Source organism: Malaya genurostris, chromosome 2, assembly GCF_030247185.1.
Source record: "Malaya genurostris strain Urasoe2022 chromosome 2, Malgen_1.1, whole genome shotgun sequence".
Lineage (NCBI taxonomy): Eukaryota > Metazoa > Arthropoda > Insecta > Diptera > Culicidae > Malaya > Malaya genurostris.
Genome location: NC_080571.1, coordinates 5,079,990 through 5,224,168, shown reverse-complemented (window position 1 = coordinate 5,224,168; position 144,179 = coordinate 5,079,990). Strand labels below are relative to the sequence as shown.

Here is a 144,179-nt window from a genome sequence, read left to right as displayed (position 1 = left end):
TGGTGCAAAGAAATTCTGAGATGAGTATTTCATACAACAGTGCATACTGGTCTAGGCTTACAAATGATTCCTGAACATCATGAATGATTTTACCGGGTTGGCGATTCAATACACAGAGCACTGGTATGACAATCCAGTTGTTGTATGTTCGAACCCCAACCTGACAGGATTCTAACTGTGTCGATAAGACCGTAGCACTAGTCTGTTGAACATCCCACAAACGGAATGTTGTACCAAGACTTTGCTGTTCATGAATATCATTTTTGATTATACCAAGTAATATTGTAATGCTGGAATTTACTGTCCTCTAAAGCGAGAATTGCGGGAAATCGAAAATGAATGTAGAAATTTTTCAGCATCAAACACGCATCTTGGAATTATTTCATTCCACCTATAACTCGTCATCTACATATATCGTTTCCTTGAATTTATAAATGAACGTCTACAACGTGTAAAATGTGATTATGAATTTCAGTGTGACGTAAAATATCACGCCTGTTCTTGGAAACATTGACCTAAATTTTAGCAAGTTGTCGCAAATTTTATAACCCTATAAACAGCCGAAATGCTGGTTGAATCAGCAAACGATCGAATCGCTCGGAAAGGGATGAGTTGTTGTTTTTCGAACCCAACGAATTTAGGATTGATATCACTTGAAATGCACTGCACGCGAGTATTAAAATCCCGTTTTTGCGTTAACCATCATGCAAAAAAAAACACTGCGTCTGTACACCTTGCACCCCGGTTAGTTGAATTGCTTCAGGCAATTGGCAATACCCCGGTCAACAGACCAACTACCCTTCCACCGTCGCATAGAAAACAAGTTTGATCGGCCGTTCTTGGGAATTACCCTTGATAATGCTAATACACTGAGCCACCCATCGATCGATCGACGATCGGCTCGCTCCACATCACAAGTATGAACCGAAAAAATATGAGAGTGAGACTGATCGACGCGAATCGTGAGTAAACTGCTTGGAGTCTGGTTTTTAAAATACGTACAGAAAACTTGTTGGTGACGCATTTTCATAAGATTCCTAGTTCGAAATTCATCGATTTCCCCACAAAGCGGTAACAAATTATAAGCAAATGAGCGAGTTGCAATATTTCTCACAAATTTGCGTCTCTGTTTTCAACGGTGCTTTAAAACAAAACACAACAGTCATGGTAAGTGATCGAGAAATCGCGTGCCAGTAATTGATCGCTTAAATTTGATACTCTGCAAAATTATTTGAATTCGAGATTTTCTTTTAAATTTTTACCTCACGACTAACTACAGGGTCCTCGTCTATCAACAAAGTTGATCAAAGTAAGCGGATAATTCGATTTCATTCAGCTAATTCTGCGACGCCGTCGGGATATGGAGGGGCACGGCCTACCGTGCTGATTTTGCATTCATAAAAAAAAACCTTAGCTAAAGTTCCTCGGTAAGAGTGAATGGTTAGTGAGTTGCTTCGCATTGATTGGAGGTGACCTTTTCAAGTTCAAGTTTAGTAAAATGAGATAAACCGAAAGTTGTTATAGAAACAGTAGCTGCCATCGAGGTAGACATTCACAAGGTGTACAATTGCAAGCAAGTTCAATATTTCACTGATCTTAAGAGCGAAGTAGGACCCACAACTATAAATTCACTGAAATATTGATTCTACTTTAAGTGTTTCTGTGTGCAAGCTAGCATTTACTTAATGAAAGTCACTTTCGATGAGGTCGTTGAGGCGCCTGTCCACTCCAATGTAACAAAATGAATATTCAATGACGATATTTTAGATCTGTAAATTTATGTTTTGAATATTACTGAAGATCCTGAAAATGGTTGAATGTAAGGAAAGTATCGAGTTAGAATTCCGTAAAATGGTAACATTGCATTTTGCCGAAGGTCAATGGCATACAATCAATTGTCATGGAGGCCGTTTGACTCATGGTCGAATGACTGAACCGATTTTCACAAACTAAAATTTGAGAGATCTTAAAATACTATACAAAATTTTGGAGTTTTATTCCGTTCTGGTTTCGGGATTACAGGGTGATTAGTGTAAGAAGTTTGATTCCAAGAGTCACACACGTTTCTCAGAGATGGCTGAACCGATTTTAACAATCTTAGATACAAATAAAGGGTCTTATAGCCTCATACAATATTCCTGTATTTCATTTGGATCCGAAATCCGGCTTCGGAATTACAAGGAAATATATGCGAATTTATAAAAAATGCGCACTCAGTTTTCTCGGAAATGTCTTAACCGATTTTCACAAACTAAGAAGCAAATAAAAGGTCTTGAAATTCTTTAAAAGGTCCCCAAAAAGTTGACCCAGATCCGACTTCCGGTTCCGGCATTACAGTGCGATTAGTGAAAATTTTCAATTTCATGCGCATTTTTTCACAAGTGATGGCGAAACGGGGTTCACGTTTTTATAAAACTTACTGGTAAATTCATCCTGTTGGCAGATCTTGTTAGTTAGTGAATATACAAAACTACTTTGCGACTCCTAGTTCCCGGTTTTCGCTTCCGAAAGCACCGATATCAGTGAAGAAAAGCTTCAAAAACGGAACTTACTTCGATTTCTCAGCAATGGTTCAACCGATTTTCACAAATCATGTTTCAAATTAAAGCTCTCATTGTCGTTAAATATACTGTGCAATTTTATCCAGTTCCGACTTTCGGTATCGAAAGTATAGGGCGATGAGTGCCAAAACAGTTAAATCGTCATTCATAATGACGATGCGAAAATTTGTACTCATCGGTACGTGCTGGTACTAAAGAAGAAGAAAACACCACCGGCACGGTGTTGAACAGTCGTTCGCACCGCACGCGTATAGCTCTTGGCTCCTGGAATTTTTTCTGGCTACCTAGAGTTTCATTGATTCAAGGCTTCAGTCTTTTTCAAGGCTACCTGAATCACTAACTAAGTGACTAAGTGATACAAAGAGTGATATTAGAGTGACTAAGTGATACAAAGAGTGATATTAGAGTGACTAAGAAATTATCAGCCTTTTTTAAGGCTAGCTAGGAGTCTAATCGAAGACTAATTTAGCCTAGTTAATTTAATTTAAAATTTCATTAATTTCAAAAATGCCTGCGTCCAACCGGAAAGGCAACAAGCCTAAAGCTAAAAATAATTCAATACGGAATAAATCACAATCCGTTATTCAACATTTTTCTAATAACATTCACGATCTTATAGAATCTGAATGTAAAAATAAAAGACAACGGACGGATTTCCCTTCCGTTGATCCTATGCCGTCTAACAATATTTACGAGATTCTTCCTGAATCCGATTGTAGCGACATAGAAGAAAATTCTTCAAAAATTCCCAAAATGGACGCTTGTCGTTCTGGGAAGAAACATCAATCTATGCCACCAGTGACGGTGATGATTTCCGACTTCAAAGCATTCCGTACTGAGCTTTCTACTTTTCTCCCGGAAGTAAAAGTCTCATTTCAAATCGGACGAAGAGGAGAATGTCGAGTCTTGGTGGATGGATTGGAAGATTACGAACGTCTTATTCGATATTTGTCCGAGAAACTTCATAAATTTTATTCATATGATATAAAATCAGACAGACCCTTCAAGGCTGTCTTGAAAGATTTATCAAATGATCAAAGTATTGATGAAATTAAAAATGAACTGAAAGAATTGCTTGGTTTTGCCCCTTCCCAAGTAATTCTTATGAAAAAAAGAGCGAATGGTACTTCTAAACCACGCTCTGGTATTTCCCATGAACTTTACCTAATACACTTCAATCGAAGTGATGAAAACAATTTGAAAACTTTAGAAAAAGTACGTTTCATTTCCCACATTAAAATTCATTGGGAACATTATAAACGGCATAATCGTATTGCAAACTTAACGCAATGTCGTCGTTGCCAAGGCTTCGGCCATGGAACCAAAAATTGTTATATGGATATACGGTGTTTGAATTGTGGTAAATCGCATTCGAAAGACGTTTGTCCAATGATTGAAACCACTGATAAATTTTCATGTTCAAATTGCAATGGAAATCATAAATCCAATTATTTGAAATGTCCTGTCAGGGAAAAAATTTTAAACGCTCGTTCGCTTAGACAACAAGTCAAATCAACGACCTTAAATTTACAGAACATACCTGAAAATTCTTCTAAGGCACCTGCCAATTCGTCTTCTAACGAAAACAATTTATTGACAGGTAGATCGACCTCGTCATCATCTTCTTCTAATGTCAGTTATGCTGGTATATTAGGTAGAAATCTATCTCCTATTTCTTCTAATGTAAATAATCAAAACACAGGACCGCCTTGCAGTTCTTCTTCTAACGAAAACAATTTATTAATAGGTAGACCGGCCAAATCATCTTCTTCTAATGGCAGTCTACCTACAAATATTCCTTCAATGCCATTCGCTTCTTTAAATGAAGTCGATTTAGGCGATATAACTGCAAATAAAATGATCTACCTACAAGATCAACTTTTTCAAATGATCATCCAAATGAATTCGACTTCATCACTTTTTGAAGCATTTCAAATCGGATGGAAATTTGCAAATAATATTATAATGAATTTAAAATTTAACAGTGATGTTAAATAATTATTTGAATATTTTAAATTGGAATGCTCGATCTTTGAAATCGAGTGAAGATGAATTTTATAATTTTCTCAAAGTTCACAAAATTCATATTGCCATTGTGACAGAAACTTTTCTTAAACCAAATGTAAAATTGAAAAGTAATCCACATTATGTGGTTCATCGATTTGACAGGTTTACTGGAATTGGTGGTGGAGTTGCCATTTTTGTCCAACGGCAAATTAAACATCGAATTTTACCTTCTTTCAATACTAAAGTTATTGAAAGCTTGGGAATCGAAGTTGAAACCATTCATGGAATTTATTTCATCGCTGGAGCATATTTGCCATTCCAATGCACCGGCGAACAATTAAATTTCTTTAAAGGCGATTTGCAAAAACTTACAAGATATCGATCGAAATTTTTCGTAATAGGGGACTTAAATGCTAAGCATGTCCAGTGGAATTGTAGGCAAAATAACAGTAATGGTAAAATACTTCATAATCAACTCTCAGCTGGTTACTTTACAGTTCTTCATCCCAGTAATCCTACTTGTTTCTCTTCCGTGAAAAACCCGTCTACAATTGATCTGGTTCTAACAGATCAAAGTCACATTTGTAGTGAACCGATTACTCATGCTGATTTTGACTCAGATCATCTTCCTGTAACATTCAGACTTTCCAACGAAGCTATAATTAATCCAATTAGTTCTATTTTCAACTATTATAGAGCTAATTGGTTGGATTACAGATCTCACATTGAAAATCATGTGGATCATGAAACTATTTTAGAAAATTCTGCGGACATCGACACAGCAATTGATAATTTGAATCATTATATTATCGAAGCTAGAAATCTTTCAGTTCCCAAAGCTCAAACTAAATTAAATTCTCCTATCATCGATGACAATCTTCAACTGCTCATTCGGTTGAAGAATGTTCGTCGACGTCAATATCAACGTTCTCGTGATCCTGCTATGAAAAACATAGTTAAGGATTTACAAAAAGAAATTAAACATAGATTTACTCTTTTGCGAAATGAAAATTTCGCTAAAGAAGTTGAACAAATTAAACCATATTCTAAACCTTTCTGGAAACTTTCTAAGGTTCTTAAGAAACCTCAGAAACCAATTCCTGCTCTCAAGTAAGGAAATCAAATACTTCTTACAAATGGTGAAAAAGCTCAAAAGCTAGCTCAGCAGTTCGAGAGTGTCCACAATTTTAATTTAAACGTTGTGAGTCCTATTGAAAATGAAGTCTCACTGAAGTATGATCATATTTCAACCCAAGTGTTCTCACAAGATGACATTATTGAGACGAATTTTGATGAAATTAAATCAATTATTAGGAAACTCAAAAACATGAAGGCTCCTGGTAATGATGGAATTTTTAATATTCTTATTAAAAATCTTCCCGATGTTGCCTTGAGACTACTGGTTAAAATTTTCAACAAGTGTTTTTCATTAGCTTACTTCCCAAAAAGATGGAAAAACGCTAAAGTAATTCCTATCCTAAAACCTGATAAAAACCCAGCAGAAACATCAAGTTATCGCCCAATTAGCTTACTTTCTTCTATCAGTAAACTTTTTGAAAAAATTATCTTGTTAAGAATGATGACTCATATAAATGAGAATTCAATTTTTTTACCAGAGCAGTTTGGATTTCGTCATGAACATTCAACTACTCATCAACTTGTCAGAGTAACGAACATGATAAAATCAAATAAATCTTCTGGGTTATCCACTGGAGTTGCTCTTCTAGACATAGAAAAAGCATTCGACAGTGTTTGGCACAAAGGTTTAATAGCAAAAATGTCTGATTTCCAGTTTCCTATTTATTTGATCAAAATGATTCAAAATTATTTAACTGATCGTACTCTTCAGGTTAGCTATCAGAATTGTAAATCTGAATTGCTACCCGTACGAGCCGGTGTTCCGCAGGGTTCGAGTGTAGCTCCAATCTTGTATAATATTTTCACTTCTGATCTTCCAAATCTACCCGTTGGTTGTCAGAAATCGCTATTCTGTGACGACACAAGTCTGTTAGCCACAGGTAGAAATCTAAGAGTGATCTGCAGTCGCCTACAAAGAAGTTTAAATATTTTCAGTGATTATCTGTCAAAATGGAAAATTAAACCAAATGCAGCAAAAACGCAATTAATTATCTTTCCTCACAAGCCAAGAGCTTCTTTTCTTAAACCAAACAATAATCACATTCTCAAATTGAATGGCTTGGAATTGACATGGTCTGATCAAGCTAAATACTTAGGTTTAACGTATGACAAAAAACTCACTTTCAAGGATCACATTGAAGGAATCCAGGCAAAGTGTAATAAATATATTAAATGTTTATATCCTCTTATAAACAGAAATTCTAAGCTCTGTCTAAAAAACAAATTGTTAATTTATAAACAAATTTTCAGACCAGCCATGCTTTATGCGGCACCAATTTGGTCAAGCTGTTGTTCCACCAGGAAGAAAACGCTTCAAAGGATTCAGAATAAAATTCTGAAAATGATTTTGAAGCGTCCTCCATGGTTTAGTACAAATGAGTTACACAGACTCACAAATATAGAACCACACATAATATTATAAGCAAATTCCGACAAAAATCGATGCAATCTTCAATTGAATCGATTCGCTCTCTGTATTAGTTAGTAAGTTAGTATATAAGTTCCTTTTCCCCATTACACAATACAAGTAGGTTTAGAATTTTCCCTACACAAAAATCTCAGAATTGCGGAAGCAAATGATGTCTTCATGGTAATAACCAAATCATATATATATAACAGGGCTGAAAAGTCACCACTTGTGGCTGAACACCCAATTTAAATGTTAATAATTTAATTTTAACTCATATTCAAATAAATAGTTATTTTAAAAAAAAAAAAAAAAAAAAAAAAAAAAAAAAAAACACCACCGGCACTGTTCCGTTCGCAGCGTGCTTTGTTCAATCTCGTATAGCGTGCAGGGTTGCCATATTTAAATTTGTGTTTTTAAGATGAAAAAATGTAAATGTAATCTTTTATTTAATTTGTACCTACTTTTTAGTATTATTACAAAACCATGATAACGATGCTTTTCTATAAAAGTATACTTATAGAAAGTTTATGCAATCACTTGAAAGTTTGACTAGTGAAATTTGGCCCGGAGGGCTAAGGGTTCTATATCATTCGACACAGTTCATTGAGCTGAGCAATGTCTGTGCGTGAGTATGTGTCACTCATAAAATAAAATAAAATCTCTTAGTCCCATAGGTTGCTATTGAATTTCATCATGCTTTCATAGGGTAAGGTGTGTTTAAAATTGTACATCGTCAATTAGAGCGACGATGCAAAAAGGATAAAATTCTTGTAGATTTGGCTCTGAAACTCATTCAATTTGTAGGCTATAAGAAATGTATCGAAAATAAGCTATCCCATATTTTTCTTTCAAATTATGATAAAAAACGATATTTTATTCAAACTAAAAATTGATCCTTTATTAGACGAGGCTAAACTTGAGCATAATGAAAACCGGATGAAATTTAAGTTATTCCTTCACGAATTTTCGAACTTTTGATCGAACGCTCTTCATTAAGTTCCGGACAAGTGCTGCATCGCATTTTCTGGACGTTTGAGTCTAAATATTTTCGAACTCCTGCATGTTCCCAGCTGCCTTACCAGTCTTCTTGAAAACCCTCTTCACGATTGCCCAGTAACTTTCGATGGGTCGAAGCTGAGGGCATTTTGGTGGATTGATTTTTTTCTTAACGAAATTTATACCCTTTTCCGCAAGCCAATTGAGAGTGGTTTTGGCATAGTGAGCCGATGCTAAATCCGGCCAAAACAGTGGAGGTGTACTATGCTTCTTATATAAAGGCAGTAATCTCTTCTGGAGACACTCAGATCGATAGATTTCTGCATTCATAGTTCCGGTAGTGTAAAAAATGGTTGACTTCAAACCACAGGAACATATTGCTTGCCATACCAATACCTTTCGACCGAACTTCTCCACTTGAACCGACCTGTCCGCATCGCTCACATCCTCCGACAGTAAAGTATTGTGGACGTGGAAGGGTTTTTGAGTCCTCCTTTACATAAGTCTCATCGTTCATCAAAACGCATGCATCCGGACACTGCAAAAAACGCGAATACAAGTTTCGGGTCCTTGTTGCTGATAGCTTCTTCTGTTCTACACTTTGTTTCGAGTTTTTCTGCTTCTTTTAGGTCTTCAGGTGATTTCGCCTCTTGATACGCTGGATCCTTCCGACACTCGTTCCTGCTTTTTTGGCCAAATCACGTATTGACATTGATTTGTTCTTCATGATTAGAGATACCGCTTTCTGGACCAGTTTTGGGTTGGAAGAACCGGGTTTTCTGCCTCTTTCTGGTAGCTCATCCAAAGAATAGTGTTCCTCAAACTTTTTATTGATGGTTTTAATACTGGCATGATGAATTCCAAACTGCTTCGCTAATGTGCCCAGAACCTTAATCTTCTTTTTCTTTTCAATACGCGACATTTTGAAAACGCAGAATTTCAACCTCACAAACAAGCAAACAAACGAAAGCTGACAGCCAAACGCACAGCATGCTGTGATCTGAGCATAAAAACCATCACAAATACATGCGTACAACACAAATGTATGTGGATAGCTTATTTTCGATACACTCCTTATTAGTTAATTACTAAACGAACCGACTTCGGCTATACTGGTTCCAAGTTTCCGGTTCCAGAAGTACCGAAAATAGTGGTCAAAAACTTTAATATTAGACTCACTCATTTTTCTCAGAGATGATTTGATCGATTTCCACAAACTTAGGCTCAAATAAAAGTTCCTACAGTCTCAAAGATTGCTGTTCAATGCAAAAATAAAAAAAAATTGCTGTTCAATTTCATCCGAGTCCGACTTCTTGTCCCTGAGCTCAGTAAGACGACGCAAAATAATGAAATATTCTTATTAACTTGACATTACTGTTTACAAATTGAAAATGTTATGTTAGTTCATAACCAAAGAATCTTTCTTATTTTATTCAAGATTGAAAAAAATGTTTTGACAGAATCTTCTAGTGATATTTTTGAAAATATAGGTGAGAAAGGCACTAGGTGGATTTAATAAAGGTTTTTTTTTTATAATTTCGTGTTTAAGAGCACCAATATTCAGAAATTCAATTGTTGTTGGAAATTGTTCATAGATACAGTTATACCAGTAGTGATAATGGTGATGAAAAGGATTATTTTCTCGCTCCACCAAACTCCTCGTGTTTCTTTTAAGCCCCATAAGAACTATGCAAAGTTTTATCTCGAGTGAGTAACGAGTAAGAAAACCTTCCAAGACCGAATTATAATTCGAAATTTGTAGATGTTTGTGAAAATGTTTTTGAAGGAAAACCGACTCAATGTCCGAACAACGGCTCATTCCTTAATATATCTAGCACCACTGCTGATCGGGAATCAAAACTAATTGGCTCAAGTGGCACGTTTCCCTAGTTATTTGGAGATTTGTGCCTTGCGTGGTTTCGCATCATTTCCCTGAAGTGAAAGGAAGGATAAAACGAACTACGATCCTACTGACACTTAGAATCCTTCCAGGTCGAGGCTACGACAACTGGCTCGAATGAACCGCCAACCCAACGATCTGCAAGTGCCAAAATGCGAAAAGCCCACTACGCTCGATCGTATTTCTTTGTGTCGGTTTTGCACGATACGCTTTATGCTATGGTTCGTTCATCTCAAGCGGTTGAGATTTTGCTCACCCTTTCCTGGCACTGAATTTTACTTAACTAACCGTATGAAATTTTTCTTACTCTGTATTTCCGGAGCTGAAAGTCGGATTCGTTAGACCGTTCATTTGAACCTAGGTTTGTGAAAATCGGTCCGCCATCTTTAAGGGAAGTGACTAAGTAGTTTAAAACTGAAATTTGTTCACCCTGTAATCTCGGAATCTGAGCTCGGATTTAAATGAAATTCTGGAACTGTGTATGGGATTGCAAGAACTTTCATATGAATTACAATGGGTAAAACCGGTTCAGCCATCTCTGAGAAAAATTAGTGCTCATGTTTTCCTTCGTTTTGCAAATACCACCACATATTTTGGAATCAAAAGCTGGATTTGAATAAAATTCAGGAATTTTGTAGACGATTACAAGACCTTTCGTATGAATCTAAAATTGTTAAAATCGGTCTAGGCGTTCCTGAGAAAGTACACATACACACATACAGGCATTTTGCGTAGTAGAAGAATACTTCGATAAATGGAGCTGGAATAAGACCCTATAATGTGCCATGGATGTTAGATTAAACACGAGAGAAGAAACTGTGGTGTTGAATTTTTGTACACTCGGTAAGGAATCAATTCATCAATCATTTCTAGAGGGCCGTCATCTTTCATGGTAACCGAGTGACCAATTTCGGTAGCCTTCTACTGGACTGATTACTAACTGCTTAGACATTGGTTTTTTACCCAAAATGTTTCAAACTCCTAAGATACTTAGGAACAATGATTTGAAATAAATTGTCTATCGAAACATTTACTTTAGGATATGAGTCTGATTGCTACTAAAATAATCACAACGAGTTTTCAAGTTTCCTTTTCTGCTATCGTTCAATTCACTCAAACTCAACTTTAGCATCAGTGGTGTGATTGAGTAAACGAAGACAACACCAACTCACAATCAATGCGAAACTGAAGCATGCGCAGTGTCAAAAACTTTGCATCAACTGGTTGTTAAATACAACGGCTATGCTTGATGCATGTCGACTAATAGTACATGCATACCAACACTCTGGTGGGATCATAAAAACTGTTACCGATCACAGCATGCTGCGTAAAACTATATTTAAGAGGGCTTGGTCCTCATGTCAATAACTGGTATGTGTATTTTTTGTACTTTTCCATAGGATTTCATATCATATCACCACTTAATTTGAAGGACCTAATTGATCAGTTGTCCTTACGGTTATAGGTTCATCCTTGATCCAATTCGTACATACCTATCTGACACCGATAAGTCTTGTAAAACTAGATTCAATTTACGGCTAAGTATGATTCAGAACAGCAACGAGAACCAAAATATCTCACCAATATCATCCAATCAATATTATATGACCATGAACTTTTAATATAGACATTTTTAAATACACCATAAATCAGTAAGCTTGCTAAGAAGGCAGGAAGGAGGGTCAACACTATGCTATTCAATTGATATATAGTCAGGCGCAATCATTGAACATGTACGTGCTTCTCGAAAACTTAATTTAAACCACAAATAGAACTACGCTTTGCATTTCAGGTTAGTTATAATTGATTAGGACGCTTTCTTGGTCTACATAGCACGAAAAATTACAGGAAAAAATTAACAATGCTAGATTTTCATTAACCTTTTGCTAGAACTGAATTTATGAATCATTACGTGCTATACTCTTCGCGAGCCTAATTGTTGTTGAAGTATCCTAACCAAAGAGCTTTTTATGCACTTAATTTTAACAGCTAAATACGTTGCGCATTAGGAATACAGCTACCATAAAATCAGCGTTCTACAATATTGCTTTCTCGTTCATGATTGCGCGGATGTCAGCATGAAAGTAACCGTGAATAAACTATTAACGAGCTACTTGTAATACTAGCAACTGGTATGAACTGGATTCGCCTTACTGGTCGGTTTGTCAAAAGTGTCCGTTCAGTGGAATCGTGGTCAGTGCTCATACTGTGAAGTCTCCTCAATCAAGATATCTGGCTGCTACGGTAAAAAAAAATAAACTCAATTCAAGCGCAAAACGACCCGTCGGGCATGACACACAATACAGATCGTAAACAACGGGTGGCCCTTTGACCATGGTTTGTACTCTGCGAACAAGGATCAAAGTGAGCACTGATCATGAAGAAACCCCCGGTTAACCAGTTGCGCGCCTCACATCCAAGTGTGCCCTTTTTTCAGGCATTCATCCATTCATTAATGTTTCACTGACCTATATTTGTGTACAAACATTAAACGCACAATCAAGTTTCATCCGTCCAGTATCACCTCCATCACGCTTCGATATTGTCGATCGCGTTTATTTTTTGTCCTCTAGTATCAGACTTGCGCGGCTGATGTAATATCAAGTTTGTTGTCGTTGCCATGCTACTAAATAAAAATTAAACCTGCCCTGAACGACGGTGACCAGGTTACAAAAGAAACTTGATGTGCCTCCGTGATTACTGCGATGACTGACTTTGGTTTCCCTTTTACGATCCGGTGACCTTTTTGGTAGAATACACCTATACTTAATAATAACGCTCCCATGTCCACGGTGCGTACTGACTCGGACGAAATGAGATCACCATCGGCCGGTGAATCGATCTTATCGGCTAGCAAGTCCGATACAATGGTTGTCAAATTAAACCTTCCGACTCGGAAGTCTTTCGGAATTGGGAAGCCCTTAGGTAAAGTGGTTATTCCTGTTTGCTGGGCTTCGCTTCAAGTACGGTAAACAACATAGTCGGCATTAGTTTGTAAAGTTTATAATCGCCTTGTATTGAAAGATTTGTACTGTTTTATTAAATGTGTGCTTAATTTTGATAATCATAAAACTAACCAAAAAACACACGAATAAATGATTGCCAAATTAATTGGTGTATTATGCAGCCATATAAAAATGGAAGTTTGTTTTGGAATGTTGGTTTACAAAATCTCATTTTTTTTATAAAGCTTGCTTCAGGTAGAATTGGAACAAAGACAATTGCTTGTATTTCAGTTTTTTATTATTGAATTCAAGATCTTTTTTTATACAAATGTCTCCATACTTTTAAGAAAAAATACGGATAAAATTATTTGTCACGGTTTCGAAGGAATTCTCGAATTTTTCCTGTAACACGGCTCATTAGGCGGCGCACACCTCCTTCGTCCATCGTTTTAGCTATCTTATTCCACCAGGTCGTCATCTGATTGATGTCTTTGACAACCTTTCCCTTTGCCTTGAGTCTCCTCTTCATGATTGCCCAGTATTTCTCAATATGGCGGAACTGGGGGCAGTTGGGTGGGTTAAGATTTTTCGGAACAAACTGGACCCCTCCTTTCTCTGCATACCATTTTTGAACGACTTTGCTGTAATGACAGCTTGCCAAATCAGGCCAAAATATTACGGGATAGTCGTGGGATCGAATGAACGGCAAAATTCGTTTTTGGAGACACTCTTTGTGGTATAGTTCTGATGTCATTGTCTTATTTGTAAAGAAAACTTTCGTTTTTTTGCCACAGCTGCAAATGCCCTGCCAAATCATAAATTTTCTTGCAAATTTGTCGGCAAAAACAAATTTAAATTTGGCTGGAACATCTCCCCGAGCCGTTGCCAAGTAAAATTTTTGACCTGGGATTTGCCCGAAGTTATAGGTTTCATCGTCCATCAGAGGACACCCGTCGAACTTGGTCAGCACATGGTCTTATAGTTTCCGAGCACGAATTTTGACCACACTATTCTGTTTTATGGTACGATTTGGCTGTTTGCTAGCTCGATACGACTTGATTCCTTCCCGGAGTTGAGTTCTCCTCACGGTACTATGGGCAGCACCGAATTTTCTGGCCAAATCACGGTCCGACAGATTAGGATTCCTCTTAATCGTCTTCAAAATCTTACCACGCAGTTTCTGGTCGACAGTTACACTCCGACGATTGGCTTGAGGCTTCCGAATCGTCGTCGATGTTTCCTTATACCGTTTGATAACGCGCCATACGGTATTTTTGGGCAATTTCAGCTGTTTAGCAAGCCTAAATGCAGACGGCAATGGATTTTCCAAATAACTGCACAATTTTTCCCTTCTTTCGGCTTCCATGTTGATTGTTTACAAAAATCATACGTGAAGCTGACAAAATTCCCGATACGTGGGCGCCAAGAGCTTACAAATCCGTCCACCAGGAGCGCCACAATATGAGCAAAAGTTTGTTCCAATTCTAAATGAAGCAAGCTTTACAATACGATGTAAAACGAAGATAGTGAGTTAAGGGTTCTGAAGAAAGGAAACCTTGAAAGGGAATGAAAAGAACTTTTTGAGTTGTATAAATTCAAAAGTATCTTTTCGTAGTCAATTGTTATTAGCTTAGTTCACTTTCGTGTCTCGTTCGATACAGTCAAGACGTCAGAAGTAAAGGACAACCAAATGATAACAGTGATAAATTTAAAATGTGTGATAAAAAGCGATCAGTTATATTTATGGAACTCTCAAAGCTGTTTGCCTGCCGTCATTAGCCGTGAGAATGGTGAACAAAATTGTGAGGGCTTTTTGCATCATACTGTGACTGAGATGAAAAAAAGGAACTCATACGCCAATCCTAAATGTCGAAAATATTAGACAAACTCTATCATTGGCAATTGATCCGATTCAACCAAGCATGCGAAATGATTTTAATTTGCCGTTTACCATCTATTAGGATAGTTAGCTAAAGCTAAAGATAGAATTACTTCTCAGTTCTTTATTTTTCAATATGCTGAAGCGATAATAGGTAATTAACTAACGCTTAATAGTTAAAAAAGTTATTCATTTTATAATTAACTTAAATACTTAAAGTGAAGTGTTTTCATAACATGATAATTGTTATGAGTTTTGGGGGCGACTGTCATGACTTCATGAGAGGATAAAAAATTTCATGATTCGCTAACATCAGTAATCATAGAGCAATCATCAAAAAAAAACTACAAGGATCAGCCCCTTGGGGTTGTTCGAGCCGTTGATGTGGAACAAGGCAACCAAAATTTCCAATGATTGACATTTTCAATTGATCGTCACACTTTTGAATCCGCAAATGCACAAGAGTCTGCTTTTATTGATCCTTATTAGGAATCAACACCGAACACGCGAACCCAGAATATAGACTCTATTAATCGTGATTTGTATTTGTTTCGTAGCCGACGAAATTACATCAATAGCCCAAATGTATGCAATTAAATGTTTGTACATGCTTGCGATATGGATATCGATATTTAAGCTTCTCTGCACCAAGCTTGTGTTCATGTTTTGTATGCAAGCAGTTATTTTTATAGCGTTTCTCTACCATTACTACCATTCTGCGATTTCGGTTGAAGCGATAAAATATTTCTCATTATCAATCGAGTTCATCTTATATAAATTAGAAATTAGTATTATGCACTCAAAATTTACCCTGGGGTAGTTGTTAGTTTCTCAGGCGAAACGACATAACATGGGATTTCATCCAATCTTGCATGACACAAGATCAGAGCATACCAATAAAAGCTTCAAATCGTTTATGGCACTTTTTGTCTTGCTTTATTGCAACAACATACCTCTAGCAAGCTACGCATAAGACTGAAACGTTAGCTATAATTTCGCTTCTATTTGTAGATTCGCGTGCTTCCAACAGCTTTGCTTTTGCTTCGATTGACCAATCAGAGCGCTGCTTTCCCTTTTATATATCGCTTACTCCTTCAAAACCGTCGACTATGGCAGGGAAATCCGGTATGCCGGAGATTTTTTGCAGCCAAAATAGGACACTGCTAGCTATTAATCAACATTTCAATGATATAAAATTAAAAATACATGGCTATGAACATTCAAATCAATACGTAGAAATATTTCCAATCAAATGGTGACATAATATTAATAATTGATGCAAAATTGACTGAGCTGTAATTGTTCAAAACCTGACCACATTTCTACGTGTATTTTTCTTGAGTTTCTAGTTTGCACCACTATATAGAAAACAAAAATGTGTTCCACATTAAAAACCTTTTTGTCGTGAATACGACTTACTTTACTATGGGATGCCTTTTCAAAATTAGCCATATGGAAGAATGGGCAGAACTTAATCGTGAATATCTCGACATGTATTAACGGTAGCAACATAATTCTTTCACTATTTCATCAAAAATATGATCAGGAATTTAGGATAATATTTTGAACAGTGTGAGATAACCACAAACAACTCAAATATTAAGTTTTCTCAAACTTTGAAAACAACGCGGAAAACTCTTTACTTTTGCTTGGCTTTTTCGCGCAAGGACGACGATTTTGAGGTAGTCAGGTACATATCTTCAACTGAACGTTTTAAAAGGGGAACCGTGGTCGAAAATCGATCAGGATTCTGTGTTTAGCTCTCTCCGAGTAAAGACGCATTTTTGAAAGTGTTATTGGAAAGTTTTCACGCGTTGTTCGATAGTTCGTCGGTATCCCAAGTAATGGGAAAAGCGGGCTCTAGTAAAGGGCAATCCAGCTCAGGTGCTGGCAAACGTCAGCATGATCCAGATGCCGGCGGAGACGAAGCGGCTGCAACCAAACGCCTGTTAGGCAAAAACAAGTTCGCTGGACTTGATGTTCAGGAAATTGAAAAGAAGGAGAAACTACCACCTTTCTACATACAGGGATTTCCTGCTACCCTTCGTACGGACCTCAACAGTCTGATCAGCCACGGTTTACAAGCAACAATCCGTATGTGTGCAAACGGATACAAAATCATCGTGCCATCTCGACTGCATTACAACTCAGTAGAGAACTACTTGAAGATGATGAAGCTGGAGTATTTCACCCACGACATCGCTTCCAGTAAACCTTTCAAGGTAGTTCTTCGTGGTCTACCGGATATGTTGTTGGAAGAGCTCCAGAAGGAACTGGCAGATAACAAACTGAAGCCAGTGGCAGTATATAAAATCAAACGGCATAACCAAAATGTCAAATACCGGGATCAGCTCTACCTGGTACATTTTGAACGAGGTTCTACAACGATTAGCGATTTGAAGAACACCAAAGCACTATTCCACATCATGGTAGAGTGGGAACGATACAAACCCGTCCACCGTGAGGTAACACAGTGCACCAATTGCCTTAAATATGGTCACGGCGCACGAAACTGCCACATCCAAAGCCGTTGCTCTACCTGTGCCGGAAAACACCGAACCGAGGAATGCGAGCCGATGGGAGAACCGGCCATCAAATGTGCCAACTGCGGAGGCGAACATCACGCGACCAACAAAGCGTGTCCACAGCGAGCTGAATTTATCAAAGTGAGAAAAGCAGCGATGGAGAAAAAGCAACCAAAGCAGAAGCAGAAACAGATGCCACCGAAAGTACTGGATATGTTCTTCCCACCGTTGAACCCGATACCACCTCTTTCCACTCCTCCACCGCCTCCCCTTGGTGGACAGCAACAGGTTCCTCCAGGATTCCGTAGTTATGCTGATGCAGTAAACCAGCCCCCCACTGGTAATCAGCTCTACTCAATGGAACAGCTCGCCTTCCTATTTACGGAATTGGACAAGCAAACTCGTGCCTGTCGTACTGCGCAGGAACAAGTATCTGTAATGATGCTTTTTTATTACCGTCACGGGCAGCTCGTCAATAAGGCTCCTTAATTGGAACGCCCAATCTTTGGGTCCCAAGAAACTGGAATTCGCCGAATTCCTCAATACCGAAAACATCGATGTTGCAGTAGTCACCGAAACACACCTGAAGCCAAACATCAGCTTTAGTCTTCCGGATCATGTCATCGTACGTATGGATCGCACCTCTTCTGGGGGAGGTGGTGTGGCCATACTCATCAAAAGAGGCATTCGGTACAAGCTACTGCCTGCCTTCAAACTTCGCTTGCTGGAAACCATCGGGATCGAAATGGAAACAACGAGAGGACCCATTGTCATCATTGCAGCCTACTGTTCGAAGCAATCCAGCACACGGAATGGTACGGCTGCAATGCTGAAAAACGACTTGTCATTGGTCACCCGACGGAATGGCAAATTTATCATCGGCGGAGATTTCAACGCTAGGCACGAAAGATGGGGAAATGGAAGGCGGAACCGGAACGGGCTCGTCCTCGCTGACCATCAAGAAGCGGGGCAGTACAACATCCTTGCCCCGGACTGCCCAACGAGATTGTCCAAATCGGGAGTACATTCCGTTTTGGACATATTCCTCAGTAACATCGTCATCGACAGCCCTCCGGTCACCATCAATGACCTCTCATCCGACCACTATCCGGTGGTACTGACTCTGGACTCTCCAGCATCGACAGTGCCGATACAACATCGCCGGAACTACCATCGTGTCGACTGGCCACGATATCAACAAATCACCGACCAACTCATCGACGTCGATCTTCCACTTGGTACCCCGGTGGAAATCGACGCAGTACTTTCAAACATCCATCAAGCTATCGTGGTCGCTCGGGATAGGACGGTTCCGGCAGAACATCATCAGGTGAGTACCTCTCTCCAAATAGATAATACCACCAAATACATCATCCGTCTCCGGAACATCTTCCGGAGACAATTTCAACGAACTGGCGATCGTGCCAAGAAAACATCTTACAAAAATCTGACTAGGGTTATCAAGGAAAGATTGACTGACTTGCGGAATAAAGTATTCCAGAAAAAGCTGAGGCAAATTCCGCCTCATTCTAAGCCCTTCTGGTCAATGACGAAGGTGCTTAAGAATAAAAAACGACCTATCCCTCCACTGGTTTCGCCTGAGGGCGCAGATGAAGGGATACTTATAACACCCTTAGAGAAAGTGAATGAACTGGGGCGGCAGTTTGTGTGTTCCCACAATTTGGGACTTGACATAGTTAGTCCACATCAACGGGCCGTAGCCGACAGCGTAGCCGAAATTGATGGATCGGACAGTTTAGTACCTGAGGATATGAGAGTTACTGCCGATGAGCTGATAGCTTTTATGAAAAAATCAAAAAACATGAAGGCCCCCGGTTTCGACAATACTTTTAACATCGAGCTGAAGCATCTGAGCACTCGCTCATTTGCTTTTATAGCTAAAATATTCAACCGGTGCTGGGAGCTTGGCTACTTCCCTTCAATGTGGAAGTTAGCTAAAGTTATCCCAGTACTGAAACCGGGAAAAGATCCTTCTTTTTCCAAGAGCTATCGACCCATCAGCTTACTCTCTGCCCTGTCTAAGCTGTTTGAGAAATCAATTCAAAGCCGAATCCTTGCATTCGCCGATCAACATGGTGTTTTCCTGGAGGAACAGTTTGGGTTCCGGAAAGGAAGATCTACCATTCATCAACTCACGAGAGTTACCAACATCATTCGACGGAATAAGTCGGTGTCCAAGTCGACAGCAATGGCGATTTTGGACATCGAAAAAGCGTTCGACAATGTGTGGCACGATGGCCTGTTGTTCAAGCTTCATCGATACAATTTTCCGATGTATCTGATTAAGATCATCAAAAGTTATCTCTCAAATAGAGCATTTCAGGTTTCTCTGCAAAATGTTCAATCGAACAAATTTTCCATCCCTGCAGGTGTGCCCCAAGGAAGTATCCTGGGTCCCATCCTGTATAACATTTTCACATCAGACATCCCACCTCTTCCGGGGGGTGGTGTCTTGTCACAGTTTGCTGACGATACGGCCATCCTTTATGATGGACGAGTCGTCAGTATTCTGAAGAACAAACTGCAGAGGGGTCTGGATGCTCTAAATGAATATTTCACCAACTGGAAAATTGTAATCAATGCGGCGAAAACTCAGGCCATCCTGTTTCCGCATTCGAGATCGACTAGACTTGTTCCGTCTGACGAATGCAGAATTCGGTTCGGTGGCGCTGACGTGCGGTGGTCCGACGAGGTGGTCTATCTAGGACTAACGTATGACAGACATCTGATCTTCAGGTCACATGTTGAAAAAATAATCACCAAATGTAACATACTCGTCAGGTCTCTGTACCCGTTGATATGTAGAACATCTAAACTGTGCCTGAAGAATCAGATGGCTGTCTACAAACAAAGCATCTACCCCGCAATCGAATATGCAGTCCCCGTTTGGCGGGGTTGTGCACGGACACACAGACTGCGGCTCCAGAGAGTTCAAAACAAAATCCTTAAAATGATCCTGAATCTGCCCCCTTGGACGAGAACCAGTGAAGTGCATGAGCTAGCTTTCCTTGATACCCTAGAACAACGATTCGAACAACAAAATATAAAATTTGGAGAGAGGTGCTCTGCCTCAGAAATAGCAATAATTCAAAATTTGAATGTTTTAGTTTAAGATAGATTAAGTAGGTAGGAGTATTTTAATAATTCAAACAAACAAAATTAAAATTTTGAAATGTAAATTAATCCAAGATAAACTCAATAACAACATTAAAAACTTAAGATAGGGAAACAAAGATGAAAGGACTATGAACCGAAACACTTGTAATGTAAACCATTGATGTAAAACGCAAATTCATAGTAAATAAACATACAATTTAGTCAAAAAAAAAAAAAAAAAGTCGAAAATCGATCATTTCTTCTTGTGCGTTGGATGAAAGCAGACGTCGGGGCGAGAAGACGCATCCAAACAGCGGCATCGGAGAGCGCACCTTCTGCGTGGTTAAAAACTTCAAACGCTCAGGCCGTAGTTCTTATTTGCCTTCCGGTCGTCAAGGCGAGAAGACGCATTAAACCAGATGTGTCGGTTTGTACGCAAAGCTAGTTTCAATTCAAGCAAGAACGATTGCATCAACTGCTGGTGCTTCGCATTGAAGAGAAAGAAAACAAGAAACGAAAAGTGGACAACATAATATAAAATCTGCCGTTCCAATGGCACTAAATGTTATCTAAAAAACTATTAAGAATACTTCTTTGCAAACCGAAGGTAGAAATCATCAGTTTAGTGAAAATCCAAAATAATTTGATTTGCTTCGTGCACTTTTAGCTGTGCGAAAATCGTTCGAGAAAAATGTTCCGAACTGTGCGAAATATCGTAGAGAATTCCACAATTTGGTCCTTCTTAAAGGCAGAAATGAATCCTGTACAGCATCATGATATTTTCTTTCAATGAAATATGCAAATCCGAAATGAGATAATCGACGTCAAAAATCGTTTGAAATTTTAGTAGTGAAAAGGAGGAAAGTTTCGCAATTCACACAATCAAGTATCAATTCGAATTCGAAAGTGTAATGAAATCGTGTCAGTTTTATTCGTATTCACGACATCCAGTTATGTCCCTGACATTACACACCCGTACTTTTTTTAATCCGCCTAGTGGTGTAATGATGCCTTTCTCATATTACCTATATTTTCGGAAACATCACTAGAAGATTCCGTCAAGTTTCTTGTTTTGAAACTTGAATAAAATCAAAAACTTTCTCTGGTATAAACTATCATCACCTTTTCGATTTGTAAACAGCTATGTCAAGTTAACATAGATTTAACTGTGGCAACCCTGCACGTTATACAAAATTGAACCAAGCAAGCTGGGTGCTAGGCGGTGGCGTTTTCTTCTTCCTAACCAGCACGATGCGTACCGATTTTGCATCATTTTGTGTGACAGTTTGAAAGTTTTGATACTCATTGCCCTATAATTTCGGAACCGAAAGTCGGATCTGGATGAAATTGCACAGTAACTTTTAAGAAACTGAGAAATCGAAGTGAGTTCCGGCTTTAAAGCTTTACTTCACTATTATCGATGCTTCCGGAAGCGGAAACCGAGGACTAGTAGTCCCAAAGTAGATTCATATATCCACTAACTAACAAATCTGCTTACTAGATAGATTTAGTAGTATGTTTTATGAAACTGTGCACCTCGTTTCGCCATCACTAGTGAAGAAATACTCATGAAATTGAAAATTTTCCCTAATCGCTCTGTAATACCGAAACCGGAAGTCGTATCTGGATTAACTTTTCGGGGACTTTTTAAGGAATTCTAAAACATTTTATTTGCATCTTAGTTGGTAAAAATCGGTTGAGAAATTTCCGAGAGAATTGAGTGCGCATTTTTCATAGATTTGCACATATTGCCTTGTAGTTCCAGAAGTGGAAGCCGGATAAAGATAAAACTCAATAGCAATCTATGGGACCGTAAGGCCTTTCTATTGAATATAAGTCTGTGAAAATCGGTTCAGCCATCTCTGAGAAAATCGAGTGACATTATTCGTCACATACACACATACACACAGACATTTGCTCAGTTCGTCGAACTGAGTCGAATAGTATATGACATTCGACCCTCCGGGCCTCGGTTCCAAAGTCGGTTTTCACAGGGATTGCATAGCCTTTCTATGTGAGAAAGACAAAAACAACATCTCTGACATCAACTGAAAACATTAAGGTTATGGATGACGTTTGTATAAAATTCAGAACACGTAACGTTCCTTTAACCAGATATCAGAGGAGATATTATTGTGATTCCAATTAAACTGTCAAAAGCGGATCCAATCTGCATGTTTACACTTGCTTTGTTGCTCGTTGTTCACCAGCAGCGGGGAGTATTGAAACCAAATAGTGAGTATATGATATATGAAAGAAACGTGAACGAATCAACAAACGATTTATGCTGTGTTCTCACTGAATTTGAGCGCAACTAATGGATACACTTCATATTTTGCTACAAGTGTGATACTCAAACTTAAACATTCAGAAAGTCACTCGCACCCTAATACAAATGCAGATGCCAGATTTTTTATTATGTTCATCTTGTTGCCATATCTACTATTTTTCTCTCCGCTGGTTGCTTAGGTTAACTAAGCACGCGAACCCGAATGACTCCAGTTAAAATATTCAGTTTTCATAGTTTTGATCGCAATTGAATTTTACCAGAATGGAAAAACGAGATTTAATTTATATATATAAGTTTCGTTCATTCGATTAGCTTCAGAAAAATGGACTCCACATAGAGCTCGTAACCCATCGAGCACTGATGATTTAAACAAACAACAGCGATAAAAGGAACGGGAAATATCCGCACCGGTCCGGACATAGCAGTAAATCTTTCTTGTTATGCAAGTTGCTACTGTTCGTGTTTTTGACGAGATAACCGAGATGAAGCTACAGTCTTCTAGATCTACACTGTTAACAAACATACGTTAAAAGAGGATACTCTCAGCTAGTGGTATTACATTCAATCTGCTACACGAGTATTTTGTGATGTGTATCTTTTTAACAATGACTAATCTCTCTAAATCGTTTTGATATCTGTGGCCTGGTCCAATTAACGTAGGAGCTGCAAGTTTATCTTTCATCTCAGTTTCCATAATGTGTAGATTTGAAATATTTATAGATTTAAGTTTATATAGCGTAAACATTCACGGAAGCACGTTAAACAGGTTAAAGTGGGTGATGAAACTTTATTTGCCTAAAAATTACATTTTTTGCGTTGTCTCTATTTCACCTCAAGATGCGACACGTGGCATCATTACACGCGAAAAAATTGTTTCGAAATATGCTGGTTGCTAATTTAATAGTTGAATCATCAAAAAACTTGTTTGGAAATACAATTCGGATATGATGATGTGCTTCAAAGCCTGTATTTCACCAAGAAGCTTCAAACAGTTTCCAAAAAAGTTTTCTGCCAAGTAATGTCTACTGAATTGCTAGAAGAACCTGAACCGATTTCATGCAATTTAAATACAAATGAACGATTCCGTTAATAATTTTTGAATCCAACTTCCAGTTCCAGAATCACAAGGCAAACGTTGTTTTTGGACACCTCCTGACAAAAAATTTAATACCGTTCAAGTATATTTGACCAAGTAACCACCAAGTCTTTCAAAAGCTCTAAATGCATAAAGAGACTGTACTCAAAAAAATCAATGGGCAAACACAACCACCGAAAATTTATTTCAGGACGAATATTTTTGAAACTATCAAAGAATAAATAAACTCATATTAGCTATGATTTGTGAAGTTGGTTCCTTCAACGTTCTCTCCTAGGGTAAATGACCGCACCTAGGACCCGCAGACCCCTTCGTTATTTGCCTGTTGAATGAACCAAATGGACAAAATGAACTATTTTTTGAAGTAATTCATCATCTTCCTTGCGTTCACAGGAATGCATTCATTTTCTTCTGTTCCGCTGCCAACTCGCCGCAGTGTCGTCTGGGTCTCCTTGAACGATTTTACCACACGGGATAAGGTTGAATTGTCGATTCCCGATCCTCTGCCACCCCATTGAGACGCCTTTCGAGGCACTCGTGCTGACTTCAGTCTATTGTCGGGTAATCATTCTGTTCTCTTGAGTGATAATAATGGATTTAGCCAAACATTTACCCGATGTGCGCTTGCGTTCGTCTCCTATCTCACGGTGTAATCTACAAGATCAACAGCCCCATAAATTTGTTTAAACTTTTTGTTCGTTTCTGTTTCTGATTTCTCGCGATGCTCATTTCTTTTCAAAATTAGATACAAGTTTTCGTTTCGATAAGATACGTAATCGTGCTAGTTTTGAGCAGTGTATTCCATGTGGTTGTAGGATCGTTTCTAATCATTTCATAATTTTGATATTTCCAGTAGATTTTGCAAATAAGTGACTCTACAATATGTAAAAATTGGGATGCCAAAACTCTTTTTTTTTCAATTATATAATTTATTAAGGCACACTGCTTAAGCTCTAAGATGCCAAGGGCTTTTTCTAATTTTAATTAACAAATAACTTAAAACTAGGATAGTATATTAAGATAATGTAATGACTTTGGCAGATCCCGCCTTCAGCTGGCAATCGGCACCGGCCGGCGTACTGAATGTAACACGTTGGTAAGTATCTTGGTATTAGCCGCTTTTTTCTGTCCGTGTGGGTTCGCGGGGAACACCCCCAGGCTACGAATACCAGGCGGGTGGCCCATATTCATCTCATAGACTACAGCGGCCGTCCGTGGGCAATGATGATGATGTTACGGAGGAAAATGAAAAAAATATATATACAGAGAAGTAAATATTACGGAGAACAGAGTAAAAAGAGGATATCGGAACAAAATGACTAAGAACGACAAAGATCTAATTAGTTGACATCGAGATGGTGAAAAAACGTGGGAGGGGGAAGCAGAAAATTTAGTGACAGCAGAAAGATCTTGTTAGTTCCAATGAAGATGGTGGACAGACGAGGGATGGGGAGATTCGGGCGGATGTTAGTGTCGAACCTGTGGGTGGAGTTTCTTCTTAGCATCAGTCGAGGAACAGGGGTAACTAACGCAGATTACACTTGTATATTAATGTGTTTAAGGAATTTATATATGAGTAACATATATGATATATCCCGACTCGCCGACACATCTCGAACCGGAACATCAGGTGGTCTACCTCGGGCCCTGAGGGAGTCCTTTAAAACAGACCTGGCGTCACAATACCCCACACATGACCATACGACATGCTCGATGTCTTGATAACCGTTGCCACAGGTGCAGAGACCGCTCTCCATGACCCCAATACGCCGAAGATGTGCGTTGAATGTGTAGTGATTAGACATGAGCCGAGACATAATACGAATGAAATCGCGACTCACGTTCATCCTCCTGAACCAAGGTTTCGTCGATACCCTAGGGATAATGGAATGTAGCCATCGTCCCAGTTCGTCATTACTCCATGAAGTTTGCCAACTTTCAAGTGCTCTTCGACGAGAAATACTGAAAAATTCATTGAAGCAGATTGCTCTTTCATAAATATCACCTTCTAATGCGCCCACTTTAGCCAATGAGTCTGCCTTTTCATTTCCCGGAATAGAACAATGTGAAGGGACCCAGACTAACGATAAAGTTCGCAAGTGTTCCCGTATTTTCCCCAGGAAATATGGGGGATACTTTCCTGGCTTCATTGCCCGGAGAGCTTCTATTGAGCTTAGACTGTCCGTGACAATGAAGTAATGGTCTTTGGGCAACGTTTCAATGATCTCGAGGGTGTACTGAATAGCAGCTAATTCTGCGACGTAAACTGAAGCCGGATCACTGAGTTTGTACGAAGCGGTGATGTTCTGATTGAAGATGCCGAAGCCTGTGGACTCGTTGATGTTTGATCCGTCAGTGTAAAATATCTTTTCACAGTTGACTGTTCTAAATTTATTATAAAAAAATATTTGGGGCCACTTGAGGGCGCACGTGATCCGGAATTCCACGAATCTCTTCTCTCATGGATGTGTCGAAAAACACAGTAGAATCAGAAGTTGTTACCCCCTAGTTTGCTCAGTGGGTGGAACGGTATGTTGTAGGCTGGCTATCATAGACACCCGTCCAGAGCTTAGCCGATACTCACCACGGAACTCACTGTGTTCGGGAACTATTGGAAACGAACCATCCATCCCTGCTGAAAACCAAGGTGGAACATACCAAAGGTCAACATATTTCAGTTTTTCTCCTCTGAGAAACAAACCTAGGAAAATCCTTCCAAATGTACTACCGAAGACGAGGGCTGGCGACTCCTTTCGAGTCCGTAAACCGAATCAATAACCGAAAGAAAGGATGAATGTGCTGACAGTGTCTATCATCTACAACTTTTCATTTTAACAAACATTTACTATTTATTCTAGGCCTAACAACTAGCATAACTTATGTAAAGTGACGTCACCATACCTTATATCTATTACTTGCGCTTTTCGTTGGGGTTTCTGTATCCGGATACTCCTGAGCGATACGTAGCAGTCCAGCTCCTTTCTGGGACTGCTCTCCGATCGATCGATGTTGAATACGGGATGGCGAAGATGCTCCGCCACTAATTCGGTTGCCAGGGTGGTTAAAGTGTTTCAAAATGGCGAACGGAACTGTCGGCTCCGTATAATAAACGCCCATCTGCTGCAGCCGAACCGAACGATTATACGTTGGCGTAGTCACACTGGTGTCAAACGGTGGCTACTCGATACTGTTGGAACAATTCCCTTCGATCTGTGGAATAATGCTTCAGACGAAGTCTGAAGCCCGAAACAAAAAGGTCCACTGGGGACCTGCCCAGTAGATATTAGCATTCTGGCCACGTGTTTTTCGCTGTCTACCATAACCCAACATTTGATTCATTATATTTAATAATTTTACCTTTTTTAATAATTGCTTTCAATTTTAATGTGTTTTCCTGTCGTGCTGTACTTTCAATAATCACACTGTTATAAATAAACGTTATTTTAATACTCTGACATTAACATTTTTAACTAACCGTACTAACACCGTTTTATTTTTACACAATTTTTAATTTGTTTGATTTTCACAATTTTCTTAGACTCCGGCATCTACAAAATAGAACACTATTAGCACATTTTTCTTATTTCTAATTTAACCAACTTTACAAAAATCTAGAGATAACGGCGCGCACTACTGATTTCTTCGGTAGTCGGAAATAGAAAGAACTCTTCCAGCTTAAGCAAAGTTTATCAAGGTTGACACCGACAAAACCCAGAAGCTTCATCGATACCAACCGAATTGACGTTTGACTAATCAAGTTTGGTAGCCCTTCCCCTAGCTGCAACAGCTATGGATGGTATGTTGCGCGACATGTTCACACCGTAGCAGCGTGACACCTAGCAAGTACATCGACCATGCCCTTAATCGTGAGTGACCCATCCGTCTCAGAGCGGATCATGGACTTGGAAGGCTATCACTCACTCTGATAGACGTAATGACCATAATCGGAGTCAGGGATTGTAAAAGAGGGGGGACAGGATCTGAGCTAACATCGTTGATAACGTTTTGAGGCAAAGCCCAAAATAAACCAATTGTAACCGATGGTTACAATACCCTATCGCTCCTCTCCCTAACAAACAAAGAGAACTATACTATAGCGAAATTATAAATCGGGAATGTAGTCTCTCTAATAAAGGATTTTGTATGATGTAAAAACCTTTTAGATCGGGGTTCGGTTGTACCCTTATTAAAAGTCGTTCATCTCACTCATTTCCCTCAGGGAAGTGAAGAGAGAACTCACCACACCAACACACTGACGTGTTGAGAACTGTCAATTTTTCATCAATCGGATTGTTTACATTTGACGGTACAACGTGGTAATAATTTAGTTATCTTGCTTTTTAACGATTTCATTGAGGTAGTTATTTCTGCTCAGACAATCAAACTTTATCGAGGTAAAGTTTCCACGCGCGCTAATGTTCCGTGAGAGTTATTATTGCATTTTCCGGTTGTTTCTTCACAGGGCGGTTTGTTGTGTCTCACAGAGAGGAAAAATTACATCGAAAGGGATAATTGTTTTTTTTTCTATTGAATCAAAGGTGAGTAAACTAATCGATCGAGATAAGTGATTGACATTACTGAAAATAGCCCTGCTTCCACACAGAAAGTAGGTGCATATGCGCTGATGTCCGGATTCATCAAAAGCAAATAATATAAAACCCCCGTTTTGAAGACTTGTTTTGTTTCTGTTTTAGGATTATGGTTTTAGATCCGTGGCGGAAAATACCCCAAGTGGTTTTCCATTTTCGTCGGCCAACTCGTACGAGCTGGTACCGATCCTGGCTACAATGGTACATGGTTCATACAACGCATCGAATTTGGCATTGTACGCTGCAACAGCCGAGGACTGACGAAAGTTACGTTTGTAAACCCGCTGACCAACTGTATACACTGGTGCAGGATGTTTCGAACGTAGATTGTAATGCCTGATGTTTTTTTCGTGTGCCCTTTTAAGGTTCTTTATTACTAGCGAATAAATATGCTGATCTATTTCCTTCTTCCTTTTCAACCTCTCTCCCTCCGTAATCTGTTCCTCGTCCCTATCCATCCTATGCTCATCTCCTTTCCCTACTATTTCATGTCCAAATAGAATGCGGTACGGAGAAAATCCTGTAGAAGAGTGGGGAGTATTATTTAAACAAAATTCTATTTCAGACACCCGTGTGTCCCACAGTCTCTGATCGCCCTTTACGTAGGATCTAATACATGTGTGGATCGTTCGATTGAGTCGTTCGACCGGATTTGCTTGGCTATGGTAGCGTGAACTGGCCCAGTGCTGAATGCCATATTTGCTCAGCAGAGATTTAAATTCTTTAGACAGAAATGAACTAGCGTTATCCGTGAGTAAATATTCCGGGACTGAGTACCGTCGAAACCAAGCTTCTTCTAATATTTTCGTCACCTGTGGAGCAGATATTCGTTTCATGGGAACTAATAAACACCACTTAGAAAAGAGATCCATAATTACTAGAAGGTGGCTGTTACCTAATTTACTACGAGGAAGGGATTGGATGAAATCAAGCGCGACAATTTGAAACGGTTTCGTGGTTAAACGTTGTTTTCCTGGCTCGGGCAGCTGTGACCGATTAGAAGGTTTGTTCTGTCTACATTGGGCACATTTACGAATGTAGTCTCGTACATCCTCAGCCATTCTAGGCCAGAAATATTTTTTTCTAATTTTCGCTAACGTTTTCTCGCTACCTAAATGTAAACTATTGTCATGTTCTTCCAATAGAACTTTTTCTCTTGAATTTTCAGGAACACAAATTTTCCAAGAAAATCGGTAATCCAGAAGATCGTCTGAAACCGATATAAATTTTTTTAATGTTTCATTTTCTATTTTAAAATCTTTGTACTTTTCTGGAGTTTTGGAAATCTTCCTAATCATTTCTGCGTACCAGCCATCTGAAGCATTTAATTCTTCAAGGGATCTCGATAGGGCATCGGCCATCACATTTTCGACCCCTTTTCTATGAAGTATGACCATATCATGCCGCTGCAGGTCCATACTCCATCTACATAAACGCGAAGAAGTCTTCCAACTACTTCGCATTATATAAGTTAATGCAGAGGCGTCAGTATAAACAGTAAATCTGGTGCCTTCTACATAGCACCTAAACTTCTCTATCGCCTTGATAACTGCCAGCCCTTCCTTCTCTGTTGCAAAATATCGTTGCTGGGTGGTAGTTAATTTTTGCGAAAAATAAGCGATTGGTTTTTCAACTCCCTCGTAAGTTTGGGTGAGAATTCCTGCTATTGCCGCATCGCTTGCATCGCAATGAATAGCAAATGGCAGTGAGAAATCAGGATTCGTTAGAATCGGTGCACTGATTAACTGGCTTTTAATTTGGAGGAAGGCTGTTTCAGCCTGATCGTTCCAATGAATTGTCTTAGGTTTATTTCTTAAGAGGTCCGTCAACGGGTGGGTAACCTCACTGTAATTGCTGAGAAATCGCCTGTAGTAGTTACACATTCCGAGAAACCGTCTAAGAGCTCGAAGAGATGTAGGTCGTTCATAATTTACAATTGCTGAAACACGGTCGGGGTTCGGTCTAAGACCTCCTTGACCCAGAATGTATCCTAGATACGGTACCTCGGCTACGCAGAACCGTGACTTTTGTATGTTTATTGACAAGTTAGCTAATTTTAGTCGATTAGCCACTTCTGTTAATAAAGACAAGTGCTCCTCAAACGTGTTGCTTATGACGATTATATCGTCCAGATATACAAACACGTTAGGTTCCAGTTCCCCCGCGCCCAGAACTCGATCCATGAGCCTCGATAAGGTAGCGGGACTATTGACTAAGCCGAAGGGCATGCGAGTGAATTGGAACAAACCACGTCCCAGAACAGAGAAGGCGGTGAATTTTCGTGAACGTGGGTGTAAGGGCACCTGCAGAAAGGCTTTTGATAAATCAATCGTTGATATATATCGTGCTGTTCCTAATCGACTTAAAATTCTATCTGCATGTGGAAGGGGATAACAATCTCTAACTGTTCGGTCATTTAATTTTCTTGCGTCCAAGCATAAGCGGATCGTACCATCTGGTTTATCCACGGGGACAAGACGTAAGGCCCAATCGCTGTACGATCGCTCAATTATCTTAGCTCTAAGCATTTTGTCTAATTCGGTATTAATTTGTTCCTGTCTTTTAGGTGATGTCGGAAACGGATTAATTCGAGCGGGGGAAAGCTTCTTTGCTTCCTCAGTTAACTCAATTCTATGATTTATCAAGTTAGTAGTATCTAGAATATCATCTTCTGCTACCTTAAAATGCTTTTTTATTTTTTCTAGTTGGGCAATTTCTGCTTCATTAAGTTTCGTTTCGTCGTCGCCAGCGGAACTAGCGATTTGTGTATTCTCATCTTCAGAGTTAATTTCTAAATTTTCTATCGAAACCTGTTGAATCGTGGGGCGAATTTGGAAGGCTTTCCAAAAATTCATCCCCAACAAAAGTCGTCTTTTAAGGGATGGTACTAAGAGAGTTTCTATAACTTTTGTACATCCATTGAATGTAACCGGGAGATAAATTGTTCCTGACACATTTAATTCTTCCCCATTTGCGGTTTTAAGACAAACCTCCGAAGGAAATATTTGTAATTTGTACTTGTCAATCAGTTTGAGAGCGCCCATTCCAAGTACACTTAGATGGGCTCCGCTATCTAGTAAGCCTATAAGCGGATTTTCAAAAATTGTAATTTCTACGAATGGTCTATTATCATTTTCGAGATGTATAATATTTTCATTGATCTCGTATTTAGATGAATGGACATAATCAGTGGGATGTACTTTTTCAAAACCAAAGGCTTGAAAAGCATCTAACTTTGATTGATTCAAGAGGGGCTTTACGAACGCTCGACTTGTCGGCCCTCGGGGACAGTCTTCGTCGCGTTTTTTTCACAAAACGGACACGATTTCGTATCTACGTTGTGGAACCCACATTTTTGACAATACTTGTGTCTAGGACGATCACACTCACGAGCATGATGCCCTTTTAGACGACAATTATAGCATATGCCATCCTTAGGCTGCTGGTAATTATCCAGTAATATTTTAAAACCTCTCTGGGAATCCTGCGCTTCATCCTGCCCTACGTTTCTATTCTGGTTTTTATTTTCCGCATCGGACGAGGTACCGCGCGTGTTGGAGTTATAAAAGTTTCGCGATCTATACTGTTCATTCTCCGACTTCGGTTTCATTTTCGGTTTAGCTCCGGTATTGAGCTCATTTATTTGCGCGGATTTCGCTCGTGAATGATCGCTCGTCGCTGGTTGATATTTGTACCAGTACGTAGCGTCCAACCGTCGACCAAATTTTTTCAAGTCTGCTAAATTATCGATTTCGGACGACACCGCATGTCCCTTGTAATCCGCGCGCATATTTCTAAAGACAATTTCAAATTTCTTTCGCTCGGTCATGGGTTTTGTGAGGGAATTAAAGATCTTTTGCATTTCCATGAAAAAGTCTTGGAACTTTTCACGGGGACCCTGTTTTCTCGATATCGCGCGTATTTCACTCGTATGATCGTGGTCGGGACTTAAAAATTCTCTCTTCAACTCTTCTTTTAGCTCATTCCAGGATGTAAAATCGTCATTTTCAAAACCTGTCATGAACCATGTTTTTGCTGGTCCGCTGAACAAATGAATAGCTGACTTAAACAATTCTTTGTTAGACATGTTTTCTGACTTTGCGAAAAATTCAACTTCTTTTATAAATTTCATTAACGATTGGCCATTATCGGAGCCATCGTATTTTAATTTCCAGTCGCAAACTGGTCTCCGTTTACCGAACCGGCGATAATTTCTTTTTTCGCTTACTTCTCGACGTGATCTATCCGTTGACCAACCTGATTCTGTTTCAGATGCGGTATCTGAACTCGAATTCGGCTTTTCCGATTTTTTCTTAGTTTTGCCCGCCATAAGCCTATCTTTTTTCTTACTACTGTCATTTTGTGGATTACTATCAGGATTCACCAGTTTACTGTTTGCGATTTCGCTTTTGCTAAACTGCACCATGTTCTGGGCCCACATCTGCATATGTGACGGACCGAACATCCAAGGGTATGCACCTGCTTGCATGTAGAAAGGTATTAAACTATTTTGCAATGGACTGGGGTTTTCTGCGTTTTTGTCTACCGATTGTAAATTCCTTTTCAAGGGTCGACCGCACGCGTTCTCTTCTTCATTACTTGACGCACCCGTCGAGTCAGTCGTGGTATTCTGATTTGGATTTTCAATTGATAATTTTGATAGGGATCGATTAATTTGTTGAACGATTTCTTGTTGTCCAAATGGAGTGAACAATGAGAAATATTGATTGTATGTACTACGAATGCTCGAGCATATCGCGTCTATATCACTAAGATCCTCATCTTCTTCTGTGTTATCGAAAATGCGTTTCACGCGTTGAAAATAATGTACTATTCGCGTTTTCAAACTTTCCTTAGAACCCTTATAACTTTTTAAGTTTTCGAGGAAATCCTTGATTTCTTTTATCTTTGCATCTACTTTGAAAATTTCCTCGTCTACACTTATCCCTAATCGTTTGAAATCTAAATCTCTCACGCCCTGATTTTTTTCTGTTTTAATTTGCTCTTTCAATCGTCTTGAAACCGTCGCGCGATTTTCCGCCTCTGTAAACTTTATTCCTCGAATCGCGAGTTCATATTCAATTTCTTCCTTTTCCAAATGATGTACCAACAGACTTTTGTACTGTAAGTCAAATTCAACATCCATTTCGAACAAAAACTGCTCAGTTCTATTCTACAGAAAAATTTATCGTTTGGAGAACGAGACCAAACTAAATCAGCTTACTGATTTGTATCTCCCCGTGCGGGGTGGAAAAACAAGCGGAATTCTATTTTTGAAAAGTGGGTATTTGAAGTTGGGCGCCAATTTGTTACCCCCTAGTTTGCTCAGTGGGTGGAACGGTATGTTGTAGGCTGGCTATCATAGACACCCGTCCAGAGCTTAGCCGATACTCACCACGGAACTCACTGTGTTCGGGAACTATTGGAAACGAACCATCCATCCCTGCTGAAAACCAAGGTGGAACATACCAAAGGTCAACATATTTCAGTTTTTCTCCTCTGAGAAACAAACCTAGGAAAATCCTTCCAAATGTACTACCGAAGACGAGGGCTGGCGACTCCTTTCGAGTCCGTAAACCGAATCAATAACCGAAAGAAAGGATGAATGTGCTGACAGTGTCTATCATCTACAACTTTTCATTTTAACAAACATTTACTATTTATTCTAGGCCTAACAACTAGCATAACTTATGTAAAGTGACGTCACCATACCTTATATCTATTACTTGCGCTTTTCGTTGGGGTTTCTGTATCCGGATACTCCTGAGCGATACGTAGCAGTCCAGCTCCTTTCTGGGACTGCTCTCCGATCGATCGATGTTGAATACGGGATGGCGAAGATGCTCCGCCACTAATTCGGTTGCCAGGGTGGTTAAAGTGTTTCAAAATGGCGAACGGAACTGTCGGCTCCGTATAATAAACGCCCATCTGCTGCAGCCGAACCGAACGATTATACGTTGGCGTAGTCACACTGGTGTCAAACGGTGGCTACTCGATACTGTTGGAACAATTCCCTTCGATCTGTGGAATAATGCTTCAGACGAAGTCTGAAGCCCGAAACAAAAAGGTCCACTGGGGACCTGCCCAGTAGATATTAGCATTCTGGCCACGTGTTTTTCGCTGTCTACCATAACCCAACATTTGATTCATTATATTTAATAATTTTACCTTTTTTAATAATTGCTTTCAATTTTAATGTGTTTTCCTGTCGTGCTGTACTTTCAATAATCACACTGTTATAAATAAACGTTATTTTAATACTCTGACATTAACATTTTTAACTAACCGTACTAACACCGTTTTATTTTTACACAATTTTTAATTTGTTTGATTTTCACAATTTTCTTAGACTCCGGCATCTACAAAATAGAACACTATTAGCACATTTTTCTTATTTCTAATTTAACCAACTTTACAAAAATCTAGAGATAACGGCGCGCACTACTGATTTCTTCGGTAGTCGGAAATAGAAAGAACTCTTCCAGCTTAAGCAAAGTTTATCAAGGTTGACACCGACAAAACCCAGAAGCTTCATCGATACCAACCGAATTGACGTTTGACTAATCAAGTTTGGTAGCCCTTCCCCTAGCTGCAACAGCTATGGATGGTATGTTGCGCGACATGTTCACACCGTAGCAGCGTGACACCTAGCAAGTACATCGACCATGCCCTTAATCGTGAGTGACCCATCCGTCTCAGAGCGGATCATGGACTTGGAAGGCTATCACTCACTCTGATAGACGTAATGACCATAATCGGAGTCAGGGATTGTAAAAGAGGGGGGACAGGATCTGAGCTAACATCGTTGATAACGTTTTGAGGCAAAGCCCAAAATAAACCAATTGTAACCGATGGTTACAAAGTATCCAACAAATGAGCACGGTTGGAAACAAACGAAGAAGGATTAATATTCTGAGCCATGTAATCAAAATACTAGGACATAAAACGGGTCTGAGAATTGAGCTCGACAAGCCTTTCGAAGTTTTCAATCACCATCGGATTTAAGATATCGCATCGGATTAGCAATCGATATGAGAGATCCCAGAATCGATTTTTCAACGGTAAGACGCCCGCAAGCACTTCGAGACTCATCGTATGAGTCGACTGCATGTAACCTAAGGCAATACGCAAACAACGATACTGAATTCTTTCCAGTTTAATGAAATGGGTGTTCGCGGCGGATCGGAAGAAGAAGCATCCATATTCCATTACGGACAATATCGTTGTTTGGTACAGCCTGATCAGGTCTCCTGGGTGGGCACCCCACCATGATCCGGTTATTGTACGAAGAAAGTTAATTCTCTGTTGGCATTTTTGTTTCAGATACCTAATATGACATCCCCAGGTGCCTTTGGAGTCGAACCAGACCCCGAGATATTTGAATGTGAAGACCTGAGCTATGGTTTCTCCCCTTAGTTGAAGCTGTAGTTGTGCTGGTTCTCGCTTCCTTGAAAATACAACCAGCTCAGTTTTCTCCGTAGAAAAGTCGATACCAAGTTGAAGAGCCCACGTGGACAAGTTGTGGAGTGTATCTTGTAATGGTCCTTGCAGATCGGCAGTTTTGGATCCTATAATGGACACAACGCTGTCGTCGGCAAGTTGTCTTAGCGTGCAAGATGTGTTGATATATTCATCGATATCTTTTACGTAAAAATTGTATAAAAGGGGGCTTAAGCATGAGCCCTGAGGAAGACCCATGTAGCTAAATCGTATTGTCGACAAATCACCATGTGCGAAATACATGTGTTTCTCGGACAATAGATTATATAAAAAGGTGTTCAATACCGGCGAAAGACCATGCTGGTGCAGCTTCTTAGATAGGATATTTATAGAAACTGAATCAAAAGCCCCCTTGATGTCTAGAAATACTGATGCCATTTGTTCTTTACGAGCAAATGCCATTTGAATTTCTGTTGAGAGCAACGCAAGACAATCGTTCGTTCCTTTACCCCTGCGGAAACCAAATTGTGTATCTGAAAGAAAGCCATTAGTTTCGACCCAATTGTCTAGACGGAAGAGAATCATTTTTTCGAACAATTTCCGGATACAGGAAAGCATAGCAATCGGCCGATACGAATTGTGATCGTAGGCTGATTTTCCTGGTTTTTGAATGGCGATCACTTTCACTTGTCTCCAGTCATGTGGAACAATGTTGTCCTCAAGGAACTTATTGAATAAACTCAACAAGCGCCTTTTGGCGGGGTCTGGCAGATTTTTCAACAAGTTGAATTTTATTCTGTCTAATCCCGGGGCTTTATTGTTACATGACAAGAGTGCAAGTGAGAGCTCTACCATCGAAAACGGTGTTTCGTTTGTATTTGATGTCGCGACGCGGGAGATCTTCTGTTTCGGAACAGAGTCTGGACATACTTTTTTAGCGAAATCGAATATCCAACGGTTGGAATATTCGTCGCTTTCGTTCGTGGTGTTTTGGTTTCGCATTCGTCGGGCTGTGTTCCAAAGAGTGCTCATCGATGTTTCTTTTGTTAATCCGTCAACAAACCGTCGCCAGTAACCAAGTTTCTTTGCTTTAACTAAGTTCTTCATTTGCTTATCTAGCGCTGCGTAATTTCTATAATTATCAGGTGTTCCATATTTTCTGAACTTTTTGAATGCTAAAGATCTTTCCGCGTTCAGTGATGAGCACTCTTTGTCCCACCACGAGTTAGTTTTCGCGCCGGGTACACGTTTCGTCTGAGCTTGAATCGCGGAGTCGAGAATCAAGCCAGCCAAAAACGTGTACTCTTCCTCCGGAGGAAGTTCTTGTGTTGTTTCTAGTTTCTCAGATATCAAGATTGCGTAGCATTTCCAATCAATATTTCGTGTGAGGTCATACGAAACATTGATTGTCTCCGATGGTCTTAATCCGTTGGCGATTGAAATTTCGATAGGTAGATGATCGCTATCGTGGGGATCGGGGATTACCTTCCACTTGCAATCCAACCGTAGCGATGTCGAGCAAAGGGATAAATCCAGCGCACTTGGTCTTGCTGGTGGTGCAGGAATCCGTGTCATTTCTCCCGTATTCAATATTGTCATATTGAAGTTGTCACAAATATCATGGATCATAGCTGATCTGTTATCGTCATGAAGACAACCCCATCCCGTACCGTGTGAGTTAAAGTCTCCTAAAACCAACGTTGGTGCGGGAAGGAGTTCTATGATATCACTGAGCCGCTGATGCCCAACCGAGGCTCTAGGGGGAATGTAGATGGAAGCAATACAAAGGTCCTAACCATTGATTGTAACATGACATGCGACAACTTCAATACCTGGTATCGAGAGGAGGTTAATTCGATAAAAGGAATAGCACTTTTTGATTCCCAAAAGTACTCCTCCATAGGGGGTTTCTCGATCCAAACGAATAATATTAAAATTGTGAAAGTTGAGAGATATTTCAGAAGTTAACCAAGTTTCGCACAATGCAAATGCATCGCAATTCGTGGTATATAATAGATGTTTGAAGGAATCAATTTTTGGGATGATACTTCTGCAATTCCATTGTAAAACAGTGATCAAATCCTTGACCTCATTGGATAAATTATCCATCGAAGGATACAATCGCTGAAAGAAGGGGCCATTTTACAGTCAACTGTTTCAAAAACGTCTCAGCTACGGGTACAAAGGTCATCAAAATACCTTTCAAGGGGTCAGAGATATTGAAAGTTTTAAAAATCCAGTCCACTATATCAGAGAATTTAATAAATCCAGCATTTGGTTGATTCTTTGACTGGTCTTTAGGGGCAATTGAGTTTTTGTTTGTCTTAGGAAGTGTTGGAAACTCCTTATCAGATCTCAGTTTTACTAGATCAGGAGCTATTCTTTGCTTCGGTGTTTTACTAACACTACCATTAGCTGTTACTTTTGGAGGCCCCTCAAGGGCCACCTTCGAACCCTTACTAGGTAGCTTATGAGAGGAAATATTTCTCCTTTTCCTGTTGCTACGAGGGATGGCCGAAGATGTGCCTTCGAGAGGGTCGTCTGAATCGCACTCGTCTGTTGACAAGCAAGCATAGGGATTTGCAGATGGGCTTGGTGGTGTAGCACTCTTTAGCATTTCTGCAAATGTGCGCTTGGAGCGTTCCCTCAAAGAGTGCTTTAGTTTATCTCCACGCAATTTGTAGGTGGGACATGCTGAGAGATCATGCGGACCCTCACTGCAGTAGAGATACTTTTCAATGTCTCTTCCGCAAGAGCCATCCGCATGACGCTCTCCACACTTCGAACAACGGGGCCGATTCGCACAATGGGAGGCTGTGTGTCCTAATTGCTGGCAATTAGTACAGTTCATAACCCGCGGCACGAAGAGACGTACGGGTAGACGAACCCTGTCCAGAAGGACATAATTTGGCAAAGCCGAACCAGCGAAGGTCACACGATATGAGTTCGATTGAGGATAAGATTTTGACCCATCCTCGGCGATCAATACTGAATGTAAGCGTTTGCAATCCAGTATCTTCAGATTCTTGAGTAAGGGGTTTTTGAAACCGCCAACCCCGTGCTCAAGAATATCTGCGCATATCTGCGTCAAACCTGCATCTGTGACCACGCCGTCTATTTCGACTTCGCGGGCTGGTACATATACGCGATAATCCCGCGTAAAGAGCTCATTTCGAACGATCTCATTAGCCTGCTTTAAGCTGGTCAACGAGACCCTGAGTTTGTCGGAGCGCATTTTTACTATTTGTGTGATAGTCGGGTAATGTGACGTCAGGTTCTTATTTAATGTCAATAAATTCAATGCTTTATCTTTAGATTTGGTCCGGAAGTACACCACATATGGACCGGTCGATAGCGAGGGTTCATCGGAATATTCCTTAATCCGGGGGGTTTTATTACTGTCAACAACAGGCGGATTAGGATCTGTCTTCATTTCTTCGTCTGGAGGGGGAGGACCCATTGTGCTTACTGTAGCACGAGGTTATATTTAGGCAAGTGGTAAATTATAAGAGGGATGCAACAATAAACTGTAATAAGGGCAGAATATAGAAAATAGCAATACTTATCTTGTTGTACAGTTGCAAGGAACGGTCGCCAAGACCTGCTCTTGGTCGATTGCCACTTCAATTGATGCCAAAAAACCTCTACGAGGAAAAGCACAAAGCAACAGCTAACGGTTCGGTGCGAAGGTGCAAAAAACCTCACCGAGGAAAAGGCACAAATAAACTGTTTATAGTTTGTATGGACTAACGGTATCACTTCACTTCAATGTTCGATCACAATCGACACAGGCAACAATGGCCGCTTGTTTATAATCCGCACACTTGGCCTTGATCGGCGAAACAATAACCGGCTAACGGTACCATTTCGATCGATCGCTCACAATAAGGCACTGATCTATTATATAATGCGAAAAAAACCTCTCAGAGGAAAAAGCACTATTGTCTATCACACAATATCGTCCGACCACTTTATCACACACACACAACTGGTTTTCAATGCTTTCGCAGTAAATCCAAATCACGTCTGTTCGCTCGGAAGGTTGAAACGGCAATGCCAAAACTCTTGTGACTCGCTTTTTAACACCTATAACTTACAAAAAGGAACACATTTAACGTTTTGTAACACACAAAACTTACAAAAGTGTTACGGATGTAACGCCTCGTAACGTTTGTACCTTCTAAAAATGTAACAAATAACTTACACAAAAGTAACACTTTGTTACACCTCTAACTTCCTTAAAAGTAACGCATCCTAACTCGTTTTCCGCAAGAATCTAACTCTTATAAGGGTTTTTAACATTCATAATTTCCACAAAATAACTCATATCATTTGTAAACTTCAATTTATGAAAATTATCGTATGAATCGCTTTCTAGCTTATTTAACTTAACGTAAAATTTGTTACAAAATATTTCTGAAAAAAATTACTCCAGTTGTTATAGTTCTGTTATTACCATCTGATCGGGATGGGCAAGTCGATGCCTTTCAAGCAACCTTCGACTTGAATTTCTCACGGATTTCACCTAAATATTCCTGTTCTATTTCTTATAAACCATTGAAACTAGAATTACTTTAAATTTAAGCAGAACCTTCCAGACACGTACACAGGATTTCGTTTCGGGAGGGGCCCTCAGATAAAAAAAAATGTTACTGAATATTTCTTATGTACATAATTTTCGGTGCGCCTTTTACCGACGTTTTGAACAGACACTTTTAACTTTTCTACTGGAACTATCATCATTGAAGAATATCATCATACAGACTTACTTTGGCTATACTTGTTTCGGTTTCAGATTCCGACAGCAGCGGTAAAAAATTTCAAAATAAAAAAATAACTTCAGGTTTGGGAACAGATAATAGCTCGAGTAAGCCAAAGATTTCAACCAAGGTAACGATGCTGGTGGGCTCCGTGTTAGGCCCTTTCAGAGCGATTTCAGTCTTTAATCGCTTTGTTAATGCACACTAATACTTGCACTCGTGCCGCTTCGAAGTATGACTTCAATCCTTTGTCGGGTAATCATTCTGTTCTTTGGCGTTTAATAATGGATCCAGCCAAACATGTACTCGAAGTGCGCTTGCATTCGTCTTTTTAGTTATAAATAAGTATGTGCGGGATCCAGCGAGGACATATATTTCTCTTCTGGAGAATCTTGCCCAACTACCCAACTATGGCAAGCTCCAGAACAATTTTATTATTTTTGTCGTTTAATTTGCCACGGTTTTAAAATAAATTCTATTTACTTTTGACACTGTTCGCTTCGCATCAATTTTTTTTTGTTTTTGATTTTCGATGAAAACTGGTGTATATTTTTGCGCATAAAATATTAGGAATCGTATCTGAAGGTTGAAGCTAACACATGGATCAATAAGTCCCGAGACTAATAATGGAAACAACATTTTTTTTGCAAAAGTTTTTTTTATTCATCAACATAATCACCTTTTAGGGTGATACAATGGTTCCAACGTTTTTCCAATTTTTCAATACCATGTTTATAAAAAAATTTATCTTTCGCTTCAAAATAAGCTTCAGTTTCAGCGATGACCTCCTCATTTGAGCCAAATCTTTTTCCCTGGAGCATTTTTTTAAGATCAGCAAAGAGCCAGTAGTCACTGGGGGCTAAATCTGGTGAGTATGGGGGGTGGGGAAGCAGATCATAGCCCAATTCGTTCAATTTCACCATTGTTTTCATCGACTTGTGGCAGGGTACATTGCACAGTGGTTTGAATCGCTGAAAACGTGAACTTAATTCTCTAGCTGCTAAACCATTGATCCGATATACATAGTTCCTTTGGAGAACTCATTCACAAAAATATATCTCGTGATTTGATCACAATAAAAAATGTGCAAAGCCTACTACGATAAAAGTTAATTTCAACAACTTTTTTCCCTTGAGAGATAGAAAAACGATGTTTACGATAAAGTTTTAGAACTTCCAACGAGAAAAAACTTTGCCGAAGAAGCTATAGGTCTAACGCATAAAGTTTAGGATATATGAAGCATTTTCGTTTGAAACCACTTAAAATCAATTTTTTGTACATAACTTTTTTCGCCAATATTTGCAGTGTCTACTATGTTCGAGACAGTTACTAAAAACATTAAATTACACATTTTTGTTGAAGACTGTGCACGGTTTGGCTTTTTCCCTAAAAAGTTATTTAACATTTAAACTTTTATATACACTAATTTTAACTACTAATAAGAAGCAGGGTCGCAGACCAAAAGGCACATACATATACTTTTTGGAAAGCTTAAATCAAGTTATATAAAGTTACGAAGTGTGTAGCGTGGGCTTTTTAAATTGTGTGAATGAGACCACAAAATACAGGGTGATTTTTTAAGAGCTTGAGAACTTTTTTAAACAATAAAACGCATAAAATTTGCAAAATCTCATCGGTTCTTTATTTTAAACGTTAGATTGGTACATGACATTTACTTTTTGAAGATAATTTCATTTAAATGTTGACCGCGGCTGCGTCTTAGGTGGTCCATTCGGAAAGTCCAACTTTGGGCAACTTTTTCGAGCATTTCGGCCGGAATAGCCCGAATTTCTTCGGAAATGTTGTCTTCCAAAGCTGGAATAGTTACTGGCTTATTTCTATAGACTTTGACTTGACGTAGCCCCACAAAAAATAGTCTAAAGGCGTCAAATCGCATGATCTTGGTGGCCAACTTACCGGTCCATTTCTTGAGATGAATTGTTCTCCGAAGTTTTCCCTCAAAATGGCCATAGAATCGCGAGCTGTGTGGCATGTAGCGCCATCTTGTTGAAACCACATGTCAACCAAGTTCAGTTCTTCCATTTTTGGCAACAAAAAGTTTGTTAGCATCGAACGATAGCGATCGCCATTCACTGTAACGTTGCGTCCAACAGCATCTTTGAAAAAATACGGTCCAATGATTCCACCAGCGTACAAACCACACCAAACAGTGCATTTTTCGGGATGCATGGGCAGTTCTTGAACGGCTTCTGGTTGCTCTTCACTCCAAATGCGGCAATTTTGCTTATTTACGTAGCCATTCAACCAGAAATGAGCCTCATCGCTGAACACCGAAATGCTCGAAAAAGTTGCCCAAAATTGGACTTTCCGAATGGACCACCTAAGACGCAGCCGCGGTCAACATTTAAATGAAATTATCTTCAAAAAGTAAATGTCATGTACCAATCTAACGTTTAAAATAAAGAACCGATGAGATTTTGCAAATTTTATGCGTTTTATTGTTTAAAAAGTTCTCAAGCTCTTAAAAAATCACCCTATATAAAGTGCTTTTTTATCATTTTCTTAGTAAAAACGTACATTAATAAAATTGTTGATCTTCATATCACGCTTTTTTGTGATATCGACCGATAAGTTACCTTTAGGCAACAACTTTTGCAAGAAATTGCAGTCGAGGTATAAAAAATAGAGCATTAGTTTTAACACCAGACGAAAGAGAAGACTTTTTACTGTAGCTTTCTATTATGACTTACTCTCAGCGAGTCGTCTTTCGGAATTCCTCTTTAAAGTGAATATTGATAGGTGTCTTATTGACCGTTATCACAAAAAAAATCACGAGATATTACCGACTTCAGTAGAAAATGTAATAGAATTGCAGTAAGGCAACAGATTAGTTACAAATTCCCTAAAACCAAACAAACTTGTCTTTTTTTGTTATTATTCTTTATTCTTAGTCTGTGCATGTTTTTATACTCAAGTTCAGGCATTTCTCTTTCAAAAAAATGTCTAGACTTATAATTTAGATAGTTTGATTAGATACTTTACCGTGTACGCCTCTATTTAAAGTTGAATCACTCACGCATTTTATTGTAATATTATTATCGACCAAATGCTCCAGCATTTGTATTATCAACCAACTATTTTGTGTTCTTAAAAATAATATGCAGCGCTGCTCTCACCAACACCAACAGCGCATATTTGGAGCAGGAAATGTAATATAAAGTTACTTCACTGTTCTTCATTTTTCAATATACTTTAAAAGTAAAACTAGTCGTCAATATAGATAAACGGTCATATTCATTGCAATTAATGTATTCCAATTTAGTTTTACATCGAGGATGGTTTTGAATCGAATTTTTTATTCAACTGGTGTCCATTTCATAGTATTATTTATTTAGAAACTGTGAGAATTTCTTTATTTTTTTCAGTGTATGGTAGAATGACATGATTCGTAGAATGACATGATTTTACAAAAAGGATTCAGCCTTTCAAGCAGGCTACACTTACACATACCAACACACAAAAATTATTCTCAGAAGCATTAAATTTGAACGATAATTTTAGGCGTACTGGTAATTATGTAAAATATCATCTTTGAAATGAATTTGATTGGAATTAAAAGAACGGATAAAAAATATTCTAGTAAAAGAATAAGTAAAACTTGAGCCCGTTAATATGCTTTGTTAGTTCGATCAATTGCATACAAGAATGCATCATGAAATTATATTCAATCATTACACCATTGCACCAAAGCTACACTAACGACCGATTCCAATTTTTGGACATTTCCTACAAAGCTCTTTTTAATAAAACAAAAATAGTCGTTTTAGTAAATGTTTTTGCTTAGAAAATGGTCAAAAAAGCACTATATATTTTGTTGTCTCATTCACACAATTTAAAAAGGCCACGCTACACACTTCGTAACTATATATTACTTGATTTAAGCTTTCCAACAAGTATATGTATGTGCCTTTTGGTCTGCGACCCTGCTTCTTATTAGTAGTTAAAGTTAGTGTATATAAAAGTTTAAATGTTAAATAACTTTTTAGGGAAAAAGCCAAACCGTGCACAGTCTTCAACAAAAATGTGTAATTTAATGTTTTTAGTAACTGTCTCGAACATAGTAGACACTGCAAATATTGGCGAAAAAAGTTATGTACAAAAAATTGATTTTAATTGGTTTCAAACGAAAATGCTTCATATATCCTAAACTTTATGCGTTAGACCTATAGCTTCTTCGGCAAAGTTTTTTCTCGTTGGAAGTTCTAAAACTTTATTGAAGACATCGTTTTTCTATCTCTTAAGGGAAAAAAGTTGTTGAAATGAACTTTTATCGTAGTAGGCTTTGCACATTTTTTATTGTGATCAAATTACGAGATATATTTTTGTGAATGAGTTCTCCAAAGGAACTATGTATATCGGATCAACGGTTTAGCAGCTAGAGAATTAAGTTCACGTTTTTGTCGATTCAAACCACTGTGCATTGTCTTGATGAAAAAATATTTTTTTTCTTTGCATGTGCGGTCGTTTTTTTTGCGATTTCCTCCTTCAAACGCACCAGTAAGTCAATATAATAATCACTGTTGGTCGATTTACCTTTTTCGAGGTAGTCAATGAAAATCACGCCATGCGTACCCCAAAAAACTGACGCCATGACTTTGCCAGCTGACTGCTGCGTTTTCGGACGCTTCGGATGTATCCATGTTTCGTCCATGGTCACGTAACGACGCAAGAAATCTTTTTTGTTGCGAGTAAATAGCGATAAACTGCTTTCTGAATCATCGACTCGTTGCTGTTTTTGTTCCATCGAAAGCAATCGCGGCACCCACTGTGTCATCTCAGCAATCTCACGGAGCTTCAATTTACGATCTTTCATTATAATTTTTGTCACTTCACTCACATTTTCCTGTGTAACGGCTTCCACAGGTCTACCCGAGCGTTCCGCGTCATTTGTGTCGGTACGACGACGTTTAAACTCGGCGAACCACCGACAAATCGTTGCTTTTGATGAACAAGAGTCCGGATAACATTTTTCAATCCATTGTTTCGCTTGCACGGTGTTTTTACCCATTAAAAAACAATGTTTTATCAAAACACGAAACTCGGTTTTTTCCATTTTTTAAACAAACTACAAAACGACTTTACTCCAACCTCGATAACTCAGGTGTTTCTGGTCGACTTAAAATTTTGACCCCTTTCAAGCAAAGGTTAGTACTCTAGAAAGACATGGTTACTGGTTTACTACGAGCGCTATCTCTGCTTTAGTCTCGGGACTTATTGATCCATGTGTTACACAGCGGTATAGCTAACTTAAATGAAAACCTAGTTGTAATTGGGCTCTTCCAAAACGTGTTTGGCTTAGCTCCGGTCTCCCCAACCTATACACAAAAGTGTTGCATTTTTGCCGATTACAGTTTTTAGACGTGAGGGAGGTGTAGAGTAATAGATTCTTAGTCAATTGCACTAGTGAGGTGGATTGTATTTTACGGTACATTGTCCATTTCAAATAGATTCAAGACTTCCTTTACAATACTCGTGCCGAAGATACGAAAGTGTGACGCTAGAGTTACATAGTACTCATCTTCTCTTATCAAATGTTGACAGATCTAATTGTCACACCCTCTATCGGTTGTCGCGACTAATTTTACCTACACGAGCAACGCTGATATATAACTGCTAAGCGTGTGCACCCACATTAGTCGCTCTGGTAATATGATTTAATTACGACATCCTAGGATAAACATGACGCTTATTTGTTCATGTGTCGAGATGCAAATTTTCAGTTCAACGAACATAAAGTCGCCTCCCTTGAGGTGTGATTCAAATTTCGAGTAGTTTGAATAGATAAGTTTACAAAGTTGCTTTTCTGTGCAGTAAAAAAAACACGGCATAGCACGTAATTTAATGTAGGGTACCCGCACCCCTATTCATCTCTGCTGTGCTATTAATCTAGTTTAACTCGATGTAGTAGAGTAAACCATAAATTCATATAAAATCAACAAAAAGGTCAACCTACCTGCGCAGAACCGCTCAGCACCTGATTGTTGATATGCGTGTGCAAACGCGTGCTGTTAAATCCGGTCTTAATTTTCTCAGGACCCTTGCTAGTTTTGATGGTCACTCGAAGTGTTCTAAATGCTTAGCAATATGTGTTTGTGTGAATGTAGTGCCGCTTAGAGCATGACTTTACTGAATTTTCAAACGAAGGAAGCATTTCAGCCGAGATGGTGTGATAAAAAATCTAGAAAAAAATAATTCAATCATTCGAACCCACCACGTAGACTTCAGAACCTCTGTTATGTTTCGCCGCATAACCGAACTTTGGCTATTATGATACAATAAAGGTATGTTGCCGAAACTGGTTTGCTGGAAGGTATCAATTTCCCGAATTGCATTGCAATTACATCGCTCTACGCGATTTGGTGCCCTACCTGAGACTGACATCCGTAGTGTTTACGCTTTGACTTTTCCGTCTGATGTTCATTGAGTTCAATTAATGCAAAGTTTCCTTACAAGCAGACTTGCTGTTTCTCAAACAATTGATGCTACAAAGTAGTTTTTAGGATCGAGCACTACGGACTGTGACCCATTGAAAAAATTCAAACTATTATAATTTGGGTTCTGTACTCGTCAGTTGTCACCTCTCAGGAACACTGTTACATAGAAGCACTAAACACATAAAGATATTTAACATTTAACCTCTAGTTTCAGTAGATCAAACAACCCTGAACTATCGCACATCCGGAGTTGATCGTACATCCGTCGAGAGTTTTCATAGCACACGGAGAAACATGAATGGAGCACATTTTGCAGTCTGTCATTCATTCTCCCTAGTCTACGCCTACTGCCTTGTACGGTTTGTTTATTTTAATCAAATTCAGCGGTTCTGTATCAAGCAGATCGCCGTCTGTTGATTAGACAAAAATTCATTCATTTCGTTTCTTGCCGGCATGTACGATATTTTTCACTGTGTGTTTATTGTAGACTGTCCCAATGTCTAGAATCTGAAAGTTTTCGCGAAAATATTTCAATCAAGTCGTGGCTATATTATTTTTATCACAAGTACCAAAATAAGCATATGTATTTCGAAGCATGGCACATAACAAAACATTGAGTTCTATTGTGGCCGAATGTGTGATTGTCACCAGATGCCAAAAAAAATTGTGACTCCTACGTTGTCTGCCATTTTGGATTATTCGACAAAAAAACCATTTCTTTTGTACCACTGAAGCAGTTGAATGCACGTAAAAAAACGGAGTTCGGCATCCCATGGCTTCAATTCATGCGGAACCCAATTGCCTACCTTTCGGTTCATTTCCATTGCTTTTGAACGTTGAAAATGGCAGCCTGAGTAACTTTGAGTGATTTTGCAAGTACTTCTTGCGTTTGCAACGTGTCTTGATCGAGCAATTCCTATAAATTTTTCATCTTCAAACTTTGGTAGAATACCGGCTCGTTCTTCGTTTAACAAATCCAAATTCACACTTCTAAACCGTGCAAACCACGTCCGAAACATTCGGTCACCATACGCTTCCACCAAAGTACGATGACTTGGGACCATTCATAAACCACGTATACCAAAATTTTTTTACCCCTCGTCCTCCCTTTCTTTCGTAGATTTTTTCCAATACCCCAAAGGTGATTAATAAAATTCGTGCACTTTTAGGAAAAATTTTGGTAAAAATTTTACATAACTATCGAGTTATTTTTATCGAGTTCAAAGTTTGCCGGATGGAAAGTTATTTGGATATATATTGCACTGAAAATTAAATGATAACAAGTGGTATTGATTGCAATACAGAGAACGTAAGAACTTCGAGTTTGATAATGTATTGAAACTTCTGATTCGGGTATTTTCTTTTACTGTAAGTAAAAAAGAAATTACACAGAAGTAATTTTTGCTCAAGACTTAAAATTATAATTGTTTTGAAAAATTCATTTTTGTATTAGAAAATAACTATCGAACGTCTACAAATAACGATACTCTCGAGCAGGATTATTTTTGTCGACGATAAACTGCTAACTGCTCGATTGTCAAATTTTAACTAAAATTTGCCTGAACCAATTTTAACAAAGTCATGCTCGTTTGAAAGCTACTATCGAGCCATTGATCAAATGGCTGTGACTTTTGGTTCCGGAGATATGATTGTATAAGTGTCGTAACCGACAAAACACGTTGATTTTTACCGCTCTTATTTTGAAAACACCTCTAATTTCGTAAAGCGCTAGTGCTCGTGAAAGTTTAAGCACCTCGTAAAATGTCCTCATGCAAAATTTGAGCTAAATCGGATATGCGTAAGCGATGCTGCCCGGCGGTTAAGGTTTGAAAATTTTCGATCTTGAAAAAGCACCATAGGGGGGAGTACATGAAATTTTTGGAATCGAAATTTTTTTTTGATGCCAAAAATCTTAAAATTGCATGAAACGTCGAGATTTAGTGTTATCTAAAAAACAAATTTTTGAAAAGATCGATTTTCTAGGACTTAGAAAAAGGTAGAAGTCGATATTAAAAAAAAAAATTTTTTCGAGATGGCACTAAATCTCGACGTTTCACTTTCTAAGACTTTTGGCATCAAAATTTTTGTTTCGATTTCGATTTCCCTCCTATGGTGATTTTTCAAGATATATGAAAATTTCACTAAGTTGACTAATAGGGGTTTTTTTAGATTAGCACCACTCTTCTCATACAAATGGGCAACGCAAATGTCAAGCACTAGTTTGGAAAAATGATGCTGACTGTGTGACATAAACACTGAAGCATGCTTTTGTGAACTACTGGAATCAATCTTAATCAATTGGTGTCAAAATTAGTATCCGAAATTATTTAATAAAAATATGAAATATATTTTCATGAGACTGTTACGAAAGAAGAGAAATGCATTATCACACTACTAGGTGGATTAAGAAGGGTTTTTAAGCTCTGATCATAGCATGCTGTGGGTTTGGCTGTCAGATTTCGTTTGTTTACTTGTTTGTGCGGTTGAAATTCTGCGTTTTCAAAATGTCGCGTATTGAAAAGGAAGTGAAAATTAAGGTTCTGGACACATGGCTAAGTGAGAAGGTATTACTATGCGAACATTGGCGAAATGGTTTGGAATTCATCATGCCAGTGTTAAAACTATCATTAATAAGTTTGGGGAACACTATTCTTCAGATGAGCTACCAGGAAGAAGCAGAAAACTCGGTTCTTCCAACCCGAAACTGGAGCAGAAAGTGGTATCTCTAATCATGAAGAACAAATCAATGTCAATTTGGCCAAATAAGCAAGAACGAGTGTCGGAATGATCCAACGTATCAAGAGGCGAAATCACCTAAAAATCTACAAGAAGCAGAAAACCTCGAAACAAAGTGTAGAACAGAAGAAGCGAGCAGCAACAAGGGCCCGGAAATTGTATTCGCGTCTTTTGCAGTGTCCGGATGCATGCGTTTTGATGGGCGATGAGACTTATGTAAAGGAGGACTCAAAAACCCTTTCAGGTCCACAATACTTTACTGTCGTCATTGGAGAGGATGTGAGCGATGCGGACAGATCGATTCAAGTGGAGAAATTCGGTCGAAAGGTACTGGTATGGCAAGCAATATGTTCCTGTGGTTTGAAGTCAACCATTTTTTACACTACCGGTCTATAAATGCAGAAATCTACCGATCTGAGTATGTCCAGAAGAGATGACTGCCTTTATATAAGAAGCATAGTACACATCCACCGTTTTGGCCGGATTTAGCGTCGGCTCTCTATACCAAAACCACTCTTAATTGGCCTGCGGAAAAGGGTATAAATTTCGTTGAGAAAAATATCAATCCATCAAATTGCCCTCAGCTTCAACTCATCGAACGTTACTGGGTAATCGTGATGAGGGGCTTCAAGAAGACTGGTTAGGCAGTTAGGAACATGCAAGAGTTAAAAAAAATTGGACCAAGCGTCCAAAAAATGCGATGCAACACTTGTCCGGATCTTAATTAAGAGCGTTCGATCAAAAGTTCGAAAATTCGTGAAGGAATAACTTAAATTTCATCCGGTTTTCATTATGCTCAAGTTCATACTCGTACAATGAAGGATCAATTTTTAGTTTGAACAAAATATCGTTTTTTATCATAATTTGAAAGAAAATTTGTGGATAGCTTATTTTAGATACACTCCTTATTCGCCACAAAACTCGAAATTTTTATAGTGAACAAAGAATTGTTGTTTACGCCCAGTTGAATGACACTTAATGATTCTGAAACTACATGATTTTCCAACGCATATTAGGAATGGTAAATCACTGGAATGAAAATCAAGTAAGAAAACGGTTCGAACCTTGTTGATACACTTATTAGTAGCTCAATTTTAAAGTTTATGCAGAAAGATGAAAAAAGCGGAAATTGATTAGGAGTACTATTATGAGAAACATAATAATAAAATGTAGCCAAAATTGTGGAAGAATATTTTATTGTCAATTTGTTTAAATTTCTAAGTAGTTCTAAAATCTCGGTTGATTTTTCAAAAGTCCGTAAGAGCAAGTGACAGTTTCTCTTTATTCACTCTCTCTTTCTATAATTGTGATGTGACTAAAAAGATTTTCTTGGATTTCACAGTTCAGTTCTAAAGTCGAAAATTTCGGACATCATTATATGGAAAGAGTTAAGTGATAAACGTGTAAACCGCTTGGTAATTGAAAAACTTTAAAAGAGTAAGTTAACAAAGAGAAACTGTCACTTGCTCCTACGGCCATCTGAAAAATCAACCGAAAAATAAGAAAAAAATGCCCTGCAACAATGTTAAATGCACCTTAGTTTTCAGTTGAAACATCGTGCTTTATTTTTTGAGTCAATCTAAAATGTACTTAATAATGATCGGATGCCATGTCCGCCCCTCGCCTTATTTTATTTGGGAGATATTCTCATAGTGATAATGGTTGACAATTTCCTTAGAATGGTACCATACTGATGAGCCGTTACAAGGTGGCACGAGACACAGAACTGGAGGCAACCGGCACACATGTGTGTGACACCTGTGACAAGCTACTACTTTGCATATACAAGCTGTCTAGATTTCTGCGATCGGTGGAATGAGATTCACTACATCCGAAGTTGCATTTCGCGGTTACTTGCTTGGTGTTGCGTAACCACACCAGGGACAGAGTCCGAATAGCTTTTTTAGCTAACAACCCTAATTAAAGACGAATTAATATTTTAAGTAAGAGATGACGCATCTGTTTAAGATAAGGTTGCACGTTATGTTGAGGTAATTGATTATTGGTTTGATCAAGGTTCGTTACAGGCAGTGCTCATTTATACAGATTTCATAGCAAAGTTTGTTCGTGCTGATCATTTGCTGATCATTCGACTAGGTACTTCGGAAACTTTCATAAAATGGTGCAGCAAAATGAAGAAACTCTGCTCATACTGTCCTACAAACTAACATGGTATTCAACATCATGGTGGCTGAGCATGAAATTAATCTTTGCCGCACGATTCTCAGTCTGACTAATGATTGTTTTTTCTTGTGGAATGCATCATTCCGTTAAACTTTTCCATAAAAGATTTGAAGCCATTTCGGCGTTAAGAATAGAAATTGTATCAATTTCTCACATTAATGATTTTGAGAAAGATTTCAGTATACCATTAGGTGAATTTAAACAGATTTTTGTACATTTTTTTACTACATCATCCAACCAGAAAATAGACGGATAGGTAAAGTCACCGACATAACTGGAGGACGTGAAAACGAGTAAAATTTACATGATTTTTTTACACTTCCGAAAAAATTGATAATCGTCCGTGTTAATTGTTTGTAGGAGTTTAGCAACATTTACTATTTTTGACTTTGCTTATTGACGACTAACATATTCTACCAAGCAGAACAAATGAAGACAAACACGAGAAAAGGTCCTAAGAGCAAATGACAGTTTCTCTTTGTTTACTTTCTCTTTCGAGTATTACGGTCCAATCAGCAATCTTTCCATTTAACACTTCACATAGGATAATAGCAAAAACCATCAACTTTCGATATGCACCGTAGAGTTTGTTGGAAATTACTGGAATTTTCCGTAAAAATTGAAAGAGAAAACAAACCGAGAGAAACTGTCATTTGCACTAGAGATGGTCGGGTATCGGGTATTTTACCCGAAACCCGACCCGTACCCGTACCCGACGGGTTTTTGGTCGGGTACGGGTAAAAATTTTTATTTTCAATCGGGTACGGGTCGGGTACGGGTAAAAAAATTTACTGCTCACTCGGGTACGGGTAAAAAAATTTACCGCTCACTCGGGTACGGGTAAATTTTTTTTTCGGATCGATTACCCGACCATTTGTACTTCACATAAATATGTTTACACGTTGACGAGATTTTTTCATTGCAAAACAGTTCTTCCGAAAAATAATCAATTTGATTCAAGGGGTTTTGACATTCGCGCCTAGGACCAGACCTGTCAACTGGCATCTTTTTCCAGAAAAAAACATTTTTTTCTTCATTTAAAAAAAGATCAATCATAGTTACGTGAAAAGTTATGTGAATATTTCCCGCCCTACTTTGTTTATAACATATTCAATAAGACACACTGCCTTAGCTCTATGATGTTGCGGTCGGAATCTACTTTTCACGTAGGTTTTAATGGACTGCCATTTTAAAGCTGTTTAATGCACAATCCAGTAAAAATTATTTGATTCATATACTGCCCATACTCGCATATCAGTCTCATATCGGTTTTCGCCAATTTTGAGTTAGCTTGAGGAATGGAGTCTTTCCTCAATATACTCTCAGAAATTGCAATGAAAGTTGAGGGTTTGTTCAGTAAAATATAAAAAAATATCAACTGATTTCTGTGTCCCATATGCTAAAGTACTCGCATATCAGTCCCATTCAGTGCAAAATTTCAATAATTTCATTTGTTGCAATATTGGAACAGCAAAGGTGTATTCCCGATATTTCATGTAATAATACCAAGATTTAGCATTAGGAAGCAAAGCAAAGTCTTGGCATTACATTACTTTCGTGGAACTTGGTCTTTCTGTTTCAACAGACTTCGCAGCCGATTCTTAGCGTACAGAATCATTGCATGGCTAGTACTATGGATCCTACTGACACTAAGAATCCTTCCAGGTCGGGGCTCGAACATACGACAACTGGCTTGTAAGACCAGCGTCCTATGCATTGAACCGCCAACCCGGGACCAGCATTAGGGAGCACAATAAATAAAAAATTATGAAATAAACTTTTGATCGTCTTTTTCACAACATGCCGATTTCGCATATGGGACTGATATGCAAGTATGGGCAGTATATAAAATGTAGTGTAGTACTCATATCACATTCAGATACCAGAAAACTGTTATTTTAAATATTGGTTGGAGATTTTCAAAATTTTCATAAAAATCATTAGGATTCTTACCATAAAAACATGAACATTTATTTCAGAAAATCTAGAGAAGTTCTTCTTATCCTGCACTTCTGGGTGGTGTCACCTCACTTGAAATGACACCGATTGATGGCACAGCAAGTTGGGCTATATTGCTAGTTAATTTTCGTTTCTTTTCACTGGACTACAAGTGAAAATCTCGATGCGTGACAACGTGGAGTCGCAAAAGTAAGGGTGAAAATCTTTTCTCGCGAAATACTCAAATTTTCACCGTGTTCACTCGTTGAGGGTTCCACCGGTTCAATGGCTGTAAAAACCACCAGCTACTGATAACATCGTGGGTGTGGGTTTATGAGGCTTACAAAACGGGCATAGTTGACAGATTAATTTAAATCAAAATCATAATTCATTTTGCTTTGTAGTAAAAAATTGTAACCAAAAAAATTTCCTACGAATGTTCAAACTACTTACACTTGAAGGACTCACTGTTCACCATGTTCAAAATTGAATTTTTCACACCGGGAATACACGTACATTGTTTGATTCTTTTGTCAATTCAAGTAAACGAACTGATAACACACTATTCATTTTAGGGGATGTTCGCATAACATTCATTTTCGTCACGTGTAATATTCAATTTGACACTTGGAACTATTTTACGTGATTTTTCAAGTGATTGGAATGTGAATTTTTATTTGTGTGTCAAGATAATGAGCACGCTTACTTGTGGTTCTAAAGAATTGGATCAAAAGTCGCACTGTTTCGTAAAAACCATACCTACCAAATATTGAATATAACGGGTATTACGACATTTTGGGTAAATATGCTTCTCGAAAAATTTGAGTTGATATTACTCCCTTTTGTTGACATTTGTAAATGAGTATAAAGTACCAAAGACATTGAAAATCTACAGGGTCCGCCATCTAACATTTATTTTTGAACTAGCGGTTATTTCGACATTGGTAACCTCAATGTCACTTCTGATTTGACAGAAACTTAGTTGTATCCTTCCGCTGAACGAAAATGGTTGTGTATACGCTTGAGGATCGCGTGAAAATAGTGCAGTTTTACTTTCAAAATCATGGTAATGTTGCGGAATGTGTGCAAAAAAATCATCTTCTCGGATGAGGCACATTTTCATCTCGGCGGGTATGTTAATAAGCAAAATTGTCGCATCTGGGGACGGAAAACCCGCACGTCATCATGGAGAAGCCAATCTCAGAGAGTGACGGTTTGGTGCGGATTTTTGACTGGTGGCATCATTGGGCCTTTTTTCTTAGAAAATGGGGCAGGAGCCGCCGCCACGGTCAATGGCGAGCGGTACCGCGTCATCATTAGCGATTGGTACTTCCCGTTATTTGAAGAGGAAGACTTGGACACCTTTTGGTTCCAACAAGACGGCGCTCCGTGCCACACAGCCAACGCTACGATCGATCATCTGTGCACAGTCTTCGAAGATCGAATTATCAGTCGAAATTCGGATGTCGTTTGGCCGCCTCGGAGCTGTGATTTGCCACCGTTAGACTATTATCTTTGAGCGGCTGTCAAAGATAAGTGTTATGTGGACAATCCAGAGACAATTCAAGCCTTGAAGGATAACATTCGTGCATCCATAGCTGAAATAAAGCTGCAAACAATCGAAAATGTATTAAAAAGCTGGACCGACCGTATGGCGTACTGCAAGGCCAGCCGAGGCAGCCATTTGAATGAAATTATATTCCAAAATTACCCGGAAGGATTGTACTTTAATATGAAAAAATAAATTTTGAATTCGGATGAACCGTTTGATTTTTTTGGAAGTTTAAAAAAAAGTTACATTACATTATTCATGCTTCACAGTGTATTTATATGTTTAAAAGTAAACAAGCATTTTAATGTATTTTTCTTACCAACTAGAGCCTGATACGACTCGATATCTAAAACACTTTATTTTTTCCATACTGAATTTTGGTAAAATTTTTACTACTCATTCGGGTCGGGTACGGGTACAGGTAATTTTTAATCGGGTACGGGTCGGGTACGGGTAATTTTTTTTATTTTTTTTCGGGTACGGGTCGGGTACGGGTAATTATTTTTTATTATTGATCGGGTACGGGTCGGGTACGGGTAATTTTTTAAATTTTTAATCGGGTACGGGTCGGGTACGGGTAAATTTTTTTGCTGATCACTCGGGTACGGGTCGGGTTCGGGTATAAGAATTTCTATACCCGACCATCTCTAATTTGCACTTGGGGCATTTTCTAATGTTCATCGAGAAATGAGAACAAATACAATGTTTTTATGTACATTTACTAGAAAACTTCGCATAGAATTAATTCCTTAATACTATGTTCATACTATCAAAAAATAACACGTTTTAACGAAAGTAATATAAAGTTAAAACCGAGCTGTTCACACTCGGATTACGTTATACGCATGACATACTGTTTGTTATTGAAATTGATCAGAAACAAAGTGCAAACATGTCTATGTCACATTCAAATGGTGAAAAAGCTCAAAAACTTGCTCAGCAGTTCGAGAGTGTCCACAATTTTAATTTGAGCGTTGTGAGTCCTATTGAAAATGAAGTCTCACTGAAATATGATCATATTTCAACCCAAGTGTTATCACAAGATGACATTATTGAGACAAATTTTGATGAAATTAAATCAATTATTAGGAAACTCAAAAACATGAAGGCTCCTGGTAATGATGGAATTTTTAATATTCTTATTAAAAATCTTCCCGATGTTGCCTTGAGACACCTGGTTAAAATTTTCAACAAGTGTTTTTCATTAGCTTACTTCCCAAAAAGATGGAAAAACGCCAAAGTAATTCCTATCCTGAAACCTGATAAAAATCCAGCTGAAACATCAAGTTATCGACCAATTAGCTTATGGCGTTTTCGTTTTTAATTTGCACTACACCGGTGCAGTGCTACACTGAGGCATGAATAAACGAACAAAAATGACGAAAACATAAACAGTAACCATTGACTACAATTAACGATTCCATTGCACAGAGCTACACCAAACTTTTGATGAGTGCTACACCAGAGGTATCGGTGCAGAAAAAGTGTAGCACTGGTGTAGTGCAATTGGTAAAAACGAACGATTTAGGTGCAGCTTTCGCTACACCGGTGTAGTGCAATTTAAAAACGAAAACGACATTACTTTCTTCTATCAGTAAACTTTTTGAAAAAATTATCTTGTTGAGAATGATGTCTCATATAAATGAGAATTCAATTTTTTTACCAGAGCAGTTTGGATTTCGTCATGAACATTCAACTACTCATTAGAGATGGTCGGGTATAGAAATTCTTATACCCGAACCCGACCCGTACCCGAGTGATCTGCAAAAAAATTTACCCGTACCCGACCCGTACCCGATTGAAAATTTAAAAAATTACCCGTACCCGACCCGTACCCGATCAATAATAAAAAAAAATTACCCGTACCCGACCCGTACCCGATAAAAAATTACCTGTACCCGTACCCGACCCGAATGAGTAGTAAAAATTTTACCAAAATTCAGTGTGGAAAAAATAAAGTGTTTTAGATATCGAGCCGTATCAGGCTCTAGTTGGTAAGAAAAATACATTAAAATGCTTGTTTACTTTTAAACATATAAATACACTGTGAAACATGAATAGGGTAATGTAACTTTTTTTTAAACATGCAAAAAAAAAACAAACGGTTCATCCGAATTCAAAATTTATTTTTTCATATTAAAGTACAATCCTACCGGGTAATTGTGGAATATAATTTCATTCAAATGGCTGCCTCGGCTGGCCTTGCAGTACGCCATACGGTCGGTCCAGCTTTTTAATACATTTTCGATTGTATGCAGCTTTATTTCAGCTATGGATGCACGAATGTTATCCTTCAAGGCTTGAATTGTCTCTGGCTTGTCCACATAACACTTATCTTTGACAGCCGCTCAAAGATAATAGTCTAACGGTGTCAAATCACAGCTCCGAGGCGGCCAAAAGACATCCGAATTTCGACTGATAATTCAATCTTCGAAGACTGTGCACAGATGATCGATCGTAGCGTTGGCTGTGTGGCACGGAGCGCCGTCTTGTTGGAACCAAAAGGTGTCCAAGTCTTCCTCTTCAAGTAACGGGAAGAACCAATCGCTAATGATGACGCGCTACCGCTCGCCATTGACCGTGGCGGCGGCTCCTGCCTCATTTTCTAAGAAAAAAAGGCCCAATGATGCCGTCAGACAAAAATCCGCACCAAACCGTCACTCTCTGAGATCGGCTTCTCCATGATGACGTGCGGGTTTTCCGTCCCCAGATGCGACAATTTTGCTTATTAACATACCCGCCGAGATGAAAATGTGCCTCATCCGAGAAGATGATTTTTTTGCACACATTCCGCAACATTACCATGATTTTGAAAGTAAAACTGCACTATTTTCACGCGTTTCTCAAGCGTATACACAACCATTTTCGTTCAGCGGAAGGATACAACTAAATTTCTGTCAAATCAGAAGTGACATTGAGGTTACCAATGTCGAAATAACCGCTAGTTCAAAAATAAATGTTAGATGGCGGACCCTGTAGATTTTCAATGTCTTTGGTACGTTATACTCATTTACAAATGTCAACAAAAGGGAGTAATATCTACTCAAATTTTTCGAGAAGCATATTTACCCAATATGTCGTAATACCCGTTGTATTCAATTTTGGGTAGGTATGGTTTTTACGAAACAGTGTGACTTTTGATTCGATTCTTTAGAGCCACAAGTAAGCGTGCTCATTATCTTGACACATAAATAAAAATTCACATTCGAATCACTTGAAAAATCACGTAAAATAGTTCCAAATGTCAAATTGAATATTATACGTGACGAAAATGAATGTTATGCGAACATCCCCTAAAATGAATAGTGTGTTATCAGTTCGATTACGTGAATTGACCAAAGAATCAAACAATGTACGTGTATTCCCGGTGTGAAAAATTCAATTTTGAACATGGTGAACAGTGAGTCCTTCAAGTGTAAGTAGTTTGAACATTCTTAGGAAATTTTTTTGGTTACAATTTTTTACTACAAAGCAAAATGAATTATGATTTTGATTTAAATTAATCTGTCAACTATGCCCGTTTTGTAAGCCTCACAAACCCACACCCACGATGTTAACGGTAGCTGGTGGTTTTTACAGCCATTGAACCGGTGGAACCCTCAACGAGTGAACACGGTGAAAATTTGAGTATTTCGCAAGAAAAGATTTTCACCCTTACTTTTGCGACTCCACGTTGTCATGCATCGAGATTTTCACTTGTAGTCCAGTGAAAAGAAACAAAAATTAACTAGCAATATAGCCCAACTTGCTGTGCCATCAATCGGTGTCATTTCAAGTGAGGTGACACCACCCAGAAGTGCAGAATAAGAAGAACTTCTATGCAGATTTTCTGAAATAAATGTTCATGTTTTTATGGTAAGAATCCCAATGATTTTTACGAAAATTTTGAAAATCTCCAACCAATATTTAAAATAACAATTTTCTGGTATCTGAATGTGATATGAGTACTACACTACATTTTATATACTGCCCATACTTGCATATCAGTCCCATATGGGAAATCGGCATGTTGAGAAAAAGACGATCAAAAGTTTATTTCCGAATTTTTTTATTTATTGTGCTCCCTAATGCTGGTCCCGGGTTGGCGGTTCAATACATAGGACGCTGGTCTTACAAGCCAGCTGTCGTATGTTCGAGCTCCGACCTGGAAGGATTCTTAGTGTCAGTAGGATCCATAGTACTAGCCATGCAATGATTCTGTACGCTAAGAACCGGCTGCGAAGTCTGTTGAAACAGAAAGGCCAAACTCCACGAAAGGAATGTAATACCAAGACTTTGCTTCCCTAATGCTAAATCTTGGTATTATTACATGAAATATCGGTAATACACCTTTGATGTTCCAATATTGCAACAAATGAAATTATTGAAATTTTGCACTGAATGGGACTGATATGCGGGTACTTTAGCATATGGGACACAGAAATGAGTTGATGTTTTTTTATATTTTACTGAACAAACCCTCAACTTTCATTGCAATTTCTGAGAGTATATTGAGGAAAGACTCCATTCGTCAAGCTAGCTCAAAATTGCCGAAAATCGATATGAGACTGATATGCGAGTATGGGCAGTATATGAATCAAATAATTTTTACTGAATTGTGCATTAAACAGTTTTAAAATGGCAGTCCATTAAAACCTACGTGAAAAGTAGATTCCGACCGCAACATCATAGAGCTAAGGCAGTGTGTCTTATTAAATATGTTATAAACAAAGTAGGGCGGGAAATATTCACATAACTTTTCACGTAACTATGATTGATCTTTTTTTTAAATGAAGAAAAAGATGCCAGTTGACAGGTCTGGTTCTAGGCGCGAATGTCAAAACCCCTTGAATCAAATTGATTATTTTTCGGAAGAACTGTTTTGCAATGAAAAAATCTCGTCAACGTGTAAACATATTTATGTGAAGTACAAATGGTCGGGTAATCGATCCGAAAAAAAAATTTACCCGTACCCGACCCGTACCCGAGTGAGCGGTAAATTTTTTTACCCGTACCCGACCCGTACCCGAGTGAGCAGTAAAATTTTTTACCCGTACCCGACCCGTACCCGATTGAAAATAAAAATTTTTACCCGTACCCGACCAAAAACCCGTCGGGTACGGGTACGGGTCGGGTTTCGGGTAAAATACCCGATACCCGACCATCTCTACTACTCATCAACTTGTCAGAGTAACGAACATGATAAAATCAAATAAATCTTCTGGGTTATCCACTGGAGTTGCTTTTCTAGACATAGAAAACAAAGGTTTAATAGTAAAAATGTCTGATTTCCAGTTTCCTATTTATTTGATCAAAATGATTCAAAAATATTTAATTGATCGTACTCTTCAGGTTAGCTATCAGAATTGTAAATCTGAATTGCTACCCGTACGAGCCGGTGTTCCGCAGGGTTCGAGTGTAGCTCCAATCTTGTATAATATTTTCACTTCTGATCTTCCAAATCTACCCGTTGGTTGTCAGAAATCGCTATTCTGTGACGACACAAGTCTGTTAGCCACAGGTAGAAATCTAAGAGCCTACAAAGAAGTTTTAATATTTTCAGTGATTATCTGTCAAAATGGAAAATTAAACCAAATGCAGCAAAAACGCAATTAATTATTTTTCCTCATATGCCAAGAGCTTCTTTTCTTAAACCAAACAATAATCACATTCTCAAATTGAATGGCTTGGAATTGACATGGTCTGATCAAGCTAAATACTTAGGTTTAACGTATGACAAAAAACTCACTTTCAAGGATCACATTGAAGGAATCCAGGCAAAGTGTAATAAATATATTAAATGCTTATATCCTCTTATAAACAGAAATTCTAAGCTCTGTCTAAAAACAAATTGTTAATTTATAAACAAATTTTCAGACCAGCCATGCTTTATGCAGTACCAATTTGGTCAAGTTGTTGTTCCACCAGGAAGAAAACGCTTCAAAGGATTCAGAATAAAATTCTGAAAATGATTTTGAAGCGTCCTCCCTGGTTTAGTACAAATGAGTTACACAGACTCACAAATATAGAACCATTAGATGTAATGTCACATAATATTATAAGCAAATTCCGACAAAAATCGATGCAATCTTCAATTGAATCGATTCGCTCTCTGTATTAGTTAGTTAGTTAGTATATAAGTTCCTTTTCCCCATTACACAATACAAGTAGGTTTAGAATTTTCCCTACACAAAAATCTCAGAACTGCGGAAGCAAATAATGTCCTCATGGTAATAACCAAATCATATACATAATAGGGCTGAAAAGTCACCACTTGTGGCTGAACACCCAATTTAAATCTTAATAATTTAATTTTAACTCATATTCCAATAAATAGTTATGTAAAAAAAATGTCTATGTCACAGAAATTAAGCACTTGTGCTGCATTTTCTTAATTTTTCAATGATTCCAACTTTCCTGCTGTTCGATCCGTGATCTGATGCGAAAAAGATGACAACAATAAAAAAAAAAGATATAAACAGTTGCTTCTTCTAACGGGTGGCAACTAAAATTTTGGAATTTCTTTCTCAAGCTGTCAAAAAAAGACAAAATACTTGCAGAAGATCTGATTTATTGAAATTTTGAGCAAAACTGAGCAAGCATGAACAAAACAGAAAATACTAGCAGAAAGAGGAGAAAAAGAGCTAACACATACACACTCTTAGTTCTTTTTGAGCTCGTTTGTTGTTGAGCATACAGGCCTCAAAAAAATTCCAAAATTTTAGTTGCCACCCGTTAGCTATGGAGGATATTATCGTTGACAGACATGGACATCATTAGGTAAAAATGTGTTTTTTTTCAGTATCGATTGTAATGAGCATCTTAACTATAGAGGATTTCACTGCTAGTTCTCAATGTTCAGTGTAATTCTACTGATACTATGAATTTAATTTAATTACTACATCGAAGTTTGAAGCCTTATCTTTGAAACAACGATCCATCCCGAGACAAACATTATAAAATAATAAATAACATGTGTCAAACATTTAATTCAATAAAATGATTTTTTCATACAGAACCGAATCTTTTAATCGATGAGCTCTCTAAAAACATATGTGATGTCAATGTGCCAGTTTTTGTTATTAATGCCTTTGCCTTCAGATGCTCAAAAACAATGATGAAACCTTATTTTTTGTATATAATAGGGCTGAAAAGTCACCACTTGTGGCTGAACACCCAATTTAAATCTTAATAATTTAATTTAAACTCATATTCTAATAAATAGTTATTTAAAAAAATGATGAAACCTTCCGTTTCAACGTCCTAGAGAGAAAGTACATTTCCTCCATTTTTCCTCCACTTCACATACACACAGATTTGAATGATTTCTTCTATGATGATTACATGGCTACTTTGATTAAAAAACGGGTTCGACGCACACTTGTCAATTGACATAGTCGAAAATGACGCGAAAGTGCTGAGAGGGTTGTGCTTGACTGACGATTATATCGTGTTATTTGAGGAAAACATGTTTTAATGTGACGGCAAAACATGTTATTTCGCTTAAAACATTAAATCGGAGTTAAAACATGTTTCAACTCATAGTGTGAACATAGTATATATTTAAGGTTTGTGTAGAAAAGCAAGCAATCGTGATGAGATTTACTCATTGTTCTAAAAATGCGAGAAAACTTAATTTTTGAGTTATTTATCTGGCACTGTTGAAAATTAAATAAATTGCTGTTCATATTTCTGATGGCATGGAAAAACAATTATGTTGATGCGCCTAGTGCAACTTGAGATATTCACGATTAAGATCTATTGTTCCACAGGGCGAAATTTGAAAAGGCACCCCATAGTAAAGTATGACGTTTTCATGTCAAAACACTTATTGAATTACTTCGAAAAGAAAAGAATGGGAGCGGTTCAATGCACCGAAAGCCATTTCGCCGAATGCCGTTTCCCCGAAAGGGCCATTTCGTCGAAATGATAATTTCGAATAGATCGAAATAATAATTGGAAAACTACAAACCCTGGCCGACGACACGACCAGGCACTCCGAAGAAAAATCTGAACAAAAAGTGTTCGTGAGTGATTTACCGCCAGTTACCATAAATATAGCGACCCCTCGATAATCATGAAAATAAACTTATTGAGCAACACTGTTTAAGTTGCTATGAACTAGTTACCAAGGAGCGCTATAATAAATAAACAAATCATTTGAGAAAGTTGTGAAACGTTTATATAAATTTAAATTTTGTTTCAACGTTCTTTTTGGATTTACACCGACCACAATAGCACAGACTAACAGACAGGGCACTCAAATTAGATTCTTCAATCATTCTAACGATCATTTCGAATATTCCTTTATTTGGGACAGTACTCACATGTGTCATGATGGCGCCACGTTACCCTATCAAAAACATCCTGTCTGTCATCTAGACTGTGTTTATTTTTTTCATTTACCAACAGAGTTGCCATTCATACAGAATTTCCTGTAATATATTGATTTGTATACGTCCATGCGTATTTCTTACAGGATACAGATTTAATACATATTGCCAAAACTATATGCATAATTGTGCCTAATTCTCATCATCCAACGCAATACAAAATCGAACCCGTTTTGTTACAGTATTTACTTGCTTCTGGTCTGCCGCCACTTGTGAAAACTACCAACACAATAAAAAATAGTCTAGATGAACAACGTTGAGTCAAATAAATGGTTACCTTCCAACATCGCGAAAAAGTTAAATATATTATCAACGTAATCCAATAATTTATTATGACGATTCATTTTCAAATATTTTGATGAAATCAGGCATCCCTGCAAGCAGCTGATCGGTGTTGACAATCGAGGGGAAACCAACTAGTAAAAAAACTATTACATAACCCAAGGGGTGTACAGATAGTAAATAGTTCGCGCAGTACAATATAGGTGGAACTAGTGCATCACGAAAAATTATTTTTATAAGAATTTACTCATACTGTCATGTCTGTTAGTCTGTGACAATAGTACAATAACTAAATCTGGTACTAGAAGTAGTGTTGCGACAGAGATTCGTCATCCTATATCATCCACAACTACCCATTAGCTCTATCTTCAGTGTAGTCATCTAACTTATCCATGATGATGGTCTTTCTTTTTAGAAATAACCAGTCGAGTTTCCTGAACACATCACTTTTGCTTAACATACTGTCAACCAACCCGGAAGTTAGTACCAGTCTTCACGAAATGAAAATGAGACTTCATTGTTAAATTGTATCCGACACTCTTTACATTCGACTACTTCGACAAGTTCCAGCAGCCTTACGGTAGACCGTAGTTACAATCTGGTTTCTGTTTGAGACACAAATAATTAAATTATTTGAAGGAGACCTGTTTGCACTGTTGGCTTTCGATGTTCACTTCAAAACCTATAATTTCGATCAGATCTAATATATTGAGAAATTTGATTCCCGTGCTGTTCAAGTTCCTTTCATATTCATCAAAGTATACACGCACTTTGCGAAGAGCTCAAATCACTAGAAAATAACAAATATGCTTTCAATACCAAATTCTGATGATAGGACTGATAAAAAGTTTCGCAATGACGGATTGAATGACTGCAAAACTTAACACCATTTAAAAACTCATTTACATAGCAGATAGTCATTAGAGATCTAAGTATGGTTACGTTGAACTATTTAACAAACATCCATGAATATTGAATTGTCTGGAAGTCATTTTTAATATGTTCGAGCACCAGCAAGCCTTAACGAAGACCTCTATCCGATTAAAATAAATAATAACTCCACTCGAGGCAGTTTGTTTTGTTAACATTTCCCAAGTCTCCAATATGCAGTAACCAAGGTTATGGTAACTGTTATTTAAAATCAATAATCTATCAACTTGTGTTGCCAGTTTCAATAGTTTTATATAAATTTAAATTTTGTTTCAACGTTCTTTTTGGATTTACACCGACCACAATAGCACAGACTAACAGACAGGGCACTCAAATTAGATTCTTCAATCATTCTAACGATCATTTCGAATATTCCTTTATTTGGGACAGTACTCACATGTGTCATGATGGCGCCACGTTACCCTATCAAAAACATCCTGTCTGTCATCTAGACTGTGTTTATTTTTTTCATTTACCAACAGAGTTGCCATTCATACAGAATTTCCTGTAATATATTGATTTGTATACGTCCATGCGTATTTCTTACAGGATACAGATTTAATACATATTGCCAAAACTATATGCATAATTGTGCCTAATTCTCATCATCCAACGCAATACAAAATCGAACCCGTTTTGTTACAGTATTTACTTGCTTCTGGTCTGCCGCCACTTGTGAAAACTACCAACACAATAAAAAATAGTCTAGATGAACAACGTTGAGTCAAATAAATGGTTACCTTCCAACATCGCGAAAAAGTTAAATATATTATCAACGTAATCCAATAATTTATTATGACGATTCATTTTCAAATATTTTGATGAAATCAGGCATCCCTGCAAGCAGCTGATCGGTGTTGACAATCGAGGGGAAACCAACTAGTAAAAAAACTATTACATAACCCAAGGGGTGTACAGATAGTAAATAGTTCGCGCAGTACAATATAGGTGGAACTAGTGCATCACGAAAAATTATTTTTATAAGAATTTACTCATACTGTCATGTCTGTTAGTCTGTGACAATAGTACAATAACTAAATCTGGTACTAGAAGTAGTGTTGCGACAGAGATTCGTCATCCTATATCATCCACAACTACCCATTAGCTCTATCTTCAGTGTAGTCATCTAACTTATCCATGATGATGGTCTTTCTTTTTAGAAATAACCAGTCGAGTTTCCTGAACACATCACTTTTGCTTAACATACTGTCAACCAACCCGGAAGTTAGTACCAGTCTTCACGAAATGAAAATGAGACTTCATTGTTAAATTGTATCCGACACTCTTTACATTCGACTACTTCGACAAGTTCCAGCAGCCTTACGGTAGACCGTAGTTACAATCTGGTTTCTGTTTGAGACACAAATAATTAAATTATTTGAAGGAGACCTGTTTGCACTGTTGGCTTTCGATGTTCACTTCAAAACCTATAATTTCGATCAGATCTAATATATTGAGAAATTTGATTCCCGTGCTGTTCAAGTTCCTTTCATATTCATCAAAGTATACACGCACTTTGCGAAGAGCTCAAATCACTAGAAAATAACAAATATGCTTTCAATACCAAATTCTGATGATAGGACTGATAAAAAGTTTCGCAATGACGGATTGAATGACTGCAAAACTTAACACCATTTAAAAACTCATTTACATAGCAGATAGTCATTAGAGATCTAAGTATGGTTACGTTGAACTATTTAACAAACATCCATGAATATTGAATTGTCTGGAAGTCATTTTTAATATGTTCGAGCACCAGCAAGCCTTAACGAAGACCTCTATCCGATTAAAATAAATAATAACTCCACTCGAGGCAGTTTGTTTTGTTAACATTTCCCAAGTCTCCAATATGCAGTAACCAAGGTTATGGTAACTGTTATTTAAAATCAATAATCTATCAACTTGTGTTGCCAGTTTCAATAGTTTTTTAGGCATTTTCGTTTTGACATTACCAGTTACTGAGGGGTAGTTAAATTTGCGATACAGTTTCGATAGACGAGTGGCAGGTCGTGTCGTCGCTCTGGCTATTCATCAAAAATATTTATTTGTTTTTTTCTTCCAGGTAATTGATGTGTCGTAGCCACATAAGCATAACCGAAGCCAAGACACCGGCTGAGTGAGCTGTTGACCAGAGTTGCCATTTTAAAATCTGTGTTTCAACTCAAAAAATCGGTGTACAATCTGTGTTGCATATTTTCGATCATAATCTGTAAAAATCTGTGATAAACATTTTGAAAATTTGGCCATTTTTATGAAATATTCATAAAAATCAGTAGAAATCTGTGAATGTTGATCAAATCTGTGTTCTGTGACACAGAATCTGTGTGGTAAAATAGGCAACAAAATCAGTGGTTATACAGAAAAATCTGTGAATATGGTAACTCTGTTGGCGACCCGCCGTCTTTTAGCATACAAACCTGTAACCGCCTCGTTTGTCCGGTCTATTCAAAGCTAGGTTTCTTTCGCACGTTTGTGTGTGTGTGTGTGTGTGTGTGTGTGTGTGTGTTGTCAACAAAGAGGTCGAAGTGGTAAGTGAACGTCAAAATTTAGGTGTTATTAATAGAAGAGAAAGTAAACAAAGAGAATCTCTCATTGGTTTATGTGCCTTTATGAAATGTTCACGTCGATATGTAAACCAGATGATTGCAGCATTTTCGAATTGAAAGCATTTCCATAATTATATTGATTTAAATTTAAATGCTGGAAGAACATAACGCCCATATACCATTCGAATCAGTTCGTCGAGATCAGCAAATGCGTATGTGATAAATAATTTCACTCAATTTTCTCGGAGATGACTCAATCACAGACTAACAGACAGGACACTCAAATTAGATTCTTCAATCATTTTAACGGTCATTTCGAATATTCCTTTATTTGGGACAGTACTCACATGTGTCATGATGGCGCCACGTTACCCTATCAAAAACATCCTGTCTGTCATCTATACTGTGTTTATTTTTTTCATTTACCAACAGAGTTGCCATTCATGCAGAATTACCTGTAATGTATTGATTTGTATACGTCCATGCGAATTTCATGCAGGATACAAATTTAATACATATTGCCAAAACTATATACAGAATTATGCCTACTTCTCATCCTCCAACGCAATACAAAATCGAACCCGTTTTGTTACAATATTTACTTGCTTCTGGTCTGCCGCCACTTAATTTCGGGTGAAAACTACCAACACAATAAAAAATAGTCTAGATGAACAACGTTGAGTCAAATAAATGGTTACCTTCCAACATCGCGAAAAAGTTAAATATATTATCAACGTAATCCAATAATTTATTATGACGATTCATTTTCAAATATTTTGATGAAATCAGGCATCCCTGCAAGCAGCTGATCGGTGTTGACAAACGAGGGGAAACCAACTAGTAAAAAAACTTTTACATAACACAAGGGGTGTACCGATAGTAAATAGTTCGCGCAGTACAATATAGGTGGAACTAGTGCATCCCGAAAAATTATTTTTATAAGAATTTACTCATACTGTCATGTCTGTTAGTCTGTGACTCAATCATGTTCTACAAACTCAGATTCATATGAAAAGAGCTATACTCCCAAACAAGGTTCCTGAATTACGCTTGGATCCGACTTCCGGTTCCGGAACGTCACGATGATATGTGAAACGAAATTAAAATAGTGTTACTCATTTTTCTCGTAGATGGCTGAACCGATCTAAGATTCAAATGAAATCTAATACCGTTTTCGTTTATTGATCAGAGCAGCCCGAGAGCTGACCCAGAGTCGCCAAAACAACTTTTGAAGAGTTTGTTTTAGCAACCTGGTGTCGCTCTAGATCGGACTCCAATCGCGTAGTTTCGCTCTGATAATTTTCTCGGTTCGCACCACGCATCCATGCAAGTTTGTTTATTTTTTCTTTTTTATATGAGTTGTTGTCTAGGGCGCGTAACACGTGTTCGTTTTACTCGGATTCAGAGTTGCCCGCGTGTAGGTTCTAAAACGAAAACGGTATAAGAATCATCTAAGATTCAAATGAAAAGTTTTAAGATCCTATAAAACATCTTGCTTTTTAGTCAGATCCGACTTCCGGTTTAAGAGATACAGGGTGATTAGTATAAAAATGTCCATTTCATATAAATTAATCAGGTTTATCGGGTTTGCAGGTTTGGATAGTTGATAATCAAATAAAATTATTTCAGTTTTAGCGGTATTCAGTTTTCGATTCGAAAATTTAATTCGCACTGCGATTTCTCAAAGATGTCTGCACTGAATTTCGAATATTTTGAATTAAGTGTAAACTATGCATCTCCTGAGGTGGACTTAACTGACTTCGGCTACACCGATTTTAGAATTTCGGTTCCTGTATCGAATCGTTTCTCAAAGCTCAATCGCCAAATCGAATTTCAAAAACAAAAAATTGAATTAAAGGATTTATGGTCCCATACAAAATTAATGAATTTTATCCGATTCTCGAATTACTGGGTGATGAGTTTTTAAAATACCGATATAGAAGATGACAATCCAAAAAAGCTTCAAAGTTGGATTGAAAACTATTGCAATTTATTCCTCATATTAATTTATGGCCATACTGGTTCTGGTAGTACCGTAAATAAAACTAAACGTAAACTCTAAAGTGGAACTTATGTCGACATCTCATGGAATGTTCAATCGATTACTACACGTTTAGATTAGATTCGATTTGCTGTTTCGACATTACAGAGTAATGAGTGATTAAAATCTCAAATTGCCGCTTAAAACAACGGTCATGAGAACTGAAACACCGAAGAATATTCATGCAAAAAACACATGCGGATTGATAAAAAAGGCATCACCTCACTGCTTGGTGGATTAAGCACGTTTTTCACTACAGTGATCACTTCAATTTGCGTGTTACTGTGAATAGGTAAAATCAGTGCAGTGATATGTGCGTGGCTTGAAAGGACTAAATTATTTTATAAAATTTCTGGAAGGCATTTCACAACTCAATAACATTGAAACTATGGAACACATATTTGACATCTTTTTTTATTAGAATACATCAACTGTTATGTGTCGTTCGCTTTGTAGCTAATAATCCGAAAATTCACTTCTCTCCGTTTGACACGCTTTCTCAACAGAAATATCATTAATCTGCTATTGCACTGCGCTTTGTGTTTTTGACGAATTTTCACTTGTATGTACGATGTTACGACAAATAACGGTACACATACGAATAATAGACGGTTGCGCATTTCCGTTAGCTTTTTCGGGATCTCGCGCTCTACGCTCTGTTAATGCCCTCGAACAACAAGAGATATTGTTCCGCCTTCCTTCGGTTTCGATTCATATTCTAGTATATACTATATAGTAAAATAGAAAAAGATGAACTGCTAGTAAAATCTTTTGAACTAACAAACAACTGTTTTGCGACAATATAATTTATCTAGATTTTGAGTTTAGCTAGGTCACAAATGTGCACAAGTTTTCAAGGTACTTCTAGCTTGCTTGTATGATACGAACATATGTTGAGGGTAGTAAAAATAAACGCTAGAATGTGACAAAATCAACGAAGGAACGTGCTTCTCGTGGAACCGAATCGAATTATCGTGTATAGAAAACTTTGTAGTACAGTGTCTTTGAACGCCACAAACTGTAGCTATTGTCGAATTTGAGCAGATAAGTTCCCTCCCCGGGATAATTGTGCGAACCGGCATAAACTTCTGTCTGACATTCGCGCCGATAGATGGGAACGATGATGGAAATCGGATTCGTGTTGGCCATTGGACTGCTGCTGCTGGTATTGTATTGTTTGTGCTGCTGTTGACCGCCACATTCCAAATCGTCGGCACACAATGCTGTACGAACGCAAGAAGAAAATAATTTACTAATAAGTTAAACATACGACAGAAAGGCAACATACCTTCGTCGTCTTCTAGCGTGTCATCGTCCTCATCACTTTCGCTGACGTGAACCGACACTTCCGTGGTTACCGGTTTACCCCACTCAAAATACACACCGAAACCGATGTCGTAGTTGTCGGTAGCAAATTCCCAGAACAAGCAGGAGCCCCCGTCGTGAGTTGGAACTCGAACCTACGTTACAAAAAAAAGGAAACCGTTGATTTTCAAACTAATCATAAACGAACATTTCAACTGACCGTAATTATATCTCCGTGACCCACACGAATTACTCCATCGCCTTTACCAGAAGTCACCTCCTGCTTGAACAACTTCACGTCCGGTTTTGTCCACATATTGGCAGGATTTATTACAGCATATTCTAGAAGCAAAGATGTACTTTGATCAACTACCCATTTATTGAAGTGCACTTAATAATTTACCACCGGATTCATCATCACTCTCGCATTGTTCCTTGTACTCTAGTTGGCCAACTTCTTTGCTACTAACAGTTTGTCCCAGTAGTTGATTACCGGAGTCCATTTCATTGTCGCCAGTGGCTCGCAACTGAGAATAGTTACTAGCGACTTGTGCCTGCAATTGCTGCATGTACTGATGATAATGTTCATTCTGCAGTTGCCTTATCAAAACAGCCTGTTGTTCCGGATTACCAGGGAACTGTTTTTCGGCGTACTCTTTGAATTGATAGTATGTCTGCTGATTCAAAGCGTCCTGTAGCTGACGCCGTTGAATTTCCTCCCGATTTCGTTCGTCTTCGATTTTTTTCAGCTCAACCAGCTTCTCCTTTTCCTTCTCAAGCTGTTCTCGGCGACGTGCTTCCTCTGCCTGAGCTTGACGTACTTTTTCCTCGCGATCCTTCTTGATAGCCTCCACGGTTGGTTTAAACAATGGGCACAGTCTATCCAGCAAATCGATGAAACCTTCCATTGCCTGCAGTTTAGTTATAGTACCCAAATGTTGCCAGGCAACCCTTCGATCCTTACCAATCACATCGAACATCCCCAATGGAGGAGCCTTGGTTAGATCCAATGGACCGTGCGCTGCTTGCTGAGTAAATGCAACCAACTAAAAATAAAAGGTTTTAGGACCGATTTACTCTCTTTGAACCTCAATACCTTCAAGTTATCTTCATAACTCAAGTGGATGGCTTTTCCCGTCTTTTCTATGGTAGATAAAAAATAAAATTATTTCCAGAACGGTGAAGCATTCAACACCCACCAACCTTTGTAAAAATTAAATGCTAGCCGGTAAAGATCCTTCAGCGGTAAGTTCCATTTAAGAATCTTGCTGTCTTCATTGTCGGAACCGCTACAATTGCTATCGTCTAGCGATAAATTACGTAGCGAAAGTTCCACACTGTCAGAGCTTATCATGTTCTTCTTCCCACCGCCCACCAATGCAGGCGATCAAAAGTAAACTTTTATCCGATCCGTTCGAAATCAATTAAAAAATACACAATAAACTCAAACTGTTGCACACTTACAAACTATATAATAAGACTCGTGTTTCGATGCAGTTTTAGAGAAAAAACCGTACACGTAAGTATAAATTTTGCTGAGGTTCTTGAAAAATGTATTGTGAATTTTCACAACGATGAGCTGTCATATCAATTTTGCTTCACAGGCTGTTTGATAGTGTACGTGTAGCAATGTTTTGGATTATTTGGACAGGGTAGACGCTCAACTAAATCTACCAAAGTTTTGGGTAAAAATTAGGACTTTGAGTAATTTTATTAGGCTCTCTGACAGCTCACTTACAACCACAAATGCAAATGAGATTGGTTTGTTTTCATCAGGAAACGCATGCATTAAACACGATTCAGACGATCAATCAACTTCCGTTGACGTCCAGATTATTATTATTAATTTTTTAGCCGAATATTGCTCAGGTATCCGACGTTAAATAGTTCCGTGAACTTGACGTAGTGTCCTTTCATATGAATTGCTTACAATTAATGTTGTTGTTCCGTACTCAGGTGATAGCCGCGTGATGCTGCGTGTGAATCGCTTTTACATATTGTTTTGTTTTCATCAGGAAACGTGTTGGCCACCCATTTTTCAGTAGGGCCACCGTTAATTTTTCACCGGGCATAGAAACCTTAATACTCATTTCAAATTACACTAAGGTCTCTTTTTACACGGGGGTTACGATTATTTGTTTGTTTTGTTTTGGATAAAATGTAACTTTTGATAATTTGAAGGGGGAAAAACTTATTTTTTAACCCCCAAATTCATGCAGTTTGCACATAACTGTGAAAATGTAACTGTTATTTCACAATAAAAACAGCCTGAGATTACGAGAAGGGTCCAGTCATACTTGATAAAACACATTGGATGATAAATTAAAATCAGCACTAATTAAACACTTAGAAAACGCGTTGCAAATTACGACAAGAAAATTAATTTAACTTGCTCATGCCTTCTGTATAATGCATTCAGTTTTCAAAAAAAAAAGGCGGGTGGGTAATGTCAGAGACATTACTGGATGTCGTGAATACGAAAACAACTGACATGTTCCTTAACACTTCCGAATATCAATTGTATGAATTATGCAAGCATTCCCCTTTTTCACATTTTTCGCAAAAACAAAGAGAGCTTCACTTGATCTCGATTACTGTGAATTTCACACAGCGAAAAGTGCACAAATCTAAGCAAACTGTTCTTGATTTGCACTAAACTGAGGATAATTACTTTCGATTTGCGAACAACAAATCCTAATAGTTCTTTAGAAAACTTTTAGAGCCATTAGAACGGCTGATATTGTGTAATGCTCTCCACCGTTGTGTTTTTCCCAATGCTAATGACTGGCAGCTGTGACGTAATCGCTCTTGTCGAAAGCGAAACTAGCTGTGTAGAGGACACAAAACACATCTGCTCGCAGTGGCGATAGAATCCAAACTGATTAAATTTTTGTTAAGAGATTTCCTTTTATGTGATTTCGTTTGTAGCTTTTTCACTAATGAGCGGTCCTAACGGCAATAAAAATAGCAGCATACAGAATTTTAATGTCGATTATTTCATTTCGGATTTGCATAATTTATTGAAAGAAACTATCAATATGCTGTAGGGATTCGTTTCTAGCATTCAGAAGAACTATTTTTTACCTGGAGCTGTTAGTGGAATGTATTCAACAGTTTCACTTTTTCTGTACCATTTAATTCCACTATTTCACTGTCACGTTATTACACTTTAACAGAGTCACTATACTTTAATGAAGCATAACAAACGTTACAATACAGATACGCGTATTTCGGAATGTTACTTACATCCTTCTTCAGTGTAAAAACCGATACACTGAAGAAGGATGTAAGTAATATTCCGAAATACGGGTATCTGTATTGTAACGTTTGTTATGCTTCATTAAAGTATAGTGACTCTGTGAAAGTGTAATAACGTGACAGTGAAATAGTGGAATTAAATGGTACAGAAAAAGTGAAACTGTTGATTCAGAAGAACCAAATTGAGGAATTCACTGCGATATTCACCACTTTTCGGAACATTTTTATCGGACGATTTGTTGTACAGCAGCAGATATTTTGTTTTCTTCCTCAGAACGCGTTCTGATTGGCTGGTGTTGACATGGGTCAAATGAGACAGGTTTTTCAATAGTGTACTATTGAAATACTTCAATGCTTTTGTTATACACGATTAAATTGAAAAATTTCGATTCTATTGGTAGTTAGATTATATAAATCCTTCCACAGATCACTGAGCTATGTGCTTTCAAAATACGAGAAAGGCAAACATTTCAGAAAAGTTTAATTTTGAATTATTTGAGACTGTGTCACGAAACTGAAAATTTTATCATAAAATTGTGATCATATTTCCGATGGCATGTCGCAAGAATTATGTTGATTCATTAGATACAACAATAGATATTCACGATCAAAAACTTATCACTCTCTCAGAGGGTAAATTTTGAAAAGGCACCCCATAGTAAAGTAAGTCGTATTCACGACAAAAACGAAAATACTTTCAAATTAGAACGTTTGACTAAAGAAGTGCTAGTAATACCACCAATAAACACTTTCACTACAAATCAAGCTTAAGAATAAGTTCTTTTCAATTCCGAAGGTGCGATGTGTAGCAAATACTATAGATCTTAACAGTCATTTTCAACTGAGTGGGAAGATATGGGTATTGGATGAAGATCTATGCACGCAGAGACAGAATTAAAGGGGATGAATTCCTAGAGATGAATATAAATCAAATTAGAAAATGTATTACTATGTGTAACTTTACTTTTTGTAATTTTTACGAAAAACAGTACATTTGGCGTAAAAATCAAAGAAATACAGTACATAGACTTTGAAAATACAGTACTTTTTACAGTACGCTTTTTTTCCCAAAAATAGTGAATAAAAAACAAAAGCAAATAAATTTGATCAGCATCTTACGAGGAAAACAGATTGAAAAAATGACATGCGAATACAACTATGTAATGAAAACCGCGAAAAACGCCACCGCAGAGATGGGACTCGAACCCATAGCAAGCCAAATAGGGGTAAATCGTTTTTCCTATTAAACTATCCTGCATGTTTCGCTTGATTGTTGTGACGCGCTCTGAACAAGAATTATTAATAAAAAAATTTGTGTGTGTTGTTGTTGTGTTCTCATTCACATTCGCTACGTGTTGTTACTGTTCTTGTACAGTCACAGATCAAAATTCGATGCGTTGAAGACTTAAAATTCTGTATTAAATTTTAGTATGAAAAGTACAGTACATTTCAGTGTATAAATTAAAAGTACAAATTAAAATACAGTAGATTTGAGGGTAAAAAACAGTACACAGTATTTGAGTCGAAAATACAGTACAATACTGTAAAATACAGTACGGATACGAGCGTTAACTATGTGTCATGCTGAATCAACTCATTTCATCGGCGTAAATCATAATACTACTAGAGCTATATCATTCAAATGGGTATGAAATACTGTAGGGTAACAGAGGTATTTTGGCCCACTTTAGGATTGATTTTATTTTGGCCCACTTTATGAAAACATCCTCCAAATATTGTAATATCTTTAAAAACCCCTTCCGCAATAAGTAATTTAATGTGATTAGCTTCAAATTAATGCAAAATGAGTTACTTAACATCGATAAAATCCGATGAAATCGATAAAGTTTGTTAGGTGGGCCAAAATATATGAAGTGGCCAAAATACCTCTGTTACCCTACTGCTCGATATGCTGAAGAGTTGAAGTAAATTTGACTAGTTCTTCAACGCTCCGAAATTCTCGATGATATCAATCAGCATCTTACGAGGACGATGCTGACATCATACACCACAACTGAGCGGAAGAGACGTTGTCGTGTAATTTACGAGAGGGGCTCAAGATCTGAAGACTGATTAATCATTTTATGGAACGACAGTCAATACTCCCGTCAATTGTTGAATTAATGATTTTAGTTAACTTTCAAAGTTTAAATTAACTCTCATAATCGTTTTCTTACAGACAACCTGTTCCCTTCTTTAAAATTTTTCTCAAAAAAAAAAAACAAATGACGGTTCTTTTTAAACTCTCATCAGAAACCGTGTCAATTGTGAAAACCGTGTAAATAAAAACCGTGTTAATTCCGGAATCCGTGTAAAAAAAGCCGTGTACAAAAAAACCGTACGAAAAAAAAACCGTGCAAAAAGAGACCTTAGTGTATACATCTAATAGAGCAGGTAACAGGGGGCGAGGTATACATCTAAAAGAAAAGAGTAACAGAAGTACTTTGGCCCACTTTAGGAAGCAGTTGCACAATATTGTTAAATTAGTGTATTCATTCAATACAATATGGCCAAATTTCAAACAGAGATTACTAATACACATCGTTTTCACGATATTAAGCATTTTGTGACATATCGAGAGTGTGTAATTAACGATTCCAAATATCAAGTTTTGTGTTTATTTTTGCCATCCCAATTATATTTTGGCCAGAGCAATTTCACTTATAATAAGTCAATTAAGTTACTTTGAAATTAACCTATAGCTGAATAAATCGTCAAGAATTGTATTTCGGGAATAAATTATTGTTCCGTTCCATTTTCTCGTATTGTTTAGAAAGCGATAAATCGACGTTTCGGATAATCTTATTGACTATTTCCATTAGGGTCAGGCCCGATTTCACAATATACCGAATAGACTGCTAAGAAACGTTACCTTGAATAAACGGCAATTTTTTCGTTCAATTTTTAGCAAAAACAACAAAAGAAATGGTTTGTTTATAATCTATTTTAACAGTACCAAACAAAAATTTTCTTTTTAAACTATTCGAAGCTGTCATGACGAAACAGTAAAACAAGTTAGGCTAAATTGATCATTCTGTGAACATTGGTGCTAAGAATAAATAGGGACTGAAGTCCTCGGATAAAAGGGACTGATTTGACTTTAGCAGCTTTCAAAGTTCATCAACAGAATTCTAAGCAACCCATTTTTAAGTAATTATCCACACTTGAAAGTTCACGCGACGCAACTGAACGAACTTCTAAGCTGCTTCTAAAGCTTGCTTCAGATAGAATTGGAACAAAGACAATTGCCTGTATTTCAGTTATTTATTATTGAATTCAAGATTTTTTTATACAAATGTAGCGTTTTCTTCATACTTTTAAGAAAAAATACGGAAAAATTATTCGTCACGGTTTCGAAGGAATTCTCAAATTTTTCTTGTAACACGGCTCATTAGGCGGCGCACACCTTCTTCGTCCATCGTTTTAGCTATCTTATTCCACCAGGTATTGATTGATGTCTTTGACAACCTTTTCCTTTGCCTTGAGTCTCCTCTTCATGATTGCCCAGTATTTCTCAATAGAGCGGAACTAGGGGCAGTTGGCTGGCACAAGGTTTTTCGGACCCCTTGCTCTGCATACCATTCTTGGTCAAACTGGACCCCTTGCTCTGCATACCATTCTTGAACGACTTTGCTGTAATGACAGCTTGCCAAATCTGGCCAAAACATTGCGGGATGGGATCGAATGAACGGCAAAACTCGTTTTTGGTATAGTTCCGATGTCATTGTCTTATTTGTAACGAAAACTTTCGTTTTTTGCCACAGCTGCAAATGCCCTGCTAAATCATAAATTTTCTTGCAAATTTGTCGGCAAAAACAAATTTAGTTTTGGCTGGAACATCCCCCCGAGCCGTTGCCAAATAAAATTTTTGACCTGGGATTTGCCCGAAGTCATAGGCTTCATCGTCCATCAGAAGACACCCGTCGAACTTGGTCAGCACCTGGTCATATAGTTTCCGACCACGAATTTTAACCACACTATTCTGTTTTATGGTCCGATTTGGCTGTTTGCTAGTTCGATACGACTTAATTCCTTCCCGGAGTCGAGTTCTCACGGTACTATGGGCAGCACCGAATTTTCTGACCAAATCACGGTCCGACAAATTAGGATTCCTCTTAATCGTCTTCAAAATCTTACCACGTAGTTTCCGGTCGACAGTTTCACTCCGACGATTGGCTTGAGGCTTCCGAATCGTCGTCAATGTTTCCTTATACCGTTTGATAACGCGCCATACGGTATTTCTGGGCAATTTCAGCTGTTTAGCTAGCCTAGATGCAGACCACAATGGATTTTCCAAATAACTGTGCACATTTTTTCCGTTCTTTCGGCTTCTATGTTGATTGTTTACAAAGTACTGTCGATTTACGGAATGTCAAAAATCATACGTGAAACTGACAAAATTCCCGACACATGGGCGCCAAAAACTTCCAAATCCGTCCACCGAGTTGAAAATGTCATGTCATTTTCATAACGGGACTGTCATATTCGCTGTGACCGATCTGTGGCGATAAATTGAATGCGAGCGGCGGTGTTTCCATTACCAGTTTGAAAAAATTCAATCACAAAGCTAGTTCATGCAGATGTTTCAAAAATATTACAACTATTTACTTAAATTTCATACAGGAAGTATCAGGAGCACAGCTTTTGCCTTTCGAGTATGACGCAAAGGCAAGAAATCTTACAGCAGAGACAATAAATATTGCGCTCCTATTACTTCTACAATTCTGGTTTATTGTGGCTAGCCATTCTCAGATTGAAACGAGTAGAACAGCTATCGATGAGAGCAAACGGCGACATTCACGAGAGAAAATTTCATGAGACGTATGACATTTTTCATTTGCTACAGTCACGTCGAAGTACAATTGGCGACTGCTGTTTTTTTGTGCGGTTTGATTGTCTGCTGTTTCGTGTCATTTTCCATTGTGTTCGCAACCCTGCTTCGGGTTCCTCTGTTTCGTATTGGGAAATTTATGATTTTCAGTACAGACCAAAATTCATGTTCATAATCATATACTATGCGCTTCAAAATAGTATGAACGTAGCTTAATATATTGTTGACGAAAACGCCATCACAACAAGAAGCGTTGGCTTCAGGAACCACCGTTCATAGCAGTGATCCCCACATTATCGAAATGACGGAATGCGTAATGAATTCTTACTCGACTGCATGATTTTTCAGTGCTCGATCGGTTCAGTGCTAGAATTTTCGCCTGAGTTGGCAGCTCGATCAACCTGATTGACAGTGACATTATAAATGTCATTGAATATTCGCTCATTTTTTGAATGTGTTAGTGTGAAATTTAAGCGACTTAAGCCATTTCACTACACTCCAGCTAGAGGAATGGATGATGCTGACTAAGGTAGGCCGTTTTGTTAATTTCCAGCGAATTTCAATAGTTTATATTGGGATTCTAAGAAGAACTGGTTATTTACTAGTTCTGTATATCCGAAAAACATGAAGTTTTAAATTTGTATATTCAGTTATATAATGTTTTCGTTTAAAAATAAACTGAAAATCAGCACGAAAACGTGCAAAATCAGGAAAGAAGAAGAAGAAGACGAATTGACAATTCAGTCCGCATCTTCTCACTCAATTCCGAATCAACCGGTTGTAGGCGAATCGGTTCATTCGGAATCGGTTGTTGCACTGGAGTTGGAATTGATTCGGAATTCATTATGATTTCCACATGAAATTCCGAATGAAAATTTCTCGCCGATTCGGAATTGATTCGGAATCCATTCGGAATCCATTCGGATCTGATAATGTGGGGAGTTGGGCCCCTTATCCGTCAGTGGATGATTGCAAACTAGTAAAAGAAAAAGGGAACGTGTTTCGCGGATTTTCAAGTATTTTGAATAAGTGTGTATTTCCCTATCCTTTGTTTTGCTGCTACTAGCCACACTGTTTTTGTATTCATTACCTTCAGAATAATTTATATTTATTTCTATAAGAAAAACAAATATTCAATTCTAAATCATAAATCAACCCTGATGAATGCCAAAACCCCAACTTCCCAGTCGATTGGAACCTCAGAAGCTTTGCAACTCGTAACGGACCCTAAAAAAGTCACCAAAGCGACGGACATTCTTGAACCATTACCATGTACGACGGTAGAGCAAAATTTGGACCACGTCCTGGAAGCTGTGAAAACGGTCGACCAAACTTGTGATTTTAAGCGATGTAAGCAGAAAACCAATATGATGGGATCGAACTGTGATTTTTGCAAGCAGAGGTTTTGCTTCAAGCATGGCCTACCGGAGATTCATGGCTGCGGGGAAGCCGTACGCAAACAGGAACGGGAAGAATTTCTTCATCCGTTACCGGCCAAAACGGTCCAGGCCCAGGAAGATTTGAAAAAAGCACACGGTCGACTAGACCAGAAGCTAAAGCAGATGAATTTGTCACGGAAAGCGAAACCACCGGGTGCTGCTGGTGAAGGATCATCCGGTCGAGGAGGAAGCAAACGAAGGGGGAAGTCTTAAACTGTGATTTATTGAAATACTTGAAGCTAAATACATTAATTAATATGAATCAGTTTCAAATTGTATTCATTTTGTGTTCTACTTGTTGATCGTAGCAGATTGAATTATAAGTCTTGCAGATTGTCCACTTCCTCGACTGAGCTTGCGTTCGCTTTAAGGAACATAGTTTGGATTTTTTCGCAAAATGCAGAATCCTTCCATGATGGGCGTCAGTGAGATGTATTCCTCGGTTGCAAGTTCGGCTCGTTCGCCCATGGCCAGTAGAACGGGTGTGGTATGAGTCTGGAAGCCGGTGATTGTTTTCGGTTTACCGGCCTGTCCAACTACATCGACAGCCTGAAAAAATATTGAACCAAACCGTTGATTCGATGTTGGCATAAATTAATCCAATTCACTAACCATTCCTACGCGAACCGGAACTGGACAGGGGCTAAGGTCCTCGGTAAAGGTGATCAACATGCGGGGCTGCATTGCGGTGGCCAAAGTGTACAGAAGATAGTGCGATTTGCCCAAAATTACTGTGAACGAAATAATGATTGATGAATCGAGGGAATAACGTTGAAGAGATCAATAACTCACTGTTCTTGACGTCCATAAAAGACACGAGTGTGGCCATCAATCCAGCCACAGCTACCGGACTCATGAGCTGTCGATCACTATGATACGGACTAAGGGTAAGTGTTCCTTTGCCTAGATGGGTCAGTCCTTGTGCAATTCGTACCATGAAAAGATTGTTCGGATCCTTAGCGTGATACTGGGCTAGTTGACGAAGCATGGCGGCTAATCGTGCGTTATTTGTGCCAGCACCGACCAGACCCATAGCGAAGATAGCGTTGTGAGCTACTTCCGCGTCACTGTCGTGAGAGAATTTGCTCAATGTATCCAAAATATTCAGCTTCGGATTAGACACTGAAATTAAACCCAAAGCAAGCGGAACGGCCCGACGGATACAGGGTTCGCAATAGCGAAGTAAATTGCCAAACGACCGGAAAGCCATTTCCGAACCAATTTCTTCGCCCATAGCTATCAAAGCGATTCCCAAAACGGCCACCGACTGACAGGCAGACAAATCCTTCTCTTTATCTTCTTTCTCTTTCTGAGCAGCGGCGGCAGCAGCTGCTGCATCTTTTTTCGACGATGAACTTTCGGTTTCCGTTGAAGCCGGTTCATAATGTTCGGAACACAAATGGAGTAATTGTTGAATTTTCAACACATTGCCTGTTCCGGCATAAGCACAAATCTCAACCATCGTTTTGGCCATGGAACGGAAAGGTTCCTGGATGATTTCAAGAGCGGCAATTACAGCTTCAGCCGCTTCCTGACGTCCGAGATATACAAAACCAAGTCCTACCGGTAGGAAGCGAGCGTAGGTGTCTTTCAGTTCCAGCTCCGAACGGTCCATGATGGTCTGCAGTAGAATTTCCGACACTTCACTGTTACACGATCCCACGGCAATCATTCCCAGGGCCAACGCAGCAATGCCCATTACTTCCATGGTGGAACCGGTGCGACGTTCTGTACTGAAAACCGATCCAATTAATTCCAGTACGACCGGTCGATTCGATCCGGCATATGCCAACCCAAGCCCAAGAATAGCTCCAATCCGCATCGTGCTGTTCTGATGTAGAACATAATCCGAAAGAAGGGCCAGTGCCGGATCGACTTCGTTACGAACACCACAATTAACAATGCCACAAGCCAGCAGAGCACCGGATTTGATGTAATCCTCATTCGAATACAGATACTTATCAATTGGCGTTAGACCGCCGTCGACATCCCACAGCAAGATCAGTCCCAAAGAGGCAGTCGCACTGAGCATTCCGTGTTCTTTGTTCTTGTAAAGCCACTTATTTCCGTCTTCCATCAAAAGTTTATCCTGACCGAATCCAGCATTGACAAACCCATTCACAAAACTGGCGGCCAAATTTTGTCGGGCCGAGTCGATCTGCGATGATCCGAACGGAGTACGCGAGTTGTCCAAATGTGACTTATAAACATCCTCCGGAGTCTTCGGTTCCATAATGTCCAACTCGCGGGCAAGGTTCAGGAAGTGATTGTTCAAATGGGAATTGGACATAATTTCCACCAGATCGTCATAATCGTTGGAGCCCTCCGGCAATTCCAGGAAAATCTGCTGCCGACCAAGCATAAATGCCAGCTGCTTCTGAATTGCCAAATCTCCGCATGTGGTAAAAATATCCTGAATCAGCTGTATATCGTTGATCATCATCGCCAAGCGCATAGCCTGGGTATACATTTTAAACTTCCTGGACAAGCTCAAAGCACACTTGAGCAGGCTAATATTCTCCGGTTCCGGAACGTACGGAACACAGCTCTGTAGGTACAGACACACCCTCGGATAAGCACTTTCATCAACATAAGCTTCCAAAAGATCAAGTCTCTCGATTTCCATCAGTAAATCGCAAGCCTCAGCCTCGGCATTATGGGCCATGTTATACGGGATAATCTGATGGATCAGATGGATTAGCCGTTTCTTGAAATCATCTGTTGTTTCCGGCCAGTTGGAGGCGATCTCGCCACTCAAATGGCGCACATATTCGTGACCCCAATCGCCTATGCTTTCATTAGTGTCATCACACAGCAGCCGGTAGACCAAACACTCCTTTCCCGTTCCCATGGTCATTGCCAGTACGGAAATGATTTCCGCACAAAGTTTAGCAGTCGATTTTTCCTTCACGGAGGCTGTCATCTTTTTGTGAATTTCTTTCATCGTTTCGAAATGAGATCTCATAAACTTCAAAGGCTTTGGAACCGACGTCATCGAAGTGGTCGAAGCCTTGATCAACTTTGCCATCGTTTCCAGGGCTGGCAAGTGCAGATCCACCGAAGGCTCCTGTAGCCGTTCTACTAACATGTTTAGCTCATCTTGCAGCTGTTTGTCCTCGTCACTCTGAAATCATACGGAATGATAAAAATATGCATAAATGATAGAACATTTGAACTGGCAGGATAGGGCAGCAAATGATGACAAAGCAACTTCAATTGCAGCGCATCCTGGTGATGGCTTCATAATCCTATCTGCTTACCAGCTCAGTTTTTTCCTCTTCCTTCTCCTTAGTCTTGTCTTTAATTGGTGTATCTTCTATTTTTTCCGAAGTAGACATGTTTCGTTACTATTTCTATAGAGTATGTTCGCAAAATCAGGCTGGTTTATAGCTGTATTCCGTGATAATAAAGAAATTTTACAGAGCGATGAGTTGTGAAAACACAGAAACTTTTTAGGTTAGTTATTAAACGTCAAACCGACTGATATGTCGGCTCTTTTGACAGTAGTCTGAATTTCAAGAAAATTTCAAGATTGTCAAGCCGACATAATCGCCCTTATTCTGAATAACGTCGTATCGTTTTTTCGCTCGTATTTCTTTCGTATTCCCAATAACGCTAGCAAAATCAAAGGTAGCTATGATTCGATCGAACCAAATTCGATCGAAAAATCAATACGTCGTTATTCAGAATAAGGGCGAATAGCTTTGAATAAAATCTATACACGCAGAAAAAAATTGTATAGAAATGTCACGATTTTTAAATAAAGGACAACATTCGTTTTGAAAAGGCTATATGAATTGCATAACTATTTATCTATCAATTTATCTGTTTATCTATCTGAATTATTGTTTTGTGCTTTTTATATTCAAAAATTGAATAAATACACTCGTTTCAGTATTTCACGGAGAGGAATTAGCCCAGTTTGAAACAACTACACACTTAAATTTTTTAGCTGAGTCTCGGCAAAAAAATGCCGAGATTCGCACAACCGAGTAATCAGCAATCATCTCGGCAAAAATAAAATTACTGAGCGTTTCGGCACCCTCAAATTTGACAAACGTCAAATATTGCCGAAATCGTCAGCATAAGATTTACTGTTTGCTCAGTGAAACGTTCACTGAATATTCGGCAATCCAATAAAACGAAAAAATGAAAAATAAATTACCGAATCATCAGTAATTAAAAATCTAGTCCATTAATTTTGCTTGTAATTTCTTAACATTATAAACACGCCATTCAGGATCAAAAATTCATATTATTAACACTTAAAGGAGGCTTACAAATTTGTTGCCAGAAGTGCTTAAAGCCTCTACCTGAAAACATGTAGCATAAAAAAAATTTAAAAACAGTTTGTCGGAAGGCTCGCATTTGATACCGAATACATGCAAAGAGTTTTAAATGCTGACAGTATTTCCGGTCCTATGGGAATTAGTACATCTCTCCAAACTAATGTCTCAGTCTCCTTCGCCAAATTCCTCAGACATCACTACCAACAGCGGCGTTTCCGGATGCGGCCGGCTTGAGTCGAGCTGGAAATAAGAAAATAAAAATAAAAACTTACTTTGATCTATTGAATTATTCCATGCATTGGATTATTTTTTCGCATATCCCCCAAAGTTTTGTCTCGAGGACGCTTTGAGCCCCGTGTTGGGTGTTTTTCCCTTATAATCGCGAGTGCTCTGATAAAGTCGCTTTTTATAAAGCGAAACATGTCACTATATTTATTCAATATTTTTACTTGCAAGCGGTTCCACGCTTCTTGGAAGATTATCCATTTTTTCACTAGAGAATTTCATCAGAAAATAATCGCGCAATGCGAAGCGAAATTGTAACGCAGCAATAAATGACAGCTGTCGTGCTGAATCTCGGCAACAGCTAGCGCATATTCCGAAATCTCGGCAAACGTCTCTGCTGATGTCGGCATATCTGTTGTTTACCGATAAATTCAGCAAGCCATTATGCCAAATTTCGGCAAAGTGAAGCATTTTACCGAAATATCAGTAAATGCATTTAACGAAGTTCAGAAACATGCGTATTGATTACTGAGCAATCAGCAAATTTACGTGTTGCTGATCAGTTTCGGCATTTTATTATGCCGAGCTTAAGAAATGGTTTTAAGTGTGTAATAATATATACATTAAAATTTGTTTGCCCTAAACCCACAACTGTAGTTGACAAAAATGTATTTTTCAGATGGATTAAAATCGTTTAATCGACGACACGACCTACCACTCGACTATCAAATCTGTATTGGCACATTGTGGCAAAGCTGATTTACCGGTAGCGACACCTGCCAATGAAAAATAGAACCAAGAAAAGGAGGATTCTTGCGAAAATTTTCATTCATTTTCATAGTAGTGATTAGCAACATTTTTATCGTTTATTCAATAGTACAAATAGATATCAGCAAAAAAAGTACACTCGGAGTAATTGATTTCAAAGTGATTACTACTTCTTTTGTTAGTGCAAACTACGATTAAACATGGAAAATCTTCAGAAATGTGTGAAATTGGGTAAGGTTAGGTTTTTTCGGATCAACATTTTTTTAAACAGAAACCAGTGTAATGTTGATTTCTCGAGTACTAGAAATTTGAAAAACCAAACCAAGTTTAATGCTCTATTCTGAATAAACGGTAGATTTCGCACAATGAACTAAGATCAACATTACCACCTCAGAGTAAAAACTTTTTCTTCAACTTCTACTATGATTTTTCAAATAAATTTGCCCATTTTCAAAAGAAATCGTTGAAAAGGTGGAGTAATTAAAAATTTTTCTACCGATTTGACAGCTCTTGCTGAAAGTATCATCTCTAAACAAGCAGCGCCTCTACATTTCAGTTTTGCGACAATATGCCAATCGCAAATTTAACTACCCCTCAGTAACTGGTACTGTCGGAATCGCATGAAAAAATGTTAGAGCTGGCAACACAAGTTGGTAAATTATTGATTTTGGAAAACATTTACCAGTAGCCTTGGTAACCACATATGAAATGTAAACAAAAACAAAAGATTTTCACTTAAAACGAAATCACTGAGTGTAGTTGGCCCGCTGGCAGATATTAAATTTATTATTTTTTTGAGAGATCTGCCATAGCTGCATAATCTGCCATAGCGATTGTGTCGTATGCCGCTTTGAAGTCAATGGCGCGTTGTATTCTCGACACTTCTGGAGTACTTGTTTCGTAACGAATATGTAATTCGTAGTGGTGTACCGTACCGGAAACGCAAATTATTCACTACCAAAAATTTGATTTCGGTTGTTTAAGGCAATTAAAAACATCTCGTGTGTTATCTTCAGAGGGAATATTTTTATCTAAATAAGCATTTATCACTTTCATAACGTTCCCAGAAATACTTACATTCCTCGTTTAAAGTACTTACACTTTTTTATGTCGTCTATTTTGAAGTCCAGCCTGCAGATTCAATAGAAATGTATCGGCACTAGAACATTTTTGCTTTTGCGTTGGGGATCTGAATGACCTGTAAATGCTTATCTTAACGCAAGAATTGTCCGGACTTCGCTAGGTATCAGATGCCATGTTGTCTGAAACGCTCTCTAGATTCAGAATTGTCGCTATTTGTTACAATCTGGCAAGCTTATCGCGAACGGACCAGGATGTAACTCCCGTAAGGAATGAAGCCAATGCTCGAGCTTCCTGGTCTAAAAATAGTCCACCAAGCCGATTGAATGTAGACTTTTTGATAACTCGCTCCAGACGACTTGTAACTTCACTGGTAATTATACTAACCAATCCATCATAATTTCTTGGTGTGAGGGCAGTTTTGAACGCCGTTAATAAGGCGTAGACTTGCACTATCAAGAATTGTATAAATGTTTCCCCAGCTTAATACGATGCCAACTCTTCCTCAGTGAGGTTGTTATAAATTGGTCAACCCACGGATGCAAACGAGGTTTAAAAAAAAATTGAACGTGCCTGTTCAGCGTCACTAGTTTGTAATCGCCCTTACTGGATTGAACTTTGAAGTGCCGATTGGGCTAGATCTGTGTGACCGGGAGGGTAACCAGATTTCAGAGGTAATTTCAAAGCATTTACGTCGAATGCACTTCCGAATGATGAAAAATACATCATCCAACATGCTGGAGCATTGCTGCCCGTTTCAATGCTGATATCGCTTTCTTCCATGAAATAATGCTCAAAAAGTAAATATGTCCCAAGAATTTTCTGTATTTGCGTACTCAATCGGGACTTTTCAATCAACTTATTTAAAGTTTTTAACTTCGCTTCCTTAGTTCCAGAGAACTTTTTTCGAGATCGAACTAAAAAACACAAAACGATTAAGAATCCATTTTTACGAAGATAACAACTCACCAAGCATCGGCGTTTTACAAACTTTATATACAATTCAGCCCTCGAATGAATTATTGTTATTTTTTGCAGTTTTTTGTAAAAGATTTCGAATTATGAAAAGTGTAATTATTCCACAACTGTTTCAAACTATTTGTTTATTCATTGTGGTGCTCATTGGTAACTAGCTCATAGCAACTGAAACAGTGTTGCTCGAATAGCTAGTTTTTGTCATTTTCAAGGGGTCGCTATTTTTAGAGGGGCTGGGGTCCACTAGGAGATTGATAGTACCTATTAGCTCTCCGAACAGTACCAGCCTAGATGCCGTGTGGAATTTGGCGGAAAAAATGAACTAAGAATAGATCCACTGGGTTTCTGCTTCCATGTCGTAAAAGGCGACAATTGCAAGAGTTTCTTTTTCCTTTCAGTTATCAGATATTTCCAACGTTTTACTTCTGATCACTCTATTTTACTAAATTATCTTTTCATTCAACCTATCAATTTCCGTCTAGCTTCGGAGAAAAGTTTTATTTAGAATGTTCTCTTCTTCCATGTTATTGCCTTTCAGGATTATAAATTGAATCATAAAAATCAACTATTGCGCAAATCCGTTGATATTACAAAGTTGATAACAAAGATAACATATATCGGTATATTGAATGCATAGTAAAAAAATACTTGATATTAATATTTCAAACAATAAATTTATATTTTTCTCGGTAGCCGGCTGCCCAGATCAACCAATATAATCAATTAATAATTTTAATAAATAGTAAATCGGAAATAAAAAGTTTCAAGACGCGTGTGAAATCTGTTGACCTTTATTTGGTGATTTAAAATGATTTTATAACAACTGTTTAGAATATGTCAATGCAATGAATCAACTATTTTGTTTAAATCCTATTCACTCGTTTATTTTGTATCACATAATTTCATTTATAAAATATAAGGAAGTTTTTATTCTTTACGCGATAGTATTGCAATTTTTTTCAGTTTCCTCGAATAAGAGCTGTGAATCAAGACCGGGACTTCAATATAGGATATTGTTGAAACGTTCACTCGGGGGGAAGTCAGCGAGTTTAGTGGTGCATCCGAGTATCTTAAAACCGGAACATACTGAGTCGCGCGCGAAGAATACCAATATTGAAATTTTTACTAACAAATATCCTTCTCCCGTGGCACTTGTGGAGTGCGCAGTAGTATATACGGCCTCTAGGAATAACAAGTGTTGGACTAACATCCCTTCCCATTCCTTAGACGATCTACGTTCGGGCCTGGCCGGCGCCGGTACTGATCATTGAATTCTGCGATTACCAGAAGATTTACATTGAAGGATGATTTAGCAGTCCCAGGTCGGATCATCTAGAAACTCCCTGTACAATTTCTGTTAATCCCGATCAGTAACGGAGTAGCAACCAGGGGTGGTCGCTCAAGCTCAAGCTCAAGGGGTCGCTATATTTATGGTAACTGGAGGTATATCGCTCACAAACACTTTTTATTTCGATTTTTGAAAATTTTCATTAATCTCCGATATACATAATCAATCACCCTGTCATCTAAGTACCAGCGGTAAAATTTAACAGCGGACAGTATTCCTCGGCGAGAGAACTAAAAAAAATGGGGAAGAAGTTACTACGATGAAAGCAGCCATCGGTGCCAATTCGATTATCTCTTAAGCGATATCTCTGTGGGTAAAAATTCCTCAAGTGTCGTTGACACAAAAAATCTCTTGTAAACTTCGAGGTTCAAAGATTTGTGGATGCTTGTTTCAAGAATGAAAATCTCAGTCACTGAGTTCTTATCAGAAAATTTTTTAATATGAACTTTTTCTGATCATGATTTTCCCAACACTAAAACAATTGATAATTTAACGGGATGGATTTCTGTTCTCTGTGCTTCTAATACTCGCAAAAAAATCGTGGTTGTTGAAAATAACAAAACGAATAGTTGCCCATCAAATCGAAAAATTAGTTCTTTGAAACCGAGATATCGCCGATTTAAACAAAATATGCTTGTTTTATACCAAACTATGATTGTATCAAATAAATAAATAAATATATATATATATATATATATATATATATATATATATATATATATATATATATATATATATATATATATATATATATATATATATAGGTCGCTTAAAAAAATTAATGGTTGAATCACACCAGAATTGTTAGAAACTGTATCACTATCAATCTTTTTTCCTGCGTGTAGAAAAAAGACAATTTTTCTCATTTGTATAAAGAACATATCCAACTATATCCAACCGTTTCAGCAAACTGAACAAACTGCTTTTTGATTAGCGGCCCTTACACGTGACAATATTGTTGTCAATCCAAAGTATTGTGAATAACATCAATCCAATTGGCTTGATAACTTGAGTCCGAGTTTCTCGAAAAATCCAAGCATTTGGCACTTTAAATATTCCAACTTAATATTGAAATATTGAGAGAAGAGGTCATTCCACATATTTAACAGTTTCTCTCTGGAAAGAAAGTATTGTCGGATTGATGAACAGTTTTGATTTTTTGACAATATTTCCGTCAATCCAATGAAGTTTCCATTACAAGATCAAAAGTATTATCAATATTCCTTGTATTGACAAAGGGCCGCTATTAACTTTGTACCGTGGGTTAAACATGTGCTCAACATTTCAAATGGCACCGATTTCTTAGTAAAATGATTTGAGTGTGTGACTCGAGTTCAAAATGTTCCACTTCATTCTGGAATGAATGTTGAGCCCGCATGTCGACTTCAATGCATCTCACAAACACTGCCACAAGCCACAGTATTGGTAAGGAAAACTTCAGAACTTTGACAGTTTGGTTTTTCCTCTTCTGCAACAGCAGACTGCGCTTAGTTAGTTTGGTTTCTTTCGATCGCTTTGGTGCGTTCTTTCCGGTTGCGGGTGCTTGAAGCGTGTATAAGGAAAATCGGCTTTTTTATCAATATTCATTATTATATGAAAGTAAGCATCTTTTATGTGAAACTAAAGTGTAACAAAAACAAATTGGAGCTTCTCTTTCGTGCAGCTATTACTGTAGTAATTTTACAGTTGAAACAACTATCCCCCTTGGCTCGGTTGGAATTGCTCCCTAATGGCGAAAAGAATGTGAGTAATAACTAATTTCCGCACTCGCGAAATATATACCTGTTAGTTGTATTGTGCTTTGCTTGCGGATTCAGACGAAGGAAAAATCCAATCCAAAGGACTCTTGATGGTTCAGATCAAGGTCGGCTCTGGGAATGCTTGGCCCAGGGTCGAACTTACGGTTGTGAGTGAATAATTAAAAACTACGCCTCCGTGGCTGTTTGAAAACCAAAACTACTCGAAAGATCGAATTCAGTTCTCCTAGCAACTATTCAATATCCAACCGACGGTAGTGTGCAGACAGACGAGAACGATTGTTTTGTCGTCAGCAGTTTTGAGTCGTGCTTATCTCATCTCGCGGAAACGTTTTCTAGCGAACCTTCCATCGAAACCGGACCGGACGAAACGAGCAGCGATTGTGGTGGCGCTGGGCGGGAGGTACGAAAAATCAATAAATTGATATTTTATCCTAGTCTGTCAACTCCGGGGGCCGTTTCTTGTTCGAGTACTGTTTCGGTGGATTGTTTTGAAGTTTCCGGACATCAAGGTTTCTATTTTTTCTAATTCCGTTGCGGCTTTGTAATTTGGTTAATGCGGTAACGAATCGCAGCAGCTGTTCGAATTTTACTTGAATTTGTTTATATGGAAACGCTGCTATGGTGATCGGCGATAGAAGGCATACCGTGTAGGTGTAGGTGATTGGCGAACAGATTGAGTAATACCGTGCGTAGCGGATAGGTAATCAAACTTCAGATCGGAATCTGAATATAATTGTTCTTAATTAAATCAGTTTGTATTTCTAGTTTATGCCGTGGATGTAAAAGCGTTACAAACTTTGCGATTATCGTCTTTGCCTCGTCATGGAAGTGACATCATTGTTGCCTTCTAGACGTGCTTAATTAGTGGAGCAGATTTGCGTTGGCTTTGCAAACCACTATCAGTTGATAACAGTATTATAAATCTTCGGGTAGTGTTCAATGTCTAGTTCCTAGCTATCTTGCAGATGGCGATAAAGTGATAGAACCTTTTTTTTGTATCGCATGTTTCTAAAGCATAGTTGGCCAAGAAAATTGTGTACGTTAAACCGCTTGATGGTTGTTATGGTGTGTTGTTCCTTAATTGCTCAGCTGATACTAGCCAATATATAAACAGTAGAATTAGGCGTGGTGGTCGTCTTTGACACAGATGCTTAACATTGAGCATGATACTGAACTAGCCGTCAGGTTTTCTAGTCCAGTCGGTGTTAGCTTAAATGTCTTTTTAGTAGTTACGTTGAAGATAACAAGTTTTTTTACTCGAATTTCAACTTCATCGCCTGTGTCGGCTTAGCGTTAAACAAGGTAGTATTGCGGTGGTGTTGAAATAAAACACTCGAAACATTGTAATCAATCAGGCGAGAAGGAATGTGACGCGGCTCAGCTGTTCCGCTTTTCCTTCTCGCTTTTCGTCGCGTAACCGCGCACTTTGTTGCATGTGCGTCTATCAGCTAGTGGTGGTACAATCGGATGACTTTATTTTATTGTTTTTGATGTAGTTGTAGAGAGTGGTAGTCATCGGGCATTAGCCTAATCGTTCTAGCACACACGTGTCTGAAATCATAATATAATTTATTTTCCTTGGTGTATTTAGAATAACCCAAAAACGTGACCCTGTTCTTATAATATTGTTAATAGAGCCGTTTCATGGTTTAATTTTTTTTACCCCCTTCCATATACTGATACTAATGCTAGACAATTGTGGTTATCGTGAATACCATTTGAGTAGCACCTCAGGAAGTAACAGCAATGACTAATAGTGTCGAATGATTCTACATGCTTCGATAAGACCTGAGGTTGTTTTTTATCGACAGCTGCCAAAAATGACGATCGATTGCTGATGAGACAATAGACGGGAAGGTCGTATTCGTTTGAGCTTGAATTTGATGGATTTTGATTTGCCAAGCTTGTAGATTTGGTTTGGTGGTCATTTAACATAACATGACCAAATGTTTTAGTTTCGGTCAACCAGCGAGACTCGAGTCCAAAAATCAAGCGTTTCACCGTTCAAAAGTTGTTTAATTTATTCAATTTAAATATTAAAATCCGTTCAGCAAAACTTGGTAGTCGAAGAATATTGTCAATACTGCTTGTGTGATAAGTCATCTGTTTCCGGAGTGGAAAAAATTAAAATCCTGCTTGAACTTGTCATTTTGTAAAAAAAAACCCTATTAATCACTACACCATGAAGTAGTTCACTATGTGAGTAAGCCATGATAAGCACAATTGTCTTGTGTAACAAAAAAAAAAATAGCGCCACATCAGCTACAAGCCTACCAACGAAAGCCTGTCGGTTATGTAGGGTGACGAGCAACAACCTTACCTCCACTTGATGACACTCTGGTGAGACAGAGCTTGAGTGCAGGTTTCCGGATGAGCCGTGTGGAAAACCAATTGAACATGTAACCAAAAAACCAGGCGACAAAAAAAAAACAAACTACGATTGTAAGTTCGGAACATTTAATTGAAAATCACTCGGTTTTTCAGTATCTAGAAATTCGCAGTTTTACTGTTGTGGTTCAGTGGGCGCTTCGGTGGCTAAAACAGGAGGTGTGCCGAAGCGGGCATCGAGCGGCTACTTTCTAACAGTATTGTGAAATAATAGCCTTTTCACTTTTTTTTCTATAGAAAAGGTATTAGAATTGCTGAAAAACCGACTTTAGAACCGAGCCTCGGAGACCCATAGTGTTATTTACCAATCGACTCAGCTCGACGAGATCGGAAAATGTATGTGTGTGTATGTGCACCTTTCAACAAATTTTTTTCCCGCCATTGATCAAGTTACAAGATTTTTTCACCAAAAAAGTTACATTTTTAGCGGTAATCCACTTGTTGTCTATAATTAAACTACATATTAGTTAGCGAATCAAGCGAATTTTACGTCTTTACGGACGAGGAAGGAACCCCTGAATTAACTACAGTTCTTTCACAGAAAGAAAAGTTAATCTTTAATATACAGGGATATCTGTTTAACTTGAATAAAAAGGTATATTTGATCATTTTTATCATGTAGGTTTAAATTAATGAATGATGTTAAATTAGGTTTACGAACGCCATTATTCGTCAGCTTGTCAAAAAAACTGAAAACAGTTGTAAAAGCCGTGCAATCAGTGCAGAAAAATGATGTTCACCTTGACCCCTTAGAGGACATGGAAAAGCGGTACAAAACGGAAATCCAAGGAGTCCGCGGATGTTCCTGCGAAGATTATCCGGGAGGTATCGTCTCTGTATCCTCCAATAATACAGACTCGGGCTTCCAAAGAGTCCCAAAAATGATAATTGGGTTCAATCGGGAGTGATTTGCGCATTGAACAACAAGACGGTGTATTCGTCATCCCGAAAGAACTGAAGAAAACGATGAATGGGCTGATTTTCCTCCAAAAGTATGTCCGTTATGATGAAAGCCACATTATAATTTTTGCTACAGCAGCTAATTTGCAGCATTTGGCCAATTCGAGATATTGACTTGTGGATGGAACATTCGCAAACGGTCCTATGGAGTTAGCGCTAATATATTCCATTCACGGGTCAGTATGCTATGAAGATGTTGAATCCGTTGTGCCACTTGTATTTAACAGTTCGGCTGAAAAGTTCGTATCGTTTAATAGAAACACACATTTTTTTGCCAAAATTCGTTTTTATTATTCAACGTAATTTCCATCAGAGGCGATACAGCGATTATAGCGATCTTCCAACTTTTCGATACCATTTTTGTAGTACAATTTGTCCTTTGCCTCAAAATAGGCCTCAGTTTCAGCGATTACCTCTTCATTGCTTCTAAATTTTTTACCAGCGAGCATTCTCTTGAGATCTGAGAACAGGAAAAAGTCACTGGGGGCCAAATCTGGAGAATACGGTGGATGAGGGAGCTATTCGAAGCCCAATTCGTTCAATTTCAGCATGGTTTTCATCGACTTGTGACACGGTGCATTGTCTTGATGAAACAAAACTTTTTTCTTCTTCAAATGAGGCCGTTTTTTTAAATTTCGTCCTTCAAACGCTCTAATAACGCTATATAATAGTCACTGTTGATGGTTTTTCCCTTTTCAAGGTAGTCGATGAAAATTATACCATGCGAATCCCAAAATACAGACTCCATAACCTTACCGGCCGATTGTTGAGTCTTTCCACGCTTTGGGTTCGGTTCATCGCGTGCTCAGCTGACTGTCGATTGGACTCCGGAGTGAAGTGATGGAGCCATGTTTCGTCCATTGTTATATATCGACGAAAAAAATCGGTTTTATTTCGATATAACAGCTCCAAACACTGCTCAGAATCATCAATTCGTTGTTGTTTTTGATCGATTGTGAGCTCACGCGGCACCCATTTTGCACAAAGCTTTCTCATATCCAAATATTCGTGAATAATATGTCCAACACGTTCCTTTGATATCTTTAGGGTGTCAGCTATCTCGATCAACTTTACTTTACGGTCATTGAAAATTATTTTGTGGATTTTTTTCACGTTTTCATCGGTAACAGCCTCTTTTGGACGTCCACTGCGTTCATCGTCTTCGGTGCTCATATGACCAGTACGAAATTTTGCAAACCACTTACGAATTGTTGCTTCGCCCGGTGCAGAGTCTGGATAACACTCATCAAGCCATTTTTTGGTATCGGCGGCACTTTTTTTCATCAAAAAGTAGTGTTTCATCAACACACGAAATTCCTTTTTTCCATTTTTTCACAATAACAAAAGTAGCTTCACTCAAAATGCAATATCTCACAAACTAATAATCAGACAGCTGTCAAATTTATACACGTATCTTTTGAAGGTTGGTACTAACTGAAAATGGTATGGATTTAATTCTAGTGGCGCCCTCTCATAGAAACGATACGAACTTTTCAGCCGATCTGTTATGCTATTGAGCAACAAAAGTCAAGAAACATATACGTATGCGTTCGAAGCTCTGATTGATGTTTGCCAGTAAGCTGGAATAGTACTTCAGCCTAAATTTATTATATCTGACTTTGAAAAGGCTGTTGTAAATGTTGTGAAAGAAATATTCACCGAGGCGGTAGTGTTTCTATGTTATTTTCACTTTACTCAAAACATCATCAAACATCTCAACTTACGAGGTTTAAAAAACCTATACGCCAAAGATGTTACTATATACATGGCTGTAAAAAAAACTGCAGGTTTGTTACAAATTTGAACAAACCGAATATTTTTTAACACCATTGTTATTCCAGATACTATCATTTCTTTAAATTGCTTACATTTTATGAATGTCAAATTAAATTCCTTAATAAAAAAGTTAGCTACACTGCTTCAATGCATTTGTATTAGATTGCGCTACACAAAATAACAAAACTAAACATTTTCTGTTACAAAAGCAGTTTTTCGGAAAAATAAAAAGTTTTACGACAACCTTTCATATCCATTGCCTTTCGCGTGTTAAATTAAAGGTTACTATTTTGCGTCAATCCTTATTTCGCAATAATTTCTGCAAAGGAAAATGTGTTCGTTGCTAATCAAATGTGTTAGTGAGAGTAAGCTGAAACTGAAATAATTTTTCTAGGACAGTTTTCAGAAAAATTAAGTTGTAGACTATAATTTTCGACCATTTAGGGGTTTTGTTGGTTTGTACAAAAGGAAATATTTTGTTTCTATTTCTTTGAACTGTTTTAAGCACTAGCCGAAGGCGAAACGTGAAGAAATAAGATTTTCTCTTTTTCTTGAATTGCAATTCTAAGCAGAATGAACAGATTAAAATCAGGAAAAAGAGCGCCAATTGTTAAATATCTTCTAAACCAGCAATTATTCCAATCCATGCATTGATTTTGTAAACGCATTTTCATGTGACAGATAGACGTCAGTGGGATAGAGGACGCTAAGTCAATCCAGTTTGGCGTCAATCGTGTTCGTGTCAAAAGGTGTACGTTTATTTTACTGAAATAATATAATATATAACATAAATTCAATTAAGAGACATTGCTCCGAAAACCATTTCCCAGAAACCATTTCGTCGGAAAATTTCTTGCAGAATGAACCATTCCCCAGAAAAGCATTCTCAAGATTATAAAAAGTCAAAGCCTTTTCTCCATAAATTTATTGTCCACGTTTGGCATAACGCCATTCGGTATAATAGTTATTTGGCACAATAGTTATTTGGCATAACAGTCATTCGGCATAACAGATCAACATGCTACTTAATAGAATTTGTTCTAATTTACTGTGATTTTGAAAGGTCTAATGCGGCTACGCCTCATCGTTTTTAATGACCTGCTGTTCGACCTCGCTGTCGCTCGTTCGGACTTAACTGAGGAATAACCCCTAGCTTTGGGTAATCCAGGCAAACGCCCGCAACTAGACAGAGGTGATTTCTGCCGTCGTAGACTGCTCTTCTTGTTGAAAGCATTTGATTACAGCGTAGAACAACACATTATTCGATTTTGGAATGAAATTATTGAATTTATTGTGGTAGCCTTCAATAGCGTTGGATGTTCGAGGTATATCGTATAAAGTATTATGACGAGTACTCCAAACAGCCGGAGGAAATCTAGCTGAAGACATTCGAGTACCATCTTTTTGGTCATACAGTAAACATAAGTTTTAGATATGTAATCGAAGAATGGTGCCATCGAATCGGGGGCATGACTTCTTATGGCAGCCAGATCTTCTGGTACTTCTTGGGGTTCCAAGAGGGACAAGGCCTGGGTCTGCCGAAATGCAAGCTGCATATTGATGCATTTAGCATATTGAGCAACTAGCCTTAGTTTTTGCATACGCTTCCACCAATTTTTAGTTAAGTGAAAAACGCAACCCAATTGGACACTGTCTGGAAATATTCTTCTAACTGCAGATTTGAAATCAGTCAAAATAACTTTTTGCCTTTCTGTATAGAAAGGTATTAGAATTGTTGGAAAAACCGACTTTCGAATTGAGCCTCGGAGACTCATAGTGTTATATACCATTCGATTCAGTTCGACGAGATCGAAAAATGTCTGTGTGTGTGTATATATATATGTGCGCACTTTTCGAAGATATTTGAACGCGCTCAATTTTCTCATAGATGGCTGAACCGATTTTAACAAACTTAGGCTCGTTTGAAACCTACTGTCGGGCCATTGATTAAGTTCGAAGATCAAATGGCTGTGACTTTTGGTTCCGGAGATATGATGGTATAAATGACGTAACCGACAAAACGTGTTGTATTTTTATCGCGCAAGTTTCGCAGAGATGGCTGAACCGATTTTAACAAGTCTAGGCTCGTTTGAAAGCTATTGTTATGCCATTGATCAAGTTCGAAGATCAAATAGCTGTGACTTTTGGTTCCGGAGATATGATTGTATAAGTGACGTAACCGACGAAAAGCGTTGTATTTTTACGCGCTCAATTTTCTCAGAGATGGCTGAACCGATTTTAACATACTTATGCTCGTTTGAAAACTACTGTCGGGCCATTGATCAAGTTCAAAGATCAAATGGCTGCGACTTTCTTTCCAGAGATATGATGGTATAAGTGATGTAACCGACAAAACACGTTGATTTTTACCGCTCTTATATATAAGGGTGCCAAAATTTTCTGATCACCTCTATTTTCGTAAAGCTCTAGTGCTCAAAAGTTTTAGGCACCTCGAAAAAAGCCCTCATGCAAAATTTAAGCTAAATCGGACATGCGTAAGGGGTGCTTCCCGGCGGTAAAGGTTTGACAATTTTCGTTCTTGAAAAAGCACCATAGGGGGGAGTACATGAAATTCTAAGCCTTTTGGCATCAAAATTTTTTTTCGATTTCATACACAGCGCGATATCGCTGACGTTGACAAAGTCTGCGTTGCGCGGTTTTTGATATTGCTGTTTGCACCTGAAATAAAAGCTTTTAATTGATTTTGATTGAGCTTGAATAAATCATAAATCAAAGATAGTTAAACATTTTTTTGAGATTTGTTCTAGCATGATCCACTATTTAATTTTTTAATTGTTTTTGTATCATCTGAGCATGTGCACCTACTTCAGTTTGAAATTCTGTAGCACACAGTCTAATGGTTTTTTCTGTGTGTTCGGAGCCCTCATTCCAGACCCTGTCAGCTTAGAGCGAAATCGATCTTCAGTTCAGCACCGCCATCGCACGGCATCACATTCAACATATCATGTCAATTGTATGGGTGCGCAGTGCTGCTGTTTTGGAGCGCACGAATTTGACATTTCTCTCCTTTACTTCTATGTACGAAATTCGATGCAGACTCGCCTGAGGGCGCCATGTTAGCAAAAAAGGATGTTGCCAATGATTTGTTCGAGAAATGTGAGAGCTGGATATCTTGTTTATATAATGTCTTTGCCTCATTCGCTTTGCGTTTCACGGCACAACGATAGCCAAAACCAAAAAATGACTCGTCTATGATTAAAAGTAATATCACACTGCACGGTTCTCTTAAGACTTAAGTATTATTTCAATTATTTGTGTCGCCAAGTCTATTGTGATAAAATTAACAATCAAAAGGATCTATTGTCTTAACTACTTACATCACTTGAAGCCTTTATCATTAGAAGATTCAAAGTAAGACGACAAGTAACTGGAACAATGTATCCAAACATTCTATTGTTAGTACACGCACAATAGATCGAAGTAATGACTAAAAGTTAGCTTGCTACTCTGGACTATATGCGGAAACTAATACACAGTTTAATGAAGCTATATTTGAATTGAAATAAATGTAGCTAAATGATTTCATACCCGTTATCTTGTTTGATTATTTTTTTGATTAAACTCGTTATTCTCCGAAGCCTCTTTTCCAGACTAGTAAATAATTGCCTTGAAAATTACAGTTAATGAGCATTCCCGAAATTAGTTCGTTCAGGAAAATTAGTTTTTCTGGTGATCTGTTCCGGTAAACGTTATTCTGGGGAATGTGATATCTGGGAAATGAATTCTAGGAAATGGTTTTCTGGGGAATAGTATACAACCTAATATTAATGCTAAGCTGACATAATACAAACATTCAATAATCCGGGATTGGTAACTGATGCTTCGAGATGGTTATCATACTAGCATTCATCGAATCAGCAATATTATCTCGTTCGTCTGAATCCGTCGGTTGCATGATTCAACCGTTGTTTTCTTTCATTCATCGAACGATGGAACAGTCAATGTTTACAATGGATCTTCTTTTTCTCTGTGTTGCTTTGCTTTTTTAGGTGACTTGTCCGACTACCGGAATCACTTTTTTTCAGACGATAGCCTTTTGACCTGCATCGGACGGGTTTTTGGCAGCAGCAGCAGCAGCAGAGGAAAACGGTCGTGTATTCCGACGAAACGACGGGGTAGGGTGGCGCAAAGGGGGAATGGTTCATAGTAAATCCCAGATAGTCGGTACGAAGAATGCAGCTCTGCTTGGATGCCAACACGGACGCGCTCTTTAGTCTCATGCGAACGTCGACGGAATCAGCGAGCGGAATCAGCGAACGACACAATAATCAAGAAACGTTGTATTATCATCACATAAGAAATAGTCTCGGTAGTTGGAATCAGCTGTAGACGAGGATTTCATGAGGATATGCCAAGCCGATATCGTAGAGTACTTTGCAGAAACGTTAGTAAGGTCAGGTACGCCTAGTTAATCAGCGAAGAACGATAAGCAAGCGAAGTAATCACACGGGAGCTAAAGAATCCGGGATCAACTGAACTACGTCCGCGCACGGTGAGTGGACTTCGGTCATCGAACTGTGGAACAGTACATTATCGTTACGGTGTGTTGGTCCATTTTATAGCGATGCCCTCCAGTACTGGATTAATGTAAGAATCGACGAATGTGCTGCTAATTAGGTTATTAAAATGATTAATCCGTGTTGCTTTATTTCTTTTGACGTCTGACAGTGACGTGATTAAATACCCAAGGGCACTGTTCCGGACGGTGTTTGTATTGGTTAACAACATTTACTGCGTCCCAACCTATCTAATATGGATGCTACTGTTGTTGCCACTTAAGAAGATCCACGAAAACTACTACTTCCGAATCGAAGGAATTCTTTTCCATTGGTTGCTGGCGAATGTCACGATGTGGTCCAGTTCAGCAGGTTACGATTGTAAGTGGTTTGAGTCTGCTTAACGATTTTCGACAACTTCTAATGATTTGATTAATTATTTTAGTGGTCGAAGTAGGAGACGATATAACTCCGGCGCTGGACGAGCGGACACTAGTGTTAGCGAATCATCAGAGCACTTCGGATGTCCCTCTGCTAATGGCGGCTTTCAATGCGAAAAAGAATGTGCTGCCCAACATCATGTGGATAATGGATCGGCTGTTTAAGTACACCAATTTTGGCGCCGTTAGTTTGTTGCATCAGGATTTCTTCATTGCTTCAGTAGGAATTTTCCAAATTACCTCGAAGCAGTCGATTTTATTTTTTTTTTTTCATTTTCAGGGCAAATCGAACAGAGACAAATCATTATTGGAACTGAAGAAACACCTCAAACAATCATACATTCCACGTCAGAGACGGTGGATGGTTTTATTTCCGGAAGGTGGATTTTTGCGGAAGAGAAAGGAAGTAAGTCAGAGGTGAGTATCGTCCCCCCTCTGGAGTGCAAAGGCATTCAAAAATAAACACATTCTACAATTTCAGATACGCAGAGAGAAACAACCTACCAGTATTAAACAATGTGACCGTACCTCGGGTTGGTGCCATGAAGGCTATCATTGATGTGCTCGGTTCACCGGATTCCCCTTGTCGGAAAACTAGCACGGATTCAACCGGGTCGACGATTGTAATAGAAGATCATCAGTTTGGGCAGTCAGCAAATCCGAATTCGAGAATGACTGAACAACAGAAACCAACACAGGATGGCACAAACAATAACAGCAGTACCATAATCAATAGTGAAGCAATAATTACCGATGACTGTGGTGAGTGGCCGCTTCGGAATCATTACCTTCCGCAAAACTTATCTGTTAATATTTTTTCAATAGATAATTTTAAGGATTCACCATTTACCAAGCTGAACGGGAAACTGAACGACTGTTTAGAGTACATTCTGGACATTACCATCGGTTATCCCAACGGAAAACCGCTAGATTTACCAAACATCGTGCACGGGCTTAGAAAACCGTGTCAGACTTATTTATTCTATAGGCTATACCATAATTCGCAGGTAAGTGACAGGAATTTATGTAGTTTTACCAAGGGGAGACAGTCCAAAGCAAATTATTTGTAAATTTATTAAAAACAAGATCTTCTCCGCAATCGACGGGATATTGCAGGTTCTATACTGAGCATCGCAGCCATTTTGGCTGCCAGGTTCTCTACTAGTAGCCATACCCTTGGTCATCTCGCAGATTCCATCTACAGTAGAAAAAGCAACTTCCAAAACTCTACGATGAGCACCAATTATACCAGTATTGTCGGCATTATTAGGAAACATTTGAGGCTCATTGATGATCAGCTTGTTTCTTTGCCGAATCTTCATATCGCACCTTTAAGGTCTGAGGACAGAGGGCCACGTGTTGCGTTTTAAATCGACCACGTGGCTCGCTCAATTCCCTTTGCGCATCGTATTTCTCTTGTACTCTCTCGTATATGAGCAAACTGTACCGGGTTGCCAGCATACATTTTATTATTTTGATGAGAAGTTTTATCACATTATTCTAAAGTATGGATTGGACAGTACATGATTCCAATGAACAATGAAAAAATATTCAACTTTCACAAAGATTGAATGTCTGTGTGTTTGGCAGCCTTTTATTTCTCTCTCCTTTTTCAGAATGCTATCAGGAAACCGAAGCGAAAAAAAAAATGGCGGATGCATTAAAACTGACTTTGTTTCACAGCAAAATACAAGATTTTATTTTTATCGCGATAACATATATGTTTTTATGTACTAATCGCATCTAAACTAAATTATCTAGACTTTGTCACGGTAGATTTATGATACAAGCCTTCAAAGCCGAGATATTCGATGAACAAGTAGAGGTATGCATGTCCGAGCGTTCCAATTTTCAGCAGTTCTTCAGTCAGAAAAAAATAACTACCGCTAAACTCAATGAATCATTCTGAAAATTTCACAGAATATTCTCAACTAAATTTCGAAGACATTGTCAGGTGGGTTTTTCTATATTCTGCACCGTTTCCAAGAAAATTTAATTTGAAACGGGAGAATAGCAAAAAACCTACCACTTCACGGTACTGTCCCCAGCCCTTAAGTGTTCTGTTTAAAAAATAAATTGGAGAGTCCATCACCCTGCTTCAATCCATTCAATGAATCGGATGATATATATCTTGATCGTCACATGGATGAGTTGAATCAACTTTGTCGAAAAGTCATGTTCTTGCACAATTCACCACCGATCGTCATATTTCACACGATTTCTAAATAAATAGTACTATGAAATGGACATCAGTTGAACAAAAAATTCGATTCAAAACCATCCTCGATATAAAAATAAATTGGAATACATTAATTTCAATGAATATGACCGTTTATTTATATTGACGTTTAGTTTTAATTTTAATGTATATTGAAAAATGAAGCACAGTGAAGTAACTTTATATTAAATTTCTGCTCCAAATATGCACTGTTAGTGTTGGTGAGAGCAGCGCTGCATATTATTTTTAAGAACACAAAAGAGTTGGTTGATAATACAAATGCTGGAGCATTTGGTGTATGATAATATAACAATAAAATGCGTGAGTGGTTCAACGTTACATACGTTACATTCCAATGTTTTAACATTTCCTGCAAAGCTCTTTTTAATAAACCAAAAATAGTCGTTTTAGTAAAAAAAAAAAAGTGTTAAAACGAATGCTCTATTTTTTATACCTGGACTGCAATATCTTGCAAAAGTTTTTGCCTAAAGGTAACTCGGTCGATATCACAAATAACGCGTGATATGAAGATAAACAATTTTATTAATGTACGTTTTTCCTAAGTAAATGGTCAAAAAAGCACTCTATATTTTGTTCTCTCATTCACTCAATTTGAAAAACCCACGCTACACACTTCGTATCTTTATATTACTTGATTTAAACTTTCCAAAAAGTATATGTATGTGCCATTTTGTCTGCGACCCTACTTCCTATTAGTAGTTAAAGTTAGTGTATATAAAAGTTTAAATGTTAAATAACTTTTTAGGGAAAAGTCAAACCGTGCACAGTCTTCAACAAAAATGTATAATTTTACGTTTTTAGTAATTGTCTCGAACATAGTAGACACTGAAAGTAATTGCGAAAAAAGTTATGTACAAAAAATTGATTTTAAGTGGTTTAAAAAAAAAATGCTTCATATATCCGAAACTATATGCGTTGGACTTTTAGCTTCTTCGGCAAAGTTTTTTCTCGTTAGAAGTTCTAAAACTTTGTAGAAGACATCATTTTTCTATCTCTTAGGGGAATAAAGTTGTTGAAATTGAACTTTACTACGATAGGCTTTGCACATTTTTTATTGTGATCAAATCACGAGGTATATTTTTGTGAATGAGTTCTCCAAAGGAACTATGTATATCGGATCAATGGTTTAACAGCTAGAGAATTAAGTTTACGTTTTTGTCGATTCAAACCACTGTGCTATGATAACAATCTCCATTTTTTTATAACGCTCATCGACTCATGCTCATGACATTTTCATTTGAAATGTAATCAAATACGGTTGCATTAATTCTTTAGTCATTTGGACAGGGTGGCAAGTGACCGGGAAAATCGGGAAAACCGGGAAAAAGTCGGAAATTTTGTTTCACCGGGAAAAAGTCGGGAATTTTTGACAAATCCGGGAAAAAATTTACTAGCCCTGATCTTAGTAACGATTTTCAGCATCATGATTTTTCTGATACAAGAACTGAACAGTTGGAGGCAATACTCAAGGCAATATTTTGTGTTTGAACGGGAATTTCGGAACAAGTTTTGAAACATCTTATTGTCCCACACAGGTTCAATGGTGCACAATCCATAGGAAATGGGGCCAACATCCCGTGTCTCATTTAACGGTTTTTCTATGATTTTGCCATCAATTTTAAATCAATAAGAGCTTTCTTAGTTGTCATCAATAACAGCACAATGAATACTCATAATAAAAAACAAGGATAATTTTAATGCTTCTGCTGGATTTCTACTTAATTGCAGAATATGTATGTATAATGGTAAAAGTTACATTAGGTAACATGTTTAATAAATTTATTAAGAAGGAGCCTTCATATTTTTAAGTGTCAGCCAATGATGCCTCTAATTTCATCAAAATTTGTCTCAGCAATGTCAAATTGTGAGAATACTTGTGTTCTAATCTTGGTATTGATTTGAGGATTCACGAAATCGACAAAGCTGTCAACTTTCACCTTATTCACCGTTTGCAAGGAGTATTTGATTTCCTTCTTTGACAGCTAAAAATGTTTTTTCAGAGTTTGTTTGATTTGTTCGGTGAATCTATGTTTTATTTCTTTTATAATTTGTGGCTCTCATTATATTTTCGAAGAAACACAAAGTTTCAGTAGAATGAAGGGTCTTTCGGTTCAACTATTACGTTTTAAACGGTTCATTGATATGAACGGTTTTTCCCATCACTATAATACACTCCTAATTTGGACAAGTTTCAATAAGGACTGATTTTCCAGATAGCACTAAAAAGATAAATTCAGTTGTAGGCGTGCAAAAGGTTGATTTTATTTTAATTTTAATGGAAAAGCTTTAAATTTAATTTTTCGTTATTAGGTTTTAAAATGCCTGATGATATTTTTTGCAACCTAAAGGGTGATTTTTTAAGAGCTTGAGAACTTTTTTAAACAATAAAACGCATAAAATTTGCAAAATCTCATCGGTTCTTTATTTTAAACGTTAGATTGGTACATGACATTTACTTTTTGAAGATAATTTCATTTAAATGTTGACCGCGGCTGCGTCTTAGGTGGTCCATTCGGAAAATCCGCTTTTTTATCGACAAATTTTGTTCAGCGATGAGGCTCATTTCTGGTTGAATGGCTACGTAAATAAGCAAAATTGCCGCATTTGGAGTGAAGAGCAACCAGAAGCCGTTCAAGAACTGCCCATGCATCCCGAAAAATGCACTGTTTGGTGTGGTTTGTACGCTGGTGGAATCATTGGACCGTATTTTTTCAAAGATGCTGTTGGACGCAACGTTACAGTGAATGGCGATCGCTATCGTTCGATGCTAACAAACTTTTTGTTGCCAAAAATGGAAGAACTGAACTTGGTTGACATGTGGTTTCAACAAGATGGCGCTACATGCCACACAGCTCGCGATTCTATGGCCATTTTGAGGGAAAACTTCGGAGAACAATTCATCTCAAGAAATGGACCGGTAAGTTGGCCACCAAGATCATGCGATTTGACGCCTTTAGACTATTTTTTGTGGGGCTACGTCAAGTCTAAAGTCTACAGAAATAAGCCAGTAACTATTCCAGCTTTGGAAGACAACATTTCCGAAGAAATTCGGGCTATTCCGGCCGAAATGCTCGAAAAAGTTGCCCAAAATTGGACTTTCCGAATGGACCACCTAAGACGCAGCCGCGGTCAACATTTAAATGAAATTATCTTCAAAAAGTAAATGTCATGTACCAATCTAACGTTTAAAATAAAGAACCGATGAGATTTTGCAAATTTTATGCGTTTTATTGTTTAAAAAAGTTCTCAAGCTCTTAAAAAATCACCCTTTACAAAACACCAACAATAATTGAATTTGATGTGAAAGCGGCGCTTGAGAGCATTATTGGAAAAAGCATGAAGTCAAAATGTGTTGATTTTTCGAGAAAATTGCAATAATTTGGATGCTTCATTCCTTCGTGAAATACAAGATTGAACACTTTCAACATATGTTTCCATATGTTTCCAGATATGTTTCTTGTTTTAATCCTATTGTTACATCGAAGTTACTGGCGAAGTAACAGATGGATGAGATTTTTGTCTTTATCTCTATTGTCTTGACTAGAGGCGACCTATCGCACCTACTACACACTTATGCTAATTTAAAAATATTATTTTCAATTTGAATGTGTCTTTGCTCATATTAAAATCTAATAGATGATACACGCTATTGAAACGATGACAACAAACGCTCATTGAGTTGTTCTGGCCATACTGTGTGTGATGAAATGAGCGACGAAGAAATTCCGTTCTCCGCCATGATCTTCCCGGAACGTTAAAATTAATTCTTTCCAGTAGTATGGGTCAATCGATTTTATCATTTAATAGGTCGAACACAAAGAGTTGTTGAATGAGTACTCGTCTGTTCTGTTGATGAGTCTGTTTGTTGATGAGAGCACAGAGATTCTCGTAACGAGGTAGTTGAGGACGATTTATCCAAGGTAGTCTTCGAAGTGTGAATCGGACGAAGCACTTCCAAACCCTTTCGATCCGATCGATTTGAACACTGTGATACGGAGCCCAAACTCCTTACTCCAGAATAATGAGTACTAGTGCGATATAAACTGTCTTGATTAGTCCCAAAACTGCATAGGCCTTCGCAGTAACGAATGAAAACTGTTCGATGAAACGAAACTTGCAAACGAGAATGATGCTTACCTTACCTTACCTAACAGCTATAGGCTTGAGGTGTCCTTTGCTGTATCAAGCATACGTCTCCACATAACTCGGTCCATGGCTACTAGTCGCCAGCCACTCAAGGCACGAACGCTTCTGAGATCACCCTCCACTTGATCGATCCACCTTGCTCGCTGCGCTCCTCTTCTTCTTGTACCAGTCGGATTAGATTCAAGAACCATTTCCACTGGGCTGTCGTCCGACATCCTCATGACATGCCCAGCCCACCGTAGGCGTCCGATTTGATGCCCATGTCTTTAATAGACGAAACTCGCTCAACAGAAGCCATAATCATTGAGTATTTGAATATAATTGAAGACTGTGCCCGTGAGAAACTTTTCACATTGCAAAATTGTGTACAAATGGTGCACAGAGCGCGAGCTGTCACTGAGAAAGATAGTAAAAATGGAAGGAGTAAGTGAAAAAGCCGTGCAAAATGCAATCAGGAAGTTCGGTGAGGATAACACTTTCGAGAATAAACCGAAAACGGGTCGAAAAAAGGTCCTGCTAACCCTCAGTTGTATAAACGTATACTGAAGGCGTTCGAGCAAAAGAAGGAGGTTTCAGTTCGGGATGTGGCCAAAAAAGTGGGCACTTCGAAGTCAAATGTTCCTCGTGCTAAAGAACGTTTGAATCTTCGAATTTATAAGAAGCAGAAACAACCAAAACGTAGTCCGAAACAAGAAGCATCGATCAGGCCGAAGGTTCAAGAGCTGTACAATACGATTCTTGCTGGAAATTTGAACTGCATAATCATGGACGACGAAACCTACGTGAAACTCGATTACAAATCCTTGCCGGGACCACAATATTATACGGTGCGAGAAGGTCAAGTGTTAAACCAGTCCGAGACATCGATTGAAGTCGAAAAATTTGGTACGAAAGCTATGATCTGGCAAGCAATTTGTAGTTGCGGTAAGATTTCGAAACCCTTCATCACCACTGCTTCAATGAACAGCGAAATATACATCAAGGAATGTTTACAACAACGACTTCTACCCATGATTCGAAGCCACAAGGATCCTGTTGTCTTCCAGATCTTGCTTCTTGCCACTACTCGAAATCAACGGTAGAATGGTATACTACCAAAAATGTCACTTTCGTCCCAAAAGACATGAATCCACCAAATTGCCCACAACTTCGACCAATTGAGGAATTTTGGGCATTAACGAAGGCACATCTTAGTAAACATGTCTCGGCAGCCGAAACCATTCAACAGTTCGAAAAAGATTGAAAAAAGTGTCAAAACTTGTCGCCAAGATGTTTGTACGGAATTTAATGAGGAACGTTTGCAAAATGGTGCGCCTGCTAGTCTACAATGGCTAAGTAGCAATAATATTCTGTTGTTGAGAACAATTTTCTGTTGTTGTAGTCTAATATTATCAGTATATCGAATAAAATTTGAATATCTAACACTTGTGCATTATTTACAGTAAAATCAAAGTGCGTCCATACTTTCTGGGACAGTCTTTAGAGCACACAATTCACAAGGCTTGTAATGTTGCGATAAATGTTGAGATCATCAGTATACATTACTTTAAATGACGATTATTCACTGTAAAGATCGTTCACGAATAACACGAAAAGAAGTGCTCCGAGATGGCTCCCTTGCGGTACACCCGAAGTAACGTGAAATGAATCCGAGAGTACAGATCCGATTCGTACATAGGCACTACGACCCGTGAGATATGACAGAATCCAATTGATTAACCAATCAGGAAACTGATTGATGAGGAACACGGTCGAATACTTTGTAAAAATCAAAATACACCGCATCGATTTATTATCGTTTTTCATGTTTGTCAATCAATGAAGAAACGTAGCTCAATAAATTGGTGGTAGTAGATCGCTTTTTGACAAACCCATACTGGTCAGTGGCAATAATGTGTTTACTGATGGGTAAAGAACATCCAACACCCTGCGTTCAAATACTTTTAGTAAACAACTTAGAATCGAAATTCCTCTATAAGTGGTGACGTCGTGCACGTTTCCAGTTTCGTGAACAGGAAGTATTCCACTTTGCTGGAAAGTGCTAAAAAAAACGTACTTCCAAGCAGATACCCTTACGGAAAAATACTTCAATTCTCAACTCTCGATGTTCTTTTGGACATGGGATTTCTATTTAAAGCTTGAGTGAGTTAAAAAATATTGAACATTGACTACTTGGGCCTGTTTTAAAAACCGGAATTTTTCATCTCGCGCTCCGGAAAAAAACCGGGAAATTGAAATCGCTAATTCAATTTTGAAAATTCAAAGCGAAGGCCAGACAAAAGAAAAACAGCAAATAAATTTGGTTTTGATGAAATCTGTCCAAATTTTTGTTCCAATAATATGATAAAAAAAGAACCGAAATTTTATTAAAAAACGCAAAATTTCAATTTTTAATAAATTTCTTTATTATCGCCTTCAAAGTACTCTCCTTCTGCGGCAATACATGCATGCCAACGCTTGATCCAATTTTCCATACAAGTTTTATAGGCCGCCGAAGGTATGGCCTTTAGTTCACGCAGCGAATTCTCTTTTATGGTCTCTATGGTCTCAAAACGCGTTCTCCGCAATGGCAATTTGAGTCTGGGGAAGAGGAAAAAGTCACACGGGGCCATATTTGGAGAGTACGGTACTTGGTTGTTGAGTTTTTGGCCAAAAACAGCGACACAACCAACGCACACACGACGCTGTTTTTGAATGAAATTCAGCTTTTTTGGCACCAGCCGAGAAGCGACGCGTTTCAAACCCAAAACATCAGTTAAAATGTGTTCGGCTGATCCATAAGAGATGCCCAACAACACAGCAATCTCTCTAATCGGTAACCAGGGTTTGGAATATTCATTCACCGGTGAATGAATATATAGTTTCCATTGCATTGTGAGCGAACAATTCCACCGCTCACAAAGAGGACGCTTTTCCAGCCAAAAATAACTGCACAAACAAAACGCTAGTGGAAGCAAATATATTCCACATATGCACAGATGGTATAGTGTGCTGGTATTAGAGTCTTCATGAAGCACAGTAGCCGTGAATATAGTTTGCTCTCTCGTGGTCCTGAACGTCGTTCTTCTCACAAAAAATTCATTGCAAGCTAACGATCTTCACGGGGCTAGTAAGTGATGAAGATTATATACTCAGTTTTCGCTAACAGGCTGATGACTGGCTCTCCGACGCGAACGGCTGTTAATGATGACTTTATGCCACGAAAACTGTTGCATATCATTTATTCAACTCGTGTCAAGTTAGTAGAGGGTAAGAATTCTTAGTTATACTTGAATATTATAAACAGAAGTAACAGGAGCGAAGCAATTCGCAATGGCGATCTGGTGATCTCACCAAATACTGCAAACAAACAAACGCTTCGTTTGCTGGCTGTTAGAGAGAAACTAGCTCCTGAACTCTTGTTACTTGTGTAAATCAAATTCCTGCTGAAGTGTTTAATTGGGTTTAATCATAGTAGTGCATGAGTAGGATGAAAAATAAGTCTTTTAATCAGTATTCCGCGTTGAACATTTTTTCATTGAATTTTCATTGTGTATTGCTATAAGCTTCGAGAGCTGTAAGAAACACATGTTACCATTACAGCAAAACCTTTACTCTAATAAACGCTCGAGCGGTGGCAGTGCACACCTGTATGTATGTGAATCGCGTTCAGACCTCGAAGAAACATGCGACAGTTAAGAGCCAGTCATCAGTCTGCTAGCGAAAACTGAATATTCAATCTTCATCACTATCTTGCACCGTGAAGCTAATTTGTTTGCAGTGAATTATGGGGCTAGAGCTTCTCTCTTACCGAGAGAAGGAGAAACAGTAGTAGGGGTGAATATTGTTCGCTCTCTTCTATTCTCGTGCATGGACAGCCACTTCAATAAAGCAACAAGGCTCACGCTTCCTCAAAAGCGACATGGTTCATAAAGCAGGTATACTCATCTTCACTGCTTCATTCATCCAAACCCTGTCGGTAACAGATGTTGTTGAGCGGCCAGGGATCTCATCATGATACAAGCTTGTACGACCACCTTTGAAGCGTTTATACCACTCGTATGCCTGTGTTTTTCCTAAACACGATTCATCAAAGGCCTTTTCTAACATTGTCAACGTTTCGGAACACTTAAATCCATTTGCAACACAAAATTTGATGCACGCACGTTGTTTTAAATTTTCATCCATTATAAAAATCGCCACACGAAAATTTTTCAACTTCTTTGTATAGACGCCAAACAAAAACTAATCGTGCGATATGCGTCAAAATTTGACAGAATGTGTATAAAAGTGTTGCCAACGTTGAAAGAATAAAAGTTTACCGATTGGACAAGCGCGGGAATTTTAACATGAAAATTCCGGTTCTCTTTTGATCATAAGGTATATTCAAATCAGTCACCGTTTTCAACTTCTTCAACAGCTGCAAATACCTAACCAAACCATAAGGTTTTTTTCTTCATAAATTTATCGACACAAACGAATTTGTTTATTTATTTATTGTAAAATCAACAGACACAATGTGGTCCTATTGATTCATTCTAATACAATTACCAGTTATGTTCACGGAGGTTATTGTTTTCTAAAAGAATAAAATTTAAAATACAAGCAATACAAAATGTTGTCGGATTAAATACCTACAGCTTGGTTAACTTTCTACGTTCGGTGTGCTTGAACAGTATTAGCATATATTTTTAGTAATCAGTAGATAAAATTTAGAATAATGGCGATTTCATTTTTTTCTAAAATTACGTACAAACAAGATGTTCAAACTGGATCACTTTCCCACAGGTTCCCCGGGATACCGAATCGCTCACACAGTGGCTGTACGATCGGTTCATCGAGAAGGAAAAGCTACTGGAAGAGTTCTACAGGACGGGAATGTTTCCGTGCGGCTCGGAGGGAGCCTTGGTACATCAGGATTTGCTGCGGTTCTTATTGATCCATCTGTTCTTCATTACCTCCACCTACGTTCACTATCAGCTGATATTGATGCTGATCAATTACTCGAATGTCATGTACGTGTATTTGCTTAGCAACAGTTAAGCCGATGTCCCCCGGTTCAAGTAGAGTTTAATGGAAATGAATCAAAGACTAACTTAATGTATTAGTAACTGAAACTGGTCACAACACAGAGGCAAAGCACAAGTTCTGTTGTCTGAAGGCACGTTCAGAAACAGAAAAAAAAGTCAGCATAATAAAAATGCATGCAAAAAACACAAGCAAAGTAATCTTATGAAAACAACAGGCACACATAAAGACACAAAAACAGAAATCTGAATGCAGCTGCGAAGTATTTAAAATAGGTACCTAATTTTTCCACTATCCTTTAATGTGTAAACCCTAAATGAAGCTGTTCATTCAAACATAAGTTATTAGAATTAACGTGTGAGGCCAACCAATTTCTTTTACAGTCGTGTAAGCATCAACTTGTTTGAAATACAAAAAAAAACGCAAAGCCATTAGCTTATAGAATGTTGCAAAAAACAAATGGCATCATGAATCGAACACAAAGGCACTGGTTCTAAAGTATACTCGTAGGATAAAAGACAAAAGACAAAGATTAGTTGGTTGTCACCCAAATAAGCTGTTGCAAACAGTGTTGAAAGACCGATGCCTAATTTTTTAAATTAAATGATAAACTGTAAATATATTTTAAACTTGTTTACCTCTTACTATTCAATCGGATCGATATAAAACTTAAAACTGATAATGATGCCTGCTAGCAAAAAGGTAAATTTATCTTTTGAATTGTTTCAATTGTGTGCGTGTATGATTGATGGAATGGGGCTTGATGTTTGAAGATATTTGGTTCGCACAATGTAAAGAATAATTGTAGCACAAAACGATTGGATCCAAGGCAGACCCAACAAGAAGAATGATTGAGGCGATTGCTCGCCAGAGTTCGATTCTCTGTTCAGGTTAATTTTTCTCTAGTGCTGTTAGTATGCTAAGCAACAGTTATCAAATAAGAAATGTTCCTTTTCGTTTTGCTTTAAGAAAGTAAATAAACCTGGAAAATAAATCATCATTTCATCCATTGCTGCGGTTTTATTTTTATCGAAATAAATAAATCTGACAAATCTTTTGCCGTGCCACTTGAGCCAATTCGTTCTCATTCCTGATTCCAATAGAAACATTCTGAATGACTTTTCACACTTTTCCGATCCGGATCCGGTGAACGGACGCTGATATTTTTCGACACTTACAATGCCTGTATTCACACTTGTCCGGCATCGTTTCGTGTAGGTACTCTGCCGGATAAGTGTGACACATGTACCCATGTGAAAATATGTTGGATTGTAAATTTGCGAATGAACTTTTAAACCTCCCATTGGTTAGTGGGCTCAATTAGCGTTACAATTTGATAAAGATATGCGTTACAGCTTTTAGCTTCATAATTGAATGAAATGAATAAGATATGGAACGATTTGAATAAGACGTTGATTGCATTACGCTCCAACATCCGGGGTTAGAGTGGCCGGTAGGGCTTAATTGAGTTCTTTTTTTATGTTTTATTTTCATACTACCGGCCCTTATTACCAGTGTGAAGTGGAAATTAAGTAGAGTAAACGTATCCCAATTGGGTTTCACACGATGACAACAAATGAACGGTTAATCGAGTCCATCTTTGACGTTTATTGGTGGATTGTGTACCATGGTATACTGTGGAATGAGATAGAATATTGTAGAATAGAAAAGAATAATAATGACTGAACCAATGAGCAAACCACTGATAGCTGTTAAACGATGTTCATCCAATTCATTTTGTGAGGATGTGTCGTTTGGGACCTGATGGGTGAGATGATGTGTGACTCTACTGTGGTGACTCTACTAATGAGATGACCATTGGCATACTAATTTTAGTTAGAATTCATTAGAATAGAGTGGACGGTGATGGTGGAGTGGATGGAAAATTAGAAAATAATATTATTTTATTACCACACAAAATGGAATGTTGGTAAGAACAAAAACACCACTGCATACAACTAACTTGTACACTTAAGGAAACAAAATAAAAAAAAAGTACGGAGTGGAAAAAAGTAGATCGACAACAAAAGACACTTACAAAACACAACTGAATAGAACCACTGGAATTAAGGTAAAACAGAATGTAAAGTATGACCAAAGGTAAGAAAACCAACATAAATAAATAATAAAAACTGTTGGGTAGTAACATAATTTCCTCAAATTGAAAGAGGCGAACTCTTACTCGTCTGTTCGTTTCCTAGTGACATTATTGCGAATAATGTAATACTTCATGAGACTCCGGCGAATATTTTCATAGTGTATTTACCGCATGCACGGGCCGGGGGGATTTCAATATTACGGGCTCCATCGTTCGTTTAGCGAGCAAAAAAAAGACTTCACTCCATCTCTGGATTGAATGAGCAAACGAGCAAAAACAAAATGGTCTTAAGGAATTGACCCCCCCATCCCTTTCCTCTCGGTGGCCCTGTACCGAAAACCAGTGATGTCACGTATGAAGACGTATCTCTGAATTTATAGATTTCTGATTGACGCACTGCAAATATTTAAAGACCAACATATTTTCAAGGATTTTACTTTTTATTAAATGTTAAATGGACATTTACTTTCATTTTGCTAGCTAAAAACGAAATTTTTTCGCCTGCCGCTGACAAATTCATTAATGTCATAGGCTGTGAACCATTTCGTGGTTAATTTTAACTTTTTGTTAAAATCTGACACTGGAGTGGTTATTTTGTATCGAGTAGTTAAATTGAACTAAAACTGCGGCCCATTTCAAAATTTGACGAACGGAAAGTTTTTTGGTTTGATATGCTTACATTTCGTCTTTGACTCATCAGTGCATAGCAGTTCAAATTGAACTGCTTTATGCGAAACTCGGCAGTTCAATTTGAACCGCTAAGCAGACTTGTTTTCTTGGCATCGAAATGCAATGTCTAACAGTTCGGCTGAAAAGTTCGTATCGTTTCTATGAGAGGGCGCCACTAGAATCAAATCCATACCATTTTCAGTTAGTACCAACCTTTAAAAGATACGTGTATAAATTTGACAGCTGTCTGATTATTAGTTTGTGAGATATTGCATTTTGAGTGTGGCTACTTTTGTTATTGTGAAAAAAATGGAAAAAAAGGAATTTCGTGTGTGAAGTGGGAATTTCGGAGTGAAGTGATGGAGCCATGTTTCGTCCATTGTTATATATCGACGAAAAAAATCGGTTTTGTTTCGATATAACAGCTCCAAACACTGCTCAGAATCATCAATTCGTTGTTGTTTTTGATCGATTGTGAGCTCACGCGGCACCCATTTTGCACAAAGCTTTCTCATATCCGAATATTCGTGAATAATATGTCCAACACGTTCCTTTGATAGCTTTGGGGTGTCAGCTATCTCGATCAACTTCACTTTACGGTCATTGAAAATCATTTTGTGGATTTTTTTCACGTTTTCATCGGTAAAAGCCTCTTTTGGACGTCCACTGCGTTCATCGTCTTCGGTGCTCATATGACCAGTACGAAATTATGCAAACCACTTACGAATTGTTGCTTTGCCCGGTGCAGAGTCTGGATAACACTCATCAAGCCATTTTTTGGTATCGGCGGCACTTTTTTTCATCTAAAAGTAGTGTTTCATCAACACACGAAATTCCTTTTTTTCCATTTTTTTTCACAATAACAAAAGTAGTTTCACTCAAAATGCAATATCTCACAAACTAATAATCAGACAGCTGTCAAATTTATACACGTATCTTTTGAAGGTTGGTACTAACTGAAAATGGTATGGATTTAATTCTAGTGGCGCCCTCTCATAGAAACGATACGAACTTTTCAGCCGACCTGTTATACTGACAGTTTGGTCATTCAGGGGTTAGCCAAATTTTGTGCTAGGGCACATAAGTTATTTGGGTTTATTTTACACTGGAAATAGTTTCAACTAAAGATTTAATGTTAGAATTTTCATCGCAAGATTTTTTCCAGTGTCGGGAAATAACCATCGATCTGTCAAAAGTAACCATGCTCTCGAGCAGGGTTATTTTTGACAACATCAAATTAACCGCTCGAGTGTCAGATTTTAACCAAAAGTTAAAATTAACCGCGAAATGGTTCACATGCTATAGAATTCAAAATAACCTTTATTACCACATTATTTCGGAAAAGTATATAATATAATATAATCAAAAAATAATTGGAGACCATTTACTTTAATTGATCAATCTTATCCTTCAGATGATCGAAACCAAAGTCCTCTATTTTTAAACCAGCCAGTTGGGAACCGTACTCAATAGCTTTCTGGAGTGAGTTACCCTGGTTTAGCTGAAAAATGCACCCCGCACAAAACGTATCTCCTGCTCCCAGACTATCCTGGATCGTTGTCGGTGGGTAAACTCCACAGCAGAGGTATTTGTTGTTTTGATCCAGTGCGCTCACGCCAATGTTTCCCCAAGGACAGATAATCGTGTACCTGAGATCATAAATAAAGTCATACGGAGTGGAATGCTTTCATCTATTCTGTACTTACGACCCCGGGTAGCGCTTTTTAAACCCATGAACCGATTTCGATGGTGTATTGTAACCTAGAAACCGAGCAAAGTCTTTCCCCAAAAAAATAATGTCTACATTGGGAATCAGCTGCGAATTAGAATCCCTCGGTTTCTCGAGGTCTACTGAAACAGTGATTCGATCGGGTGATTCGCGAGTTTTGTTCCATTGTTTGATTGTGTCTATCATTTTTGCGATTTCATCCACACTTCGTCTACCCTAGAAATATGGAATTCTTATTTTTAGATTTTCGTGCTTCAAATACCTGCCAACCTCGAAATGAATCCAACTATAGCACTTCAAATTACATCGACGAAACTCGTCAACCGTCAATTCTGGAAGATTCGGATTCGAATGTACTATAGTCCGAGTTGCCGAGTTGGCACTCAACCACACGGTCGATAGCGGGATCTCACGACCTTCGTGAAAGACGCAGTTCTCGGTCGATATTCCTCTTCGCTGTAGATCTCGAATGGCAAATAGAAAATGTTCGGAATCACTGAATGTTGCTAGGAGTTCGCATTTGGCACCCAGCAGTGCCAGAACCGTGCAGTTATTAGAGGCGTTACCGCCTCGTTGCCACCAGCTTTTCGTTGAACTGCAGTGCAAGATTAAAAATATTCTGTTTTTAGTTGTCTTATGAAGATCATCTTTTGTACCGTTGGTCAGAGTCCTCCAATGGAAATTGCTCACACACCTGTATGATGTCCAGGTTGCAGAGTCCTACGCATAGCGTCCGTTTTTCGACCATGGTGAAGTATTCTAAAATCGATGGAATTTGGTAGAAGATTTTGAGAACTATAACAGATCGGCTGAAAAGTTCGTATCGCTTCTATGAGAGGGCGCCACTAGAATTAAATCCATACCATTTTCAGTTAGTACCAACCTTCAAAAGATACGTGTATAAATTTGACAGCTGTCTGATTATAAGTTTGTGAGCAGCCCGGTGGCAACAATAAGGCGCTCCAGCTAGTGCTATCGTAACCAACATCTCAATCCTTCGGGGCCATCAAAGCTAGCAAGTCAGTGAGAGCAAAGTAAACAAAATGAAGTAAAATACAACACTTCATTGATTGTGAAAGTCAGTATTACAATTTGGCAGCGCACGTTTCATAACGATATCACATTTATAATCAAACATAAAAAAATCAACTTTCACAGCTAAATATCACAGATATTTAGCAACAACGAACTTATATACTTCTTCGTTGTTTTCGTCTTTGCGGAAAAGATGATGGTCACGAAAACATGGCGGCATAGCAGGGACTTGTTTGTGAGATATTGCATTTTGAGTGAAACTACTTTTGTTATTGTGAAAAAAATGGAAAAAAAAAGAATTTCGTGTGTTGATGAAACACTACTTTTTGATGAAAAAAAATGCCGCCGATACCAAAAAATGGCTTGATGAGTGTTATCCAGACTCTGCACCGGGCGAAGCAACAATTCGTAAGTGGTTTGCAAAATTTCGTACTGGTCATATGAGCACCGAAGACGATGAACGCAGTGGACGTCCAAAAGAGGCTTTTACCGATGAAAACGTGAAAAAAATCCACAAAATGATTTTCAATGACCGTAAAGTGAAGTTGATCGAGATAGCTGACACCCCAAAGCTATCAAAGGAACGTGTTGGACATATTATTCACGAATATTCGGATATGAGAAAGCTTTGTGCAAAATGGGTGCCGCGTGAGTTCACAATCGATCAAAAACAACAACGAATTGATGATTCTGAGCAGTGTTTGGAGTTGTTATATCGAAATAAAACCGATTTTTTTCGTCGATATATAACAATGGACGAAACATGGCTCCATCACTTCACTCCGGAGTTCAATCGACAGTCAGCTGAGTCGACTGCACGCGATGAACCGAACCCAAAGCGTGGAAAGACTCAACAATCGGCCGGTAAGGTTATGGCATCTGTATTTTGGGATTCGCATGGTATAATTTTCATCGACTACCTTGAAAAGGGAAAAATCATCAACAGTGACTATTATATAGCGTTATTAGAACGTTTGAAGTACGAAATTTAAAAAAAACGGCCTCATTTGAAGAAAAAAGTTTGGTTCATCAAGACAATGCACCGTGTCACGAGTCGATGAAAACCATACTGAAATTGAACGAATTGGACTTCGAATTGCTCCCTCATCCACCGTATTCTCCAGATTTGGCCCCCAGTGACTTTTTCCTGTTCTCAGACCTCAAGAGAATGCTCGCTGGTAAAAAATTTAGAAGCAATGAAGAGGTAATCGCTGAAACTGAGGCCTATTTTGAGGCAAAGGACAAATCGTACTACAAAAATGGTATCGAAAAGTTGGAAGATCGCTATAATCGCTGTATCGCCTCTGATGGCAATTATGTTGAATAATAAAAACGAATTTTGGCAAAAAATGTGTGTTTCTATCAAACGATATGAACTTTTCAGCCGAACTGTTATATATATATATATATATATATATATATATATATATATATATATATATATATATATATATATATATATATATATATATATATATATATATATATATATATATATATATATATATATATATATATATATATATATAATAATAATAATAACAGTGGTTTTTTTATTTTTTAATTTTATAAAGTTTTTGGTATTTTAATCTCTCGGTAACTGACTGTCGATAGTTATATAACTATTTTTTCCAGTGAAAAACGTATGCTCTGTAATATAGTTGGTATACTAATTGATTAAATTTCCACTAAAGGTTGGATCTTTTAGTGTCATCTCAAACGTATTAGGCCGATTCCCGAAGTGTTGTGCCGCTGTTCTGGCCATTTCACTGGTTTTCGAAGATACTACTGATCTGTGACTGCTATTCAATGCTTTTTTATACTTTGCACGAAGTTTAAATGCAATTTTTTTAACCGACTTGAATAAAATTGATCTTGAGTACGATATTTGTTTATTATGTAGCATTCGTCTTTTCTTTGATTCTTGGAATCTGTCTGAAAAACGACCAGCGATGCCGATCCTTCTTTTGCACAGGAATCCCGTTCGTACACATTCCAGTGAAAACAAGAATGGCTTGTTCGCATTCGTTCGGAAGTATGTGTTCGTCGAATAGTCGATACCGACATAAACAAGCATAATGATACAAAGGCAGCGAAAAACAAGTCAAATAACAAATGATATCAACATTTTTCATTAAAACTTATTAAGTCTGTACCAAAACTGATGGTTCAAAGTTGGATTAGCATCGATTGGTCTTATTTTTTAATCTGTTACTTTTTATTACAAACTGTTATCATTGTTTTATAAAAGTAATAGTTTTATGCAATGAATATCTGTTAAAAAAATACTGAGAAAAATACGGGAGTACTACAAAAGGCCGAAATACGAAGGGCGGAAAAACGAAAAGCCAAAATACAAAAAGCCGTACGCCATTAGGTTTTTTACCGTCACTGCTAACCTCAATCGGATGAACACACTTTGACAGTTCAGCAGTACTGTTAGTAAACAGAAATTTCTTTTGTTTGTTTATTGACAAATTGGATCAGACCATTTACGGTCCGTATCGCCTAAATAAAGTTTTAAAACATTTGTTCACGATTAAATACGGTTCGTTTTTGATATTTATTAAATAAAAGTGACTTGTTGCAAAGTGTAAAGATGATTGTTTTAGATGTGCTCTTCGATTTTTGTTCAAGCTTGTTTGTAAACAGTACCGCTGAACTGTCAAGGATGAATACTTGTTCATTTGTGTCGTCACGATAAAAAACCTAATTAGGTTTTTTTACCGTCACTGCTAACCTCAATCGGATGAACACATTTTGACAGTTCAGCAGTACTGTTTGTAAACAGAAATTTCTTTTGTTTGTTTATTGACAAATTGGATCAGACCATTTACGGTCCATATCGCCTAAATAAAGTTTTAAAACATTTGTTCACGATTGAATACGGTTCGTTTTTGATATTTATTAAATAAAAGTGACTAGTTGCAAAGTATAAAGATGATTGTTTTAGATGTGCTCTTCGATTTTTGTTTAAGCTTGTTTGTAAACAGTACCGCTGAACTGTCAAGGATGAATACTTGTTCATTTGTGTCGTCACGATAAAAAACCTAATAGAAAGCCGAACCTCAAAAGGTCGAAACTCAGAGGGCCGAAACTCAGAAAGCCGAAGCGACCCTCTCAGCAAGCGGTTCTATTTTGTTGGTCGTTGAGCGCTTGTTGAACGACATTCTGGACGAAATATTCGTTCATTTTGCTAGAACGATTTGTTGTTGTTTTTTCTCTCGCAAAAATAGTGTAAAAATGAGGTGTTACCTTCATATAAAAATAAAATTTGTTGTTATTCTACGTGAAGTATTGTGCAGGTATGTAGTGTTAGTTTAAAAAAATAAGTGGAAAAATTTCAGAAATTTTCCAGTAAAACTAGTCCAATAGGGCTCCAACTCCTATAGCTCTACAATGGACTTCTGTCTGCCGGGTTTGTTGAACGAAAAAAATGGCATTCGGTTCAACGGTCCCCACATTATCGAAATGACGGAATGCGTAATGAATTCTTACTCGACTGCATGATTTTTCAGTGCTCGATCGGTTCAGTGCTAGAATTTTCGCCTGAGTTGGCAGCTCGATCAACCTGATTGACAGTGACATTATAAATGTCATTGAATATTCGCTCATTTTATGAATGTGTTAGTGTGAAATTTAAGCGACTTAAGCCATTTCACTACACTCCAGCTAGAGGAATGGATGATGCTGACTAAGGTAGGCCGTTTTGTTAATTTCCAGCGAATTTCAATAGTTTATATTGGGATTCTAAGAAGAACTGGTTATTTACTAGTTCTGTATATCCGAAAAACATGAAGTTTTAAATTTGTATATTCAGTTATATAATGTTTTCGTTTAAAAATAAACTGAAAATCAGCACGAAAACGTGCAAAATCAGGAAAGAAGAAGAAGAAGACGAATTGACAATTCAGTCCGCATCTTCTCACTCAATTCCGAATGATTTCCGAATCAACCGGTTGTAGGCGAACCGGTTCATTCGGAATCGGTTGTTGCACTGGAGTTGGAATTGATTCGGAATTCATTATGATTTCCACATGAAATTCCGAATGAAAATTTCTCGCCGATTCGGAATTGATTCGGAATCCATTCGGAATCCATTCGGATCTGATAATGTGGGTCTGTTTCAAAATCGGCAAAGGTCCCGTGTTGGCCTCTCGTTGAACTTACTGCCTAGCTGCCTGACTGTTCACAGTCAACAAAACTAAAATCTATTCTCAATTTTTGAAATGAAATTAGAAAATCTAGTTGATATATGATATATGTATATAGATATATATGTAAATATATTTAAGATTTTTTAATTTTGCCAGCAAGTAATAGAGCGTCACTTTCAACCATGTTAATGTTGGAAAGTTCCGTATTTAGCAGATATTTGCGGGTAGCTCTCCTGCATAACCCGAAAGATCCTTCCTTCGATTTCATGTTGTTATTTCTTCAGCTCTTTCACTATTGTTGTCATCGAGAGGTGTTGATCTTCAACCAGTTTTGTCCAGCGACATTGCCATGCTTCAAGCTGATTGGTTGTTTGGGGTTAATTTTCCATAACTGCTCTGTAATTTGACCAAAGCACTGGGTGAAACATCGGCCGTTTGTTTTTATTGCGTCCTAAAACATGTGTAATTTCAAAATATTCTAGAAATTCTTCCAGTTCTGTAGGAATATCCACTTGAATGGATTCATACGCCTCCTGTATACGAGTATGTGGAAGAAATGATAGTGCCTAGAATATCAATGGTAATAAAAAAAATATTCAGTTTGTTTAAATTTGTAACAAACCTGCAGTCTTTTTACAGCCATGTTTATAGTAACATCTTTGGTGTATAGGTTTTTTGAACCTCGTAAGTTGAGATGTTTTGAGTAAAGTGGAAATAACATAGAAACACTTCCGCCTCGGTGAATATTTCTTTCACGATATTTACTACAGCCTTTTCAAAGTCAGATATAATAAATTTAGGCTGAAGTGTGCTTCTGTAATCCAGTCGATTAACGGACGTCCTTTGTTATCCAATGATTCTCGGTTCAAGTACCGATGATCGCCGTCAGTACTTTTTATAATTCCCAAGACCTCCTGCACGTCCAAGTGCATTAGATTTATCTCTTTGTTCGACTTCAATTCGACTAGATTGCACCTGGAAAGTATTTCCTGATTTACATGGTAGCGATCATTTACCAATCATCATCTCAATTAGCAGTAACAAAGGCATTGCTAATTCAGTTAATATTCCATATGATTTGACAAAAAATATTGACTGGATTAAATACCAAAGTAATATTTCAAGTGTCTTAACTTCAATGGAAGAGCTTCCCCCACTTGAAGAATATGACTTCCTCGTTTGTTCGATTCTGGAGGCCGCAGAACAAGCCCAAACCAAACGATTTCTTGGTCCATCGTCTAACAGAAGACCTCCAAATCCTTGGTGGGACAAAGAGTGCTCAGATGCTAAACACGCGAAACAAAATGCTTTCAAGACGTTTTTAAAACGAGGAGGAGGAACTCCTCAGAATTTTGAAAAATTCTTGGTTTTAGAAACCAAGTACAAGAACATACTTCGGGTTAAGAAATGCAGCTATTGGAGACATTTTGTGGAAGGTTTGTCAAGAGAAACCTCAATGAGCACTCTTTGGAATACGGCCAGACGAATGAGGAATCGTAACGTAGGAAATGAGAGTGAGGAGTACTCGAATCGATGGATATTTGATTTTGCGAGGAAAGTTTGTCCAGATTCCGTTCCTACGCATAGCATTGTTAGGGAGTCTTCTTCAAATGATGATTCCATTGATAGCCCCTTTTCAATGATGGAATTTTCCATAGCACTCATGTCTTGTAACAATAACGCTCCTGGATTCGACAGAATTAAATTCAACTTGGTGAAGAATCTGCCCGACCTCGCAAAAAGACGTTTGTTGGAATTGTTCAACAAGTTTCTTGAGCAAAATATTGTTCCACCTGACTGGAGACAAGTGAAAGTTATCGCCATTCAAAAGCCGGGGAAACCAGCTTCCAATCACAACTCATATAGACCCATTGCGATGTTGTCCTGCATCAGAAAATTGTTCGAAAAAATTATTCTACGACGTCTCGACACTTGGGTCGAGACGAACGGTTTGTTGTCAGATACTCAGTTTGGCTTCCGTAGAAATAAAGGGACGAATGATTGCCTTGCATTACTTTCGTCTGACATCCAAATTGCCTTCGCTCAAAAGCAACAAATGGCATCTGTATTTTTAGACATTAAAGGAGCATTTGATTCAGTTTCCATTGATGTTCTTTCAGACAAGCTCCACCAACATGGACTCCCAGCGGTTATAAATAATTATTTGCACAACCTTTTGTCAGAGAAACGCATGCATTTTTCACATGGCGATTTGGCAACAATCAGAATTAGCTACATGGGTCTCCCGCAAGGCTCATGCCTCAGTCCGCTCCTCTATAATTTTTACGTGAATGACATTGACAGCTGTCTAGTAACCCCATGTACACTAAGACAATTGGCAGATGATGGCGTGGTTTCAGTTACTGGATCCAAAGCTATTGATCTGCAAAAACCATTGCAAGATACCTTAGATAAATTGTCCGTTTGGGCTGTTCATCTTGGTATCGAATTCTCTGCGGAGAAAACAGAGCTGGTCGTCTTTTCAAAAAAGCATGATCCCGCGCAACTTCAGCTTCATATGATGGGAAGAATAATCGAACAGGTTTTGACTTTCAAATACCTCGGGGTGTGGTTTGATTCCAAATGCACGTGGGGAGGACACATTAGGTATCTGATAACGAAATGCCAACAAAGAGTAAATTTTCTTCGAACAATAACAGGGTCTTGGTGGGGTGCTCATCCGCAAGATCTAATAAAATTGTATCAGACAACGATACTTTCAGTGATGGAATATGGATGCGTTTGTTTTCGTTCCGCTGCAAATTCTCATATTATCAAACTTGAGCGAATTCAGTACCGTTGTTTGCGAATTGCTTTAGGCTGCATGCATTCGACACATACAATGAGTCTTGAAGTTCTGGCGGGAGTTCTTCCATTAAAAGATCGATTTTGGGAGCTTTCATCACGCCTGCTAATAAGATGTGATGTGCTGAATCCCATGGTAATTAATAATTTCGAACGACTAGTCGAGCTTCGATCTCAAACAAAATTCATGACAGTATATTTTAACCATATGTCACAGGAAATCAACCCTTCAAGATATATTCCTATCCGTGTCAGCCTCCTAAATGTACCTGACTCAACTTTATTTTTCGACACATCCATGCAGCGCGAAGTGCGTGGAATCCCGGACCACCTACGCTCTATGGAAATCCCAAAAATATTTTCAAGTAAGTTCAGGCATATTAACTCTGAGAAAATGTTTTACACGGACGGATCGCGAATGGAAGAAGCGACAGGGTTTGGTATGTTCAACAATAATGTTTCGGCCTCATTCAAGCTTCAAGAACCTGCATCTGTTTATATAGCAGAGTTAGCAGCAGTTCATTATAGCTTGAATGTAATCGTCACATTATCTCCAAACCATTATTTCCTCTTCACAGATAGTCTGAGTGCAATTGAAGCCATTCGCTCAAACGCTGCTGGCAAAAATGAACCGTTTTTCTTGGGTAAAATAAAACAGTGTCTGAACGACATATTGAATAATAATTATCTAATCACAATAGTTTGGGTTCCGGCTCATTGCTCCATTCCAGGCAATGAAAGAGCCGATATTTTAGCCAAACGTGGTGCTATTGAGGGTGAAATTTATGAGAGACCGATTGCTTTCAACGAATTCTATAGCGCGTCTCGCCAAAGAACACTTGCCAGCTGGCAAGCTTCTTGGGATAAAGATGATCTGGGTCGGTGGATGCACTCAATTATTCCTAAAATATCGACAAAGGCATGGTTCAGGGGACTGGATGTGAGTAGAGATTTCATTCGTGTGATGTCCAGACTCATGTCCAATCACTACACGTTAGATGCACATCTCCTTCGAATTGGACTTTCCGAGACTAATCATTGTGCTTGCGGCGAAGGTTACCGCGATATTGACCATGTTGTTTGGACATGCGTGGAGTTTCGTGATGTCAGATCTCAACTAATAAATTCCTTGCGTACCCAAGGTAGACTATCCAATGTCCCAGTTCGCGACATTCTTGCTTGTCGTGACCTTCCATACATGAAACTTCTTTATCATTTCATTAAATCCATTGGAGTTCCAATTTAAATTTTATTTTATGTTAAACTGTTTTCTCTTCCATGAGTTCAACCAATAGCCAACTATAGGATATTGAATATAAGTGGTGAACTGATACAAACAATCCTGAAATAGTTATAAGATCATGTACAAAATAAATGTATTTTATTTAATGTAATTAAAATAGCAACTCGCTTGATAAAAACAGTGTTTAGATTAACTAATGAGTACCAACATTCTAATATGATATTCGAAATGTATTAGGTTTAAACTACTATGTATTGTGGATGCCACGGCGAAGAAAAACTTATGTATATTGCCTATGAAATAAACGTATTTATGAAAAAAAAAAATTTAGGCTGAAGTACTATTCCAGCTTCCTGCACAACAATCAATCAGAGCTTCGAACGCATACGTATATGTTTCTTGACTTTTGTTACTCAATAGCATAAATACAAGCGGCACGACGGATTCAACATCTTCATAGCATATTGACCCATGAATAGAATACATTTGCGCTAACTCCAAAGGAGCGGTTCCATCCACAAACCAATATCTCGAATTGGCCAAATGCTGCAAACTAGCTGCTGTTGCAAAAATTATAATGTGACTTTCAAAATAACGGACATACTTTTGGAGGAAAATCTGCCCATTCATCGTTTTCTTCAGTTCTTGCGGGATAACGAATACGCCGTCTTGTTGTTCAATGCACAAATCACTCCCTATTGAACCCCTTTGTCTCGCAATTATCATTTTTTGGGACTCTTTGGAAGCCCGAATCTGTATTATTGGAGGATACAGAGACGACTCCTTGGATTTCCGTTTTGTACCGCTTTTCCATGTCGTCTAAGGGGTTCACATCGTGATTGTGACATCCAGCATCACGAACCAGTTCGTGCATACAAATTTTCAGCACTGTGATCGCACGGCTTTTACAACTGTTTTCAGTTTTTTGCTTGCTGACGAGTCGCGCAGTCCAGTCCCAATAATGGCGTTCGTTAACCTAATTTAACATCATTCATTAATTTAAATCTACATGATCAGGGATGTCAGGTTCACAGATTAATCTGTGTTACACAGATTTTGAATTTGCTGCACAGATTTTAAAAATGACACAGATTTTCACAGGTTTCTGAAAATGATCACAGATTTCTGAAAATGATCACAGATTCTTGAATAAATCACAGAAACCTTTTTTTTTGCTCATCAAAACGGAAAACGGTTACAGATTTTCACAGACAGGTTTTGGGTTTGATCACAGATTTTTGAAAAAATGACCTGGCATCCCTGTACATGATAAAAATGATCCAATATACCTTCTTATTCAAGTTAAACAGATATCCCTGTATATTCAACACTAACTTTTCTTTCTGTGAAAGAACGGTCCGTAAAGCCGTAAAATTCGCTTGAGCTGCTCATTTTCTCTAGGTGTTTCTACTACAATTGTAACACTAGTGGACGAAACAGTTTTTAGGTCGGAATTAAATTATCTTACAAATATACTGAACGTTAGAATTCTTACCAAATACTTTGTACCACAACAATAACACAACACTTTACAACTCTAAAACCGATGAAAAATTGGATCAGCAAAAAAGAAATAACAAAATTGATCACGAAAGACAGTTGTTGGTAGGGAAATAATGAAAAAAATGTGGTCTCTCATCACATAAACAAAAACAAACTTTACTGCAGGGATGCCAGATTTAAATAAATATCTTTTCTGCTTAAGTTAAAAAACATTTTTTATAACTATGTTGTTTAATTATATACAAGTGGATTACCGTTAAAAAGGTAACTTTTTTCGTGAAAAAAATCTCGTAACTCACTCACTCGTCATTATATATATTTCGGCCTGTTATGCTTCGGTTTTCTGAAATTTCTGCTTTATGTGGTAGATAAGAACATCGTCGGCCTTTTGTATTTCTGCCTTTCGTTATTCCGCCTTTTGTATTTCGGCCTTTTTTAGACTCCTGAAAAATAGATATGCTAGTTCACGACACTATTCTCGAAAAAAAAATTGCGCTGCTATTATTTCGAACAGCATTGTATTATTCTAGTACGCGGAAGTTAGCGCTTTATGTACGATTCAGACGATCCGTCTCCTTCCGTCACAGTCAACCTCCGTCACCGTCATCGTCAACATTAATTAAATGCATTCTTATGGAGACATTCACACGTAACCGGTAAAGAAAGTATTTAACTAATTTTGACGGAAGTTGACGTTCCGGTGACGGTGACGGAAAAGGGCGAACCTAGAGTGACTATAATCAGAGTGACGACAGCTGTTCGTTTGGAATGACAGCTACCAGTTCCAAACGAGCAAACGACCTGCCAATTCAATGTAAAGCTAATGGAATGTTTTTAATTGTTGCCAGCATTACGGATTAGATGTCGTCACTCTGGTTATAGGCACCCTAGGCGAACCGTCTGAATCGTACATTTTTCTGCGTATCTAACTGCAACCGCGAGTGTCAGAGAACATTGCGGTACGTGTGAGCAGGGTTGCCACATATACAGATTAATCTGCATTTTACAGATTTTTCAGATAAATTTGTGACCAAGATTCTGTATATGCAGATTACAGATTTTTGGCAAAAAATACAGATTTGTACAGATTTTTGATAGCGTGTATTAAAAATTGATTAAAGATCATGTTAAAATATATTAAATAATGGTATTGATTATTTTTTCAAAGTGAAAACATTATCCTGTTTGTGTTTATTCTAAAAAGAGGATAATACTAAATATAAAAGAGTATGTTAAGGACAGTAAACACAGATGTTCTATCTGCTAATAAAGATTTGTTTATGCTTACTTTTATTTACAACTAATGTAGCGTAATTGCTTATGCTTTCAAAAATCGCTCCTGATACGATGAAAAGATGATGGCCTCGTCCACAACGTAAGGTAGTAAAGAAGAAAGATTGCATATGATTAAACAGATTAAGTTTCACTTTCAGATTGGATTTTGAAAGTTTTTCGTCAAATCATTATTTCGAGAGGCTCCAACGCAAAAACAACTTTCAGTGTTTTTTCAACTAAAACATCATAAAATTCAGACTAAGAAAAGTTTTGGTTTCTTTAAATTTGGGTTCTAAAGACTTTTTCATTGCGTTGTGCTTCGATTTCTTATCACTTCTATATACAGATTTTCAATACAGGTTTTTGAGCTCCCGATGCAGATTTACAGATTTTTCTTCTGAAAAATGCAGGTTTAAATGTGGCAACCCTGCGTGTGAGCGGTTAAACCTCAACAAGCGTACCGTGATTAGCCTCTCCATGAAACACTGGTTTTCCATTTGGAGTTTTCCTTTCATTGCGGAGAGCTTCAATATTTCGTCGTTATTTTGATAATGTAAAACTGATCATTTGGATTTTATTCTTCCTCTTGGTATCATCCAGCTTCTACCGACGATGAAATTTACTCTGCTACCGACTTTGAATTATTCCAAATACTGTAATGGCCAGCCAAAGAAGACAAATTTCGGTTCATCCAAACCAACAATTTAATTTACGCTGATCGGATATTTATGCACATACTAGTAACTATAGGATCAAAAAGTAGAGCATCGGTTCTATGTTCGGTGATGTTATTTCAAATGACGCCACTGGCAAATTTATACTCGCGATGGTGGATCGCTTTTGGGCTCGGAAGGAATACTAATACGTGATTGCGTACTTACTTGTGGAACGTTTCAAACTTAAAATTCAATAAATTGTGAGCCTAGAAAATGGTTACCGAGCAAAGTTGGGAGTTCCAATATACTTCGCATTAAACGAAAACGTCGACTTTCGACAGACTTATTCTTATCTCGGTGTTTCTGTTTATCATTAACCATAAACAACCAAAGTTTATTAATCTCTGTATTCGGTTCATTAATACTATTTATATTGATTTTTCATATCAATTTGTAAGCTCCTAGCTTATATATAAAGATGTGTTGGATATTGAACACAGAATAATTAATCTTAGGCAACGTGAGTGTCGAGTTCTATGTAACAAAAAACAGATAGAATCGTATGGCATCAAAACAGTAGGCTCTCAGCCCGTTTTTGATTTTCTAGAATTCCACTCCGGTATCGAAGAGCTCTCGCAGTAGCAGTGTAGCTCGCCGCGGGAGTAAACGGACTACGTGTCCCAGCCACAGCAGATATTTCGGAATACTAATTTCGAGTTTGTTTCTTCGGACGCCGTCGATGATTCGACGAGCTGCTGCATCCGATGGGATTGTTCCGAATGCCGACGGAATACGCAGTCGAATATCGTTGCGGCGGTTTGGAGTTATTACGAACGGGTAAAGGTGAACCAAGGACGTGTGAATACTTTTATGTAACTTCTCGATGCGCAGTTCGTCGAGTACTGATTCAAATAGTCCCTGAACGGCAAACTGGGCCACCGACAAGGGTGTCTGATGTTTTACCCCGCTCAGTCCGGCTACCGAGGTAAGAAACACAATGTGACCATGCTTGTGACGCTTCATTTTTGGCAAAATTGCTTCCAGAAGCTGAAAATAAACCGTTTACAGTTACAGGGTTACAAACATTTGATCGATTTCATACCCAGAAATGTGATACAACACTCAGCTCGAGGGTTGCTTGAATAGTTGGGGCTTCCGTGATCAGTGATCGAGGGCTGGGCACTCCGCAGCAATGAAAAAGCATTGAAATCGGCCCAAACGTTTTTTCAATTGAATTCGTCGTTCGAATAACGTCATTCTTGTTCGTTACGTCGCAGTCAAATGCATGGGCAATATAACCGCTCGAGTTAATGCTCTTGACTAGCTTGTCATTGTCCGCAGAGTTAATGTCCACACACGCCACTTTGGCTCCGAGTTCGGCTAATTGAAGCGCCAGGTCACGTCCTACACCGCGACTGGTGCCAAAAATCTGCAGTGAAGTAATGTTAGTGTGGTGGATGGATTTAAAAAAAACATAGTTCTTTTGTACATACCGCCACGATTTCACCGGCGACTGATTTTCGCTCTGGAGGTTTCACTAGTTGGAACAGTGATCCCAACAACTGGAGCGCAAAATACATCAAAATTATGCAAAAATCCCAAAATAGGATGAAGCTTGAGTACAGTCTTAATATCATTGAAACCGGTTTTTTGTGGTACTCAAGCCAGTTAGGGATGAATGATGAGTCCTAGAACAAAAACAATTAGGTTTCAAATCAATTGCAAACTCTAAGCTTAGAAATATTGTAGAACAAGTAAATATTGAACTTCGTGGATTTAGCCTTATGCTACTTACATTTCTTGAAAGCACTTTTCGGCTAGGCATCTTTCCAGTTCAGAATCAAGTCCAACCATCAAACAGGAAAGAACACAAAAAGTCAAACTATTATAAGCAGTAAACGAGTTAACAGCTAAAATCCGAAACCACTACGCACAACGACATACGCTCAATCTGATTAATGGACTGGCTATCCAGCGTTCGAAATATGCTTGAATGATTGACCTTTGTCTCTCTGTCAGCAACGAAGTGGACATGAAGAAAGAACTGATTCGCTGGACCAACGAACGAATTTTCGATGCAATGACATCTACTGATTAAACTTATGCTGATGATACTTTGCGTTTATTACTGATAAGAGGTGTTATTTGTTAGCCACACAAAATCATGCGACAGAGATGGAAATTTTGAACCGGACATTCGCGCTTGTGTTCACAGGCTTCACTTACCTTGCACCGGTTCTGCTTTCTGATAACAAATTGAACAATTATCAGAAGGTCAACAAACGACTGCTTTTTATCCTCTAGGACACATGCACTCCCGAAATAGATGTATCTGCTATGGGAGAATGTAGGTAACTCAATGTCAGACGAAACGATTGCGCATAAAAACACACATCAGCACGGGCGGAACAAGTAGAGCAAAACAAAGAATTGTCAAAAATCGATTAATCTGATGTTTTATGGCACACCGGCGATAGACATGAGAGCCTAAAATTTTTAATACTCTGACTATTGTATAATCATTGGGAGAAAAAAATTACAGTTTATAACTTTTAATAAGTAACTGTGAAACTTAAAATTGAATAATAATGTGAGGTACTCTACAACTCAAGAGTTCTATCGATAACAGTTTTATGGCATGATTGGACCACAGACAATAAAAATTGAAACTGTTACACGATTATAATTTAATCCTGCACATCTGGTAAATACCAGTTGCATCTATTGAGTAAATTGACAGCTTTGGGACGCACTTGGACGCAGAGATTTGTAAATCGAAATACTGAAACGTGCAAGTCGATGTCAAATAAGTTGTGAAGTTTTTTACCCTAAAATAGGTTGAATTTTAAGAATAGTTATGATAAATAAAAAGTGAGTTTTCTATAAGATAAAAAGTATTGGCAACTGTGAATAAATTTGAAAATTAATTTATAAAACAAACCTCTTTTTCATCCGAAAACTGATCTGGGCAAAAGAAATATATAAAAAAAGAAGTGATTCTGGTCACTTTGGCTGCTTTCAGTAAACCCTCAGTGGCATCCTCAGAAACGATGGGCGAAATTCTGATGGATATCACGCCTTTTTTTTTAGAACGGCCAATAAGCCATCCATCAACATTCACTTTGAAGAGTAATTTCGAATGACTCGGCACTTGCTGAGAGTAAGTCATAATAGTAAACGGCAGAGAAACGTTTTCTCTTTCGTCTGGTGTTAAATTTAATACTCTATCTTTCATAGCTCGCTTGCATTTTCTTTCGAAAGTGGAAGTTGACAGGTGGCTTATTGGCCGTTCTAAAAAAATGCGTGATATATTGGCAATCTACAGCAATTCCCACTTGTACGCGGCGGGTAGATTTCCCCCCAGACGGCTGGCTATGTCTGGCAGCCATTTCTGCCAGAATTCCGGCAAAAGTCTGGCAACAATGCAACAACCGTTTTCGGCAGAGAATTTCGCTTAGCGGTTATTAACGGTTCTTTTCTGTCGGATTCTTGCCATACAAGATTGTCAGAACCGTTTTGAATCGGTTCTACATTTTAAGCGTCTTGGTTTTATTTTTTCAATAAAAAGTACATATGAAAGGCAACAAGTTATTGCCCTTCATATATACTAATCATGGGAAATGTTAATGCCAATAACATTGCATTATCACTACCAAACACACCCATATTTCAATCCCGTTTAACTCGTCTCAAGATTCGTTATTTTGTATGTACATGCGGGATTGACGAATATCAAATGAAGTCGAATTAAAAAAAAAAAAAAGGAGGAGGGAAACAAACAAGACACGTACGGCGAGATAATGGCGCAATTTCGCCTGGACAATTTTGACAGCAGCCGGAATGAAATGATACCCGAAACTTTCGACTTTCAAACAGAATAGTGATATAAAAGAAAATCTTTTTAATCACAATAATCGATAGATAGAGGGAGTGATTAAAGAGAAACTGTCACTTGCTTATACGCCCTAATGAAAAATCAACCGAGAACTGAGTGCACAAACCTGCACTCACATTTTCCTGTTATTTTCAGGATAAATGTCACTATGCATGATAATTTGTTATTCTTCTGAAATTTAATTCAGAATTCAGTATGATTTCTCAATATTGTTAATACAAAAAACTATGGAGGGTGACACTATTATTCTACACGCAGAGAAATGGAGCATGTTTAAAATAACAAAACAGTTAGTAGAATTTTTAAAATTATTTATGTTCATTTTAAGCTAGAATATGATTGTTTTGAACCAATTTCTCCCTTAAATATAAAAGATACTCACTGCTTGATGAATCTAAACTTTGGTTTAACTAAACGAAAAATTTATTTGCTCTCGGTGAATTTTTTTGTTGAAATATAAACTACTAATATTATTACATGTCAACCAAAGTTGAATTAACGTTATCGAAATATCCGTGTTGAGTCAATCCTGCTGTATCTTTATTTCAAGAAAGAAATAGGTTCACTTTATCTATGATCTTATTTGTGTACTGATATACACTGAAATAAAAATCTTTTTTATATTTATTAGATAAGTCATATGAATCGTATGCATCGTATAATTCATTGAAGCTATATGGAAATTTATATTTTTTATTAAGAAATTTAAATTAGTGTAACAATAATGAATTGATAAGAATATCCCATACAATTTATATGAAAACTCGATAGAACTTATCCCATTTCGTAATGTATGTAGTGAGTCCTCGATATTCATCAGCTGCTTCAGGCAGTTCACCTGCGATTTCTGCGTCATAAAGCAATTTATAATCGCAGACACGTTAGCTCTTTCAACTCCCATTAAGGATATATTTACGAATCATGAAATAATAAGGTATGTTTCATTTTTTCATTACTGAATAGTGGAATGATTTATTTTTTATTTAATAGCTTTGGGGTAACACTTCTTTACCGTTAATATCAAAAAATGCTTCCAGGGATTCACCAGTAGTGAAGCTCGAGTCCTGAAAGAACAGCGCGATAACAGAAAATCACCGATTGACGTAAGTGTAAAGACGAAATTATTATGAAATGATAAAAATAAATAACAAAGTTTTTATAATAATGCAACTATCTTTTATTGCAGCTTTTGATTCCTCTTAATATTATAAGCCCATTGTTTTTAACAATATTGCATATTCGCATCACTTCAAATAGTAATCATTCGATCTATATGTTACTGGTATATGGAACTATAATGGGCTGCATTAAAGGCTATTTATAAATGTTATCAACAAGCCATATGTTTTACATGAATCTATCTATATAAAATCTGATTGAATAGAATATGCACTTTATAAATTGTCCCAATATATGTTGTGTGATTATCTAATAGTTGTTATAGGGGGTGCTAATAAATTTTATTGAGTCTGGAAATTCCATTCACTATATGAAATTCTTATGAAAATAACTTTAAGAAAAGTTTTATGTTTTATATGATCATCTTATATGTTTGACATGATATTCATGCACCATGTAATTTTCATTGGAATTTCCAATAGTGCAAATATATTAGAATCTCATATAATGTGAAAATGAGAATTTAGCTATAACTAAATTTACTGTTCAAATGAACCGTAACAGTTTTATTTCTAATACACAAGAGCATTTTTTCCCGCGAGAATAATCCAAGGTATTCTTTTATCTCCCGCGGATAGAGTTTTTTACAAGTTTTATAAGTAACGTTCATCTGCTTCTTTAATTTCCTAGGGGATTCTCATTAGTTCAAGCGTATGTATCGATAATTGGGAATATTTTGAAAATTTTCATAACATTCATGACACATTTTCTTTGCAAGAAATATTTCATGCAGGATCTTTATTTTGACTGGTGGAGCACCGAATCGTTGGAAAATTTTAAAAAAAATTGTATATTACGAAATTGAAAACAAATAAAAATAGTATCAAACATTACTTTGTAAATTAGTTTGAAAGAGATCATTTTATTCCTAAAATCAAACAAAATGTATGGTTCCAACAATCAAAAACGTTAGTTGAAATAACTAATTTCCTCGAAATTTATTTCAACTAAAAGGTTTTGTGAATTTAAAGTGTTACAATTATTGACTTTAACTAGAGTTCGTTTCATCTAAAACTATTTTTTGAATTGAATTAACTGTGAAATTGTTTGTCAAGAGATTGACAGGAACGCACAAGTAAAATATTTGTTTTTCTTATCAAACTATTGATTGAAACAAACTAATTCACCGAGAAATATAAACGATCATGTTTTATAGTTTCAAGTAGCAATATTTGAAATGTCAAACCAGATTATCTTTTTACACTATTTCAACAAAAATATTGGGTGAAATCCAAGTTTGGATATCTTTACAATTTTTTTCTCTGCTAGTATATGTTGTCGTAAGTTTCGTGTTCTATGCCAATAAATGAGGCTATTTCAATTGCTAGGAGAAATGTAGTAGTCGTAGATGTCGTGGAGTTGGAGATTCGGGTAGGTATGAGGTTGAGGTCCGGGTACAACAAAAGATATGTTTGTCGGGTTCGGATGACATTTTTTTCATTTTCAACGGGTACGGGTTAAGGAGCAAGACTCTTTGCGAGCGTATGAGTAATGTCAACAATGTGTGCGTAAAAACAAATTCCGGCGCTTCTTTTCTTAATTTTACTCAATAAATCTTCCATATGGTTGAAAAATAAACCAATCGGTTTATATTGCTTTAAATTGCAATTCAAGAAAAGCGAAAATCTTAGTCTAAAACTCTTCCGTTTTCCTTAAAACTGTTCGAGAAAAATTATTTCAGCTTCAGCTTACTTCCACTGACACATTTGATTAGCAAAAAACACATTCCTATAAGGATTTCCTCTTGCAGAAATTATTGTGATATAAAGATTTACGTACCTTCTATAAGTAAACCCGCAAAAAAGAAACCTTTAATTTAATACGCGAAAGGCAATGGCTATGGAATTTTGTCGTAAAACTATTTTTTTTCCGGAAAACTGCTTTTGTAACAGAAAATATCTAATTTTGTTTATTTGGTGTAGCGCAATCTAATACAAATGCATTGAAGCAGTGTTGCTAACTTTTTTATTAAATAATTAAAATCTGCATCCATAAAATGTAAGAAATTTTCCATCAAACGTTGGTGAAAAATTGATCAAAACTAATATTTCATCCAAAATGTTAGGCTTAACATTCATTTGAGAATAAATTATTGTTAAAAAAGATTGTTGAAACTCAATCGTGCAAGCCACTTTGACAAACTCGTTGCGCTACATATATTAATGAAATGTACGTAATACACAAATTACTAACACCAGTCAACTTGGTTTACTCTTGATCCTTGAAAGGTTTGGTCAGGATTCGGGACTTTTTTCGGGTTCGGATTTGAAAAAAATGTTGCCCCAACCATCTCTAATCCGCTAATCCGCTTGATAGGATTTTCGGCAAACAGCATAGGTCTAGTGATCGTATAGCCAGAGTTCAGCGGAGACATTGTTAGGATTGCAATTGAACCGTGAAAAGCGGTTCCAATCTGCTTGTTTACACTTGACTTGTTGCTCGTTGTTCACCATCAGTTGGGAGTATTGATATCGAGTAGTAGGTATATGATAACAGAAAGAAGTGTGAAAAAATATATACATGCTTTATACTGACTGCTGATGGATATATTTCATTTTTTGCTACTATTGTGATACTTTACAAGCAAAGAAACGTGAACATTCAAAACTTAAATATAACTGCAAGTGGTGCCAGAATTTTTGTTTTGTTTATTCGGTTGCCAGATCTATTCAAGCTCTTTACTGATCTCTGATTGTTGGAACGCAACGTAGACCTGGAGTAATTTCGGTATCCATCTTAATATCGCTGGCAAATACTATTAAGGCTGTGAACCATTTCGCGGTTAATTTAAACTTTTGGTTGAAATCTGACACTTGAGTGGTTTTTTTTGTGCCGAGTAGTTAAATTTAACTTAAACTTTTCCTGGTTTATTTTCCACTGGAAATAATTTCAACTAAAGAATTAATATTAGAATTTTCATTGCAAGATTTTTTTCAGTGTCGGAAAATAACTATCGATCTGTCAAAAATAACCATGCTCTCGAGCAGGGTTATTTTTGACCAAAAGTTGAAATTAACCGCGAAATGGTTCACAGCCCAAGTACCAAAAATTAATTGTGTATATTTGATTTGTCTTAGTTACATCCGAAATAAAAACAATTGTAACGAAAGATGAAGATTTGTATATTTAAAGCAGAACACAATTCAGATGGCTGTAAGCCCATTAAAATAGTGATTCTGAATCAAAGCCGAATGAGCGAACAATTTTCATTCAACATTCCATGCGGAACTCAGTAGAAATTTCGAATCAATTCTCGAGGAACGATGAGAAATTGATTTAAAAAACTGTTCAAATAATTGCTCGAAAACTGCTCGAATAATTGTGAAAAGACGAAAAAACCGTTCGAAGAGCTGTATATATGCTAGTATATAGCTCGAAAAACTGCTCGATGAACAGTAGAAAAACAAAAAATTTCTTGAAAACGATAAAAAACTTCTCGAGAACGTTAAAAAACTGCTCAAGAAACGATGAAAAACGATTTAAAAAAACTTATCGAAAAACGATTAGAAAACTACTAGAAACACTGCACGAAGAGCTGCTTGAGAAACTGTTAATAAACCTGCTCGAGGCATTGTAAAAAGGCGATTGAAAAAAACAACAACTCGAATAACGGAGAAAGACGAACAAACTGCTCGAAAATGATAAAACAACTGCTCGAAAACGTTAGAATAACTGCTTGCATATCCGTTTGAAAACAGCTCGAATAATTGTGAAAAGACGAAAAAACCGTTCGAAGAGCTGCTCGAAAAACTGCGGTAAACGAAAGAAATTCGATTAGAAAGTGATTGAAAAATTGCTCGAATAACTCGAGAAAAAGGAAAAAATAATTAAAACTACTCGAATAACCACTCGAAAAACTTCTAGAAAAGTAAAACCTGTGAAAAAAACAATTAAAAACTGCTATATGAACGTTTAAAAATCATAAAAAACTACGATCGAAAACGTTGAAAGAAAACTTCTCGAAAACGATAGAAAAAAGCTAGTATATATGCTCGAAAAACTGCTCGATGAACAGTAAAAAAACAAAAAATTTCTTGAAAACGATGAAAAACTTCTCGAGAACGTTATAAAACTGCTCAAGGAACGATGAAAAACGATTTTAAAAAAACTGATCGAAAAACGATTGGAAAACTACTAGAAACACTGCACGAAGAGCTGTTTGAGAAACTGTTAATAAACCTGCTCGAGGAATTGTAAAAAAAGCGATTGAAAAAATAACAACTCGAAAAACTGCTCGAATAACGGTGAAAAACGATAAATAGCTGTTCGAAAACGATCGAAAACTTCTGGAAAATGATAAAAAACTACTCGAAAACTCTAGAAAACTGCTCCAAAATCTGCTCGAAAAAATTGCTCGATGAACAGTATAAAATCATAAAAATCGATAAAAAACTACTCAAAAATGATAAAAATAAGCTCCTCGAAAACGACAGAAAAACAGCTCGAATCGATGTTCGAAAAACTGCTCGATGAACGGTAAAAACTATAAGAAACTGCTTGAAAACGATTAAAAAACTATTCGAAAACGATAAAAAACTGGAAGAACGGAGAATAAATGGATACAAACTGGTCGAGGAGCGGTTAAAAAACTGCTCGAAAACGATAAAAACTTAAATTTAGTAATAATCAGAAATTACAACTGAAGTTATCTTGATGCCAGTCAAACGTGGCTAGCATAATATGTTGAGTTACTGGTTTGGAAATGGTTATTTTCTTCGCGAGGTTTGATGTTATGCAATATATTCGGTTTAATTGTTTTAAGTACATGTCTCAATCAGATGTACAAAAGATCACTAGTATTGATGCAACGGTTTAATAAAATACTCTTCATTTGGCCGCACTATCAATTCACACTTTCGCCATCTCTGTGTAGCTTGGGGTGGTGTACGATTCATCCCAAAGTCATGGCCTGCTACCGAACGTCTGCTGCTGTGTACGCCTTCTTCCATCTCCGGTATGCTGCGATTAGCTATAATCAAACAAAAAATCGAACAATCATAAAACTTACAAAACACTGCAAGTTCAGCGAACTCGTACATCATTTAACGATCGATCGATTGGATCGGATTGGATCATACCGATCGGGGTGTATTGATGCTATCGGCCGGGCCAATGGAATATTAGATACGATCAAAAAGTTTTGCATTTTAACATCCATTAAACTAACAAATCGACCGAACGAGTTTCTTGAATTAAGCCCCCAAAGTGATATCTCGTTTCTTGTTTGATACCAATTTCTTGAACTCTATGTAAACAAATTTAGGTCTGGAGTCATGGCACCCGAAAAAATAATTGAAAGTTTCTAGGAAACGAATGAATGGCAAATGAATGAGCGGTCCAATCAACACCGGCGGGAGCAAGTCGACCCGGTATTAGCGAATTAGGTTGTTAAAATAATGTACAATATCTTTAGCTCTAGCAATTTTTGTGTTAAACTCAATTCCAGAGATGCGGTGATAAAAAAATGTTTCTCACTGGCCCAAAGTAGGCCAAGCGGATAAACCCATCTTTAGCCGCCTCCACCTCATTCTGTATATAATAAGCCGTTGATCGTATTGTTGTATTCATCTAGTATGCCTTCGGGGGATGGTTGCTAGGAAACGAACAAATTCGCGTGGTATAAAATTAAGTTAACAAATTTCTCGGCGGTTGATTTTTGACTGATTGTTTTAAAGTACATCATTGCTGTCGTTGTCATTGTAATATCCATGGCATGGAACATTATTCTGCAATTTAGAGTTCGCTTTTTTTCATTATCGAAAGCAGATGAATAGCAGATGCACATTTCCAGGTAAGGCGTTGATATTTCTGTGAGAATTGGTCAGACCATAAAAATTGGGAAGACGTGAATACAAATAAAACTGACATACACTCAGCTAAGATACGTTTTTCCATTGAATGTTTTCCAATTGATTGTGTTTAACACATGTTCTTCATTATTATCATATATCACTTTTTTGGCGCAAAAAAAAAATTCTCTATAAAGCGAACGGAAATAAGTTGATGGTGTATAAACAGGAATTACAACTTATACAAAATTTTATTATACTAAATCTACAGAATAAAAGTGGCACAATGAACTCAAATATTATGATAGTGTTAATGTTTTGTGTCTCGTCATGCGGCACTTTCCACATTGTAGTTAATTAGATTAAAAATTGTATTACATTAGTTAAGAAATATTTACTACTACGGAGATGAATTATAGGGAGTGCAGAAAAAGTGTGATATCATTAATTATCTTCACCAAATTTTCAAATATTCCAGTTGCCTAAATATTGGGTGAGCGTGGCCCTCCAATAAAATTATTGGGGGGTGCATGGGTTTGCCTTCCCCCTCCATAGTTGCTGCGCCTGACTCAGTATATGTAAACTTTGCCTAATCCTTTGGGAATATTTAAATAATTTTTTTCTATCTAAACCAGAGCCTGAGTTCGAGAACTAGATTGAAGAACTAATTTTCAATTGGGTACTTGGTCAGAATTCAGGTCATGAATTTAGTTCAAGAATTTTGCAACTGTGCTCATTTTCAGAGTCCAGGCCCCGGATTTAGTTTTAGAACTTGATCCTAAATTAATTCAATTGTGAAACCTTAATGAAAGAACTGAATCTAGTTCAAGAATCCATGTTCCGAATTCAGCTCCAGCATGCAATTCAATTTTAAAAATAAATGTTGAATCTGAATTCCGGAGTCAATTTCTTAAATTCTGGAATTAAAGGCTGACCCAGAAAGTATGGACGCAACCAAAAACCGCTGCCATTTCGCAATGGTTCAGAATCTGTCAATTTTTATGGCTGCGTCCTGTTGTTTACACTCTTCTCTAACCACTTGTGCAGTTGTTTATTCGTTTTCATTAGTTTGTTTCGAAATGCGTGGACTTTCAGCAGAACAACGTCAAAAAATTGGTTTCAGTTCGGGATGTGGCCAAAAAAGTGGGCACTTCGAAGTCAAATGTTCTTCGTGCTAAAGAACGTTTGAATCTTTGAACCTATAAGAAGCAGAAACAACCAAAACGTAGTCCGAAACAAGAAGCATCGATTAGGCCGAGGGTTCGAAAGCTGTACAATACGATTATTGCTGGAAATTTGAACTACTTAAACATGGACGACGAAACCTACGTGAAACTCGATTACAAATCCTTGCCGGGACCACAATATTATACGGTGCGAGAAGGGCAAGTGTTAAACCAGTCCAAGACATCGATTGAAGTCGCTATGGTCTGGCAAGCAATTTGTAGCTGCGGTAAGATTTCGAAACCCTTCATCACCACTGCTTCAATGAACAGCGAAATATAAACCAAGGAATGTTTACAAAAACGACTTCTACCCATGATTCGAAGCCACAAGGATCCTGTTGTCTTCTGGCTAGATCTTGTTTCTCCTCACTACTCGAAATCAACGGTAGAATGGTATACTACCAAAAATGTCACCTTCGTCCCAAAAGACATGAATCCACCAAATTGCACACAACTTCGACCAATTGAGGAATTTTGGGCATTAACGAAGGCACATCTTAGGAAACATGTCTCGGCAGCCGAAACCATTCAACAGTTCGAAAAAGTTCGGAAAAAAGTGTCAAAACTTGTCGCCAAGAAGTCTGTACGGAATTTAATGAGGAACGTTCGCAAGAAGGTGTGCCAGCTAGTCTACAATGGCTAAGTAGCAAATGTTGAGAATAATATTCTGGTGTTGTAGTCTAATATTATCAGTATATCGAATAAAATTTGAATATCTAAAACTTGTGAATTATTTACAGCGAAATCAAAGTGCGTCCATACTTTCTGGGACAGTCTTTATATTCTGGTTCAGAAGGCAGTTCTAAAAATCAGATTCGGTGCTCAGATCTAACATTTAGTTCCAGAATCCTGATCTAAAATTCATACCTGAACTTTGTTAATGAAGTCTGCAGTTGAAATCCCAAATCAGAATTAAATTCGAATCCCGAACATAAAATAAGGATCTAAATTCATTTTTAAAATCTAGTTAAGCAATCAGTTCAAGAATTCTGAATTTGGATCGAGTTCCAGAGTCATAGTTTTGGATTCTGAACCTGTAATCTGGAACTAAATTCTGAAACAAAATCCAAAACCTGAAATTAAGTTAAGAATTCAAGGGGACCAGAATAAAGGTTCTGAATGCAGTTTTAGAATTCTGTTCTAAAATGTAATCCAAAATTCAGTTGCCGAATCCAGATCCAGTTTTCAGTAGCTGAATGCGATTAGGGGAAGATGGGGTAAAACCATCCCCGAGGCATAATGCACCTTTTGCTTTTCTCAAAAGTTACCAATTTTTTACACTGAAATTTTAATGAAACTGGAAGTCCGCCATAACAACAGATTACCATAAAATTTTGGTAGCGATGGTTCAATCATATCTGGAAAAATTAAAAAAAAATTTCGTTCCATAGTAATTTTCTAGGGCGAGGAGGACGATTTTAATTATGTAACCAGTGAACTTCTTTGCCAATTATTCGGGTTTCTAAAATTAGTTCTAATACAGACGATGTATTTGCAATTTTATAGAAAAATCGTCAAATATATCGTCTCATATTTTTGGGGGCAAAACGACCCGAATTGTGTGAGGCAAAATGCTCAAGAATTCGCTTACAAAAAATATCCATAAGTTACCAATTCAATGAATAATAGTGAACAATCTTCCACCTGGCAAATATATGTTGTCATCGAAAAGTCTAAAGCATTCTTTAAATAAGAAGAAGAAGCTTTATGAGAGTGCATATTGCCCCGTGGTTGTCATGAGCTTTAATCCGTTTTTTTGATGGATGATTTTACCCGTTGTTCAAGATCATCCTGCCTTTATGTTCAGATAATCGTCAATTCGTGTAATTTAAAATGTATATTTTTCATATTTTCCACGATCGGGCGTCATGCACCGCATATATTTTAATAGACAATTTTTAAAAGTTTTGGAAAATAAGATATTTCATGTATTTTTCAATGCATTCAGCGAGTATTTATACGTAATTTTGAGAAATAATGATTACGGAAGATAGTCATACATGAAACGCTTTCGTGTTATTCTCTATATTAGTTAAGATATAGCTACATTTCCTTAGGGGATACGTTTTATCCCATCTACCCCTACTGATATTCTGTTGTTGCTGCTGCTGGTTGAAGGCGACTGCTTGCCACGACGTTTGATACGCGAACGAGAGCACGACCTGAGTGTTCAAGGCTTCACATGACGCAGAAGGTCTGTTGTTGCTGCGGTTGGTGGAATGTCCTCACCTCCAACGTCCAGTTCCGTGTGAAACACAAGAAGAAATGATCGAATTTTTGACCATGTTTTTCCTTCTATACTCGTTTAGTTGAACATCGGAACTGATATGTGCCTGACTATCTCAAAGCCGTCGTCGCGTTTACGGGAAAATAATGTAAGGGAGGAAGGAGGAAAGTTCATTTTGAGTCGTTTCAATCATAAATTGCTGATCATATTTCTGATGACATGGAGGAAGAATTATGTCGTTGCGTTTAGAACA

The 144,179-nt window shown here is 37.8% G+C and overlaps 5 protein-coding genes across 13 annotated transcripts; 2 read left to right on the top strand and 3 right to left on the bottom strand.

Moving 5' to 3' along the window:
* Positions 1–70,085: 70,085 nt before the first annotated feature.
* On the bottom strand, positions 70,086–72,597 carry LOC131430824 (Golgi resident protein GCP60). Its single transcript, XM_058596037.1, has 6 exons — positions 72,198–72,597; positions 72,091–72,137; positions 71,398–72,040; positions 71,215–71,336; positions 70,978–71,149; positions 70,086–70,912 (listed from the first exon to the last, which is right to left on the bottom strand). The coding sequence occupies exons 1-6, from the start codon at positions 72,346–72,348 to the stop codon at positions 70,659–70,661; spliced, it is 1,389 nt and encodes a 462-aa protein (XP_058452020.1). The 5' UTR covers positions 72,349–72,597; the 3' UTR covers positions 70,086–70,658.
* Positions 72,598–80,135: 7,538 nt separating this feature from the next.
* On the top strand, positions 80,136–80,787 carry LOC131428051 (DNA-binding protein SMUBP-2). Its single transcript, XM_058591691.1, has one exon. It carries the CDS (start codon positions 80,244–80,246, stop codon positions 80,733–80,735), a length of 492 nt encoding a protein of 163 aa, XP_058447674.1. The 5' UTR covers positions 80,136–80,243; the 3' UTR covers positions 80,736–80,787.
* LOC131428050 (26S proteasome non-ATPase regulatory subunit 2) lies at positions 80,727–83,999 on the bottom strand. The gene is made up of 4 exons (XM_058591690.1): positions 83,783–83,999; positions 81,315–83,646; positions 81,135–81,253; positions 80,727–81,071 (listed from the first exon to the last, which is right to left on the bottom strand). The coding sequence occupies exons 1-4, from the start codon at positions 83,858–83,860 to the stop codon at positions 80,889–80,891; spliced, it is 2,712 nt and encodes a 903-aa protein (XP_058447673.1). The 5' UTR covers positions 83,861–83,999; the 3' UTR covers positions 80,727–80,888.
* A 6,657-nt stretch (positions 84,000–90,656) lies between these two features.
* Positions 90,657–113,449, top strand: LOC131427542 (acyl-CoA:lysophosphatidylglycerol acyltransferase 1-like). Of its 6 annotated transcripts, none has more exons than XM_058590825.1 (9): positions 90,657–90,806; positions 90,871–90,950; positions 100,102–100,699; positions 100,781–100,989; positions 101,054–101,268; positions 101,329–101,465; positions 101,530–101,810; positions 101,874–102,055; positions 112,201–113,449. In XM_058590825.1, the coding sequence occupies exons 3-9, from the start codon at positions 100,677–100,679 to the stop codon at positions 112,453–112,455; spliced, it is 1,302 nt and encodes a 433-aa protein (XP_058446808.1). In that variant the 5' UTR covers positions 90,657–90,806; positions 90,871–90,950; positions 100,102–100,676; the 3' UTR covers positions 112,456–113,449. The 6 variants fall into 6 exon arrangements, with proteins under 6 accessions (XP_058446808.1, XP_058446807.1, XP_058446809.1 ...); XM_058590827.1 differs by lacking the exons at positions 90,657–90,806; positions 90,871–90,950 and adding exons at positions 91,511–91,667; positions 91,733–91,896; XM_058590824.1 differs by having other exon boundaries at positions 90,693–90,950.
* Positions 113,450–115,024: 1,575 nt separating this feature from the next.
* LOC131429634 (ketohexokinase-like) lies at positions 115,025–132,235 on the bottom strand. 4 transcript variants are annotated; one of them, XM_058593890.1, is made up of 5 exons: positions 131,837–132,235; positions 117,593–117,781; positions 117,207–117,531; positions 116,914–117,152; positions 115,025–116,856 (listed from the first exon to the last, which is right to left on the bottom strand). In XM_058593890.1, exons 2-5 carry the CDS (start codon positions 117,682–117,684, stop codon positions 116,592–116,594), a joined length of 921 nt encoding a protein of 306 aa, XP_058449873.1. In that variant the 5' UTR covers positions 117,685–117,781; positions 131,837–132,235; the 3' UTR covers positions 115,025–116,591. The 4 variants fall into 4 exon arrangements, with proteins under 4 accessions (XP_058449873.1, XP_058449872.1, XP_058449871.1 ...); XM_058593889.1 differs by having other exon boundaries at positions 117,593–117,695; XM_058593888.1 differs by lacking the exons at positions 115,025–116,856; positions 116,914–117,152; positions 117,207–117,531; positions 117,593–117,781 and adding exons at positions 129,954–130,657; positions 130,713–131,039; positions 131,104–131,298; positions 131,406–131,435 and having other exon boundaries at positions 131,837–132,180.
* Positions 132,236–144,179: the final 11,944 nt, after the last annotated feature.

What these genes read in the sequence shown, in the direction of transcription:
- LOC131429634 (XM_058593888.1), bottom strand. Translation starts at nt 131,435, where the DNA reads ATGCCTAGCCGAAAAGTGCTTTCAAGAAAT. An exon ending in TCGCCGGTGAAATCGTGGCG is followed by an intron (nt 131,040 to 131,103) that starts GTATGTACAAAA and finishes ACTTCACTGCAG; the next exon opens with ATTTTTGGCACCAGTCGCGG. An exon ending in GTGTTGTATCACATTTCTGG is followed by an intron (nt 130,658 to 130,712) that starts GTATGAAATCGA and finishes GTTTATTTTCAG; the next exon opens with CTTCTGGAAGCAATTTTGCC.
- LOC131427542 (XM_058590825.1), top strand. Translation starts at nt 100,677, where the DNA reads ATGCCCTCCAGTACTGGATTAAT. An exon ending in CCCTCCAGTACTGGATTAAT is followed by an intron (nt 100,700 to 100,780) that starts GTAAGAATCGAC and finishes GACGTCTGACAG; the next exon opens with TGACGTGATTAAATACCCAA. An exon ending in AGGATTTCTTCATTGCTTCA is followed by an intron (nt 101,269 to 101,328) that starts GTAGGAATTTTC and finishes TTTCATTTTCAG; the next exon opens with GGCAAATCGAACAGAGACAA.
- LOC131428050 (XM_058591690.1), bottom strand. Translation starts at nt 83,860, where the DNA reads ATGTCTACTTCGGAAAAAATAGAAGATACACCAATTAAAGACAAGACT. An exon ending in AAGAGGAAAAAACTGAGCTG is followed by an intron (nt 83,647 to 83,782) that starts GTAAGCAGATAG and finishes GTATGATTTCAG; the next exon opens with AGTGACGAGGACAAACAGCT. An exon ending in TTTTATGGACGTCAAGAACA is followed by an intron (nt 81,254 to 81,314) that starts GTGAGTTATTGA and finishes TTTCGTTCACAG; the next exon opens with TAATTTTGGGCAAATCGCAC.
- LOC131430824 (XM_058596037.1), bottom strand. Translation starts at nt 72,348, where the DNA reads ATGATAAGCTCTGACAGTGTGGAACTTTCGCTACGTAATTTATCGCTA. An exon ending in GAGTGATGATGAATCCGGTG is followed by an intron (nt 71,337 to 71,397) that starts GTAAATTATTAA and finishes CTTTGCTTCTAG; the next exon opens with AATATGCTGTAATAAATCCT. An exon ending in CACGCTAGAAGACGACGAAG is followed by an intron (nt 70,913 to 70,977) that starts GTATGTTGCCTT and finishes GCGTTCGTACAG; the next exon opens with CATTGTGTGCCGACGATTTG.
- LOC131428051 (XM_058591691.1), top strand. Translation starts at nt 80,244, where the DNA reads ATGAATGCCAAAACCCCAACTTCCCAGTCGATTGGAACCTCAGAAGCT.